This window comes from Bos indicus, chromosome 11 (genome assembly GCF_029378745.1).
Source record: "Bos indicus isolate NIAB-ARS_2022 breed Sahiwal x Tharparkar chromosome 11, NIAB-ARS_B.indTharparkar_mat_pri_1.0, whole genome shotgun sequence".
NCBI lineage: Eukaryota > Metazoa > Chordata > Mammalia > Artiodactyla > Bovidae > Bos > Bos indicus.
In genome coordinates, this window is record NC_091770.1 from 18,442,767 (window position 1) to 18,586,945 (window position 144,179).

A 144,179-nucleotide genomic window follows, 5' to 3' on the forward strand; every position below is an offset into this window, starting at 1 on the left:
TCATTTGTTGATAGACATTTAGGTTGCTTTCGTGACCTGACTTTTTGTAAATAGTGCTGCAATGAACACTGGGGTGCATGCGTCCTTTGGAACCATGTTTTTCTCGAGATATACACCCAGGAGTTGGATTGCTGGATCATATGGTAGTTCTAGTTTTAGTTTTTTAAGTAACCTCCATACCACTCTCCATAGTAGCTTTACCAGTTTCCATTGCCACCTACATTGTAGAAGATTTCGCTTTTCTCCACACCCTTTCCAGCCTCTACTGGTTGTGGATTTTTTAATGATAGCAATTCTGACTGGTGTGAGGTGATACCTCATTACAGTTTTGATTTGCATTTCTCTAATAAATTCCATTCTATCCTTATCAAATTACCAATGGCATTTTCAACAGAACTAGAACAAAAAATCTTGAAATTTGTATAGAGACACAAAAGACCCAAACAGCCAAAGCCTTCATGAGAAAGAAAAGTGTAGATGGAGGCAAAAACCATATAAACCTGGCACAAAAACAGAAATATAGATCAATGGAACAGAACAGAAAGCCCAGAAATAAACCCATGTACCTATGGCCAACTAATCTATGATAAAGGAGGCAAGACTACACAATGGAAGAAAAATAGTCTCTTCAATACATGGCGCTGGGAAAACTGGACTGCTCCATGTAAAAAATGAAATTAAAACACTCTTTAACACCATACACAAAAATAAACTTAAAATAGATTCAAAACCTAAGTATAAGACTAAAAACTCTTAGACAAAAACATAGGCAGAACACTCTCAGACATAAATCCAAGCAATATCATTTCAATCTGCCTCCAAGAGTAATGGAAATAAAAACAAAAATGAATAAATGGGACCTACTTAAACTCAAAAGCTTTTGCACAGCAAAGGAAACCATAAACAAAATGAAAAGACAAATCACAGGATGGGAGCAAATATTTTCACACAATGTGACTAACAAGGGGTTAGTCAACAAAATTTACAAGCAGCTTATGCAACTTAATATCATAAAAACAAACAACCCAATTAAAAAATAGGCATAAGATCTAAATAGACATTTCTCCAAAGAAGACATACAGATAGCCAGGTTAAAATGTTCAACATTACTAATTATTAAAAATATTTATATGAACATATGACTTGTGAAACAATGCAAATGTTCATAGCAGGTGAATTTCTAAGGAAACAAGTATATCCATTAACTGGACTACTATGCAGCCATGACAGACTATATTCAAAAGTGTTTCTAAACATATAATGATAATAATGAAAAAGCAATTTAAATTTCATTTAATTTTTTAATCTTCTATATTATCTGTATAATATAGATAATATTATAGATAATATATATATAAGAGATAATATATATTATATAATAGTAATAAATAATATAATAAAAAATTTTAAAGCCTTTTAAATTTAAAAGAATTTAAAATTGCATGTAAATATATAATAAGAAAAAACAAAATTAGGCATTTATAAAAGGATCAAAATCTATAATAGCAGAACTGAGACTGAGTGGCTTGATTATAGGTGATTTTTTTCTTCTATTTTTCTATTTGCTTTCAACATTTGCTAATAAGGTTATGTTATTTAAACAGAGGATGTTTATATTTCAAAGTATTTATTAAGAAGATGATTTTGTTTATACTTTTCCACCTAAATTCATCTTTTTGTTTTTTCAAATGAGAGGACAAAGGCAAATCATATCAGTGGTATAAGTAAATAAATATAAAATAAAAAACAAGTAATTTTTAAAAATAATAACAACAGGAAGCACAGATTTGAGCTGGGGACTTGCAATGGGGTATGGAAGCTATTATAAAGAGGTAAGAAATCAACCAGGCACAGTTGCAGGTCTATTGTTAAGAGTCAAAGTTACAAACCGGAATTAGTCCATCTAGAGAAGGAAAGAGGAAAAGAAATCCAGATTTAAAGCCAGGAAAATGTACAGAGGGACAGGTAGCAATACTCTGACATATCATGCAACATCTAATGTATAATTACTGGAGTCCCATACTCTCTGTTTTTCCCATACTCTCTATTTTTCCTGTACCCTCTGACTCAGAAATGAACTAAACCAAGACCTATAGCCAAAGAGTAGGGTTAGCACCATATCCTACCTTAACCTCCTTGAGGACAGACATCTGCAACAGGGCCAGGCTACAGCTCTTTTCTAGAGAAAAACATCCTAAAACTGGTGCTCAAAAGAATTTCCACAAATTATACTTCAAAAAATATGTGCTCATAATTTAAAAAATGATATAGACCCAGGAAGACTGCAAACATTAGAAGTATCAAATGTTTAGCCTAAAAAATTATGTTTAGTATGATTACAGGAATAAGAGTATTTGTCTAAATACTAAAAAGAGATGGAAGACTATGAAAGAAATGAAATAAACTTGGGTAAGAATTAGAGCTTATAGAAAAAATAAAATAAGTTTTTAATAAAGAAGTTGGAAAAACAGATGTCTCGGTGGCCCTGTTGGACTAAACAGATTAGACACAATTGGAAAAACAATGTAAAAGTACCTTGTAGGACTAAACACAAAATACTTGATAAAATTAGAGATCTACAGATTATGCATATAAAGCTAGCTATCCCTGATTAGTGCCAATAAAGTATTAGAGAAAGGAGACATGACCCTATCAGGCATCCTCTCAGGGCAGCCTCCTATCAAAGACAAGTGTGAGCTCCAAGAAAGAAGGACCCGGTGTAACTTACTCACCACTGGATCTACAGAATTTGAAATAATTCCTGGTAAGTGCTCAATACACATTTGTTAACTGACTTGAAAGAATAATAGTGTATCTAATAATAATTGGTAGAAATCCTGCAAAGCTATTTGGAAGTTTTAGTCTAACTCTGGGACTACAGATACTACTAAAGTATCTGAAGAAATAAATACACAATTCAGTTCATTAGAAAATATTTTTGTGCCCAATGCTGAATGCCCAGATTTTGCCATCTACAGAGACATCTGGGTTTCTGTACAACATTGGATACTTGACAACGGTTCTCGCTTAGCATCCTCTTATTTGTATGTTGTGCTGACAAAACCCAAGCATCTTCACAATCTCTGTTCCATTTTCCACTCTCTCCACACATTTTAGATAGTGAATTAAAAACTTTTAAATGCCAGCCAATGAGGTGCTGATGTAGTCTTCAGAATTTTAAAACTATTTATCAATCTTCATGGATAATCCCAAGCTTATCTTTAATGCAGCATATCAGTTGAGGAAGCAGCAGGGGAAAAACATAAGTAAATAATTTTCACTGCTAAATCTCTTTCAGCCTATGCCACACTGCATATCACATGTGTATTCTCCCCTGCTCACAATGACTTTTTTCTGGCTCTCAGACAGATGTGATTCCATCCAATGCAAAATCAGCTGAAAAAGCAGCTGTTTGATCTACAAGGCAATCTACACATCCAGAGATATGATGCCATCCCCACAGGATCACCTTCAAACTGGGCATCTCATCAAAGAGACCATCTACAAGTTGTGAAAGGGACAAAATGTCAGCTCCACGCACACGTCTCACTTGGATCTTGGGGCTGCTCCTTTTAAGCAGGGTCATTTCTGTTCACAGGAGTGAAATGGATTTTCTAAAATGGATAGAAGCCTAGCAAAACAGGGTAATGACTAGGAGCTGCCAGTCAGCTATAATCTTTATACCCTGAAAGCCTAATTGAACTATAAAACTCAAAGTAATAATCAGAAGTCCTATGTGAATGACAAGCTTGTAACTAAATAACTAAAAGGTTAGTATTGCTATAAGCTTTCATCTCCAGCTATAAAAACCTGTGCAAGAAACCTACACAATGTCCCATCCTTTTCTAGGTACTAGAGGCAGGAGAATGCTGTTTCCTGCATAAAATGTTTTGGAAGAAAGAATAGGTATTCTAGAATCCAAATGATAGTTCATCAAAGGCCTCTGAGGTTGAAACCAGTTCCTATAGAATACTAACTAAATTCCAGCCCCTCATTCATCTACAGCCCAGTTGCCTCACACCGTTTGCAGTTTGATCACAAGTGAAGGGAAGCTGCCATATGCCTCAGAGACACTTATTTTTAATAACAATTATAATCACAAGCCCTGAACAAAAACCCTATGCCAACATGTGGCACTTTCTTCATCAATAGCTATCAGAAAAAGCCTGTAGGCCTGGAGGTGAGATATCCCCTCTTGAAAACAATAGATGAGGACAGTGGGGCGATCTCTCCACCAGCTTCCCAGTGTTAGATTCAGTTCCGTTCAGTGCAGTCACTCAGTCATGTCAGACTCTTTGCGACCCCATGGACTGCAGCACGCCAGGCTTCCTTGTCCATCATCAACTCCCAGAGCTTACTGAAACTCATGTCCATAGAGTCGGTGATCCCATTAACCATCTCATCCTCTGTCATCCCCTTCTCCTCCTGCCCTCAATCTTTCCCAGCAGCAGGGTCTTTTCCAATGAGTCAGTTCTTCACATCAGGTGGCCAAAGTATTGGAGTTTCAGATTCAGCATCAGTCCTTCCAATGAATATTCAGGACTGATTTCCTTTAGGATGGACTGGTTAGATCTCCTTGCAGTCCAAGGGACTCTCAAGAGTCTCTTCCAACACCACAGTTCAAAAGCATCAATTCTTCGGCACTCAGCTTTCTTTATAGTCCAACTCTCACATCCATACATGACTACTAGAAAGACCATAGTTTGCCTAGATGGACCTTCGTTGGCAAAGTAATGCCTCTGCTTTTTAATATGGTGTCTAGGTTGATCATAGCTTTTCTTCCAATGAGCAAGCGTCTTTTAATTTAATGGCTGCAGTCATCATCTGTAGTGATTTTGGAGCCCAAAAAATAAAGTCTCTCACTGTTTCCGTTGTTTCCTCACCTATTTGCCATGAAATGATGGGACCAGATGCCATGATCATAGTCTTTTGAACTTTGAGTTTTAAGTCAATTTTTTCACTCCTCTTTCACTTAAATGTTAGATTATAAAGCAAATAAGAGACCTAGTTTGCAAGCACAAGTTTCCAAGCATCTCTCATAGCTGTTCAACATAAAGTTCTATTGTGTCTTATAACAATGTGCCATTTGAGATATAATGACTGCATAGGTGCATGCAAAGGGACGCATACACATTGGGGGTACACTGACCAGAAAACCAGATGCCTGCCTCATTTCTGATGGCACTTGCACTTGTGCTGCAGCAAGTTCTTGAGGCATATCACTTGAAAGACTTGAAACCTGCATTGATGCAATAGATACAGGCCCTAATAACAGAGGAGACGGTTATTACTAAACTCTACTGAACCTAAAATTATGCTGGGAAAAGATACAAACATGTATGAGATGCATAAAGCTGCATTAAGAGAAACTTTTTGTGTGAAGCTGAATACCAAGCATGACAAATGTTGAGTCCCAAGCCTGCCAGAAAATAAATTAGTATAGACAGAAGAGAATATACTATCAGGTTGTACAATATGGCAGACATGCAAAAATTTTTTTACAAATACCTTTAATCATGAAGGATTATTTCCATCCCTGACACCTCCTCAACCAGGGCAGTATGTTCCACTGGAACTGATGGAGTGTTCTAAAATTCCTTAAACCTGCATCAGCCCCCTGGAGGGTGGCATGGGTAAGATCCATTTTTTAAGGTGTATAGAGTACCTGGGGAAGGTGGAAATGGGGTGTGGCTTGATGGAAAAGGAGGAGGGAATTCTGTCTGGCATGGGTGTATTTGATATATTCTAGGAGCCCCAGACCTCACTTTTTCTTCATTTTGAAGGCAAAAAGATCCAGTCTCTTCTTCTGAATTTGTTATTTTGGAAAGGCATAAACCCAGAGCTAAATTAAAGTCTGGAATTATATTTCAAAAATCATAGACGAAGAATTTGCAACTACTTTTCTCAACATTAAAAATCATGGCTAGGTTCTAAACTCATAGAAGTGACTCCACTCTTAGTATATTCTTTACCTCTAAGAGAAAAAAAAAGTGACTATTTTAGCAGCATCTACAGTTTCATGCTTGAAACAGCACCTAAGCTATATTCATGAACCAGAAAAGGCTTTATTACTGTTATACAATTCCATTTGACATCTACTCAGCCACGAAAGCAGTTTCATTTTCATGAGGAATCTGCCAGATGGCATAGGTACTACATGGTTAAAACAAACATGCAGAATGCACTTCTGTGGCAGGCACTTTACTGGAGGGAACATTTGGTCACATGTTTATATTATCAGCACGTGTGCTTTAAAAGCAATCAAAGTCCTAAGTTGAGCTTCCCAGGTAGCACTAGTGGTAAAGAACTCACCTGCCAATGCAGGAGACATAAGACAAGTGGGTTCAGTCCCTGGGTCAGGATGATCCCCTGGAGGAGGAAATGGCAACCCACTTCAGTATTCTTGCCTGGAGAATCCCAAGGACAGAGGAGCCTGGAGGGCTACAGTCCATGGGGCCACACAGAGTCAGACACGACTGAGAGACTTAGCATGCACACCAAGTCCTACATTGGAGATGACTTCCTCAGTGTTTTTTGTGTTTTTTTAATTTGTTTTGGCAAGGGAGGGGTGCATATCGGGTAGTTACTAAGAATCAGAGCTGGTAACTGAAACTGTCAAGTGGTGGTAATGTCTGAAGTCTGGCCTAAGTAAAGCTTTTAAAGAACTCAGATTGCTATTTTTAAAAAAATCCTATCAGCTAATGCAGATAGAATGAGCCAGAAAAGACACATTGGATTGTCTCAGGATGAAGAATGAAGTCTCTTGATTATTCAGTTTAATCACATAGGATTAAGTGCTGGGAGAGTTCTTTTAATACAGTTATTGAAGCAAAAGGAGAGGGACATTCAAGTATAACCTCCTTAAAAGAAAAATAAATGTTAAAATAATGACACTGTGATATTTACAAGCAGTACCAACATTAATAGTATATGACATTAGGGTCATATATGCATGTGAGAGAACTAGACCCTGCCTGTTACAGAATTCAATTAAAGTGAGCAAATATTGACCACCTGCTACCTTCTTCACATTATGCCAGGTGAAATGAAAGATACATGACCTCGATTATAATCTTAGTTGGAGGAATCAAATTTTAAATGCATAAAACAGAGCTAAAATTGAACATTATATTGCCAAAATATGAAATAATTGGGGGTACTCTTAGCAGCTCTATCCAAATGAGTTGCTGTTAAGTCCTTACAGAGATTTGAGGTGAGCCTTGTGTCTCTCAGTGGTAAAGAATCTGCCCACCAGTGTAGGAGACTCCCAAGATCTGAGTTGATCCCTGGGTCGGGAAGATCCCCTGGAGGAGGAAATGGCAACTCAGTACAGTATTCTTGCCTGCAGAATCCCATGGACAGAGGAGCCTGGCAGGCTACAGTCCATAGAGTCACAAAGAGTTGGACTGATCATTGCACGCATTGCCTCTCTCACTATCAGCTCCCCTTTGCCAAACCTTGGAATACTGTCAGAGAGGATCTGGTCTTTGTCCTTAGATTAAAGATTATCACTTTTAGAGCTGAACCTTGAACTTACCTTTCCTGGCTCACCTGTCCTAAACTCACGTCCAATTTGCTCACCTCTGAGTACATGCAGCCCACTTCTCTGCCTACTTATTAAGAACTCAGGTGTTACTCATGCCTTTCCAGTTGCACATACCCTGTAGAGGAACTCTATTTCAAATTGTCATTAGTCATTCCCACGCTGTGAAGACAGGACTCAGGTCTTTGAGTAAGACAATGGGAGAGCCCAAGAGGGCACTAGGAACTCAAAAGAGCTGGAAAGATGAACCATCAAGAAGAAAAAGGAGGACACAATAAAGATGTTAGGGCAGCTGAAAACAAATGTCACCCACATCCTCACGGCCCAAGGCAGTCTCTGGGCCTGGGCCTACTTTCTGCCAACAACTAATCAAGAACCTATTGTGGAATCACCAATGAGAAAGTATTTTAGACCCAGAACTTCCTAGCTGGAAAGAACGTTAGGTATCATCTGGCTATTTTGATTTTTGATAGTCAAGAGTAACTCAAAGACATGAGCTTGAGTCCCAGGTGCTCTTCCAAATGCCACGTGATGCTTCCTGGGACAGACGGGTGCTGAAAGCTGTGGGGGATGCCTTTCCTAATGGAAGAAAGAAGAAGGTAAACTTGGCAGATCTGCTAATGAATCAACTCTCTTTTTTTTCTGACTTTTATTAATCCCACAGTTGGTACAAATATACTGCTGGCTAGGTTTCTAATTTGATACATGCGAATATCTGCTAAACTAGCCTCTAGCCTTTCAACAGGGCCAGGATGAGGTGAGGTGAGGTAAGAGAGATGCTTGGTCCAGTCTCGAGAGTGAGTGTCTCCTTCATTTTGCACCCTCACTGCCTCATTCGTTTCACTTTAGACCCAGCCCCGAATCTCAACAACTCCAACAATGTTGACTGTGTTGCCTGATTTATTTATAACACAGGTTGAGATAGAGAATCAGGGAGCCTGTTATCCAGACAATCAGCCCAAAAAAAAAAAAAAAGCCACATAAAATGAATGGCTATCTGAATTCATGATTCTTTCCTGCATAATGGTTACATTAACAGGACAGAGTATATAAAGTTAATGTTAGTGTGTTAAAGGATTCCAAACCCCAAATAATCATAATATCTCCAACAGACTGATTTGAGATGTGTCCAGACATCAATATCTTTCCTATGGGTTTATAATTTAATTGGAAATACAACTTACTCTCTAAGTTATGAAATTTGCTAACTGTCTTTAAAAAAGCTCACAGTGATATTCCCACATGACAAATGGAGGAGGAAAATAAGTGGGAGAACTGGCATATATGAGTGGGAGACATGTCACATATGATCATTTGCTAGAACATGAAGTTTTTCAGCTTTTGAAAGATAGACTAGATAAGAATGTGGCTTCTCTTTTGGATAAATAATGGTGTTTGAATTAGGGCACTTGACTCTGCCAGCACCAAGGGCTGATCAATGGTACCCATCTTTATGTTGCAATGAAATGATGCTCAGGCTGAGACTGTTGCATCTAATGCTTGGCACAATAAGTACAGCCAATTTGATGGATGATCCTGAGTCTCCTGGGCTTTCCTGTGGCTTAGCTTGTGAAGAATCTGCCTGCAATGCGGGAGACTTAGGTTCGATCCCTGGGTTGGTAAGATCCCCTGGAGAAGGGAAAGGCTGCCCACTCCAGTATTCTGGGCTGGAGAATTTCAAGAGCTTGAATGACAATGAGAAGTCAGAGAAGCTGGTAACAGTGAGAAGTCAGAACTTATTTGGTTACACTACTGGAAACCCAAGGCAAACCCAAACCATCTTAAACATCAAAGATAAATTGGTTGGCTCAAGAAATTCAAGTTACAGTTGAATTATCAAAACAAAACAAAAAACAGAAGGATGTAAATGAGCCTGAGGAAGAACTAAGACTAGGACCCAGGTGATGAATATCTCCCTCATTCTTTCTCTCTCTCTCTCTCCCCCTTTCTCTTTCTCCCTTTTCTTTGTACTCGTCTCATACTGGATTCCTTCTCTCCCACCACAGACCACCTTTCTCCAAACATTAAGAAATCTAGCTAGGAGAACAGGGTCATGTGAAAAAATGACCACCCCTGAAATAGCCATATGGAATCTTACGGAGAAGAGAGCAGACAAGAGAGGGTGCTGCTGAAGAGACAATTCCATAGCTGCCCTTTCTGCATTCACTTTCAATGTCACCTTGTACCAAAGACTATTTTACCCCTTAAAGAAGAAGACAAAAACAACAGATGTAGGTTAAAGACAGAGCATTTCTTTATTTATGCAGGTTATAATAGGAAAAAGAATGAGGACATTTGAACTACTTTTAGAGACAACACGCCTATGTTCATTTGACCTTTCTTGACATGGTGGGCCTAACTTTATCTTGTCATGAGGGTAAAGCAGGAACAGGGACAGGTTGTGTCACTGATATCTGCTTCATCACAATTCTAGGAAGATAGACTATGAAAGAGAGTATGGAGCTCTTGGTCACACCACCCAGAGAAGCATCATTCATGCTTCAACAATCAGCATAGGAATCAGCATTTGAGACAGTCTTGTGCCTGGTTGTTGTTTGTGTTGTTTTGAGAAGTGAAAGAACAGAAGAGGCCTATTGTGTGGATCTCAATGCAATGACACTTCCTAGAACAGTGCTCAGCAGATACTTGCCCTCATCTGAAGAATTTTCCTGACTTTCAGGAGTTTATATCAATCAGCAATTCTCTGAAAAGGTGGAAAAGTTGACTCTGGTTTCCTGATTGTAATAATAATAGCAATCAAGATGAAACAGCCATAGCAACAGCAAAACAAGTATTATTACCTCCATACAAATATAAAAACAGCTTAACATTTGTTAAGAGTTTGCAATACACAGGTATAGCTCTAGAATTTTTATGTACATATGGTCACTCTACTTCCATTATCAAATAATGATGAGAATTCAATTTCCAAATGAGGTATATATTCTTAAGACCCTTAAAGTCCAGCAAGGCTCATTTACTAAAATTCTGCATGCCAATTAACCCAACACTTGGACAGGTAACAGTTGTTTAAAATCTGGTATTTAAACTAATGAGACTCTCTCTACCAGATCACAACTCCTAGAAACTGTTACCAAAAGCTGTCAGTGCAGAGAAGGAAAGTATTTTTTGCTCTCTCAAAAGCTTTAGGGATCTCTAGAACGGTAGTGTATCACCAAAATTGGTAGAAATTTTTCTGAATAAATTCATGAATTTTCTCATGAGTTATTCTTGACAAGAGGAGAGTGAAAAAGTTGGCTTAAAGCTCAACATTCAGAAAACGAAGATCATGGCATCTGGTCCCATCACTTCATAGCAAATAGATGAGGAAACAATAGAAAGTGTCAGACTTTATTTTGGGGGGCTCCAAAATCACTGCAGATGGTGATTGCAGCCATGAAATTAAAAGACGCTTACTCCTTGGAAGGAAACTTATGACCAACCTAGATAGCATATTAAAAAGCAGAGATATTACTTTGCCAACAAAGGTCCGTCTAGTCAAGGCTATGGTTTTTCCAGTGGTCATGTATGGATGTGAGAGTTGGACTGTGAAGAAAGCTGAGTGCCGAAGAATTGATGCTTTTGAACTGTGATGCTGGAGAAGACTCTTGAGAGCAAGGACTCTTGGACTGCAAGGAGATCCAACCAGTCCATCCTAAAGGAGACCAGTCCTGGGTGTTCATTGGAAGGAGTAATGCTGAGGCTGAAACTCCAATACTTTGGCCACTTTATGCAAAGAGTTGACTCATTGGAAAAGAGTCTGATTCTGGGAGGGATTGGGGGCAAGAGGAGAAGGGGACAACAGAGGATGAGATGGCTGGATGGCATCACCGACTCGATGGACGTGAGTTTGAGTGAACTCCGGGAGTTGGTGATGGTAGGGAGGCCTGGTGTGCTGCGACTCATGGGGTCGCAAAGAGTCGGACACGACTGAGCGACTGAACTGAACTGAACTGATTCTTGACAAATGCATAAAATAGCATATAAAAAGTTCTAAGACTTAATCATATCCCCATAGAATCAATCTCTCTCTCTCTTTTGATAAAGAGAGTAAGTTCTCTTTGCATTTCTTTCTAATTTGGAAAATAGGTCTTGCCTTTTTGGGTCCTTTATGGATTTAAAAACTTAATTCAATAATATTTATTTTGCACCCATAAGGATATATCCCCTTAATGACTTGACCAAATAAACGCTTCAGTTAAATTTGACTATGTTTTTCCTGTAGCTCTTAAGACTTTTTTCCCCTTGAATTAATAAAACATATGAAATGCAGATGGTAGCATATGGCACCTTCCCTGGGAACATTTCATTTAAATTATTGAGAATTCTGCAATCTGATTCCACTTTAATAAACACATGAAAAGTACCTCTTACATTATAAATGTGTAACTAGCCAGATTAAGTATTTTCATATGTTTTGCTGATTTTTCCAATACCTTCAGGAGTTATAATAAATATTTTATGTTTAATCAAAAGATATGATATATGCTATTTATCATCTATTAAGCACCTGCTTAAATGTTTCTAAGCTATCAATGAGAGTGCAGTCTACATCCAGCAACTGCAAACAGCTCAGCCTGATGTTTATTTCAGTGCTATTGCACATTCACAGAACTTGTTAATCAAACAACCCATTAAGACATCATCCTTTAAATCTCAAGATTGACCTGTACATAGGAAAGAGGGGAATGTAAATTGCAAAAATCTCCTGGGGAACATTTTGGAAATATTCATTAACATACTTAAAATTGTTTACAACTTTTTGACCTATAAATTCTACTTTTGGGAATTCATCTCAAAGAAGCAAATAAATATGTGAAAGAATTTATGTTTATCACAGTGTGATTTCTATCCGTGTAGTTAGTATGCCCCAGCTTGTGATTTTATAATAAGGTAAAATTTTCATGAAATACTCAATGGCAATCATATGGCATTTTGCCCTAAGTTGCCTATGCCAGAAGTAAACTGACTTCAGATTTCCATTCCATTATTTCTGAGAGGAAAAAAAAAAAATGTTTTACCTGGAAAAATATCCTCGTACATTTTAAAGAAGAGGACAGGTTATAAAGTCCTGCATATGTACAGGATTATGCCATTCAATGCGTGGAAGGGAAAAAAAGCTTGTCTATATATACATCAAAATGTTCATAGTGGCTACCATAGGAGGGTTACATTGCAAATGATTTTTATTTTCTTTTTAAACACTTATTCTATAATTTCCAAATTTTCAACACAAGTGATTATTTTTATTTTTTAACCAGTTAACACCGTATATATTATAAAAGCTGTCAAGGTCCTGAGCACAGTGTTGCTCAGCCTCCCACCTTTGGTGATCTCCTCCTTCTTCAGAATATTCTCGCTTCTAAGGGCTTGTTTTTCTGCTTGCCTGTGAAAGCTCCCAGGAAGCCTCTGACACCAGCTTCTCGTGTTGTGCAAAGCCCCTCAGTTGTAGTATTGTGACCTGCTCACATATTCCACTCACGTCCCTCCCGCCCGTTCATTTTATGAATGAAAACACAGACAAGATTGAGGGTGAAGGTCACACGGGCACATCATCTCAGCTGGAATTTAAAAGTTTATCACTTAGTTACCAACCTTGTTCATTCAGGAGTCTAACTGCAGATTTCATGTCTCTCCATAGTGGAAAGTCCCCAAAATTCAAAAATGGTGACTTTGAAATTTTTCGATTTAACCTAGAAAGGACAAACCCGTATATCCAATAACCTACCCAGAACCTCGCCCTGTATGTACAAGTAGCTCAAACAAAATTTGTAGAAACTCTTCCAGTAGCACCCTATTGCCTATTGAGTCATGTTCAGACCCGTTTCTCTGGCACTTCAGATCCTCAGTCCTGTCCTCAAAACCTTTTCAGTCCATATTGCTTTCTATTTCCAGACATATAATTTCCTTTTTATCCAAACATTTTTATTCACCATAATTTAAACATATAATGTGTTTTTCAATTTTTATGCATTTGCTTGTGCTGTTCCCTGTTCCCTTTTTACTTAAAATTCCCTGCTCCATATGGATTATGCCTACCCATCAAATACTGCATCTTAATTTTCTCTGCATCTATATCAGACCCACAAGCTTTAATCTAATTTCTGGTTCTGCCTTAACCCAGATCAAGGGAAACAATACACTGCCTAAATTCTTTTTAAACTTTTCAAGTTTTAAAATATCTTTCCTCATTTGCTAGAAAAGCAATGTCTGCATATTAATGTTGACATTATACTAACAAAAACAAACATTTGTATGTAAACTATGCTATAACATCAATAGATTCCAAGTCAGAAAAGATAGGATTTGAGAAGGGAGAATGGGCAAGTAAATTCTGCTATCTACTTCATTATGGAACACTCATGTAAAATTTCCTTTAGCTGCCTCCATCAATAGAGCAATGATTTTCCCACTGCTTTAACAGGGCAATTTCTTCAACTTGGCAAAGCAAAAAGGAAAATAAAATGTCATTAATCCCTTTGATTTGATTCCTCTTTTTCCTTTTTAGTTTGTTAGATTGTATGCATTTCTAAGAGCTACCTAAAGGAAATGGTATAAAAATACAAATAAACCAATCAGAGAAAGGTAAGCTGTGGTCAGATGATGACAGTCATGCTATGAAAATCACAATATATCCTACAGGCAAAGGGGATACTCATGAGTATTTCAGGCAAGGGAACTAATGTGATCATGTTTGTTTCTTAGAAAGTTACCTTCAATAAGGGAAAATGAATTAGTATTGAAAGAGGAGTGAGGTATAAGGAGCTATGGCAATGATCCAGCAAATACTGAATTAAGATATTGGGGTATTGGGAAAGAAAGAGTAAAGATGGAGACTAGAGGTCAGATGGTTAAGTGTTTTTGAAAGGCAGCATGTTGATTCCTTGAATTTAGGGAATGATCCCCTGTGTATATTGTAAGAAACTAGCTTTCAGGAAATCTTTTTGAAAACAAAAATTTATTAGACTTTTTCATGGTGTGTGTTTTCATGTTACCACCTACAGAAAAGCAGTAGATACAACCACAGCTAGATCATACCTAATACCAGGAGAGAAAGTGAGTCCTGCAAATTGTTCCCTGGACTCTGAATCTGCCCATCTATGAGTTTGAAATAATGCAGAAGCAAAAAAAAACAATCTCCTCCAGAGAGAAAAATCTGATAGAAATGCTTTCCTAATAGAAACAGTATCAATACACGAAAAGAGGAAGATTTAGAGCAGAGGGTTAAGGATGCAGTTAAGTCCAAATGCAGAATGTTGAGTTGCTAAAATAGAGGAGAGTCACTGGAATTTATCCTGAAAAGAAGCTCTCAGAGTGTGTGTCAATTCCTCCAGCAGCAGTATATCACAACATAGGCTGACAGATCACACCATATTTTTAATATTAACTCATCTACAGCTCCAGAATCAGGTGCTGCAAAGAGTCCAGATTCCATAGATGTGGCAAACAGGTTTAGCTGCCCAGGTTTTCTTACCCTTGCAGATTAGCTCCCAGGGCTTTGATTCATTCTCAGGACGTGCAGAGGAAAGGAAAATGAATGACCTGTGCTGGTTTCTTGGTAAGTGCCTTTCTTACACAAGTAAGATTATAACTGTCAAAAAATTGAATGCTGGGCACCTTAATTTTCTGCCATCTATAATCATATGCAAGCTGTGACAAAGCCAAAAATGAAATCAAGGTACCGAGGCATCTAATATGTCATTTATTGTGTCTTTTTTTTGGGTGGGGGGGGCTGTGAATCTGGAGGAAAATAATCTGTTTGCAACAGGGTAATGCAGTTCTATGATGCACTCATGCAAAATCCCATTTTAAGTGACAGAGCATCATTATGAAGTATCCACATGATATGGATAGGGGCTGGCATAGATTCTAATGAACAGCTACACTCCTTTATTTGAGGTGTTACATCATGTATCAGAATGGACCAAAATGAAGATGACCCCTCTTTAAGAGTAGAAACTCCACGCTGACATGAGAGCAGAAGGCTGCATAGGCAAGCTGACAGTTTCTGCAGGACATGATGGAGCCATTAAGTTTCCACTAGGTGGGAATTTCCAGTGAAACAAAATATCTAGAACAATAGCACAACAAATACCCACTTCCAATAATGTCTTTAAGACATATGAAAGTTCTATAGCAGAATAATCATCTAGAGACATAGGGGGAAAAAGTTCAGGTTTGTTTGGGTTAGCATTATTAGGCAAGATATACTGCAGTTTAAATGTTTATCTAATAATGAGTAAGCCTGGTACACTGGGTCACACACATAAAAAGGATAGGGGAACTACTCTAGGCTCAAATCGGAGCTAGAAAATTACCTGTCTCGACATTATTAGTAGCTCCAATTATTTAAGGAAGAAATTCTAAGCACATAGTTTCTCAGGGAAGCAGCAAGCAGTGGAATAAGCACACACTTAAGAGAGGCAAGTTCAAATCCTGTCTCTACCACTTAGCAACAATGTGACTTCACTGACTACAAATTTTGGGTAATACTATTGGCTTCATTGACTAGAGTCAAGGTAACAGGTGGGAAACAACTGATGTAATTCATGCTAATTTATGTCTCCCTTCCTTCTCCCTTTCCCTCTGAAGTCAAGGCTCTTTCAAAGGCCTCCAAAGGAATTGATTATGGCAGCGGTGAGTCCTGAGCTAGACTCTATTATGAGGCATCCCATATCATTCCTTGTTCATTTCATTCAAGCCACCATCATTGCAGCTTCCTTCCATTTTCTGACTCTTTAGAGATGAATTTATGTGTCTTCTTGAAACACAAATTGCTTGAGTCATGCTTATGTCATGTCCTGACAGTCAGGATCAAAGTTTCGTGGAGAAGTGGGAGGTTCTTCAGCAACAGTACAGAAAACACAACTTCTTAGATAGGTTTAGTTTTATCATTATCCAAAATCATTGAAAATATTTCCTCCTCTGTTTCATTTTTCAAAACCTCGGTAAACAAAGACCTCTTGTTAGTCTCATAACTTGTACTTGCACAGAAGAAATCTAGATAAATTTCTTTAGGATACACTTTGATGGTCGAGCTCTACAATGATTTCATAAAAATATTAGACATGAAAGAATTATCAAGGATGGACTCTCTCAGAGAGAATCAACATTCTGCTCACTTCTGCAATTTGCACTTCAATATGATTCTCAGGTTATGCCTGATTTGGGAGGAATGAAAACAACCACACTCAGACACATGGCACAAAGGAAGGGCATCTCCCTGCACAGTTTCTCCTCCCACAAATTCTCGACAGCTGGGGATGCCCAGGAGATGGCAGACAGGCCATCAGGGAGCTCTTTGCTCAAGTGCTCATTGAGGCCACTTCATCTTGTAACTACTTGGACGTCCTCTTTTCCTGGCACGTGGAGCGTTCATCTCAGCTTCAGCAAAGTAAAAGGAGCTTCATTTTATCTAGTTAATGCCTCTGGTCCTCTGTTTCTGCAGGAAGAAAGCCAAAGAAAAAACTTCTCCCTTTCCTGGCCACAAGATATTAACAATAAAATAAACAATAAAGTAGAGACACTGTTAGATATGATGCCTGGGATTAGATGTGTACATAGCAAGCAGATTTGTTCTTTGCTACAAGATGGCTTCTTGCTCCTATATTTTAAATACTGAAGCAGAATAATAGAGTGCACTCATGACTTGTGTTCATGGCTCTGATGAGGATATGATATATCACAAAAGGAGGAAAATTTACTTCCACAGTTAAAAGTAAAAGACAAAAGTGTCTGGGACTTCCCTGGTGATCCGTGGTTAAGAATCCCCCAGCCAATGCAGGGGACATGGGTTCAATCTCTATTCTGGGAAGATTCCACATGCTGTGGGGCAACTAAGCCCATGTGTCACAACTGCTGAGCCCCTAGAGTCCAGGAGCCACAACCATCAAAGCCTGAACACCTAGCGTCCGTGTTCCACACAAGAGAAGCCACCACAGTGAGAAGCCTGAGCACAGCAACTTGAAGCCCGTCCTTGTCCCAGCTAGAGAAAACCTGAGTGCAGCAGCAAAGGCCCAGTGCAGCCAAAAATAAATACACTTTTTTAAAAAAAATGAATTTCCTCATTTAAAAAAAAAAAAAGACATACTTGTCTGTATGGGGAGAGAAGCACTGGTGGAAGGAGAGGAAGAAAGGAAGTTGTAGCATCTGATACACTGTAAATGCTCAACAAAATTAACTGATTTTGTCGTCATTGTTTTGGTTGTTGTCGGACTGTCATTGTTTCCGAGGGCAAATGTTGAATAAATTGGATGGGTGGAGGTCAAAACAAAATGGATAGAGAAGATAAATACACAAATATAAGGAGCAGTTTCAGAAAATTAGAAAAGGAAGAGAAGGAATAAACAAATGATGGACCATAACGAAATAGAAATTAGGGGGGAAAAAAAGAAATAGAAATTGGGAATACTTTGGAAATTTGTTATATAGGTATATATAGATCCCTATTAGCCACAAAGCCTAAAGTGCTTTAGAAGAACAGATGCTGCATAAATAAGAGGGTTATTTTTTTTAAAAGAACCAACAGCACACAGAACATTCACAGGGTGTGTGAAATTTCCGTCTATCATTCTAAATGGACCTCTCCCAGGACCACTTTCTTATTTTGTTCTTAGTCATACAAAACACATTTAAGGACAAGAGTTTAAGGATGTTGACTTTTCAAGAAGACCCTTACCTCAGGTGCTCTGCAGGGACAGGAAACAGACCCTGGGTGCTTTCCATCTTCTTCTGAACACTTCTTGCCCTGTCATGAACACACGGTGCCCAGTTTTCAGAGGCTACAGCCTTGTATCTATTGCAGCTGACATCTAGAAGAGAATCAGATATGTTGAGCCTTTTCTGAGGCTTCAGTTGACATTCTAAGCATGACGCTTTCCAACAACATATTAGGTTTTTCAAAACTTATTCATAATTGCCCATGCCTAATATTTTAAATTACAATTCTATTATTACAAAGTGTCAACAAACATATGAAATTGAGCCTTTGGTTTCTTTATCTAGCTAATTGTCACATCAGCCCTCCTTTTTCTCTCACCAAATGCTTCAGTCCTAGCATCATGTTAGCACCAGGTCTTGAGTTTGCAGGGACTATGTCAACACATATTTGAAATTCATCCAATTATGGAATGCCAAGAGTGTTTTACTGTCCAAACTGCACCCACTTATTTCACTGAACAATTTTCAAACAATTTCAAGGTTATTGTCAACTAGTATGCTTCTTACAGTTCAGTAAGTTAGTTCTTTATTATAAATGAATCAGTTCAACTCTAAACAGACAGGAAAGTCCATACTTGTTCATCTGTTGGCTTCTAGTGAGAAAGCGTACACACATCAGGTCCAGGTCATTTAGGTGGATAAAACCTCAGTACACACTAAAGAAGAATCATGTTTGGAGAATGAAACCCACTAACTCACTAAAGATTCACTAATAATGTACTGACAATGTTCCAGACTCTGTGGTATGTATTTTGTTCTCAGAAACAACACAGGAAGTGGGTACTATCTCTTGGCACGATTTTCAGATGAGGAATCTGTCCCTAAGAGAATGAAGGCACTTTCAAGGCCACACAGCTAGTCGATGGGAGGCACATTGCATCCAGGTCTTTCAGTCTCCAGAGGCAGGCTCAGAAATACTCTCCACTGCCTTAGTACATGTAACTGTCACCTGGGGGGCTTGTTGAAGCCACAGAATCCCACTCACAGAGATTCTGATTCTGATCTGGAAAGTCTGGAATGGGGCTCAGATCTCTACATATTAAATCATCACCCCTCCAGGTGATTCTAACACGGATGGTCTGTGGCTCACACTTTAGGAGCAGCACTGGATCCTTGCAGCATCTCCCTGGCTCTGCTCTGTGGCCTACTGCATATTTTAAAGATGACAGCAGCAATATCACCCATGCATGCATGCTCCTTCCTTGTCACAATCCCGCAAGGAGGTGGAATTTATTTCTCAGTTGTCTTACATCCACTAGGCCTTGTATCTGCCTCAACCAATAGAACACAGATTTGATGCTGTGCCAGGCACGGGTGTCACCCTTAAGTAGGAATTATTTGTTTCCTGCCTCTTTAAACCAAGAGACTACAGTGACATCACCATGCTGTGAGAAGTCCAAGTCACATGGAAAGGCTCTGAAGCCTGTAATTTCACCATGTAATGAAAGAGAGAGAAAGAAGCTGAGACTGAGAGAGGACATGAGACATGAGAGATGATGCCACCTTGGAAGTGAATACCTTAGCCCCAACCACCCTGCCAGACAACACACACAGCAGAGATGAACCACCAAGCAGAGTCCTTCCTGACCCACAGAGTCATGAGCAAAAGAAACAATTATGTCAAGCCCTAAGTTATGAAGTCATTTGTTACAGAGTAATATACACTACCACACACACCATTATAACTATATGCCTGGGCTTCCCAGGTGGCACTAGTGGCAAAGAATCTGCCTGTCAATGTAGGAGACGTAAGAGATGCAGGTTCAATTCCTGGGGTCAGGAAGCTCCCCTGGAGGAGGGCATGTCGGTCCACTCCAGTATTCTTGCCGGAGAATCCCATGGACAGAGGGACCTGGCAGGCTACAGTCCATAGGGTCACAAAAAGTTGGACACAATGAAGCAACTCAACATGCATGCATATAGTTATATATATTATATATATATATATACATATATGCTAGTATACTATACTGAAAGCAAAATAAAGCATTGAAAACCTTATGCATAAAGAATTTTAACCAAAAATCACTGTAATTTAGTAAAATTCCTTTTCCTGAAATTATCTGTGAATTTTCTTGAATTCTCATTTTTACCTTAAACGTGTAAACATGGCCATAGCATTCTCACTCTGTGGGAAAATTTTTATTATTGTTTATATATTTTAAGCTTTAAAATGTTTTATATAGTGAAATCCTTGATATATTTCCTTTAATTTTGTATTTCCCCTTACCTGTATTTTATTTTCCAGCTTTATTGAGGTATACTTGACAAAACTGTATATGTTTAAGGTATACAATGTGGTCCTTACTGCATGTATATATTGTGAAATGATTACCAAAATCAAGTTAATTAACACACGCATCACTCACAATGACCATTATTTTGGTGTGACATGAGAATACTTGAGATCTACCCTTTTAGCAAATTTCAACTTTATAATACAGTTTTATTAGTCACCATGCTGTACATTAGATCTTCCTTACATTTAGAACAGCTCCAAAATTATGCTGTCTTCTGCAAAAGCAGTGTAATGAAAGGCATACACAAAGACCTACATTCCACTTTTTTGCACCTGATTCATCAGTTCAAAGATAAAAGTCAGTCTGGGTTATTAAACGGATTTGTAAGTATTCTTACTCTAGAGAGCCAAATTGGGACGAAAAGGATTCATTATCATAAGTTCCCAGATGAACACAAACCCAGAGTGAAATTTAACAAACTTTTAACTTGCACAAGTAATTGTTAAGTTTTCAGCACTAATCCATTTCCATGCTGCAGATATAATGACATTTTATCCTTTCAACCTCATGCCTAGACACTCTGCACAGAAAATCCTGTTTTAATCATTAAAATTGATGCATATACCAAGTCATTGAATAACTACCCTCATTCCCATCTACTAGGAAGGCACAGTGCCACATAGGGGTGCCTGGCCAGGACTTTTGAGGCATAACTATCAACCAAAGATGGGATCAAACATTAGCCATGTTGATTGCAACAATGGGTCTGCCCAGTCTGACTTTCTGTCTAGCTCTGGGCAAAATGAGTCAATGAAAAACATTATGGCCATCTTGTGTGAACATAATCAATTATAAAGCCTTAGTGTTTGGGATAAGCTGATGAAAACTGTATCTAACTTTCCTAAACTCTCTCACTATGTATTGAAGACGTTCCTTTTCACTCTCAGGCTACCTTACCATCATCAGAATTGGAACACCATCTGTCCTTTGGCATGAATTGGAGTTCTAACTCATCCTAACCCACAACTGCCCCCTACACGGCTTTTTTGTTTATTTTTGAGTTTTCTTTTTTACAGAATCTGTGCCAAACTGATCTCACATACCTCAAATCTTCAGCTCTACTTTCTGCCCAATGCCCTCAAGTCTCATGGTTTAGCTATAGGCCATAGCTCATTACTTCTCTCCAGAATTCAGACTCAGATACACAACTATTTGTGGGGTATCTCTACCTTTACACTTGAGTCTTAACACATCAAATTGAATTTGGGTCTTCAGCTCACCATCTCCCATTTTAACGAGTGGCAATGCCACACATCAGGTTCCACAAAACCGCTCCCTTACTCCAATCCAATTACCAAGTCTCCCCATGTTCAGCTCCTCATACATCTCAAATTTAGCCCCTTCTTAGCACAAAAATTTAGTCCCCATCTTGGTTCAAGTGCTCATTGTCTCTCACTTTAACTACTGAAAAAGCTTTTCAGACCCCTCTATTAATAGATTCAATTCAGTTCAGTCACTCAGTTGTGTCCGACTCTTTGCAACCCCATGAATCTCAGCACGCCAGGCCTCCCTGTCCATCACCAACTCCCGGAGTTTACCCAAACTCACGTCCATCAAGTCAGTGATGCCATCCAGCCATCTCATCCTCTGTCGTCCCCTTCTCCTCCTGCCCCCAATCCCTCCCAGCATCAGGGTCTTTTCCAATGAGTCAACTCTTCGCATGAGGTGGCCAAAGTATTGGAGTTTCAGCTTCAGCATCAGTCCTTCCAATGAACACCTGGGACTGTTCTCCTTTAGGATGGACTGGTTGGATTAATAGATTAGCCCATTAAAAAATAATAGCCAACATTTATTGATACCATGAGTCAGGCACTTTCCAGGGTTCCTATGTGTATTGATTCATTTAATCATTTGATAAGTGGTATTTTTATTATCCCTCATTTTAAATATAAAGAATCGGGGCAGAGAAATTGAGTTACTTTCCCAATATCATGTCTAAACATAACAGAACCAAAACAGAAATTCAGGCATCCTGACTTCATGGCCCAAGTTCTTTACCACTCTATTCCACTACCTAAATATGGCCTTCATCTGTTTCAAGAGTTGCCAATCAGTCATAAACTTAAAACCAGTCTCCCCATAAAAGCATTCAGAGGACTTTTAAGTGTAATTCCCCACCTCCTACTCTTTTGTTCTCAGCCTTTTCCCCTTTACTGGTCTTTGTTTCTGTGTGCAGAACTACTACATGTAGATTCTACCATTCTAAAAAAGATTTTTCTGCCAAGCCTGCCACACTTCCAGGTTCCTAGTATTAGAGACCAAGATGCAGATTCTGGATGTTCCCCTTGCTCTGGTGGGGGTTGTTGCTCCAAGACTTTCCCCTGGAGAGAGCTAGGGGATGAATCCCTGTATGGCACCAGTGGTAAAGAACCCAGCTGCCAACCTAAGACATGCAAGAGACACAGGTTTGACCCCTGAGTAGGAAAGATCTGCTGGAGTAGGAAATGGCACCCCACTCCAGTGTTCTTGCCTGGAAAATTCCATGCAAAGAGGAGCCTACTGTGCTACAGACCATGGGGTCACAAAGAGCTGGACATGACTTAGCTACTAAACAAAAACAACAACACACATATACACATATTTACATCAAATATGGACAGCTTGTAGGAGGATATTTGTGAAGAGTTAACAAAAAATAAGATTGATTTAAAAAACTCAATTCTTTCTTTTCCTTTTCTTCTTCCTTTTCCTTTTCCCTTTTCCTTTGTAATAGCTCATTCCTAAAACCATTGGGTGAGGCAAAGCAAGAAAGCTGTCTGCACAGATGGCTGGCCTGGTATAGGACATCAGAAGCTGAATAAGTCTGAAGAGCATGTCCACACTGGGAAAGGCCCAATTTGAGATGTTACACATTTGATAAACTTTCCTGAGTGCAACCAATAAACCAGCACCACAGCCATCTTCTCCTCTCTATGACACCCTCCTCATACCCCACATCACTGTGTTCCTATACCACATGCTGAGCCTTTCCTGGTGTCAACACTCCACTTCTCCTGCTTGGGCCCTGATCCCACTCATAAGTCACTCCTCTGTGCAGACAGCCTGCTCACCTTGCCATGCTGTGACACTTACACCAGACTCCCCACTTCATAGATGCCCTTCTTACCTCATGTGGGTTCCTGCACCTAACATTAGGCCTTCTCTCCCCAACCCCTCACATAGTCACACTCCTCACCTGACTTGGACTCTCAAATTCCTCATATATTGACATATAATGACATATTCTCATATATGAGGATATACCAACTGTGATGTTGATTTAACGTATGAATTTGACGGGGCCCTGGGGTGCCCAGATACTTGTTTAAACATTATTCCTGGGTGTGTCTGTGAGGGAGTTTCTGGATGAGATTAACACTGAATTCATTCACTAAGTAAAGCATATTGCCCTCCTCCCTGTGGGAGGACTTCACCCAGTTTGTCAAAGGCCTGAATGAAATCAAAGGCTGAGCAAAAACTTCTTGCTTTCTGCCTCCCTGTCTTTGAGCTGGCACATTGGACTTCTCCCGGATTTGCATTCACACTTGGACTGAAACTTATACCAATTGGCTCTTCTGGGTCTCCAGCTTGCTGATTGCATGTCTTGGACTTCTCAGCTTCCTAATTACATGAACCGATTCCTTATAGTAAATATCTCTCAGCAACTCTACTTCTCTATCTCCTATTGATTCCATTTTTCTGGAGAATCCAGACTAAGATGCCCACTTAACCTCGCTCAGGTTCCAATAGCCCATGAAGCCCGCTCCTCAGCAAATTCGTCCTGTTCAGCCCTCTCTTCTCTCTGGGCTTTGTTGTTGTTCAGTCCCTAAGCTGTGTCTGGCCCTTTGCAACCCCATGGACTGCAGGATTCCAGGCTTCCCTGTCCTTCACTATCTCCTGGGTTTTATTCAAATTCATGTCCATTGAGTTGGTGATGCTATCTAGCCATCTCATCCTTTGCCACTCTCTTCTCCTTTTGCCTTCAATCTTTCCAATGAGTCATCTCTTCACATCAGGTGGCCAAAGTATTGGAGCTTCAGCTTCAGCATTAGTCCTTCCAATGAATATTCAGGGTTGATTTCCTTTAGGATTGACTGGTTTGATCTCCTTGCTATCTTCTCTAGCACCATAATTTGAAAGCATCTATTCTTCGGCACTCAGCCTTCTTTATGGTCCAACTCTCACGTCCATACATGACTACTGGAAAACTTAGGACATCACAAATGAGGCATCTCCACCCCCACTCCCCACAAGTGTGCACACCTCAACCTGCTTGGGCTCCAGCGTCCCCCACCAGCCACCCTCTCATGTGAGTAGCTCTCTTGCTTTAGCCCCACCCAATAGCTTTAAAACTGAATTATTCAAGAAGGGAAAGGGGAAAAGAACATGAAAGTGTTGTAACATTTTTACTGATCTTATTTCTTATGACCTCTTCTTCCATTCAAGCAATATTCTCTTACAAGTTGTCCATATTTTCCGTCTTCATTTTCTCAACCCACTGCCATCTGGCTTCGGCCTTCATCACTCTCTGACGCTACTAGGTCATCAGTGACTTTCTTATTTCTAAATCTAAGAGATGTTTTTCAATCTTTATGCTGCTTGATCTGCTGGAGGCATTTGACACTCTAACGTCCGGAAACAGTCCATTCCCTCTGCTTTTGGGCACAGCATTCCCGTGATATTCCTCCTCTCTTGCTGGCTACTTCTTCACAGCCTCCTCTTCCTCAGCCTAGTGCTTGATTGAATGTTAGCACTGCCCGAGGCTCAATCCCAAGCCTTCTGCTCTTCTCACTTGTCACACTCCCACATCTCAGTACTATCTAGGCTTTGGTTGTCATCTATATGCTATCATTTTAGAAATTTTATCTCTCTCTGCAAGTCTGATTTTGAGCTCCAAATGCATACACCCCACTGCCAACCATACATTCATTCAACTCAGTAATATTTATTAAGCACCTATTGTGCATTTGTGCACTGATGTAGGCTCTTACCATCTACATTCAGATGTCTGAGGCACCTAACACTCAGCACATGGAGATAATGCAATTTTCTTCACCCCTCTTCCATAGCCTGTGCACACACCCTATGCATGCATGGTTCTTTATCTCTGGAAATGGCATGAACATCATTTTCTTGGCCAGAGCCAGAAACATCTGACCCTCAACTCCTTATTCTCACATCCAGTCATTTGTTAAGTCCTACCAATTTTTCCTTCTATGTATCTCTTAAATCTTTCCAATTCTCTGAGTGAAAGTGTGAAAGTGAAAGGCACTCAGTCATGTCCAACTCTTGACAACCTCGTAGACTGTAGCCTGCCAGACTCCTCTGTCCATGGAATTCTCCAGGCAAGAATATTGGAGTGGGCAGCCATTCCCTTCTCCAGAGGATATCTCTGACCCAGGGATCAAACCCAGGTCTCCCACATTGCAGGCAGATTCTTTACCATCTGTGTCACCAGGGAAGCTCCTCCAATTCTCTACATGTCCACTAATGCTCTAGACCTGACCACCACTGTTACTAGACTACAGCCTCCTAACTGGCTTCTCTGACTAGAGACGTGACCCTCACACACACAGGCTTTCTATCTACTCTCCATGTTGGCCAGAACATTCTTTCTCTGATGCAAATCTAAACAGGTCACTCCCCACATTTTAACACTTCCATGGGAATTCCTTTTGCATCTGAGATAAAGAGGAAGCTTGCCAACATGGCTTCAGAGCTGCCCACGAGCTGGCTTGCTCTGCTCTTCAACCTCACTTCTCCTGTTTCTCCACACAGAGCCTTGTCCGCTGGTTCCAGATGGTTCTCTCCAGCTTATAACTACTCCCAATGCTTGCTACCTTCACCTATAAATACCGTTGCTATTGCCTCTTGCTTGATTTACTTCCCTGGTGGCTTCCTTGGTGGCTCAGCTGGTAAAAAATGTAGGAGGCCTGGGTTCAATCCCTGGGTTAGGAAGACCCCCTGGCAAAGGGAGAGGCTACCACTCCAGCATTCTGGCCTGGAGAATTCCATAGACTATATAGTCATGGGGTCACAAAAGTTGGACATGACTGAGAGACTTTCACTTTGGCTTACTTCTAACTCATCCTTCAAGTTTCAGTGGGAATGTTACCTCCTCAAAGAAGCCCTCCTGATGCATCGACATGGCTAAGTCTTCCATCCCTGGGAACATCCTTGTCTTATCACACATCAGGCTGCAACAACTTATTTAAAAGTCAGTGTCCCTAAACAGGCTGAGTCTTCCATGAAATCAGGGATTCTATTCATTTACACCATCTATGACTCACACAGGGCTTCCCAAGTGTTGCTAGTGATAAAGAACCCACCTGCCAACGCAGGAGACATAAGAGACATGGGTTTGACATGCACACATGCCTCACACAGCAACAAGCACACAGCAGGAGCTCAATAAACATTCGTTCAATGGATGAATGATTTATTGGTGCTATAATGATAAACTGGATTCTACAAGATTTATCCTTTGACAATCTGGAAACATCATGAACAGATTTTAATGCTTTCAATTACTTGGTTTCATTACTATAGGATGAATGGTTGAGGGCAGAGTCCTGAGGATGCCCGTCTTGTTTCAAACCCAGCCTACCCTCATTCACCACATGCCTTGGCAGCCACTAACTTCCCTGTACCTTTCTTTCTCCATCTGTCATATTCTGTGTTGAGGATGAGTCAGTATGTATAAACCACTTAGAATAGTACCTGGCACAACTTACAGAAACACTACATAAGTCAGAGTTATTGTTATTTTGAGATATTTTTATTTAAACAAGAGCCTTGCTATTATGAAATCCCTTGATCATTAGGGGTAGATCCCAAAGATAAGTAATTTAAAGTATAGTGAAAGCATCAACTGTGGACAGTGTTGTTAAAAGCTCATTAAAAATACCTGACACAGTATTTAATACATAAAGACATTCAATTTTTTAATAGCTAAAACAAAAGAAAATTGAAAATAAGATATAGAAAGTGGTTAAAAGATTTGTAATAGAATAGGAATTTAATGGTTTGTATTTTAAAAAATCATGACAAAAATCTAGTTTTAAAATATAGGTTTCCCACAAAGAGCTTTCTCCAAAAAAAAATTATAAATAATGCATAGTAATAAAATTAAAAGTATTTGGAAAATAACCTGTATTTCTAAAAATATAATCAAGATTATTTTAAAATGATAGAAAAATACATTTTCCAAGCTAAAACTAAGCCTTATTTACAAGCCATGCAGCAAAGATAATGGGTTAAGCATAGAATAATTTTCTTATTTCCAGGAGATACAAGGGAAGCCTCAATTAGAAACCAGACTTCACCCTTCAGGCTAAATCAATACACAGTTTCTGTCAATATATAAAATATGGCATAGATTCAGGACCTGGCAAGATATTAATTAAGGACAAGAATTATTAGAACCAAAATTTAGGATCATCCAGGAGTGAAAACAAGGCCTTTGATGACACAGAATCACATCAAAACCCAAGGTTTCCTGCACTTAATAAATGTGGAATGTTGTGTGTGTGTGTTTATTGTTCAGTCATGTCCAACCCTCTGCAACCCCATAGACTATACCTCACCAGGCTCCTCTGTCCATGGAATTCTCCAGGCAAGAACAGTGGAGTGGGTAGCCACTCCCTTCCCGAGGGGATCTTCCAGAGCCAGGGATAGAATCCAGGTTTCCTGTACTGCAGGCAGATTCTTTACCACCTGAGCCACCAGGGAAGCCCAGAATGTCATCACAGTGACCTAATTATCTACACCTCAGTTGTCTCACATGTAATTTGGGTATAAAAAAATACCTTACGGGCTTTTAAGGTTAGTTAGTATCTGTACTATGTTACGCAATGCTTAGCTCATGATAAACCCTCAAAAACTGTTCACTGTTACTATGTTTATCACACTGATTTCCACTGCACCTAAGTGGTGCTTTCCTATATACTTGTGGCCATGTATATCATTTGTGAAATTGTTTAATATTCGAGTTCATTTGTATTTACATCAGGAAGGATCTTCAGCTTTAGAACTGAAAAAAGTCTGAGAATCAATTCTAACTGCTTCATGTACAGGTAGTGAAACTTTAAGTGAGCAGTTTTAACTCCCTCAGCTTGAGTTTCCTCATCTTTAAGATGGAATAAGACCTACCTTGCTGAGTTGTAATAAAAGTTAAGTGAATTAATCTGTGTAAAGCACCAGACACAAATGACGCTTCATGCACTGCAACAATGTTATAGGAACTAAAGAGAGAGGAGACGACTGTTATATTAACCACTCATTGGGATATGCAAATTCAGTGGAAGAAAGAAAATTTCAAATTGATGCCAGTTCACCAGCAGACAAAAAATCCCTGATGAAGTGACTCTGGGTTGCCATTCCTAATGACTGAAATAACCTGTTATGGTATTAGATAATTGGAAAATATTTTTATATTTGGAAAAAAGGCATTTGTGTATTTCAGCAGTATAAAAAGAAGGTATGATTTGCCGTGATGATATATTTATCAGAAGCAGTTTATTTTTCTACTACAAAATGCTCTTTGATATCATTAACCTACAGAAATAACTGTGGAAAGTAAAGCAAGGCCATTCAAATGGTGAGGTAACAAAGAATTTGTTTTCCACTCCTGAAGTCTGCATGAATTAATGCAGCAAATAACAGTCCTCCAGAATCCAGGAAGGAAGTAATCAGAGAGCACCTGACACCAAGGCCCTCAAAATTTTTCTGATGACTTATATTAATCACATTAATATTGATGCTTAGAAAGAAGACACTGGGCAATCATTTAATAATACAACTTCTCCGCAAGACTACAAAATCCATAGATCTAAAAATCTAAATGACATCATAAATCACATGATTAGTGTGCTCCCTGTTGACTCTGGAGGAGATAGTTAGGGTTTAATAGGAAAAATATTATACTTGAACTCAGGCCACCCAGTTTTAAAACTCCAGTCTGCTACTTACAGCTGAATGAACATGCCAGCTCACCAGTCTGCCCAGGTCTCAATTTCCTCCCCATAGGATGAGGATGAAATTACCTCAGCATGCATTTGTGAAGACTACATGAGAAAAAGTATATTCATTACTGGCTCAAAATAGACACTATAATTAGTTGAATATTAGTTCAACAAATTATTAAATGAATCAAAGATTACTTTTAACATAAAATAATTATAGTAGCTAATATTTATTATTTATTTACTATGTACCAGCTGCTATTCTAAATATTTTAAATGAATTATCTCATTTTTTCTACCATATAGTCTAGCAACCCCACTTCTGGGTACACAGTCAAAGGAATTAAAATCAAGATCGTGAAGAGCTATCTGCACTTCCATGTCCATTGCAACACTATTTCGCAAGAGCCATGATACAGAAACAACCTAAATGTTCATCAACGAATGCACGGATAAATAAGATATGGCATATATATACAATAGAATATCATTCAGTCTTTAAAAAAAAAGGAAATTCTGCCTTATGCAACAACATGGGTGAACGTGAAGGACATACTAAGTGAAATAAACCAGTCGCAGAAGACATATCCTGCATGATTCCACTTATACGAGATATCTAAAATAGACCCACAGAAACAGAGAGTACAATGGCCGCTGTCAGAGGCTGGGGGAGAGAAAAGTGGGGAATCACTCTTCATTGGGAGTAAGTGTGATGTCTCCTACATGCAAGATGAGTAAGTTCTAGAGATCCATTGTACACCATAATGTCTGTAGTTGACAATACCGTATTGTGCATTTAAAAGTTTTTAAAGAGGTAGACCTCATGCTAAGTGTTCTTAAAGCAACAAAAAGAAAAAAAAATAAAAAGACCAATGAGGAAAGTTTTTATTATCATTCTTCTCATTTGAGAAATAGGTTTAAAGAGGTTAAGTAAACAGTCACTGTTTGCATAGAATATAAGTGCCAAAACCAGAGTAAATGCAAGTTTTTCTCACAACAAAGCCTATATGCCTCCAAATTATCAGTTTTCAAATCGTGTATTAACATCAGAACACTTTATTCAAATGCAATATGTAGAGAACCCAGGTGTAGATTACAGATAAAAACTGAGCAACCTGGATTCAGAGACTGAATCTTTACCCTCATGGTGGGCTTAGAAACATCTCACCGGATCCCTGGGACTCAAAAAACCACAGCATGAAAGTCAGTGCTACAAGGATCACAGCTTTTTCACATTTATGACTGTGACAGTTTGCAACCCACTGGAAAGATCTATGACAAGTAATAATTTGTCATGTTTCTAATAAGGTATTAATTGAATCTTGCATTGCAAAACTGTCGGAAACAAGCCATTAAGCTGGCAAGTGAGTTCTTTTTTTTTTTTTTTTTTGGTCTTTTGTGACTGGCTTCTTTCATTTAACATACTGTTTTTAAGGTACATCCAAGTTGTAACGTGAATCAGTACTTCATTTCTTTTTATGGCTGAATACTAGTCCATGTATAGATGTATCTTATTTTGCTTATCCATTCAACAGTTGAAAGGCATCTGGATTGTTTCTACCTTTTGACTACTATGAATAACAATGCTATAAACATTCATATACAAGTTTTCACATGGACATATGTTTTCCTTCCTCTTGGGTATATACCTAAGGAATAGAATTGCTGGGTCCTATAGTAACCCTATGTGTAACCACTTGAGGAAATGTCAGTCCATTTTCCAAAATGACTGCCCAATTTTACATTCCCACTAGTAATGTATCAGAGTTCCAGTTTCTCCACATTCTTACCAACACTTGGTATTACCTGTCGTTTTAGTTATAGTCACCCCAGTGAGCTCAAATTTGTGGGTTAGATTTTCTTTTTCCTAATGGCTAATTACATTGACCATCTTTTTGTGCTTATTGGCCATTTGGATATCTTTTGTAGGGAGGATGTCTGTTTAGGTCCTTTGCCTACTTTTGCTTTGTATTGTCTTCTTATTCTTTTTTTTTTTTTTTTTAAATAAAAATAAAAATATATAAATAATTTTATAAAAATTAATTTTTATAAAAAAATTAAAAAAAAAAAGGCAAGTGAGTTCTTTAGAAGCATGAGAATATGTTCAGGTTATACATGATTTATGACAAGTGTATGATTTGGGAGAAAGTCAGGTACCTGGCCTAACATTTCCATGCTTATGAATCAAGGGATACCTGAAGAACTGGGACATACTATTGGCAAAATATCTAGATTCTACAGGACCTGAGTACTGCAAACTGGCAAAGTATGCCCTTGATTTTATTGTAAGGAATGTCACATTACTCAGCATATTATTCCTCAACATTTCCTAGGGTTGCCAGATTTAACAAATGAAAATATGAAATACCCAGTTTAATTTGAACTTCAGATAAACAACAAATGCTTTTCTTTTTACAAATATATTCTAGATATTTCATGGCTCAAGACTAAAGAATTATTTGTTCTCATTTTCTTAAAATATTTTTATTTTATATACACTTACTTAGGAAGCCAGATTATTAATAGTTAAAGTAATAACATAGCCCACACACAGAGATTTTTCAAACAAATTGGTTCAGGAAAATGGCAAAACAAGATAAACATAAATTATAATTATACATAAGTAAATAATAAAATATAATAATTAAGAATAAAATTTTTTAAAAATAATAAAATTGTGTGGAAAGATTAGCACAATATACACAACTGAGAAAAGAATTGGTGGCCTAGAATATAGATGTCAAGAAATTATCCACAGATAAAAGAGTTGGGAAATTTGAAAGAAGAGTTCAAAGACATAAAGGGCAGATAAAAATGTTCTACGCTTGGACTTCCCTGGTGGCACAGTGGATAAGAATTTACCCGCCAATGCAGGGGACATGGGTTCAATCCCTGGTCCAGGAGGATTCCACATGCCACAGAGCAACTAAGCCTGTGCACTACAACTATTGAGTCCATGCTCTAGAGAGGACACGAATCTCAAATACACGGCCTACATGCTCCAGCCACTGAAGCCCATGTGCTAAAGCAGCAGATAATAAGAAGAGGTGGCAAGAATACACAGAAGAACTGTACAAAAAAGATCTTCATGACTCAGATAATCATGATGGTGTGATCGCTCACACTCACCTAGAGCCAGACATCTTGGAATGTGAAGTCAAATGGCCTTTAGGAAGCATCACTATGAACAAAGCTAGTGAAGGTGATGGAATTCCAGTTGAGCTATTTCAAAACCTGAAAGATGATGCTGTGAAAGTGCTGCACTCAATATGCCAGCAAATTTGGAAAACAGCAGTGGCCACAGGACTGGAAAAGGTCAGTTTTCATTCCAATCCCAAAGAAAGGCAATGCCAAAGATTGCTCAAACTACCACACAATTGCACTCATCTCACATGCTAGTAAAGTAATGCTTAACATTTTCCAAGCCAGGCTTCAGCAATATGTGAACCGTGAACTTCCAGGTGTTCAAGCTGGTTTTAGAAAAGGTAGAGGAACCAGAGATCAAATTGCCAAAATCCGTTTGATCATCAAAAAAGCAAGAGAGTTCCAGAAAAACATCTATTTCTGCTTTATTGACTATGCCAAAAGCCTTTGACTGTGTGGATCACAATAAACTATGGAAAATTCTGAAAGAGATGGAATACCAGACCACCTGACCTGCCTCTTGAGAAACCTATATGCAGGTCAGGAAGCAACAGTTAGAACTGGACATGGAACAACAGACTGGTTCCAAATAGGAAAAGGAGTACATCAAGGCTGTATATTGTCACCCTGCTTATTTAACTTATATGCAGAGTACATCATGAGAAATTCTGGGCTGGAAGAAGCACAAGCTGGAATCAAGATTGTAGAGAGAAATATCAATAACCTCAGATATGCAGATGGCACAACCCTTATGACAGAAAGTGAAGAACTAAAGAGCCTCTGGATGAAAGTGAAAGAGGAGAGTGAAAAACTTGACTTAAAGTTCAACATTCAGAAAACTAAGATCATGGCATCCGGTCCCATCACTTCATGGCAAATAGATGGGGAAACAGTGGAAACAAAATTTTTATTATTTTTTTTTATTGGGCTCCAAAATCACTGGAGATGGTGACTGCAGCCACAAAATTAAAAGACACTTACTCCTTGGAAGGAAAGTTATGACCAACCTAGATAGCATATTCAAAAGCAGAGACATTACTTTTTCAACAAAGGTCCATCTAGTCAAGGCTATGGTTTTTCCAGTAGTCATGTATGGATGTGAGAGTTGGCCTATAAAGAAAGCTGAGCGCTGAAAAATTGATGGTTTTGAGCTGTGGTGCTGGAGAAGACTCTTGAGAGTCCCTTGGACTGTAAGGAGAGCCAACCAGTCCATCCTAAAGGAGAGCAGTCCTGACTGTTCATTGGAAGGACTGATGTTGAAGCTGAAACTCCAATACTTTGGCCACCTGATGCGAAGAGCTGACTCATTTGAAAAGACCCTGATGCTGGGAAAGAGTGAGGGCAGGAGAAGAAGTGGATGACAGAGGATGAGATGGTTGGATGGCATCACTGACTCAATGGACATGGGTTTGTGTATACAATGCCAGTTGGTGATGGACAGGAAGGCCTGGCATGCTGCAGTTCATGGGGCCGCAAAGAGTCAGACATGACTGAGCGACTGGGGCCCAGGAGGCACAACTACTGAGCCTGTATGCCAAAACTACTGAAGCCCATGCACCCTAGAGCCCCAGGCTGCACCTACTGAGGAGCCTGCATGCTACTAAGGGAGCCGGCGCACCCAGAGCCTGTGCTCTGCAACAAGGGAAGCCACTGCAACTAGAGAAAGACTGGGCAAGGCAATGAAGACCCGGTGCAGCCAAAAGTAAGTAAGTAGATAAAGTTCTATGCTTATTTACTCAGAGTTCCAGATGGAGGGAACATAAATAATAATAAAGAAGCAATATTTGAAGGCATAATAGCTGATAATTTTTCAGAGTTGATGAAAGATCAGTAATTAGATGGAACAACTCACATACTCACACGAAGGATAAATGGAAAGAATTCATACCAGATTTACACCAAACATATAGCACTGGAACTACAGAATGCCCAAGACATTATCATATCATCTCGGGATATATTAAAGAAATATAAATTTTGAGTTGACTCACAGGTGAATTCTAGGACTTAGCAAAATAAAACTTTCAAAGAAGGGGAAAATATAATTTCATGGCTAGAACACCAAAAAATGAAAATATTTACCAAACTGGAATATTGTTAAAAAAAATTTTAATCACCACTCCAACCATGAAGAACATAATCAAAAAGAAAGGGGAAAGATACTTAAAAGGAAAACATATCAGTGAAGATTAAAAACTCCTTGATGAACTCAGAGTTTAAAACATGTAGTTTTATATAAATGAGCAGACACCTGGCCCTTTAGAAAGCTTCATTTCTTTACAAAGATTTTTTTTGCTAGACTTGAGAGAGTTTCTCATATCCCAACAGATTAAAATAATTTCTAATTATCCCCATAAACAACTTGAAAATATTGAAAAGCTTGCTTATTTTTCATCTAGTTTTGAATGAAGGACTGGAAAAGCATGAATTCTTAAAGAATTACTTGCTCCACAATGAAAAGTATTTTTATTCTTTGTGGCTGCAGCTGAGATTGTTTTTGTTTTCCTCTTCTCTACAACCAAAGGCACTTCCATATTTCCTTTGTTGCTTATAAGTACTTTGCTTCTTACCACCATACAACTCTATTGTTAAAGCTTAGAAATAATACATTTTTTACTGCTGTTGGAGTATATTTCCGCTGCACAGTGACGTGAATCAGCTCTATGCATACATATATCCCCTCCCTCTGGGAGCTCCCTCCTCTCCCATCCCACCCATTTTGGTCATTTTGAGGTGGATTTTCCTCCAAAGTGAAGACAGACACAGAGACGGAATAATGAGGATGGGAGTACATTTACACCGATGCAAGTACTCAGCATCAGTTACGTGAAAGATGGAGTGTTAAACACTGAAAGGCGAACAGAAATACACAATTCCCGCAAATCCGTCCTGCAATAGTTGAACCATCAGTAAATTTACTTCATTGGTTTACATTTTCAGACCCTGTCCTTACCTCTGATGGAGAATGATTATGTGCAATGTCCACATGAAATTCTTTTCTGTATTGTATAAAAGTGCATTAGTGACATTATCTGTTTCATTGCCCCATGTCCCTTTTGGGAACCCTTACATAAAAAAATCTTCCAGTACTTAGCATCAAGAGACATTAAGTGCCTAAATGTTCAACAATAGGGAAATGTATGAGTAAATTATGACATTTTCACATGACAGAGCATTATACAAGCATTAAAATAATAACTCTGAAAACTACATAGAAATACGGAAAATGTTTACAATATAAGTGAGTAAAACAACACAAAATGACATCTACACTGTGATTGCAGGTGTATAAAATGTATCTTCCCTTCCCTTCCCTTCGCTCAGTCGTGTCTCACTCTTTGCAACCCCATGGACAGTAGCCTACCAGGCTCCGCCGTCCATGGGATTTTCCAGGCAAGAATACTGGAGTGGGCTGCCATTTCCTTCTCCAGGGTATCTTCCCAACCCAGGAATCGAACCCGGGTCTCCTGCATTGCAGACAGACGCTTTACCGTCTGAGCCACCAGGGAAGCCCATAAAATATATAAACAGGGCAAGAATGAACATTCAAAGAGGGATTAGGAGTGGAATTATAGGTGCCTTTTTCCCATCTTTCAAAAAAAAATGGTTAGAGTAGTGCAAAAGAAAAAATATTGGTTAGAAATTTTGGCCTCATGAAGTTTGGTGTTTATTCCTTGTGATTCCCTTTTATCTTGGGAGCAAGGACACTCAGAACTGCATGTCATATTCAAAAACTAGCATTATATTAGCATTATGGATAGTCCTTTTTTCCTTCTAAAGCTTTGCCTATATCCCATGTTATGTCCTTTTTAGAAGCACTGAAAACAACAAAAACCCTTGACATCCTTATCTTCAAATAGCTTGTAAGAGGCTTAGACATACATTTTATGTAGACAGAGATGCTAAGATATACAGTATGATTAGACTGAGGCCGTGCTCCATTTGGAAGAATACCACTTAAGAAAAGGTGCTCCTTTCAGTGAATCATATCAGGGACCGCGTGATATTGGTGCAAATTACTGGAGATCACTTGGCTAAGGTGGATTTTCCAGATATCTGCACTCTAAAGTTACTATCTTTCCCTTTAAAGTAAAAAACATTTAGAGGAAGATATTTTGAGATGCAATAAATATTCTGTTTCTCCTTAAACATTCATTCACTGATTTTTACTACCCATCAGTGAAACTTGACTGCAACAATTTTTACTGTGAATTTTTTGTGTTCTAATGGTGATTTTTCTACTTCCCTTAATCCTTCAACATTTATTATTTCAAATTGTTCTAAAAGGACAATTTATGCCTTCTCCCTTTACATACTTATTCAGTTATTTATTTATATCAGTATAGACTCACGGATATTTACTTCATTCTTTGGGTTATGATCCAATACTATCATTATTTATTTCATTTCTCAAATTATTACAAATGTGGGGCTTCCCTGATAGCTCAGTAGTAAAGAATCCACCTGTTAATGCAGGAGATGCCAGTTTGATCCCTGATCCAGGAAGATCCCATGTGCCACAGAGCAACTGAGCCCGTGCACCACAACTTTTGAGCCTATGCTGGAGAGCCTGGGAACCGCAACTGCTGAGCCCACTCATGCAGCTACTGAAGCCTGAAAGTCCTAAAGCCCGTGCTCGACAACAGGAGAAGCCACCACAGTGGGAAGTCCGTGCACTGCAACGAAGAGTAGCCCCACTCACCACAACAGAGAAAAGCCTACACAGCAACGAAGACCCGGCACAGCCAAATAGAAATAAATATTTTTTTAAGTTACTGCAAATTTGGCCAATAGGAGCTCTTTTGGCTCTGGTGCCCTTTTGAAATGAAACTAATTTTTTTCTCACTTCTGTGCTTTTTGACACCTCAAAATGCTCCAGGATCATCCTGTATTTTCCTTGCTTCTGCTCTGGAATGGACCACCTTTCTAAGGAACTCTGATTTCTCTCATTGAAGAATGGCAGCTGAGCATTAGCATCAGGTGGATGCTCATTGTTACTGGGGTGTCATGGCTGGTAGTTACTCTCAGCAAAGTAGCTTCTCAAGGATATGGTCATCTCCATACTTCTGCTCCTCCCCTGATATAGTCACAGGCCCATCATCTCTACTATTTCTGCCCCTCCCCCAATGGCATGGTGTTTTTTCCTTTCCCTCAGCTGCAGTGGGTTTTCCCTAGTGTACTATAAGCCCCTCTGTTTGTTGCCCTTTCCCCTACAGATTAAAGTTTTCATTTCCAGGGGAAAATGTGGTGAGAGGGGTCCAGGTGGAATCCTGGGGCCATCCTTCAGCAGCTCCTTCATCCTTCATCGTTCATCCCTCATCCTTCAGCAGCTCCCAGTTCCCTCTCCATATTTGGACACTTTCTTAGGATTCTTTCGAATCTTTTCTGCAAGTGTTCAGTAGGTTTGTGGAGAAAAATCCTGAAAAGACTGTGCAGTACTTAGTCGCTTAGGCGTGTCCAACTCTTTGTAACTTCATGGACTGTAGCCAGCCAGGCTCCTCTGTCCATGGGAATTCTCTAGGCAAGAACACTGGAGTGGGTGGCCATGCCCTCCTCCAGGGGATCTTCCCAACCCAGGGGCCAAACCCAGGTCTCCCACAATGCAGGTAGAAATTTTACTGTCTGAGCCACTAGGGAAATCCAAGAATACTGGAGTAGGTAGCCTATCCTTCTCCAGGGGATCTTCCTGACTCAGGAATGGAACCAGGGTCTCCTGTATTGCAGGCGGATTCTTTATCAGCTGAACTACCAGGGAAAAGACTGTAGGTTCATGCAATTTCTGTGGCCACTAGGGCTCAGAACTCTCTCACCTGCACATCCTTGGCCTCCACCAATTCTCTGTTCCCCTAGTGGAGATATTCTAGCCAGTGTCCACTTGTGTCTATAGCAAGTAAGCCGGTGCGCACGTCTGGTCTCTCCCTGTCATGGTCTCTCTCTCCTTAGATGCTGGGCCAGGTGGTTACCCTGTGACAAATTCTCTAATAGATTAAAAAAAAAAAGTCATGAATTTCCAATTTGTGTATTTTTTTTTATTGTAAGAATCTGAGAGATGCTCTTTCTAGTTCCCTAAGTGGGAACCTAAAGTCAAAGTCAAAGTGAAGTCGCTCAGTCGTGTCCGACTCTTTGAGACCCCATGGACTGTGTAGCCTACCAGGCTTCTCCATCCATGGGATTTTCCAGGCAAGAATACTAGAAGAGTTTTATTTGTGAAATCAACTCCGGTTTACTTATCCCATCTTATCTCAATATAACTGATCCCTCATTTCTTAGACATCTAATATATATTGCTTCATAATATATGTTATTTCCTTTTTAGTGTCAGAAATACTCCCCATCTGAATTGTAAGTTTGTGAAAGTTAGAGGTTTTCATGGATTAATGGAAAGAGTATGAACTTTAGAGACAGCAAAAACCAAACTTAAATCCTACTTCTATGATCTATGTGGCCATGAACAAAATAGTACGTGAGCCTTAATTTCCTCTTCCATAAAATGTAGATAATACTCAACTAAAATATTGACTGAGAATTAAGTGAGACTGTGTGCATAAGCCCGTGAAATAGGTAAGCTTTCGGAAGATGTTGGTTTGTTTCTTTTCCCATTTTCTTCTTATATTTAATCTGTCTATCTCACAGAATCTCCAGATAAGTAATGAACATGGAGCAGCAACAAAACTTAATATATTTAACTGAAGTGTTCCAGTCTTGTGTCCTTTTAATCCTCACAATACATGGCAAACCAAGTTTCAGTGCTCCAATACAAACCAGAATAAATTCACTAACAATCCCTATGAAAATACAGGAAGCTCAGAACAATATCTTGTCCTTTTTTCCTCCTAGAAAAATGTGTCTTAATGATGGAACAAGAAACTTAAAATTTTGGCTGGTAGGATATTCCTTCTGAGGAGGAACTAGGACAAGTTAACAACTTCTTTGAGCCTGAGATCCTTCATCAGGATTGAGAAATGAAAGCATTGGCTTAATTATGTCTAACCCATGGGTTAGGGCATAGAAGGCGTCAGTTAAAGTGAAGATGTTTTTCACAAGAAATGTTATTCTAAATGCATGAATATCTTTACAAAAGTCCTAAAGAGATTAACCCTATTTCTGAGACACTACAACATACACAGCTATGCTTTTGGAGGAAAATAATAGTCAAAAGCCAGCACAGAGGAAAAAGTAGCTCCTCAAGAATTGAGGCTCCTCAGAAAGATAAGATTGAAATGAAAGAGATTCCTGGAGAAAGAGAACGAGGAGACCTAGCAAGCAACACACAATGCCCACTTCACAATGTTGCAGAGAACAAGCATAAAAAACATACATTTATGAGTTTCCCTCCTGAAGGCTGATGCTGAGAATCTCAAATAATTCAAGTTCTAAGGGAAGTATCTCAGTCTGGGTGCTGTGAAAAATCATCAGAGACTAGGTAGCTTATCAACAATAGAAATTGATTGTTCATAGTTCTAGAGGCTGGAAGTCCAAGCATGGGTAGGTAGGATCCTTGCCCAGATCACACACTCTCACTGTGTCCTCATATAGTAGAAGGTGTAGGGCTCTTTTATAAGAGTCTCTTTTATAAGACACCACTTCCAATCATGAGAGTTTCACTGAAGTACTCTCCAAAGACATCTGTACAAACCACCACCTCTGGAGATTAGGATTTCAACATGAATTGTCGGGGTACAAATATGTTCAGACGACAATAGGAAGGGAAACGTTTTAAAGTTAGAGTTGCTGATTGCCAAGGACAACCTATATTCATCTAGAACAAGACAGAATCTGTTCAGAATAGGTTTGTCTATTTTGATTTGGGTCCTAGACTTATGATTTAAAAATGCCACACAAATAACTTGAGAGAAAGGCTGAGTCCACTGTGCAGGAGAGGCATGTGACACTGAATGCTCACTTATTGAAGTATGATCAGACATGACCGACACCTACACTGAGCTTCTCCTGGGGTGTGTGCTATGTCGCTTCAGTCATGTCCAGCACTGCACGACACTGTGGACTGTAGCCTGTCGCGCCTCTGTCCGTGGGATTCTCCAGGCAAGAACACTAGAGTGAGTTGCTGTGTCCTCCCCCCGGGGATCTTCCTGACCCAGGGATCAAACCTGTGTCTAAGTCTCCTGCATCGGCAGATGTGTTCTTTACCACTAGAACCACTTGGGAAGCCCCTGAGGTTCTCCTATCAATTTCTAATTCTTCCTTCACTAAAAAACTGGAGGAGGAACTTCCCTGATGGTCCAGTGACTAGGACTCTGCAACTAAGAGTTCACGCGCCGTAACTAAAGAACCCACATGCCACAACTAAAACCTGGTGTGGCCAAAATAAATAAATAAATCTTAAAAAAAAAAAAAAAAAGGAATTGGAGGAAACCTCTTAGCCCAGAAAGCTAAGGAAAGATGTCTTTGTTCTGATCTGTTCTCCCAGGTTTATTTTCTTCTTGCCTTATGGTTCCAATCCTCTTCCCAGGTTCCCTCATTTCCATGGTTTTACTCCACAACAGCTGGGACTGAAAAGGTTTTTATGTTTCCACCATGGCACATGAAAAATTCTCAAGTCTCTACTCATTCACTTATTTTGAAGTCTAAGTTACAATTAACAAAAATGCTAAGTGGAACAGCTCCTTTCAATAGAATCTTTAAAATTCGTGCTTCCAATTACTTTAGAACACAGGAATGGCAGTTTTTTCTATGTGCCTAGTCCTGCAGCTTTCTCTCTCTCATCTCAGCATTCTGAATTCTAGCAAGCTGTTTCAGAGTTAGACCAGCAATATGTCCACCATAACAATTGAGAGGAATAACTCTCTGACTCGAATGTGAACTGAAAATAGATTCCTCATGGGAAGGAACCCATAGGTAGCTATCAAACAGAACAAAATATCTCCTGAATACAGTGGGATTCAAGAGCTTTCCATCTCATAATCACATAAAGATAAGGTTTCAAGCCTATGCATGGAAGGTGGAAAGTAGATAACTCACTAGAAGGCAGAATATAAAAGGATATGAGCTTTGTTTTTTAGTCTTTTTGTTTTTATTTCTTGGCCACACCACACAGCATGTGGTATTCTAGTTCCCCAACCAGGGATTGAACCTGTGCCCCCTGCAGTGGAACCATCATCCTAACCACTGAACCACCAGGAAGTTCCAAAATGTGGGCTTTGGAATCCGTCAAACCTGAATTTTGTTTTATCTCCAACATTGCGTTGTGTGACACTAGGTAGATTACTGTCTCCCTGAAAAACGGCAGTAATTAAAATGTTTTCCTCTTAAGAATAAAATGTGTCAATGTATGCGAAAATAAGAAAAGATAGAGCTTCAAAAAAAATTAAATTGCTACCTTTCCAATGAGGCAAGAGTCTCTGCATAAATCTTCACCAATTTTCAGACACCCCAACAATTAGGTAGAACTTCGTAACTCCATAGTCAGGTAGAAATAGTTTCTTTGCCACAGTGAGAGATAGGAAAAGTACATTTTGGTTAAATCCTCTATAACAATGTTTCTCCAACTGCAAGTTAAAAACCCAATCATTAGTGAGTTCTGAAATCATTTTAGTGTTATGTAACCAGCATACTTTTTCAACAGAGTGACTTGGAAAAAAAAAAAGAGAGGGAAAGAAAAGAAAGAAGAAGATGAACATATAAGAGTAGCTATTACTTCATGAACATTTTGCTTCAGTTATAAATAATAGCCAAGCACCTTCCTCTTTTATACAGTAAGCATATTTTAAGTAACTTCTCTAGACAGTTGCACATACAGATACAGCCTAGGTCTGAGCTCTGTATTCATTCACATTTTACAAGGCAATCTCTCCTGCTTTCCTCCTGCCTGGAAATATCTTTCTTATGAACGTTGTGGGTCCCCGAGTTCAGCAAGGCCTAATTATATCGATGTTGTTCAGTGCTAAGTCATGTCTGACTCTTTTCAACCACATGGACTGTAATCCGCCAGGCTCCTCTGTCCATGGTTTTTCTCAGGCAAGAATACTGGAGTGGGCTGCCATTTCCCTCTCCAGCGGATCTTCCCAACCCAAGGATCAGATCGAACCCACATCTGCATTGCAGGTGAATTCTTTACCACTGAGCCACCAGGGAAGCCCATTACATCACATGGTGAAATTCAAAGTCAAGTTTTCCAGATCTATCCAAGGCAGCTAAATATCCTGAGCCACTATCTCAGCTCAGGGCTGGAATGTATAGAATGGAAAACGCAAAGGAAACAAAGCATAGAGGTTGGTTAAAAAGAAATGCCAGTTACTTATACTGTCACACAGGGAAAATTTACCATCTCCATTGAACAGTATCTTGGGTTCTTTTCAAAACAGGGCAAAACTCTGAAGGGAGCAAGATGAAAAAGTGAATACAAATTACTTTGATTTGGGCAAAAAGTGTAAATATACTGACAAACAACAGCCAAGCACTGTAAGTGACAGGAACTACTGAGATCCCTGGAGGGCCTGGCTCTTAATCAGGGATCATGAACAACACCCACAGGCCCGTGTGAGTTCCACCTCATGCTGACTGCCTTAGAGACTCACTCGAAACAGAGAGCAGTCTTTTCATTCATGCAGGAAAACCAGAGCAGACAGCAATCTCTGACCAAGGATCAGTGACCCCTGAAACTGGGTCACCTCTTCTCCATATTTGAAGCTCTCAGTGTCTCTCTAATGCTCTGATGGGAGGAAAAATCTGAATTCCTTAACAGGATTTACAAACTCAGCTTATATGACCTTGACTTAGCTTTTCAGCCTTCTAGTTCCCTCTAACTACTATGATCAACACCAGTGAACCTCTTTTCCAGGAATTCTCTTAGCAGCAGGCCTTTGCACATGTTACACTACCTGAACCACATTTTCCTACCACTTAATGTGCCAATTCCTATGCATCCCTCATAAGACTCACAGGTCACTTCTCTGTGAAACCTTCATTGCCCTGTTCTCTCACCAGACTGTGATGCTTGCCCCTCCACTGGGTCCCATGGAACCCTGTACTTCCCCATCATAACACTTTTTAAGCTAAATCCTAGTCATCTGCACGTTCTCCTATGCCCATAGCCCCACAGCCCATACGGCACAGACCCATGGCAGCAACTAAGTCTCTCTAATTCATAGTGCTTCTTTCTTGGTCTTTGGTTCTCATTCATTCTCAGCACCTGACTCAGTGATGGACAACAACAAACATTCTGTGATCTTTTTTGCCACCATAACTGTGTTCTCCATGTGTCTTGAACTCTGTCTCCTCTGGGGCTTTTTTCCCACTCACTATAGGTATTACTTCTTTTTTGTATAGATGGATATTTAAGAAGAACTTAATAAAAGAACTGTTCACAAGGCTGTGGGCAGAATATAGAGAAACCACAGAGGATAATATCAAACAACCCCAAGGCTGGTAACAACAGAAAACCGCAACCGAAGCTTCCAGAATTCAGAGAGAAAGTTGTGTGGAGAGGACCCCTTAACAGGAGCAGTGTCCTTTGCAGAGGAGATAATACAGGGAGGGATTTAAACAGAATATGCACTCCGCCCCACCCCATCTCCCACTGATACCCTTCATTGGCCAAGCAGCTGAAATCCAGAGGACAAGTGAGCTCACTGATGCAAGGCTTCCAGGTGAGCCTCACTGGGCACAAAGCAAGATGTGGAAGGTTAGAGAGGGAATCCAAAAATGTCCAGCCCACATAATGCTGATGACACTTAGGCAGAACCTGAAATCACACAGCCTTTTTGTACATGATGAGTCGTAGCTACGCAGACAAAACATTTCTCTTGTCTACAGAGTTTTGCTGCTCCCTTGACATTCTGGTTCACGTAAATCATCTGCAGTCCTTTAACAAAATGGCACTGCTACCACCAGCTCTATCAAAAATTAAGACCAAAGCCACAGGTTAGTGAAATCTGAAAAAAGTTGTATGTTACTGGAAAGTCTTTTTGGAAAATAACTTATGGCAACATAAAATGTTTAATGTCACCTAATAACCTATATGCCTTATTTTAAAAATACTTTTGATTAGATGACCTACAGAGTATTCTTTTGAGAGCAGTCTAAATTATTATTATCCAATTCTTATGTAGATTTATAATTAATCTAACAACTAAGATCTGACCATGAATATGCCTTTGCCATCTGGTATCTTTACCCTGAATTTGATCATGAATAATACATAGCCATCTGACAGTTGAATCCAATCCATAATGTGGCCATACATGATGCAGATCCATCCATAGTGTGCTAATTTGCATTCTCCATCATTTTCCTCTAATTCCTACCCAAAGCTTTTTCACTGAGTTTCAGGCACCCAGGGAGCAGTCCACCTACACACCAGGCCATATGGGATGCAGTGTGTATTCTCCAGTGTCCAGGGCCTGATCCTAATTTTCACCAACCGAGCCAAAATGTGTCACTCCAAACATGGTCAGGGGCACTCTTGGGCATTCATAAGATGCTTAATGGGGCTTTCAGTACTGTGTTGCTGATAGTGTGTGTTTTAATTAGACTTCTAAGTGCACATTTATTTTTCCCACTAGACCAGGCTTACATGCAGGCGAAAGAGACAGTGTGTGACTGTAGGTGTCAGACAGTGGCTGGTGAGCATGATCACCTTAAAAGGAGTGAAGTGTTAGTATTTAAAATCATAGGCCAAATAAAATGTCACCCACCTGACCTCATCATCTGGCCTTGTCCAGTGTTACATACCTATACTTCATCTCTTGCAAATTGGAACTTGTTTATGGCTTCTTTTTTAGCTACACCTTTCTGGACTGGTTGAGACCACTGAAATCCTAATTCACATGTCATTCTAATTCAAATATTTATAATAGACAGTGTTCATCAAAATGAAAAATATTTCTCGGCCCAATTTGGCTGGTGGGCCATCAGGTTATAAAATTTGTTTTATGTGGTTATTAAGGTGTTTCTTTCCATCAGACTTGACCCGGGGGCACTCTTAGTAAGTGAAGCATAGAATACTTGCAGTTCACAGCCATGATATATTTCCCTCAACAATTAATTCTATACTCCCTATAAAATTCCTACTACAATGGTTGGAAATAGAGAAGTTTGGAGGGCAATTTAGTGTTGGTAGAAATCTATGAGATAAATTTTGTAGTTGTTGACTTTGAAATGAAGTAAATGCATGACCCTTATTTTGAAAGTAGTGTCACCTGAACTTGAGAGTAACCATAATCTATATGCATAAATGGGACGGAAGAGTTCTAAATGGTGAACAGTTTATTCCATACCATGTGCTCAGCAAAGTTGGCACTTGATTTTTTTTTACTGCGAGTAGCAGATCCTGTAATTCCACTTTCATTGAACCTTATTTCAGCATAGCCAGAGTCCTTGTTGGAAAGCCATTGCCTTTGTCGATAAGGCTGGGGCCCTGTCACTTGTACATGAGTTTCCCTGTGCTTATGACCATCTTGATCCTTCACAGCAAACTGATGGGGGACGACCTGACTATAGAGGCTCTAGAGCAAGCAAACCACAAGTCAGCCAATGACCCACAAGCCCATGGAGCCTAAGGGCTTGCCTCTCAGGGACAGAGTCATAGAACAAAGTGATCAGATACCCAGTCTAGGGGCATGTGAAAGGGAGATGTAGATACATGACAGTTAGGAAGGCAGGAGAAATCTGAGAGTAAACAGTAAAGGCAGTAAACAGAAGCCAAGGGCAGGCAGAAGCCTTAAGATCAGAATGACACAGACAGTTGACTTAGACAGTTTGATGCACCCCCGGGTGGATGGCCAGAAACAGAAAGTAGGCACATACTGCTTGGAGAGGGGATAACACAGCCACAGTGCTGAGCTGCATGCATCCAGAGTGACCTTGCAGCACTGAAGGATGCAGTAAAGTGAAGTGAAGTTGCTCAGTCATGCCTGACTCTTTGCCACCCCATGGACTGTAGTCTACCAGGCTCCTCCATCCATGGGATTTTCCAGGCAAGAATACTGGAGTGGGTTGCCATTTCCTTCTCCAGGAGATCTTCCCAACCCAGGGATTGAACCTGGGTCTTCCACATTGTAAGCAGACACTTTACCTCCTGAGCCACCAGGGAAGTGATGGGACTGAGGGATGAGTGCTGGTTAAATCCCTGAGATACTGTTTCTACTCTCTAATCCCTAATGATATTTGAGATTGCAATCCCATAAAAAGCCCTATTTAACCATGTAATTTCTGATATAAGTTGCAAAAATTAATCAATTTTTAAAATTGAGTAGGATTTATTTCTGAATTATTTAATTAATCTTGTTAATGACCCAGAGTGATACATCTCCATAATTCTTATATTTGTTTTGTTTTCACCATTTGGAATCTACCCTCTCTGCCCCCTATTTATGAAGTTAGTGCTTCTGGGTGGGAGCACTACTAGACTTCTGAGAGGGACAATTCTTCGTTGAGTAGGTCTCTTCTATGCATCACAAGGCAATTCCTAAAATGACCCTTTCACCCTCCCACTGTGACATCTAAAAATCAACCTACACCTTTCCAAATGTCCGCTAGGGGGTAGTACTGGTTGGTTAAGAGCTGTTGAGCTAAGTCTTCCCATTCTTCAAAGAGCAGCTCAAATTCAACCTTCTCTTAATTCTTTGGTTATTCCAGACTGTATTGATCTCTGTACCTTCTTTGAATCCCAACTGCAGTTAGAGTCTGTAACTCATCATTGACTTCTTCTTCATTTCTTCATGTGTGTTGGTTTCTCATCTCAATTTGATCATAAATTCTTCAAGAGCAGCAAAAAGTCTAAAGATGTTTTTGTATCCCACATGGTACCTAACATAGTGCTGAGTAGCCAGTGAATTCTGTCTGTTTCCAAACCGTCTAGTTTCTGGTTACCTCTTCAGCAATGTTTCCTACCATATCTCCACACTCACTTCAGCCCTTTTCCCTCTAGTAATTAAAAGAAGCTATCTTCATATGGTTTATTTTGATAGAAGTTCTATGTATACTGCAACTGAAAGTGTTTTTGTTACTGTTAAGTATAGAGCTTTAGAAATGTCAAGTAAGTCATGTTGGTTAACTTGAGAAGTTTTTCAAATATCTATATCCCGAGAGACTGTTTCTTGTTCCTATTAATTATTGAAAAAGAAGTTTTAAAATAATGATGCTTATAGGTTTGTCTTCTGAGTCCAAATTTTTATTTTTAAATATGAATTGTATAAATATTTTTCATAACTTCAAAAAAAAGACAGCTAATTTTTAGAGTTCCCTGAACATACCCTGTTGGTTCACCATTATGCCTCTATAGATTCTGTACTTCTTGCATAAATAATGTACTCAATTGCCCTTCTTCTAGGTGAAATCCTATCCAATTTTCAAATTCCAGTGTCTATAGATAACTGCTCCCTCTCTGTAGTTTTATAAATTTCTATTTATGTATAAAGTCTCTATTTACCTGCTTCTTGCTTTTAAACGGGACAGGGACTGTGTCTAATTCACTTCCCTAGCATTTATGATTGGTACTTGGTAGAAGCTGAGTAAGTGTTGGTTGATTATGCTTGGTTGTACCAGATTTTTAATATTTATAAGCATGAGCCACACCATGGGGAATGGAGAAGAATATTAGTCACTACATGGGAAGCAGTCATTACCTTTTTCCTGAACTGTAGCTTCTTTTTCACTAAATAACTCTGAAGGAATGGAATATATGAGTCTCACTACTGTACCGAACTTGATTCCAACTTACATATACTAGACAGTTTCATTAAAGCACTTAGAACAGTCAACTTGGTTATGCCTTAATTTCTCTCATTTGGTGTGCTCCCTTTCAAATTGTGCCAATGAAATACTGAAGACACTACATCAGCTGTTATCAGTAAGAAATTAACTCAGCCTGAATAGTCGACCGGGAGGCAAAACAAAATAACAGTCTGCATTTCATTACAATAGATTGTTTTATTTCTATTCAACACTGGACTGGGAAGAGTGCCCTCCGTTACTTCCCTATGGTAAAGAACAGTGATATACATATGAGTATGAAGAGCATTTTGCAAATTATCGTCCTCATCATACAGGAAATCCTGTCAACTGATACTCTGCCAAAGAGAGAAGTATTTGTAGATACAAATGAATCAACAAGGGACTTCCGCGGTGGTCCACTGGCTAAGACTCTGCATTCTCAATGCATAAATGAATCAACAGACTTGTGGATTCAGAGATGCTTTTAACAATATAGGCCCAGTAAGGAGCATGTGGCGATCAGCTATGATCTTATTCAGTTCCACTGATAACTGATGGAGTTCTGATTGGTAAGAAGGCAAAGTGCCTTCAATGCTAATGGACCAAAGACCTGAGTCCAACTAGGTGCTGTTAAGGCCTTCACTTGAAGTGAAAGAGCTACTGCCTCAGGGTCCTTCTGTGAGGGCTCTTTGTATCACCAGGGACCATCAGGTGGGTCAGAGTGGACTCACAGAGACACTAAGAAAACCAGGAAACCACAGTTTCAACATCGAGAGGAAATGGAGGGAAGAATGGAAAGGTGAAGAATTCCACAAGGTCAACTGCAGTTCATTTCCTTCTTTATATTTCTACTAGGTTTGTAGTAACTAAATAGATTATTGCAAAGGTCTCTAACTTAACAGACATTTTGCTATATGGTACCCGGAAATGGTTGCACAAGTGTATGAAATGAAATGGTGATGGAAATCCGTTAGAAGAGACACGCCTACCTTTGGCAGTGCTATTTAATATAAATATGTTTTTATACTAACTACATCTTATAAATTGTATCAATTTTACATTTGACTTTGGAGGTATGGGACAGGTAAAAGGTCCTTAGACTCCTCTTTTGTAAAATGGAGATATTTCCTTTCCAAAGTTGTGGTGTGAAATAGAAATAATAAATGTAATGTATTATACTACTAGGCGCAGAGGAAGGATACAATGGTCAGTGATACTATTACGTACATTGAGGGCTGAAGCAAGATAGAGTGCCATGGTCTCATCAAATTAACATATCATTTAACTGAATATTTTGATCATGCAAAAAGTTAGCCAAGGGAATAAAATAAGCAATTTAAATCCTTTTTCCAAAGGACAGATCCTAAAACTACAGACAGAAAGCCCACTGTACCTCAGATTCACTCACTTAAGAACTGCAGCTCTACAGAAATTTATGGGCATAAATTACAATTCTTTGGTGCCCTGAGAAATATTTTGCACTCACTCAGCTGACTGCTTCTAGATATTCCTTCTCTCACCTTTCTCAGGGGCTTTCCCACTCCTCAGAGAAGAAAGCACCAGAGTGTAATGGAAAGAGCTTGAGTTTTGCTATTAAATGGATGGAGGTTTCAAGTCAGACTTTGCCGATTGTTGGCCATGAAACTTTTGCAGGCTACTTAATTTATTGAGTTTCATTCTACTTATTTTGGAAGATTGTGGATAGCATGTTGAGGAGAAAAGGGCAAGATGTTTGTGTGTGAGAGAGAGAGAGAGAGAGAGAGTGTGTGTGTGTGTGTGTAGTATATGGGGGAATTGTAGATAATGGATTAGGAATTAACCAGAAAATTAAGATTAATAGCCCTGGGATGTGTTACATAAATTTATTATAGAGTTGTTACCACATCTATGTCTGAATTCTCCCCCTCTCTTCAATTCACAGGAAAAAAAAATGCTCCAAGAATAATCTGGGACAGAAGTATTGGATTAAGAACAATAAACCTTTCATTTTGAGGCAGGTACGGTTTATTTTGTCTGAATATTTGACTATTTGATTTGTCTCTCTGTGCCTTTATCTTTTTCTTCCAAATGCTTTGTTAAATTAAGATGATCTAAAATATCTTTTCTAGGGACTTCCCTGGTGGTCCAGTGGCTAAGACTCTGCACTCATAACGCAGGGGGCCCCGGTTCGAGCCCTGGTCAGGGAAATAGATCCCACATGCTGCAACTAAAAAATCCTGTATGCTGCAATGAAGACTGAATATCCCACATGCTGCAATTAAGACCTGGTGTAGCCAAATAAATAAATAAATATTTTAAATAAATAAAATAAAATATCTTTTCTACCCTTGACATTCTGTCTCTGCCATTAACTTTGCTTCCCCATTCAGGCTATCATCTCATTTTTTCAAGTTTTATTTAACTATTATAATTAAATAATTTTATATTTACAGGAAACTTCAAAAATGATATTTCCCATATTCCCTTCACTGAGATTCTATAACTTGATCAAATCAGATTTGCCATATGCCTACCAGTATATAGCAGGGGTTTTCCTGGTGGCTCAGTGGCAAGGAATTCACCTGCAATTCAGGAGACGCAGGAGACATGGGTTCAATCCCTGGATCAGGAATATCCCCCGGAGAAAGAAATGGCAACCCACTCTGGTGCTATTGCCTGGAGAATCTCATGGACAGAGGATCTTGGCAGGCTACAGTCCATGTGGTCACAGAGTCAGGCACAACTCAGTGACTAAACAGGAACGGTTATTTTGACTAGCTAGGGTTATTTATTATTTTGACTAGTTAGATAAGACTGTAAATTCCAGACCTGATCTCTTAAAAGCCTCTTGTGTGCTCCATCCATGCTGTCTTTCCTCCTTTCTGCTGGCTGTAGTCAGGGCTTGCAGTAGAAGCCTCTGAAGCCTTACGGGACACAGCTGGTACTAAATGGATGGAATGTGGATCCCTAAATGTATGCATGGACCCCAACCCCTACCAACTTTTGCTAGATTGTGAAATAAATGGGAAAAAACAAAAACAAAAAACTTCTATTGTGTTAACCCACTGAGATTTGGAAGTTGTGTGTTATAGCCATCAGGTTTTTCTGATCAACATAGACATGAAGTCCCAAAGGGGCAGGATTTATTTCCATTAAATTGTTTGCCTAGGGTCTAGCACAGTCCTATGTACAGATGGGAACCTAAATGCTTTTGAAGATGGTGAAGAAGAGAATGAAAGATGGCATGGAGCTACAGGGAGTAACCTAATTTGCAAGAATAGTACAGCTAAATGCACCTGGTTTCCTACAAAGATTTCACAAGGATTACCTGGGAAAAAAAGAGGAGGGTGAAAAAATTCTACTGGGAATGGTAGCAAAAGCAATAGACTTGGAAACAGCTCAGATTAAGTGAAAGGTCCCAAAAGGTTTCTGGTTCACAATTTTAAGCCAATATAAGAGCAAGTAATTAAAATATTCTGGAAACTAGACCACAGTGTACATTAGTAGCATAAAAATCCTTTTGTCTCAGCACCAAGTTTATTAATAGAAAGTTAAATGGGAAATAAAGCATAATCAAACAGTGCGAATAAATAGGGATAATTGACCAGTTTTCTATAACTTTCTAAGAAACTTCCCCCCTGGTAATTGTGAAGGAATGAAGTCTCACGTGTCTATCACTTACCAAAATGTGATGCTTTTTCATTGCAATATATCCCCCCAAAGCCCCATTCTGCTATAGAAACAATAGGACCTCAATTTTTGTGATCAAACCTCATTTTATAATTCGCTGAGTATATTCTTTTCCAAACTTTCAGTGCAAAGAGTGAGTCTCACATAAATAAGTGAGATTTATGAAGAATCTATTACTGTGAGATTTCATGTGTGGACAATACAGAGATCTCTTCCAGCATCCCTTCCCCCCAGTCTGCTCAAGGGGGTCCCAAAGACTCAAGCTTCCTACTCTGGCCTTAAGAACTCTTGGCACATTTACGTAGCAAAGAAAATGGATTTGCCAAAAACTTCTGGATCTATCAGCTAAAGTGCCCCCATTTAGTGGTTCTGCATGTTACAGCTGCTGATTGAGTAGTCTTTAGTGGCCTAGAGGAGAAATGCTACCATAGTCACCAAAGCAAGTTATGTGAGGAAGTCTGTGGCTTCCAGCTTACTCTAGTCTGGGACCCAGGGGACAGGCCAAGAAAAGTTGAGCTTTACGGTTTAGAATATAGTTCACTGATAGTGAGAAGAACTCATCTTCAAATATGTTATCCGTAGTCATTTTAAGTTTAAAAACATGGAGGATATGCATAAATAAGGAGGAACTAACTCCTCCATAAGAGGTAATACAATAATCAGTTTATTAATTTAATAGCTGCTGTACACAAATTTAGGGATGACAAAGCCCACATGTGAACTGCCTCAAAGAATTAACATATTAACTTTGGTAAGATGAAGTCAGTTCACAGCACTAAGCTGGGGACAAACTTTAATAAATTAACTCCACCCCATATCTTCCAATTCCAGATTTTTAAAAAATTATACTAACGCATATATATGGAATTTAGAAAGATGGTAACAATAACCCTGTGTACGAGACAGCAAAAGAGACAGTGATGTATAGAACAGTCTTATGGACTCTGTGGGAGAGGGAGAGGGTGGGAAGATTTGGGAGAATGGCATTTAAACATGTAAAATATCATGTATGAAACGAGATGCCAGTCCAGGTTCGATGCACGATACTGGATGCTTGGGGCTAGTGCACTGGGACGACCCAGAGGGATGGTATGGGGAGGGAGGAGGGAGGAGGGTTCAGGATGGGGAACACATGTATACCTGTGGCGGATTCATTTTGATATTTGGCAAAACTAATACAATTATGTAAAGTTTAAAAATAAAATAAAATTTTAAAAAAAATTGACACTGCTCCTTGGAAGAAAAGTTGTAACAAACCTAGACAGCTTATTATAAAGCAGAAACATCACTTTGCCAACAAAGGTCCATGTAATCAAAGCTATGGTTTTTCCAGTAGTCATATAACAGATATGAGAGTTGGACCATAAAGAGGGCTGAGTGCCGAAGAATTGATGTTTTCAAACTGTGGTGCTGGAGAAAACTCCTGAGAGTCCCTTGGACAGCAAAGAGATAAAACCAGTCAATCCTAAAGGAAATCAACCGTGAATATTCATCAGAAGGACTGATGCTGAAGCTGAAGCTCCAATACATTGGCCACCTGATGCGAAGAGCTGACTCACTGGAAGAGACCTGATGCTGTGAAAAATTGAAGGCAGGAGGAGAAGCGGACGACAGAGGATGAGATGGGTTGGATGGCATCACTCAATGGACATGAGTTTGAGCAAACTCTGAAAGACGGTAAAGGACAGGGAAGCCTGGCGTGCTGCAGTCATTGGGATGCAAAGAGTCAGACATGACTGAGCAACTGAACAACAGCAGCAACAAATTGAAGGATAATTGCTTTATGTACTGTTTGGTTTCTGCCATACATCAACATGAATCAGCCATAGATATACACATGTCCCCTCCTCCCCTCTCCCTCCCCTTCCCATTCCTCTAGGTTGTTGCAGAGCTCCAACTTGAGCTCCCTGAGTCATACAGCAAATTCCCCAATTCCTGATTTTTAAAGCTGGGTTCTAAAGCCTGGGTAGATATTAAAACTACTCAGACATGATTGGAATTCACCTCAAATTTTCTCTGAGGAAATCAGTCTTTTATCCTAGTTATGCCTTTGGCAGAGTAAGCTAGATGAAAATGCCCTCTTTGGAGTACTTTTTATGAAATCTAATTATGCTGCCTATTTTGAGGATTCTGCTACTTTCTATTGAGTGTTTGTTTCCATTTTATTTTTTTCTTGGGTGTGAGGGGTGTTAATTCCTTAGTATTCCTCCTGCAGAACAAGCCCTCCCTGACCCTCATCCATCTCCTGTGTATATAAGAAATCATTAGCCAAGCACTTTGGCTTTCTAGTGGGTTCAGCCTTGCCCAGGGATTAACCATTTGACTGGTGACACACAGGGTTACTGTATACTTTATCTTCCAAATTGGGACACTTTTTAAAGCACTCTTATTGATTACACCTTGACAGCCAGCATAAACCAGACAATCTTGGACAAACCAGGACATATGATAACACTATTGGGAATTGAAAACAGAGTAGCGTGCTCCTGTGTCTCAGATACTATAAAATCTCCCACAGGACATTCATTTCTCTTGGAGGACTGACAAAACAGGCCCATCAATGTTGTGTCAGCTGGAGGCGATATAGCATATTGGTTGAGCACAAGGGCTCTGGCTTTCCTCCACCTCCTGCTCCCCGTCTTTGAATGATATCTTACTGCATCTCAGCCCTAGAACCAGATATCCTGGGCTCAGATCCCAGCACTTTGTTTTCGAAAACACGTGTTGTCGTTGTTGAGTCACTCAGTCGTGTCTGACTCTTTGAAACCCCGTGGGCCACAGCACGCCAGGCTTCCCTGTCCTTCACTATCTCCCAGAGTTTGCTCATACTCATGCCCAATGCGTCAGCGATGCCATACAATCATCTCTACATCTGTCGCCCCCTTCTCCACCTGCCCTCAATCTTTCCCAGAATCAGGGTCTTTTCCAATGAGTCAGATCTTTACATCAAGTGGTCAAAGTATTGGAGCTCAGCATCAGTCTTTCCAATGAATAGTCAGGGTTGCCTTTGCAAAGACACTTCTGGGTCTCAGTTTCTTCATCTATAAAATGATGATAATATTTGAAAATGACTCATAAGGTTCTGTAAAACAAAATGAGTTAGTAGCTATTGGGACTTCTTTGTGGCCCAGTAGCAAGACTCTATGCTCCCAGTGCAGGGGTCTGGGGTTACAGCCCTGGTCGGGGAACAAGATCCTGCATGCCCCAACCAAAGATCCCACGTGCCGCAACTAAGACTTGTTGCAGCCAAAACAAATAAATAAAATGAGTTAACAGCTATAAAATAATTATTAGAAAGTCTGGTACATCATAAGCACTCAATTACCTGTTGGCTGTTTCAGCAGTAACCCTTTTTCTTCATGAGATTATACACCCGGGAATGCGCCTTCCAGCCTTGCCTGCCTGTTAGTACTCTGCCATCCCGTTTGTGTGTCACACGTCTTTCTATCTAAGCACTCTAGGCTTATGTGACTGTTCTTTTTTTATGCCCTGGTGATTGCCTAGGCATTTTTGTCCCCCCATTATTCTTCATATGCTGGTTCCTTTTTAGTTTCAGTATATCCATATAGTTGCCTCCAGCCAAATACGTTGAGGACTCTTTCACTATTCAAAGTCACTTCTATACAATAAAGTGCTAAACAGCAGACAAAATGAATCTGCAACTTCACGTTTACTGACACATCACTCTGTCTCATATCTTCTTGGGAGTTTGATGTCAGGCATTGGTTTCTAGCCTCTTACTGCCTGAAGGTTACAAAAGAATTGCATCTTGAGAATCATCATTAGTATCTTCTGCTAGAATATGCATGGCTTTGTGACAATTTAATAAATCTTGCATGAAAACTGACATGGAGCCACCTTTTGTCAAAGAAATTGTGGGAAAGTGTGCTTCCCAGGTCTCATAAGGAACATGACCTTCATTCTTCCTGTGTATTGAGGTGCCTTATCCAAGGCATCTGAAAGCAGAAAAAAATACCTGTTCTAATCTCTTAGCAGGTATTAGCAACTGCAAAGTTGAAAGTATTTATGAGAACATTAGAGAAAAAAAAAGAAAGAAGTATGCTGTGCTCATAAGTGTTTGGTATATTTACATTAACTGATTAAGGTATTAGGTTTAATTATAGTATCTTATTCTTAACTTCACAGAAATGACAAGGAGGATAAAGGAGAAAGGTCCCTACATCCATAGTCCACACCCTGTCTCTGTGACCATGGTTCTCACCATCTTATTGTCATCAACACTAACAATTACTGAACATTTATTCTGCTTCTGGCATTTCACATGTCTCATCTCATTTAATCATAAAAATCAAACAATCAGAGAGGATCTTTCAGTAGTGTCATAGTACAGGCCACAGTAGAAGGAAACAGAGGTGTATTAACATTAAATGACTTTGCCAAGGTCAGTGAACTGGAACATAAAACCAGATCAGGTTGGATCCAACATTCGCCTTAACTGCTAAGTTATCATATCTGTGTCTTTCTCAGGGAAAGGATGGATTCACTGTACCTGGGAGAAGTCCTCGAAGTATGTGTTTACAAACAGCAAATCAGTAGAAACACCTTGAATTCATGGAGAACACCATGTAAACAGGCCGAAGGCTACGTCAAAGTGAGCTATCAGTGAGAATGCTACTATGATATGGTACTGTGCAAGGCAGACATGTTGGAACTGGTGATTTTAATCGACTGGAAATTATCTTTAAAGGCTATTTTATTCTTCTGTCCAGTGAAGCATATGCCAAAGTTCAAGATTGGAGTGGGTTGCCATTTCCTTCTCCAATGCATGAAAGTGAAAAGTGAAAAGTGAAAGTGAAGTCGCTCAGTCGTGTCCGAGCCTTAGCATGGACTGCAGCCTACCAGGCTCCTCCGCCCATGGGATTTTCCAGGCAAGAGTACTGGAGTGGGGTGCCATTGCCTTCTCCAAGATGAAGAATACTCCTTCAAAAAAGTGGGCCTAGCCGTTGTTTCATTGATGAATGACTTCCATGTCAGAGAGACCACACTAGGTAAGTGTTCAAGAGGTTCACTGCCCTTGTGCCTTAAATGTTTTAAGACTGATTACAACTGTACTACAACTCTATTGAGAGAACTCTTTAAGGAGCAGGTGGTATGTTCTGGAAGTTTCCATCTAAGACTAAGCATGAAGATAATTATAATGATTAATATTTAAAGCACTTAATAGGTCATAAGTATTTTATATGTATTAATTTAGTTAATTCTCATAATAACTATAAGAAATAGCACTTTTAGTCCTTCATTATAATTAACAAAACTGAAAGGTAGTCGATCTTTCTAATTGGTGGAGCCCAGAGGTCTTAGGGGGAAAAAAATCTCAGCAATAAACTTAGTGTCCTTGGCATCAAGGGTCAGGAAGGGCTAGGTTGGCACTGGAAATATGAACATAGGTTGTACTAGCTGCCTTTTGTTGAGCATTTACTATCACCTGGCCTAACACTAAACCCAATACTAACAGTATCTTATTCTATCCCCACATCAATGCTTCCTGGAAGGCATTACCATTCTGTTTTGCAGATAGGAAACCAAGATTCACAAAGGTTATTTGCCTGTCATCTCACAACGATTAGTAACACAATCAATGTTTGAACACAAGTGTTTTTATCTTTGTCTGTGTTTTAATCTCCATGACCTACAGCAAGTCTTTGCTTAGATTAAAATTTCCCTCTGCCATTTAAACTTATCCATTTTTTCTTTAGTTTTCTGAAGATTATTCCTAATTTTTAAAAATGTATGGATATGCTTAGTTTTCCTTCTCAGTGTTTAAAATGATCAATATCCATGTCTCCCAAACAAGGCAAAAACTTGAGCACACTGTTACTTCTACTCACCTTGTACTTGTCTTGGTGGTGTGTCATCTAGGCCATTGATTCATTCTTAAAATTATAAGAAAAGTATTTTAAATTATTGCTTCCGTATACATTATAAATGCGATCAACTTCTTTGCAAATGCTTTATCTCCCATTCTCATTGATCCCTCCCTCCAGACTGACCTTTCTTTTTCAGAGCACCTCTTGAGAGCATTTTGAAGAGAGTCTTTGAGTGGTGAAATTTTTTAAATTTTATAAGGCAGAGAATTTCTTTATTAAAATGGTAGTTTATCTGGATATAAAATTCTAAGTTCAAAGTTCTTTGCCTTTAAAACTTTGAAGACATTATCCACTGCTGCTGTTGAGAATCCAGACATCAACTAATACTAGCTCAGGTCTTTCTTGCTCTCTGGAATCTTTAACATTTTTCTCTTTGTCTTAATGTTCTTAAATTTAATTATTGGCTGTCTGAATATTGATTTTAGTTTTCTTATCTGTTCTGTTCAGCACCCCATTAGCTTTTTCATCCTTAGCTTTATCTTTCTTTAACCCTGGGACATTCTGATTCATGCTTCCTCCTCTCTGTTGGCTCCTTTATGATCTTTTGGAAATTCTCTCTTATAGATTTTGACACTTTCGTTTCTGTATTTCTGTATTTCATTCTCAATATTTTTCATGGGTGCCATCTCTTTCCAATGTCTTCCAGAAAAGATTTGTGACTCAACTTTTTGATTCACTAGTTTGTACTTCAGCTGTTCCCATCTCACTAGCTGGTTTTTTCCTTTTTTCAATCTCAACAGTTGTTTTAATACCCCCAATTTGAAATTAGTTCTTTTTCCTGCTCTGTGATTTCAAAATTTTCCCTTATCTCTCTGTGAGAATATTTATTAAGGCCATTTTAAAGTCATAGTCTGTTTCATTAGCTCTGCTTCTTCTGGAAAGGCTTTTAATTTCGGTTCTCTTTCTCATTTGAAGCTTATGTTCCTCCAACATCTAATCTTTTTTTCTTGAGAGCAGTTCTTCATTCCTTTAGGGCAATGGCCTTGGCCCCAGTCCCAATCTTCAGGGAGTGGAGAAAAAGTCTACCTTGAAGCTGAAAAATTTTATTGCTGCAGCCTGCCTTCACCAATTCCAGCCCCCTTGGTCCTGATCTTAGGGGACCTGTGCCCTGGGCACTGCTCTAAGCAGTCATGGGGCAGCCACCTTTTCCTATATGCCAAGTGCAGGAAGACTGGGAAGGAATGAAGGGTACAAGGAGACTCCAGCTTGTCTGCCTGTACACCTCCCAGTGAGTTCTCCACCATAGAGAACCACTGCCCACCTCATTCCCACGGGCTCCTGTTCACCTGGGCTGTGTGAGCAGGGGTAGGAAACTGCTGTGACCCCCACACTCTGAACTTCCAGTTTCAGGCCTACCTTAAAAAAACACGGGGGAAAGAAAAGAGACGGAATTATAAGTTTTATCCTCCATCCTTCTTTCCATCTCCAGGCTCTGCTCTCCATCCAAAAATAAGACTTCTTCCCCTCTAAACAAAGTTCAATTTTGTATCAGTTACTGAGACCCATCATCGTCTCTATGTCTCTGTGGTCATAGCCAGATTCATAGGTGACTGTCCTGTGTAACTGCACAGGACATCATGTTCAGAAGGTCCCCCCACATGATTCAATGCTCTGTGGTCACCATCTTGAAAATCATGTAGCCAGTGTTCCTGTACCATCTCCAAGTCTGGCTTCCACATTTGGTGTCAGATCACCAAGTTATCCCAAACTAACAAAACCACAATTTCTAGGGAATTCACTCCCATAGTTCCCTGCTCATGGTCATGAACTAACTATATCTTCAGGGTTAACAGAATTTCAATAAATTATTTTTGATGAGAAAGAATGATGGTTCAAACGAGCATTTCATGTCTATTATGACAACTGCAAAGAAGCAGTACCTGCTCAAATCTTCAGAGAAGCCAGACGGCCCTAAAGTTATATGGGTGGGTTCTCATCTAGGAAATGTCTGCTGCTGCTGTTGCTAAGTCACTTCAGTAGTGTCCGACCCTGTGCGACCCAATAGATGGCAGCCCATCAGGCCCTGCCATCCCTGGGATTCTCCAGGCAAGCACACTGGAGTGGGTTGCCATATCCCTCTCCAAAGCATGAAAGTGAAAAGTGAAAGTGAAGTCTCTCTGTCGTGTCCGACTCTTAGCGACCCCATGGACTGCAGCCTACCAGGCTCCTCCATCCATGGGATTTTCCAGGCAGGAGTACTGGAGTGGGGTGCCATCTAGCACTCCCCTTTTTTATGTAGACTGGAATTTAGGAAACATAAACTTTGGTAGGTAAAACCTCACAGTTTCTTTTACCTTGAAAGAGCTATCAGTTCAGTTCAGTTCAGTCGCTCAGTAGAGTCCAACTCTTTGTGACCCCATGAATCACAGCATGCCAGGCCTCCCTGTCGATCACCAACTCCCGGAGTTCACTCAAACTCATGTCCATTGAGTCAGTGACGCCATCCAGCCATCTCATCCTCTGTCGTCCCCTTCTCCTCTTGCCCCCAATCCCTCCCAGCATCAGAGTCTTTTCAAATGAATCAACTCTTCACATGAGGTGGCGAAAGTATTGGAGTTTCAGCTTCAGCATCAGTCCTTCCAGTGAACACCCCAAACTGATCTCCTTTAGGATGGACTGGTTGGATCTCCTTGCAGTCCAAGGGACTCTCAAGAGTCTTCTCCAACACCACAGTTCAAAAGCATCAATTCTTCGGTGTTCAGCCTTCTTCACAGTCCAACTCTCATATCCATACATGACCACTGGAAAAACCATAGCCTTGACTAGACAAACCTTTGTTGGCAAAGTAATATCTCTGCTTTTCAATATGCTATCTAGGTTGGCCGTAACTTTCCTTCCAAGGAGTAAGCGTCTTTTAATTTCATGGCTGCAATCACCATCTGCAGTGATTTTGGAGCCCCCAAAAATAAAGTCTGACACTGTTTCCACTGTTTCCCCATCTATTTCCCATGAAGTGATGGGACCAGATGCCATGATCTTAGTTTTCTGAATGTTGAGCTTTAAGCCAACTTTTTCATGCTCCTCTTTCACTTTCATCAAGAGGCTTTTTACTTCCTCTTCACTTTCTGCCATAAGGGTGGTGTCATCTGCATATCTGAGGTTATTGATATTTCTCCTGGCAATCTTGATTCCAGCTTGTGCTTCTTCCAGCCCAGCATTTCTCATGATATACTCTGCATATAAGTTAAATAAGCAGGGTGACAATATACAGCCTTGACGTACTCCTTTTCCTATTTGGAACCAGTCTGTTGTTCCATGTCCAGTTCTAACTGTTGCTTCCTGACCTGCATATAGGTTTCCCAAGAGCCAGGTCAGGTAGTCTGGTATTGCCATCTCTTTCAGAATTGTCCACAGTTTATTGTGATCCACACAGTCAAAGGCTTTGGCATAGTCAATAAAGCAGAAATAGATGTTTTTCTGGAACTCTCTTGCTTTTTCCATGATCCAGCAGATGTTGGCAATTTGGTCTCTGGTTCCTCTGCCTTTTCTAAAACCAGCTTGAACATCTGGAACTTCATAGTTCACATACTGCTGAAGCCTGGCTTGAAGAATTTTGAGCATTACTTTACTAGCGTGTGAGATGAGTGCAATTGTGTGGTAGTTTGAGCATTCTTTGGCATTGCCTTTCTTTGGGATTGGAATGAAAACTGACCTTTTCCAGTCCTGTGGCCACTGCTGTTTTCCAAATTTGCTGGCATATTGAGTGCAGCACTTTCACAGCATCATCTTTAAGGATTTGAAATAGCTCAACTGGAATTCCATCTCCTCCACTAGCTTTGTTCGTAGTGATGCTTTCTAAGGCCCAGTTGACTTCACATTCCAGGATGTCTGGCTCTAGGTGAGTGATCACACCATTGTGATTATCTTAGTCATGAAGCTCTTTTTTGTACAGTTCTTCTGTGTATTCTTGCCACCTCTTCTCAATATCTTCTGCTTCTGTTAGGTCCATACATTTCTGTCCTTTATTGAGCCCATCTTTGCATGAAATAGCTATAGACACATGAAAATCATAAATATACACCTAGAAACATGTTTTCCTTGGAATAAGCTCTATGGCTTCACAAGATTGTCAAATATCCAGACAAAGAAAAGGTTAAAAGTTACTACTCCATGGGTTCTGGAAGAGAGAGAATTCAATTGTTCCTACACACACCCAGAGCACAGCACATAAAAGATTTCTCACTTGATACTATACTTTCTCATCCTGAAGGTATGAATTATGATCAATCACTAATTATTGATGAGAACTATTTGGGTTAAGAATATGCATCTGTTAAGACATGAGTTAAGAATATGAGTTAAGAATATTGTGTGATTTAACATCAATTTGAAAAAGGATCAGCAAATATTATAAACGTATCCTGCATGAAATGATCCAATTTTTGTTAACCTTTTTACCAGATTTCCTTCCTGATTACAAAATTCTAAGTAATAATTTTTTTTAATTTGTCCAATAGGATGGGCACACTGATTAAAAACATCAGTTTATTGTGTTGGTGTCCATTTATGCTAATTATACTCCATTGGAGATGTCTATTACCAAACATTTCTTTAAAGTAAGGAAAGTATATTCACTCTTACTGTCACTGAATCCAGTGTTTATCCCTGCAATTCTCCCTTCCCCAGTTGCTGAGTCCCAGCGCAATTCCACCCAAACATCAGAAAGTTCTTGTCGCTTCAGTTAATTGACTGCATTCAACAAAGAGAAAAAGTACAATGTGTGGCTTATATTTTCCTAGCCCACCTGATAATTACCAGCATTGAAAGTTAGAGATGTGCAGTGATTGGCAATTTGATGCATTCATTCCCTAGCAATAGAACCGGTAGACAGCTTAGTAAAAGCTCAGAAGAAAGGAATAGTTAACAATAGCTGACATTGATGCTGTGCTGTTTTCTGAAAATGTAAGCTCTTTACAGATACTCTCAAAACAACCCTACATCTAAGAGCTTCTCTGGTGGCTCAGATGGTAAAGAATCAGCCTGCAATGCCGGAGAACTGGGTTTGAGCCCTGGATAAGGAAGCTCCCCTGCAGTAGGAAATAGCAACCCGCTCTAGTATTCTTGCCTGGAAAATTCCATGGACAGGGGAGCCTGGTGGGCTACAGTTCATGGGTCGCAAAGAGTCAGACATGACTGAATGACTAACATACACACAGACATACACACATACTACACACGTCTCAGAAACTATCACCATCCCATTTGAGGAAACTGAGGCACAGAGGAAGAAAATTATTTTGATCATAATCAAACAAGTCAGTGGAGGAGCTGGAGACTTGACGCAGCTGATTGATTCTATAAGCCAATACTCAAAACCAGTACTGTGATATCTGCTCCCGTATTTGGAGCTCCTGCTGAGCACAACACCAGAGTTGCCACACATCTAGTTAATAGAATTCCAATGAATAGCAAATAAATCAGATCATGCAGTTAGTCTGTGTCAACTTATCATGGGAAAACATGGAGTCTTCTATAGCATTTTTGAAATAATGGAACTATCCTACAAAGCCCTAGGAGGTCTGCAAGGAATTCAGGGACAGCCAGGTTGGGGCAGAACAAACCTACTTCTTTTCCATGTAAACAGTGCCTTCATCTTCATGCCTCTGAGGTCAGAGGCAGAGTCCAACACACAACTGTGCAAATAAACATTCATTGAATTGAACTAAATTAAGTGTAACCTGGCACAAGTTACATCTCTTAAGACTGAAAGTGAAGAGGTCGATCTAGATTTGTAGTTTTCAACCCTGGCTGCACATGAACATCACCTAGGAAGCTTGTAAAAAGCACAGATGTTCCAACTCCAACCCAGAGATTTTGGCCTGAAGTGGGTTCCAAGCGTTGCTTCTCTCTCTCTCTCTGGCAATCTCTTTCTCTCAGCTGCAATGATTCTAACGTAAAGTTGAAGTTGAAAACCATAGACCAGTGTTTCTCAAAAGTTTGTTGTCTGGACCAGCAGAATCAGTCTATAAACAACTCAAGATCACACTGAAGGGCCTTCCCTAGTGGTCCAGTGGTTAAGAATCTGCTTCACAATGCAGGGTACATGGGTCCAATCCTTGATTAGGGAACTAAGATCCCACGTGCCAAAGAGCACCTAAGCCGGTGTGCTGCAACTGCTGAGCCCATATGCCACAGCTCGAGAGTCTGCAAGCTGAAATAATGATCCTGCAAAGGCAATGGCACCCCACTCCAGTACTCTTGCCTGGAAAATCCCATGGATGGAGAAGCCTGGTAGGCTGCAGTCCATGGGGTTGCTGGGGGTCGAACATGACTGAGCGACTTCACTTTCACTTTTCACTTTCATGCGTTGGAGAAGGAAATGGCAACCCACTCCAGTGTTCTTGCCTGGAGAATCCCAGGGACGGGGGAGCCTGGTGGGCTGCCGTCTATGGGGTCACACAGAGTCGGACACGACTGAAGTGACTTAGCAATAGCAATAGCAATGATGCAACAAAGATCCTCTCATGCTGCAACTAAGACCAGAGGCAGCCAAACGAATTAAACACACACACACACACACAGACTGAAAATGGCCCTCCTCCATCTTACAGAGTAGACAGATTCCTTACAGAGGAATACTTCACATATTTCACATATTTCACAGAACAATAGCCAAAGTTATTAGCATATTTAATTTCTTATAAACCCTTTGACACAGATGTTACAGTTGGTCCAAGTGCTACCACCTGGTGGAAATCCCTGACCTAATTTCTCAAAGCCCTTGCCATCTACTTCAACCAAATACCCCAGGAGAAAAAGCTGATCAATATGCTTAAACCAACTATTTCTATAGCAAGTGTTCTCTCCTCCCCTTCTTTACCTACTGCAGGCCTCTCTAGCAGCATTGCCACCGTCATCTCTAAAGACGCTTATGTAAGGAAAAATTAGAAAAGGGAGCTTCTGGTTGAAGTTAATGGAGAAAAGCTTAATTTCCTTTTGATCTGATCAGATACTCAGATGTGAAAATCTATAAATGTTTCCAGGTCTGACTGCTCCAAAATACTTTTTAAAGGTCATTTACATAATCCTGTCGAGAATGCCATATGGGTAGTGGATCAAAGGCATAATCGTTACTCCCACGACTTTCATCCTATTCCGAGATTAGCTTCCTTAGCATGTCCTGGAAGCTAATGGACACTTTCCTTTAAACCTAACACAGTGCTGGTAACGTTTTTCCTCTGTGGGTCTGGAGTTTTAATTTAAAGATTATGCAACCACTTTTTAAGAAGCAATTTATTTTGAGGATAAAGTGATCTGCCTAAGGTTAAGCAGCTTCCTTTTCAGCTATTTTTCCAGCAAGAAGAGATAAAACTTTCAAGATCAAAAATGTGGGCATCTTCCATATCACTGTGCCTTTCTGATGACATCAACTCAGATAGGATCCTCAGGCCGACTTCTGAACTAATCCTTAGGGAATGTGCTAAGTGTTTTGGAGAACAAACAAACCTCTGGTGTGATACTGGTATTTATGATATTTTTGCCCTTTGTGAAGAAAGAGAGAAACAATTACCACAGCAGAGAGAAAAGAAATATCTTTAAACCCACAAATGTACATATAGATAAGAATGTGTCTGTATGTATATTATGTGTCAGGGAAACAGTGTAGCCTCAGGATAGAATCAGAGAAACCTGGGCACAAGTTCACATTCTGTCACCTGCCAGTTGTATGATCTTGGGTACATTATTTAACCCCTCTCCAGTCTTGCTTCCTTGTCTAGAAAAATTATAGTAATAATAATAACTTCATGAACTGTTGCAGTGTTCAATGTCACATAAAATCCGTATTCTTGTGCCTCAATAAGTAACTTCTCTATCAAGTTTGTTAGAGGGATCGTAGTGGTGGTGGTTGCACATGTGGGTTTTCTATGCACCTTAGTTGGGGCATGTACCCCCGTGTACCACTCTACGTCAGACATCCCTTGATTTATTCATCTAATGATGGTGATACCCATTCACACTTACCTGGTGGTATGGTGAGAAATAAATTGAACAACTGGCTCTTGGCAGGAAGTGGAGTAGGAGAGAAAAACTCTGACTTGTAGCACTTCCTTGGTGTAAATACTATTAAATACCACCATGGCCAATTTCAATGTACCAACACAGCATGATGTGACTGAACAAAAAGTTGAGAAGAGACACACGACTGGCTTTCAGACACTAGCTCCAGCTCTCAGCTCCATTTATCCAACAGCTCTTGGAATCAGCAGCAAGGGGGTCGTTCAGTGTGCCAAAGATTTCTGTTTTTCAGAAGAAGCCAGATGGTTCACAGGGATTAACTGTGTCCATGTTTGCATTATACATGAAGCAATTGAATAGAATATCTGACAACGATAGCTAAGGCTCATCTTAAGTGAAGTGATGTCTCTCAGTCATGTCTGACTCTTTGTGACCCCATGGACTGTAGCCCACCAGGTTCCTCTGCCCATGGGATTTCCCAGGCAAGAATACTGGAGTGGGTTGCTATTCCCTTCTCCAGGGGATTTTCCTGACCCAGGGATCAAACCCGGGTCTCCGGCATTGCGAGCAGACGCTTTACCATCTGAGCCACCAGGGAATCCCAAGGCTCATCTTGGAGTGTCTTTTTTGACAGAAGAACTGTGTGATAATATTAGAGAAGGAAGGCACCAGAGATATTATCCAGTCCTGGTGCAATTCCTAATTTTGAAAAGGAAATGTGAGCACTAAGGATTATGATAGAGAAAGCAATGGCACCCCACTCTGTACTCTTGCCTGGAAAATCCCATAGATGGAGGAGCCTGGAAGGCTGCAGTCCATGGAGTCGCTAAGAGTCGGACAGGACTGAGTGACTTCACTTTCACTTTTCACTTTCATGCATTGGAGAAGGAAATGGCAACCCAATCCAGTGTTCTTGCCTGGAGAATCCCAGAGATGGGGGAGCCTGGTGGGCTGCCATCTATGGGGTCACACAGAGTCAGACATGACTAAAGCGACTTAGCAAGGATTATGAAATTAGGTAAACAGTCACCTTCCTCCTTTTTTTTTCTAGCAGTGCTAGGATTAGAAAGCACATCTCCTTGACTCCTGTCTTTATTCTGCTTCCCCTGCCAGCAAAACTTATGCAGTCTCAGCCATTCAGCCATAAAACTCAAAGACAGAGGGGGAATCTGTACTTACTTGCTGCAATTCACCTTTCTATTCACTTGAAGGAAACACAATGCAAAAATAATTATTTTTAATAAATCAAGATTTTCCCCAAATGCTCACATATGGACTTAGCTCCAAGACCGGCCTTGGGACAACCCTATAGGGATGATGAACCTTAAAGAGAAGCTCTGGGTATAAACAGAATGGGTTCCTCTTTAAAGATAAGCACATGTGGAAGGGACTTATAGGCAAGACCAAACTATGAGCAGACTCCAATATATTGATATTATTTTTCAAAAAATAAACTTGTTTTAATTCTACAAATATTGTTGTTTAGTGGTTAAGTCATGTCTGACTCTTTTGTGACCCCATGGACTGTAGCCTGCCAGGTTCCTCTGTCCATGAGATTTCCCAGGCAAGAATCCTGGAGTGGGTTGCCATTTCCTCCACCAGGGGATCTTCCTGACCCAGAGATCAAATCCATGTCTCCTGCATTGGCAGGCAGATTCTTTACCACTGAGCCACCTGGGAAGCCCTCTGCAAATATGAGAGCATCTTTATATGCAGACACCACTTTTCTAGATGCTACAAATACAGATGGATAAATAAAGCTCTTGCCTTCATGAACTTGCTTTCTGGGTTGGGGTGGGTGTGGAGAGTGAGAAGAACAAAAAAATGATTAATAATATATCTTACAGTTGCAGCAAATAGATGCTAGGAAAAAGAGAGAATCCGAGTAAAGAGAAAGAGAGCAATGGCAGGAGGTGGAGGGGCTGCTATTTGATACAGAAGTCAGGGGGGAAAAAAGACCTTTCTAAGGAAATGACCTTCTGGGCAAGACCTGAAAGAAAAGAAGCATCCCTGTGAGGGAAAAATTAAGCATGATAGAAACAAGGTGGTTGTGTTTGAGGAACATGGGAGGGGCTGAGGAAAAGATAGTAAGAAATGAGAATCATGAAGGATTAGCCTTGCCATGGGAATTTGTTTTGGATTTTCTTCTAATTATGATGGCAAGCTTTGAATGCTTTTGAGCAAAGAAAGTGACTTGATTACATTTTTTTTTAATGTTGGCTGCATCGGGTCTTCATTGCAGCATCTGGCCATCTCCAGTTGTGGCGCATGGGTTCAGTTGCCCCTCAACATGTAGGATCTTGGTTCCCTGACTAGGGATGGAACCCACATCCCCTGCATTGGAAGGTGGACTCTTAACCACTGGACCACCAGGGAAGTCCATGATTAAATTTTTAAAGGTTATTCTAGCCATTGTGTAAGTACTAAACCTTAAAGCTAAGAGTTGAAGCAGGAAGGCAATTTTTCCAGCTACAGCTGTGATCCAGTTGAGAGATGATGGTGTCTTGGACAGCTGTGGTGGAGATGATGAAAACTGGTTGAATTCAGGATAAATTCTGGAGTATTGCTAGCAGTGCTTTCTGGTAGACCAGATGTGGGATTTTAGGGAAGGTGTTTGAAGTGTTAGTTGCTCGGTCATTTCTGATTCTTTGCAACCCCATGGACTGTAGCTTGTCGGGCTCCTCTGTCCATGGGATTCTTCAGGCAAGAATACTGGAGTGGGGTGCCATTTCATCCTCCAGGGGATCTTCTCAACCCAAGGATTGAACTCAGGTCTCCCCTATTACAACAAGATTCTTTATTGTCTGAGCCACCAGGGAAAGGAGGACTCAAAGATAACTCCTCATTCTTGGCCTGATTCCCTTTGTTTATTATGCTATTAGTTGGATGAGGAAAACTGAGGAAGAGGCAGTTTATAAGAGCACAAAGTACAGAATACTTTTTTGGACATAGTAAGTTTGCAATGACTGCTAAATATCTAAAGAGAGACATAGATGTTGAACTAAAGGAAGAATTTGAGTCTAGAAATATTAATTTTAACATCATTAGCATTTACTTAATTCTTAAAGCCAAAGGAGTAGCGAGACAATTCCACATAGAATACACAAGGAACGAGTCCCAGGACTCGACAATGTTTAGAGGGCTGGAGAAGAGGAAGGTCCAGCAAAGAGCCTGACAGAGAGTATCCACGGAGAGAGAACAATCTGGATACTGTGTAACCTAGAAGCCAAGTGAAGAAAGGGTTTCCAGAAGAATTAATGATGCAAAAGTTTGTAGGCATTTTAGTAAGTTGTTATTTAATCACTAAGTCATGTCCGACTCATGACCCCATGGAGTGCAGCATATCAGGCCTCCCTGTCCTTCACCATCTCCTGGAGTTTGCTCAGACTCGTGTTCATTGAGTCAGTGATGCCATCCAACCATCCTCTCCTTCTCCTCCTGCCCTCAATCTTTCCCAGACTCAAAATCTTTTCCAATGAGTTGGCTCTTGACATCAGGTGGCTAAAGTATTGGAGAGTAGAGATCTCAGAACTGACCAGTGGATTTTAATTGATGGAGGTCACTGATAATATTGCCAGGAACAGTTTTGGTTCAGGAGTGGGGAAGAAAACGTGATTGGAATGAATTTAAGAGAGAAGAGATTAAGAAGTGAAGATAGCAAATACTGGCCACTCTATTAAGGAAATGGACTATTTTTAAAGATGGGAAACATTTCAACATGCTTGTGTGTGAAGTAAGTAATCTAGAAGAGGGGTTCATGTTGAGGGAAGATATAACCACAAGGGCCACACCTTGGGTGGATGAGAGTACACAGCTCCAACATACCAGGTGGGACAGAGTTCTCATCAGGAAAAAAAATGTTATATTTTTTCATTTTGTATCTATGTGTTTGTATGAGATGGTGGATGTTGAGCAAATTTATTGTGATAATCATTTCATGATATTTGTAAGTCAAATCATTATGCTATACACCTTAAACTTATACCCTGTTGTATGTCAATTACATCCTAGTAAAATTGGAAGAAAAAAAAAACCTACAACCTTCACTCTGCCCCAGAGTCTCTCCCAGACTTAATTATCTCTAAATTAATCCATCCATTCAGTGAGATACAAACCTTCAGAGGAGCTAGTCAACTGTCAGGATATTTAGACTCTCCTCAACTCCAGCTGTTTCTCTTTTATCCACACATCTAAATGCCACCATCCTCATTTGCCTCCAGCACGGCTGTAACATCCTCACGTGAGGTGTTCCTACCTGTCCCTTAAGTTGTACAAGCTATATACCATGGTCAATTAAATTCTCTAAATCACCATGTTGATGTCGCTGATGAAAAACATTCATTAGTTCCCCAAAACTTATCAAATAAAACTCTAATACACCTTTACAGGCTGTTGAATTGTTAGTACCTGGAGCTCAGACCTTCTCATAGATTTTAGGACCCTTCTTTCCACCTAACAGGGTGATTATAGAGTAGGTACGTAATAAGTGTTTGAAGAATGAATAACAAATAAAAAACATTGCTACTAAACCATCAGTGCATAAAATGAAAATAAAGCTCTCTTCATTAATTATTAATTAATAATTATATTAATCAGAATTTCTTTATGTGATCCAAAACTTCATTTTCATAAATGCTAAAAAAAAAAAGATGAGATCAGTTGACATTATATTCTGAACTAACTAGATAAATGCCATCCAATTAATGTAATATACATAGGAGCATGGCTTTAAAAATGAGCAAATGGATTCATTTGTATAAACAAATAAAATGACTTTTTTTTTTTTCAGGCCCTGCCGAGTGTTGCCCTCGCCATAGGCCTTCCCACGGCCAGCAGCCGAAGACGGGGTGCGGCACTAGACGCGGGCGACGCGCGAGGGAAAACGGCCCTGCGGTACAGCTGCACCCAGAGTCGCAGCGCCACAGAGCTGCCGGGCCCCATCGTAATAGCCTCAACTTTTTAGGCGATGACACTAGCTAGCACTATATAGATTTTCATTAAATTATTTAAATTAAAACCATGGTTATTTCTAAAAAGGGTACAAAAGCAGGAGCTTTATATACGTAAATAAGTTAGACTGCTTGAAACAGATGGTTCAAGACTTTAGATATTTCTCGTATATGTGTCTGAACTTTGAGAAAAATGATTGACAGGATGGCCTCAAATTACTTCTACTCCCATAAAAAAGCACATATTAAACAATAATGGGAAAATAATCTCAATGCACCAACTCTACATGAAAACTAAGCTGAAATCAAAACTGACAGCTCAGTCCCAAAATGCACATTCAATCTAATAGGAGAAAATATCAGCAGAAAATAATTACCCATTACTTTCACTATATTTTCAGTAAAATTAACATGAAAATGTTTCAGGTTGTTGTTGGAGGAAAATTCAACACACAGGTTAATCTTATCTTTAATTATAAAAAAGCAGTGCACACATTTTTTTAACATGCAAATTCAACTGTATATTATTCGGTGTGGGGAAGGTTTGCCATCAGGGGAAAAAAAAAATCTTTCTTTCAGAACAATGGTACCAGGTGCTAACAAATGCATTTCTATTTTTGGTTGTAATTTAATTCTACTCACAAAGAAATGTGCAAGACAGAAAACAATGATAAGAGAAAATTATGTCTATGTTCTGTTTAGTTTTAACATTAACTAACTAGACAGATACACCCGAACATTTGTATAAAAAAGAATTATAATTTTAAAAATAGGTTATAATAGGATGTTTAATGTTAACATTGCATTTTGCAGTTTATATAAGCATTTTAAAGATATTGCCACATTCTCTTTTATGAACTTGCAGAAGTTTTAAAGTCTATTACTCTGATATGAGACATGATGATTCATCAAAAAGGACGTTGTGAAAAATAGTTAGGGCAGATATTGAAATTAAAGTCAATCACACAGAGGTTTGGGGCTTTCCAGGTAGCGCTAGTGGTAAAGAATCCACCTGCCAATGCAGAAGTAAGAGATGCAGGTTTGATTCTGGGTGGGGAAGATCCCCTGGAGGAGGGCACGGCAGCCCACTCCAGTTTTCTTGCCTGGAGAATCCCATGGACAGAGAAGCCTGGTGGGGCTACAGTTCATAGGATCGCAAAGAGTCAGACATGACTGAAGAGACTTAACAAAGCACAGCACAGAGGTTTAATATTAATTGGAGTAGGGATGATATTGTAGAGTGGCAGAGAGCTCTTTAGTTGACTCTTTCCCAGCTTTTTCTGCTGCCTGCCCTGACAGTATCTTCTCTAAGAAGAATGACAAGGCAACACAAGACAATTGCAGAAGAGTTTTGTTGTTGCGTTTGCTGTTATTGTTGTTCCTCAACTAGTTTTCATAGAGTAAATTCTGTGATTTCTCCCCAAACTCACAATTTAGGTAACTGTTCCTTGAGGAGACAGCATAGTACAATGATCACGTATTCCAGCTAGAGCCATGATGCCTGAGTTGAAACTTAGCTCTACCACTTACTGTGTATCCTTGGGCAAGTTACTTAACCTCTCTCTATAAATATTTGAAATGGGGATGAGAATATTTCCTTCCTCAGTGGATCGCTTAGAGTATTAAATAAAATGATGCACATAAAATATTTAGTGACTGGAAAATAATAAATAGTCATTTGGGATTTTTCTTTCCTTCAAAGTACAATGTCAAATCTGTTGGTGGCCTCATAAATCATGGATTATAAAGACAGACAGTGCTCTTCTGTTAAAGCAACAAGGAACCTCTCCCCAAGTCCTTCTTGTTCTGGGTGTGTTTAGGAGGGGCACAATTGCACAGAGTTAGGAATAAATGGAAGTGTCATGAACATTCCAGTTCAGTTCAGTTCAGTCACTCAGTCATGTCTGACTCTTTGCGACCCCATGAATCACAGCACGCCAGGCCTCTCTGTCCATCACCAACTCCCGGAGTTCACTCAGACTCACATCCATCAAGTCAGTGATGCCATCCAGCCATCTCATCCTCTGTCGTCCCCTTCTCCTCCTGCCCCCAATCCCTCCCAGCATCAGAGTCTTTTCCAATGAATCAACTCTTCGCATCAGGTGGCCAAAGTACTGGAGTTTCAGCTTTAGCATCATTCCTTCCAAAGAAATCCCAGGGCTGATGTCCTTAAGAATGGACTGGTTGGATCTCCTTGCAGTCCAAGGGACTCTCAAGAGTCTTCTCCAACACCACAGTTCAAAAGCATCAATTTTTCAGCGCTCAGCATTCTTCATAGTCCAACTCTCACATCCATACATGACCACTGGAAAAACCATAGCCTTGACTAGACAGACCTTTTAAAGATCATGAAATCCTTATTAAAGCTTCTCTCTTTCACAAGTGGAATGAGGTTTGGACCAAACCAAGGCTAGGCAGAGCCTCCCTCTCATGATATGATAAATGTCATATGGCCAATACAGTTTGAGATTCTGCTGACCAATCAGTGTCCCTCTAAGTAACCAAAGGATCTCAAAGAACCACAGTGACTAGGAAGAGGCAGGTGTCTTTCATGGTTCTTCCAATGGAATAATGTCCTAATATGCTGACAAGTAAAAAACCTGGTGAACCAAAATTATAGGATTTAATCTCACTTTTATAAAATATTTTTTAATGTGGACCATCTCTAAAGTCTTTATTCAATTTTTTACAATATTTCTTCTGTTTGACGCTTTGATTTTTTTGGCCATGAGGCATGTGGGATATTAGCTCACCAACCAGGGATCGAACCCATACCTCCTGCATTGGAAGGTGAAGTCTTTACCACTGGAACGCCAGGGAAGTCCCTCATTTTTACAAAATATTAATAGCCATTTTCAAGCAATGGGATTATGTGAAAGGCACTTTTTTTTTTTTAATTTTGGGACAACTTTAAATTTGTAGAAAAGTTGGAAAGATAGTCCCATGTACCTGTCACCCAGCTTCCCCTACTGTCAACATCTTTTGTAACTGGCACATTTGTTAAAACTGAGAGATTGATATTGTTACCTTACTATTAACTACAGTCCAGACTTCATTTAGATTCTACTAGGTTTTTCTAATGATGTTTTTTTTCTTTTCCAGGATTCCACTTTGCCCTTAGGTATCATGTCTCCTGAGTTTCTCTGGTCTATGACAGTTTCTTGGTTTTTTCTTGTTTATCAGAATTTAACTTATATGCAGAGTACATCATGAGAAATGCTGGACTGAAAGAAACACAAGCTGGAATAAAGATTGCCGGGAGAAATATCAGTAACCTCAGATATGCAGATGACACCACCTTTATGGCAGAAAGTGAAGAGGAACTAAAAAGCCTCTTGATGAAAGTGAAAGTGGAGAGTGAAAAAGTTGGCTTAAAGCTCAACATTCAGAAAACGAAGATCATGGCGTCTGGTCCCATCACTTCATGGGAAATAGATGGGGAAACAGTGGAAACAGTGTCAGACTTTATTTTTCTGGGCTCCAAAATCACTACAGATGGTGACTGCAGCCATGAAATTAAAAGACGCTTACTCCTTGGAAGGAAAGTTATGACCAACTAGATAGCATATTGAAAAGCAGAGACATTACTTTGCCAACAAAGGTTCGTCTAGTCAAGGCTATGGTTTTTCCTGTGGTCATGTATGGATGTGAGAGTTGGACTGTGAAGAAGGCTAAGCGCCGAAGAATTGATGCTTTTGAACTGTGGTGTTGGAGAAGACTCTTGAGAGTCCCTTGGACTGCAAGGAGATCCAGCCAGTCCATTCTTAAGGACATCAGCCCTGGGATTTCTTTGGAAGGAATGATGCTAAAGCTGAAACTCCAGTACTTTGGCCACCTGATGCAAAGAGTTGACTCATTGGAAAAGACTCTGATGCTGGGAGGGATTGGGGGCAGGAGGAGAAGGGGAAGACAGAGGATGAGATGGCTGGATGGCATCACTGACTCGATGGATGTGAGTTTGAGTGAACTCCGGGAGTTGGTGATGGACAGGGAGGCCTGGCATGCTGCAATTCATGGGGTCGCAAAGAGTCGGACACGACTGAGCGACTGATATGATCTGATCTGATCTGACATTTTTGAGGTATACTGGCCAGACAGTTTGTACACTGTGCCTCAATTAGGATTTTCCCGATTATGTTTTTCAGGCTGAGACTGAGAATATAGGTTGTTAAGAAAAATATCACAGAGGTAAAAGTGCCTTTCTTGTTGCATCAGCTCAGGGTGTATATGACAACAACATGACTTTTCACTGGTGATGTCAACCTAGACCTTTTGGTTAAAGTGCAATCTGCCAGGTACCTCCATTATAAAGTTACTGTTATTCCTTTTTCATACCAAAGTCTGGGGACAGGGGTGCTTATTGCTTTTGGGATGTCACTGCTTCTGGACCTGCTCAGAAGATAGAGTTGGGAAATAATATGAATGACTTTTACTTTGTTTTATTTTTCAGGTCCATATTTTCTAAATTTCCTGCTAAAAACGTTATATTAGTTTTCTGTTGCTATTGCGACAAATTATCACAAACTGAGTGCCTTAAACATACAAAACTTTTATCTTACAGTTTTGTAATTTATAAGTACCTAATGGAGAAGGAAATGGCAGCCCACACCAGTCTTGCCTAGAAAAAAACTCAACCACCAATGGGTCTCACTGGTCAAAATCAAGGGGTCAAGAGGGCTTGTGTTTCTTTCTGGAGACTCTAGGAAAGAGAGAATCCACTTTCTTGCCCTTTCCAGCTTATAGAAAATGCTTACATTCCTAGGCTTATTGCTGTCACTTCCTTTCTTCATCTTCAAAGCCAGCAATAATGAGTAGGTTCCTGTCATGTTGCAACTTTCCAACCTCTTGTTCTGCCTCCTTATTCCACTTTTAAGGACCCTTGTGATTACACTGGGCACAGTTGGATAATCCAAGAAAATCTTCCTATTTTAAGGACAGTTGATTTTAGCCATCTTAATTCCATCTGCAAACTCAATTCCCCTTTGCCATGTAAGGTAACATATCCTCAGGTTCTGGGAACCTGGGCATTTTTAAGGAGTTGAGGGAAGATTATTCTGCCTACTACAAATGTGAATTGTTTAGTAACAAGAAAAGCACATAAAGTAATGATAAATTAGTGTTTCATAAAACTTTGATCTAACCAGTAGCTTTATTTACCTCTGCAAATTAGAAAAAGTTCTCAACATCTATGAAATGTTATCATAATATATTGATTTAGTTACTTCAAGACAGTAGTATATAAAAAGCTACAATGTCTGTCAAATTGTAATAAATATAGAAATCCACAATGACTATTACACCAATGGCATCTCCTGAAATGTGGTACCTTAATGCTGTGTATGACCTGCTCCAACCTCCACAGGGGCTAGCAGAGAATTAAGAGGACTATTGCAGACCAGGCCCCACATTAGATGCTTTTCAAACATTAACTCATCCAATGTTCTTAATACCCTGCTGCTGCTGCTGCCACTGCTAAGTCGCTTCAGTCATGTCTGACTCTGTGTGACCCCATAGACGGCAGCCCACCAGGCTCTGCCATCCCTGGGATTGTCCAGGCAAGAACACTGGAGTGGGTTGCCATTTCCTTCTCCAATGCATGAAAATGATAAGTGAAAGTGAAGTCGCTCAGTCGTGTCCGACTCTTCACGACACCATGGACTGCAGCCTACCAGGCTCCTCCATCCATGGGATTTTCCAGGCAAGTGTACTGGAGTGGGGTTCCATCGCCTTCTCTATAATACCCTGCTCAATCTGACAGTCAGTTCAGTCGCTCAGTCGTGTCTGACTCTTTGCAACCCCATGAATCGCAGCACGCCAGGCCTCCCTGTCCATCACCAACTCCCAGAGTTCACTGAGACTCACGTCCATCGAGTCAGTGATGCCATCCAGCCATCTCATCCTCTGTCTTCCCCTTCTCCTCCTGCCCCCAATCCCTCCCAGCATCAGAGTCTTTTCCAATGAGTCAACTTTTCGCATCAGGTGGCCAAAGTACTGGAGTTTCAGCTTTAGCATCATTCCTTCCAAAGAAATCCCAGGGCTGATCTCCTTCAGAATGGACTGGTTGAATCTCCTTGCAGTCCAAGAGACTCTCAAGAGTCTTCTCCAACACCACAGTTCAAAAGCATCAATTCTTCGGCACTCAGCCTTCTTCACAGTCCAACTCTCACATCCATACATGACCACAGAAAAAACCATAGCCTTGACTAGACAGACCTTTGTTGGCAAAGTAATGTCTCTGCTTTTGAATATGCTATCTAGGTTGGTCATAACTTTCCTTCCAAGGAGTAGGCGTCTTTTAATTTCATGGCTGCAGTCACCATCTGTAGTGATTTTGGAGCCCAGAAAAATAAAGTCTGACACTGTTTCCACTGTTTCCCCATCTATTTCCCATGAAGTGATGGGACCAGACGCCATGATCTTCGTTTTCTGAATGTTGAGCTTTAAGCCAACTTTTTCACTCTCCTCTTTCACCTTCATCAAGAGGCTTTTTAGTTCCTCTTCACTTTCTGCCATAAGGGTGGTGTCATCTGCATATTTGAGGTTATTGATATTTCTCCCAGCAATATTGATTCCAGCTTGTGCTTCTTCCAGTCCAGCATTTCTCATGATGTACTCTGCATATAAGTTAAATAAGCAGGGTGACAATATACACCCTTGACATACTCCTTTTCCTATTTGGAACCAGTCTGTTGTTCCATGTCCAGTTCTAACTGTTGCTTCTAGACCTGCATACAGATTTCTCAGGAGGCAGGTCAGGTGGTCTGGTATTCCCATCTCTTTCAGAATTTTCCAGTTTATTGTGATCCACACAGTCAAAGGCTTTGGCATAGTCAATAAAGCAGAAATCGATGTTTTTCTGGAACTCTCTTGCTTTTTCCATGATCCAGCGGATGTTGGCAATTTGGTCTCTGGTTCCTCTGCCTTTTCTAAAACCAGCTTGAACAACTGGAAGTTCATGGTTCACGTATTGCTGAAGCCTGGCTTGGAGAATTTTGAGTATTACTTTACTAGCGTGTGAGATGAGTGGAATTGTGTGGTAGTTTGAGCATTCTTTGGCATTGCCTTTCTTTGGGATTGGAATGAAAACTGACCTTTTCCAGTCCTGTGGCCACTGCTGAGTTTTCCAAATTTGCTGGAATATTGAGTGCAGCACTTTCACAGCATCATCTTTCAGGATTTGAAATAGCTCAACTGGAACTCCATCACCACTAGCTTGGTTCATAGTAATGCTTTCTAAGGCCCACTTGACTTCACATTCCAGGATGCTCTAGGAATGTGAGCTCCTAGAGCTCACATTGGCTCTAGGTCAATGATCACACCATCGTGATTATCTGGGTCATAAAGATCTTTTTTGTACAGTTCTTCTGTGTATTCTTGCCACCTCTTCTTAATATCTTCTGCTTCTGTTAGGTCCATACCATTTCTGTCCTTTATCTAGCCCATCTTTGCATGAAATGTTCCCTTGGTATCTCTAATTTTCTTGAAGAGATCTCTAGTCTTTCCCATTCTGTTGTTTTCCTCTATTTCTTTGTATTGATCATTGAGGAAGGCTTTCTTATGTCTTCTTGCTATTCTTTGGAACTCTGCATTCAGAGGCTTATATCTTTCCTTTTCTCCTTTGCTTTTCACTTCTCTTCTTTTCACAGCTATTTGTAAGGCCTCCCCAGACAGCCATTTTGCTTTTTTGCATTTCTTTTCTATGGGTATGGTCTTGATCCCTGTCTCCTGTACAATGTCACAAACCTCAGTCCATAGTTCATCAGGCACTCTATCTATCAGATCTAGGCCCTTAAATCTATTTCTCACTTCCACTGTATAATCATAAGGGATTTGATTTAGGTCATACCTGAATGGTCTAGTGGTTTTCCCTACTTTCTTCAATTTCAGTCTGAATTTGGCAATAATAAGTTCATGATCTGAGCCACAGTCAGCTTCTGGTCTTGTTTTTGTTGACTGTATAGAGCTTCTCCATCTTTGGCTGCAAAGAATATAATCAATCTGATTTTGGTGTTGACCATCTGGTGATGTCCATGTATAGAGTCTTCTCTTGTGTTGCTGGAAGAGGGTGTTTGCTATGACCAGTGCATTTTCTTGGCAAAACTCTATTAGTCTTTGCCCTGCTTCATTCTGTATTCCAAGGCCAAATTTGCCTTTTAGTCCAGGTGTTTCTTGATTCGACTTTTGCATTCCAGTCCCCTATAATGAAAAGGACATCTTTTTTGGGTGTTAGTTCTAAAAGGTCTTGTAGGTCTTCATAAAACCATTCAACTTTAGCTTCTTCAGCATTACTGGTTGGGGCATAGACTTGGATTACTGTGATATTGAATGGTTTGCCTTGGAAATGAACAGAGATCATTCTGTCGTTTTTGAGATTGCATCCAAGTACTGCATTTCGAACTCTTGTTGACCATGATGGCTACTCCATTTCTTCTGAGGGATTCCTGCCTGAAGTAGTAGATATAATGGTCATCTGAGTTAAATTCACCCATTCCAGTCCATTTTAGTTCGCTGATTCCTAGAATGTCAATGTTCACTCTTGCCATCTCTTGTTTGACCACTTCCAATTTGCCTTGATTCATGGACCTGACATTCCAGGTTCTTATGCAATATTGCTCTTTACAGCATCGGACCTTGCTTCTATCATCAGTCACATCCACAGCTGGGTATTGTTTTTGCTTTGGCTCCATCCCTTCATTCTTTCTGGAGTTATTTCTCCACTGATCTCCAGTAGCATATTGGGCATGTACTGACCCGGGGAGTTCCTCTTTCAGTATCCTATCATTTTGCCTTTTCATACTGTTCATGGGGTTCTCAAGGCAAGAATACTGAAGTGGTTTGCCATTCCCTTCTCCAGTGGACCACATTCTGTCAGACCTCTCCACCATGACCCGCCCAAACTGCGACCTGCACATTTAGTGTGGGCGGCTACCCAACATCCGAGGTCAGGAGCAGAAGCCGGGAGGATCCCATGCCCGAGAGGAGAGAGCCAAGAGGAGTTACCCCACGTCCGAGGTCAGGGGCGTCAGCCGAGAGGAGCTACCCAGCGTCTGAGGTTAGGGGCAGCTGGCAGGAGGAGCTACCCAACGCCCGAGGCCAGGGGCGGCGGCCAGGAGGAGCAACCCCACCTCCAAGGAGTGGTGGCTGCGCAGGTGCAGGAGGGCCTAGAGGAGCTATTTCACATTCAAGGTCAGAAAGGGTGGCGGTGAGAAAATACCCCTTGTCCAAGGTAAGGAGCAGTGGCTGAGCTTTGCTGGAGCAGCCGTGAAGAGATACCCCACCTCCAAGGTAAGAGAAACCCAAGTAAGACGGTAGGTAGTGCAAGTGGGCATCAGAGGGCAGACACACTGAAACCATACTCACAGAAAACTAGTCAATCTAATCACACTAGGACCACAGCCTTGTCTAACTCAATACCCTGCTAGGTGAGGATTAATATCACACTTAATTTAGATTACACTTCAAGTCATTTGCCCAACACCATACAACTACTGAATATCAAAATTAGAGTTAAACTGGTAGACCTAACACCAAACCAAAGTCTTTATTCTTTATAGAGTGCAGGGGTGCTCTTTACAGCCATCACCCTATGTCCTTTAAAGACAAAAGAAGGCAAAAACACTGGCCTCCTACAGAGCCTGGAAATGCAGGTTTGGGGAATTCTTGGTCTTTCTGCTAAAAGGATTGGCAACCTACTCCAGTCTTCTTGCTCAGAGAATCCCATGGACAGAGGAACCTGGCCGGCTACATACAGTTCAGGGGGTCACAGAGAGTCAGACATGACTAAGCGACTTTCACATCACTGCACATCACTGCTAAAACAGGAGCCTCAGCACCTCTCTTTCCACATCACCCACCATGCCACCACCATAATCTTAACCTTATTCAAAATAAAGACTAGATTTTTTTTTTCTATCACACAACAGAGCAACTGTTCTAGTGATGATGCTGCTACTGCTCAGTCACTTCAGTCGTGTCTGACTCTGTGCAACCCTGTGGACTACAGCCTGTCAGGCTCCTGTATTAATGGGATTCTCCGGGCAAGGATACTGGAGTGGGTTGCCATGCCCTCCTCCAGGGGACCTTCCCAACCCAAGGATCAAACCCAGGTCTCCTGCATTGCAGGCAGATTCTATACCACTTAGCCACAAGGGAAGCCCTGTTCTAGTGATAAATGGACATAAATTAGAGAAACCGAAACTATAGGTGGTTGGTAAATAAGCTTTAATAAGGAAAAGTTTAATAAACAGCAGGAGAAAAAATATTTACCCTTACTATTTCAAATATACATAAATTACAGAAATATTTATCAAGCATTTTAGAATTTTTTAAAAGTTGGGGTTTTTAAAATAGCTCCCATCATTTGGAGTATTTTCCCATGGAACTGATATTTTCGTTTACTGCTAGTGGCAATGGAAATTAGTACAACGTTTTTGGAAAGCAATGGAAAAATAGCAGGAACCACATGAATTTTCATTAATCTTTTGATCCAGACAATCCAGGAAGTTAAAAAAATAAATAAATTACTCAGCAGTATAGAAAACCTGGCTTCCCTGGTGACTCAATGCTAAGGAATCTACCTATAGTGCAGAAGACCCATGTTTGATTCCTGGGGTAGGAAGATCCCCCGGAGAAGGAAATGGCAACTCACTACAGTATTCTTGCCTGGGAAATCCCATGGACAGAGGAGCCTGGAAGGCTACATACAGTCCATGGTGTCACAAGAATTGAATACAGCTAACAACTAAACCACCACCACCACCACCATAGAAAATCTATATGCACAAGGTTCCCTGCTAAGTCGCTTTAGCTGTGTTCAACTCTTGTGACCCTATGGACTGTAGACCACCAGACTCCTCTGTCCATGGGATTCTCCAGGCAAGAATACTGGAATGGGTTGCCATTTTCTTCTCCAGGGGATCTTCTCAACCCAGGGATGGAACCCGCATCTCTTATGTCTTCTGCATTGGCAGGTGGATTCTTTACCACTAGCATCACCTGGGAAGCCCCACACACATAAGGTAATTATTGACAAAAACCTAGAAACACCCTAAATGCAGAACAACAACAAAATGACTTAGTAAATTATAGGACATCAACTTGATGGAAGACAATATAGTTACTATAATAGTAAATTTAGAATGTTCTCAATTCTAAAAAGCACATTTTTAACATGTCAACAGCTATAAAATCAGGATGTGTCTTATAATCAATATTGTCCTGCAATTCAATTAGAAGCCCCTCCTTTTTTAGAGGTACATAAAATAATGATACATCTTAGATGCAATAAAATATGAAATTTAAAAAAATATGCCAGTATGAAACTATTGTGCTAACATGGAGAGATTCTAAGTGTTTCATTTTGCCTATGTTCAAAATTAAACTATTTTTCAATAATAACTTTAAAAGAACAACACATTACAAGAGCTTTGATGAGTGGTGGAAAATTTCTAGAGTACATTCATCTATAAGGAATTTTCATATGCAATGAATAATCCATCTTTTATAAAGAAAGAAAACTGTGGAAGGACCTCTGACAGAAAGAAACTACTTTTTGGTAAATATGAAGGAATGAAAGGGAAAGGGGTTCAAAATGTTTCCTAATCTACCTTATGATTTGTGGGATGCAGTTTTCTTTTATGTCTAACTTCAAAAGGATCAGGAATTTGGTGCCATGGAATAAAATTTAGAAACTGAAAATAGCTAAGTAGCTGTCTTTCTTATCATCTTTCATTAAAAGTTATTCTGAATTAAGACATAATTAAACTTGGCATGGAGAATTTGAAGGTAAGTAGTTTTAATCTTACACAAAAATTCTTGCCAAAAGCAAAAAAAACAGTGATATAAATTCACATGAGATTGGAAGGAGTCCTCATTTTCCTAAATACAAGTAAATAGTGATGATTATAAATGCAAAAAATGGGAAGCAATATTAGGAAAGAAATAAATATCATAATACTAAAAGCAGAATTTACTATAAGCATTCTGAGAATTTTTAAAACAACTATCATTAAAGAGTTAACAAAAGAAATGAGATGTCCATTGGTTCTTTTTCCTTTATTTTTTTCTATAAGAACATATGAGATTTATTTTGATCTGAGATGAAGAGTAGATGCAACCCAAAAAGAATGACTTAAGTGAGAAATCAATGTAAGTTGGGAAAAAACATCTAACTTTTTTTTCTGCTGATTACTTTTGATGTAATCATCAGAAACTAGAAATTCTAATTACAATAATTGACTCCAAATCACTTGTGGTATCTTCCCTTTGTTACTCACATGAGAAGCAGAACTTCCATTTTCAGTAGGGCAGAAACAGCCAGAAACAGTTTCCACCTCCAGCCAGGAACAGCCTTAGTTTTTCAGCTCCTCTGCAGCCTGTGGTCAAGCTCTCTGCAACGCAATATAAACCAAAGCTACCCACTTTATACTACACACTGGATTCCTCTTTAAGACCATTCTTTACAAAAAAAATGAGATTTTCATCCTCCTTCAGTTCCCTCTGCTGCCAGTTTCACAGGATATAATGAAGGCCTGGACACCCAAAAACAATCTCAGTTCACAGGCTGACACAGAGACTAGCAGCCAGTACTAGACTGGTGAAGCAGGAAGAATCTAGAATCTGATGACACCATGGGTCTGCTCTCCCAGCTTTGGAGGGCCAGTCCTAGATATCCATTGTACATTTTCTATCTTTCCTGTACATTTTCTTTCTACCTAAGCTATAATTATTTCTGGTGTTCGATATTTACAACCATACCTAAGTTGTAACTGATATATCAGGTAAGTATATGTCACGTGCTTCTTGCTTTGTAAGGAACTGTTGTAACATTCTTCAAAAAATAGGCTTCCTTACCTCATTCCCCAAATTGAAGAATGAATCTGTAAGTACCTACACACACTAGACATTCTCTCTTGTGCTCTACTTTTACAGACTGGCAAGAAGGAAACACAAATGAGAAGGAACTGCCAAATAAAAATGATATAGCTGGATAAGACGGTGAGGAGGAGGAGAGTTGGCAAGCGGAAAGTTTGCTCTTCCTTGTCTAACATTCATCAGCTTATAAATATATCTTTAGCAGACTTGAAAGGCAGAAGATAGGTCTCTTAAAGCTTTGGATGTGAAGTCAGAAAACATTCTTAGTCCTAGTCCTGTGAACCTGAGATCTTCATGTAGCCACTCTGGTCTCTTTCCATACATCGCTATATACTAACCTCTACTACGTAGAGGTCCTCTACTACATAAAGGACCCACTACGTGGGACAGTTTCAATTAAAATAAAATAATCATCATAGAAATGTCCATTTTAGCCATTTTGTGGGCTTAAGCTTCTGGAAATAAGGTTAAAATTGTTATTCCATACTAAATCTTCTCCAAAACATACACATATATATAGAGAGAGAGATAGATTAGAATATTTTCTGACCATCCCTTCATCCTTATTTTAAAACTTCCTGAAGTTGTACCTCATGGATACAATTCTTAGGATCATTTTACCATTGGCTTCCAAACTAGGAATTCTATGCTGATGCATTTGATTATGGAAAACTTTTATCTGTGATATATCTTTCATACTTAATGGTCAGTTTCTAAAGAGAAATAAACCTGGGGGTTATTTTCAATTGGCTGCTAGCACAGTTAATTCAAATGTTCATTAGTCACCAACTGTGAGCATCACCGACTCCATGGACATCAATTTGAGCAGCTCTGGGAGATAACAAAGGACAAATGTGCTGCAGTCCATGGACTGCAAGAGTCAGACACAACTTAGCGACTGAACAACAACAAATGTACATATTGCTGTGGGCATTAAAAAGATACTTTCTGAGGATGGGGGTGAGGTTGGTAGAAGTGGTAAAAATAAAATAATTCAATATACAACATGACTAAGGGCCACTCAATAATTAATAATGTACCCTCAATTAATAATAAAGAATCCCTCATGGGATCCTTGCAATCATAAACTCTATGGTTTTACCTCATGTCCAAAGCTCACTTGAAGAAGGAGCTATTTATGAAGGAAATTTTTATAGTCCTTCCATTTTTCCTAGCACTTCAGGTTTTACCCTCAAATTAAGCTAATCCCTCAGAAAGGTCTACACTAGTCCTGAGTTATATTGGTTCTTGAGATGAGCTTTGGATAGAATTATGCCTGCCATTTACTGAGGAATGATGCTAAAGTCACACAGCTTTATATAATGTTGAGAATTTTTTCCACTGCCCTTAATGGACGTCCCATGTGAGCAGTTTAGTTTAGATTTTAATGTAATGAAATATTTCTCAGCAAAACTGATATGATTATTTTTCTTAGACATCAAACCTATGTTCCAGAACAACTTTGGTTTTTACATTGGTTGCCAATGTGAGCCCAATTTCTTGCTCATCTCTGCTGCTGCTGCTAAGTCATAACAGTCGTGTCCGACTCTGTGCGATCCCGTAGGCAGCAGCCCACCAGCCTCCTCTGTCCCTGGGATTCTCCAGGCAAGAATACTGGAGTGGGTTGCCATTTCCTTCTCCATCTCCATGTTCATCTCTAGCAACTATGAAAAAACTCACATAATGTGAACACTTGTGCTTTTCTCATTCCTCTCATGTTCCAACCCCCCAGACTTAACTTCCCTCTGACTCCAATTCATATTCACCCTGGTCTTATCACTTTTCTCTCCCTCCAATAGCTCACTGCTTTGATATATGAGTTGGCCATAAGCAACTTAAGATGAGTTCTAGAAGAAGACAAAGAATAGATAATAAATTAAATTAATAAATAAGGGTCCAAATTCAGGCAAAGAATGGATGTCCTGAAGTATTCTAAGGACATTCTACATCACACCTGCCTAGCCAGCTACACCAGTCCTGAAGGCGTATGTTCTTCCCAAACCACAGTAAATAAGATCCTCTACAATACATGGTTGGTAGAATCTCCCTGACTCCATGGAATTAGAAACATTAGCCAGAAAGAAAACCCTTTTTCTCCCAAGGAAACTGGCAGAATCCCATAGAGCTCTTGGAGGTTACTGACCTCTGGCTTCACCACATCACTGCAGCAAGAAAACAAGTACATTTGTACCTGAGCTTATTCCAGGAAAGTTGCCATATACAATGTAGGTAGCAGATTATAAAGTCACTTGCTTAGTTTTCAGTTTGTTAAAGACAACTGAAAAGTTGGCAACTGAATTCAAGTCAGTTAATAGCTGACTAAGGCCAACTTTGCCATACAACTGTGTACTCAATCAGCTAATAATTAATAAAAAATTAAATAAGCAACAAATATTTGTAAACTAGCTGCTATAAGGACAAAATATGAATTAGTCGATGTTGAGAAGCTAGAAAGCATTGAAAATTCCTATGGCTGAGAAGTATGCAAGTAAGTGAGAAAGACTAAATTAATACTCAAAAGTCTATCAACCTAGATGTCCATTGACAGAAGAATGGATAAAGAAGTTGTAGTACATATATACAATGGGATATTACTCAGTCATAAAAAGGAATGAATGTGAGTCAGTTCTAGTGAGGTGGATGAACCTAGAGCCTGCTATAGGTCAGAAAAGAGTCAGAATAAGTCAGAAAAGAGAAAAAACAAATATATATTAACACATACATATGGAATCTAGGACAAAAGGTACTGATGAACCTATTTGCAGGGTAGGACTAGAGACCCAGATATAGAGAACAGATTGTAGACACAACAGGGGAAGGAGCGGGTGGGATGAATTGAGAGAGTAGCATTGAAACATACATTACCATATGTAAAATAGATAGCTAGTGGGAAGTTGCTATATAACACTGGGAGCTCAACCTGGTGCTTTGTGATGTCCTAGAGGGAAGGGATGGGGTAGGTGGTAGGAGGGAGGTCCAAGAGGGAGGGGACATATGTATACTTATGGCCGATTCACATTGTTGTATGGCAGAAACCAACATAACATTGTAAAACAATTATCCTCCAATTAAAAATAAATTTTAAAAATTAAAATAAGTCCCAATTCAGAAAAAAAATAGCCTAAACTTTGAAAAATGGTCTTCTGCAGATCTTAGAAAAGCAGCCTATCTTACCCAATTACGCAAGTCAAAATGACTTTTTACAAGCTAACCATTAAATTTTGGCTTTGAATGTCAAAAAAAAAAATTCATCGATATTATGCAGATAACCTATTCTCTAAATCCTATATAGGAAATACAAAGTGTTCCTACTGGAAGAGGCCACAAATTTTGAGATAATTCTCTCTAGATCATATTGGCAAGTGAACAGAAGAAGGAACAGAAGTATGAATGGTTAGGAAAAAAAGAATGAGCAAACAGTAAAAAATAATCAGGAATGATGCCAAATGTAAAACATTTGGACTGTCTCAATAAAGTTGGAATAAGAACAAAAACAAAACCACTTGGCCTGGCAATCTGTAGAATGGTGGAGAATAACACTAGGGAAGAACATTAGCACAGGCTGATAAATTTGTCCTTAACTTAGTGGAAAGGGAGACATCCTTGAACATTTCCAAAAAAGGGAGTGATGGCATCAGAGATTCCTTGACAGACAGAATCTAGAACCAAAATGAGGAATGGATTAGAGCTGGGGAGGAAGACATAGTTGAAAAAGAAGTAAGTAATCCTATTCTATTTAACACCTCCTTACTGAACAGCAAGTGTTGAATCTACTGATACATCGGTTACGTACGCTAAAGACAGAATCACACACAGAATTACTGCAACAACCTTTGGAATAATTTACTAGCGAGACTTAGCTTTACTGATATGCAACCATAAGGGATTCCTGGATAGAAAATCTATGATCACATCATAATTTAACTATCTCAATCACTTCAGTTTAAAAGAAATCAAAGAGAATGTCCAGCAGAGTCTCTGGATTTCTTTATTCTAGCAACTGAAGCAACAAGGGGTCTGGTTTTCTGAACATTATTGAGTAGAAATGCTTATTTCTGCAAATCTTGCCTTTGTTTTCAAAATTATAAGTGTATTGGTTCCCCTCTAACTCATTAAGTGCTTTTGTTCCATGGCTCCCATTTGAACAGCAGAAAAACCTTCAACAAGACAATTTCCATCACAACTGGGATCAATCTGAAATCTAAACTTAATGTAAAAAAATAATTTATTTCCTGCTTTTCAACTTCCTTTTCCTAGACACCAAAGGATAATTCTGTTAAAAATGCAATTAGCTGTGATCATCATGCATATCCAATTCAGCAAGTGTTTATTTAAAATCTTCTTTGGGCACACTGCTTTTTGAAAAGCTTTGCAGTTCCAAATGCATTTGAATGTGTTTGGCAAAGGGGTCACTTCTGGACATTGCTGCCCGTTTATATCTCCACATTATATACCCTTACATGCCCTTATCCCAAATTCTTCTGAAGCCAACCCTCTGACACCCTTTTCAGCTCAGGGTACTCTCATCACACAAATACAGGAAGGTAGATTTATGATGTTTCAAATTCCTCCAGTTGTTATGAAATGGTGAACTTCATTCATATTTTTGAAAACTTCTGAAAATCTCAAAGGATAAAATAAAAACCCTATTCCCACCTCATACACACAAAAATTGATCATATGTTGACATTCTAAATTTTTGTGTTTTCTAAAGAAATAAGTCAAGTTAATATCTCCTTAGTCTCTTACCCTTTGACCCCGTTTTCTTGCTCTGTCTCAGGAGCAATTCCAGCACTTTGCTATTAAATTTTCCAATCCATTATAATACTTTGATACATATATATACACCTTCCCTGGTGGCTCAATGACAAAGAGCCAGCCACTCAGTGGCAAAGTGGTGTGCCAATGCAGGAGACACAAGAGATGCGGGTTCAATCCCTCAGTTGGGAAGATCTCAATATAGTTGGGAGAAAGAAATGGCAACCCACTCCAGAATTCTTGCCTAGGAAATCCCATAGACAGAGGAGCCTGATGGACTACAGTTCATGAGGTCACAAAAGAGTCGTATATGACTTAGTGACTAAGCAATGACAACAACATCCATAAATAATACAAACTGCTATTTTGTGTTACTTTTCACATTTAAATAAATTGCATCATAAAATCATATTGTTCTGTAGTATTTCCACTTAGCATTATATTTTTGAGATCTATCAATATATAACCTCTTTGATTGTGTCCACTCTTTTTCACCACTGGATTGTGTTGCATTGTGTAAGCAAACACAATTGTATTTTTCTATTTGGATATTTCATTCTTTTTTTTCATGTGGGCTGTTTCCAATATTTTACTTTCATAAACAATGCTGAATGAGAAGTAGCTTTGAGCAAGCAGGTCTGCTTATGCAGTTGGAGAGTTATCTCTTTGGGGTTTAAAAATGAGATGTGTATGCACTGTTAGTTTTTTGGGAAACTGCCAAATTGCTCTCCGAAGTGGCTATATCATTTATACCCCTCTGATTATTTCAGTCTTTTTAATTTTTACCAATCTGGTGGTGAAAATTGTGACTAATTATTGTTTCCATTTGCATCCTCAAGATTACAAGCAAGGAAGGCCGAGTGAAATTCTCCAGGCTGTGACACATGGGGCAGGGGTGGCTGCTGGCCTTGGGTACAAGAGGTGACAGCACCATCAGCAGCCTTGCCTTAGGGGTCTTATATTATGCTAGGGCTCCAAGCCACCACTTACAAGGCTCAGAGAAAGGCCTGAGTAAGGTCATCAGCTCCCCGCAAAAGGCCTGCAGTACACCATGCTTAGCAAGCCCTCCAGTGTTGCACAATAAGACAAAGCAAAATGTTCCTTGCTTCCTATGTAACATGGTAAAGAGCAGCCTCAGTGTGACAGAATGTTTATCCGAGAGTCACATTTTTTAAAGTAGAAACACTTTGTTCAAAGCAGTAAGGCCCACTGAGTGCCCCACTGAATGGGTGAGGTTTATAATTAGGGGTCTTATCATTGTCTTTCTCGAGTTCCTCTCCTCTTCCATTTTTCTATCCTCCTGAAAGCTCCTGAGTCCTCCTCCAACCATAGTCTAGCAATTCATGGCAAAGTAATAAAGCACAAACTGGAAATCAGAAAATGTCAACTCTGGGCCCAGCACTGTTGATAAACTAACACAACACTTTGGGCAAATCATTTTTCTGCTGAGTCTTATCTTTCTTTTGGGAGGATGAAGTGATGCCAAAGGCCATAATCTAGGATTTAAAGCCTCTCACTTTCTAGCTTTCCCTTCAGAGGAACCAGAGACCAAATTGCCAATATTCACTGGATCATCGAAAAATGAGAGTTCCAGAAAAACATCTTTTTTATTTTTTTATTCACTTTAATTTTTTAATTTTTTAATTTTATTTTATTTTTAAACTTTACAATATTGTATTAGTTTTGCCAAATATCAAAATGAATCTGCCACAGGTATACATGTGTTCCCCATCCTGAACCTTCCTCCCTCCTCCCTCCCCATACCATCCCTCTGGGTCGTCACAGTGCACCAGCCCCAAGCATCCAGTATCGTGCATCGAACCTGGACTGGCAACTCGTTTCATACATGATATTATACATGTTTCAATGCCATTCTCCCAAATCTTCCCACCCTCTCCCTCTCCCACAGAGTCCATAAGACTGTTCTATACATCAGTGTCTCTCTTGCTGTCTCGTACACAGGGTTCTTGTTACCATCTTTCTAAATTCCATATATATGTGTTAGTATACTATATTGGTGTTTGTCTTTCTGGCTTACTTCACTCTGTATAATAGGCTCCAGTTTCATCCACCTCATTAGAACTGATTCAAATGTATTCTTTTTAATGGCTGAGTAATACTCCATTGTGTATATGTACCACTGCTTTCTTATCCATTCATCTGCTGATGGACATCTAGGTTGCTTCCATGTCCTGGCTATTATAAACAGTGCTGCGATGAACATTGGGGTACATGTGTCTCTTTCAATTCTGGTTTCCTCAGTGTGTATGCCCAGCAGTGGGATTGCTGGATCATAAGGCAGTTCTATTTCCAGTTTTTTAAGGAATCTCCACACTGTTCTCCATAGTGGCTGTACTAGTTTGCATTCCCACCAGCAGTGTACGAGGGTTCCCTTTTCTCCACACCCTCTCCAGCATTTATTGCTTGTAGACTTTTGGATCGCAGCCATTCTGACTGGCATGAAATGGTACCTCATAGTGGTTTTGATTTGCATTTCTCTGATAATGCGTGATGTTGAGCATCTTTTCATGTGTTTGTTAGCCATCTGTATGTCTTCTTTGGAGAAATGTCTATTTAGTTCTTTGGCCCAGTTTTTGATTGGGTCATTTATTTTTCTGGAGTTGAGCTGTAGGAGTTGCTTGTATATTTTTGAGATTAGTTGTCTGTCAGTTGCTTCATTTGCTATTATTTTCTCCCATTCTGAAGGCTGCCTTTTCACCTGGCTAATAGTTTCCTTTGATGTGCAGAAGCTTTTAAGTTTAATTAGGTCCCATTTGTTTATTTTTGCTTTTATTTCCAATATTCTTGGAGGTGAGTCATAGAGGATCCTGCTGTGATGTATGTCAGAGAGTGTTTTGCCTATGTTCTCCTCTAGGAGTTTTATAGTTTCTGGTCTTACATTGAGATCTTTAATCCATTTTGAGTTTATTTTTGTGTATGGTGTTAGAAAGTGCTCTAGTTTCATTCTTTTACAAGTGGTTGACCAGTTTTCCCAGCGCCACTTGTTAAAGAGATTGTCTTTAATCCATTGTATATTCTTGCCTCCTTTGTCAAAGATAAGGTGTCCATATGTGCGTGGATTTATCTCTGGGCTTTCTATTTTGTTCCATTGATCTATATTTCTGTCTTTGTGCCAGTACCATACTGTCTTGATGACTGTGGCTTTGTAGTAGAGCCTGAAGTCAGGTAGATTGATTCCTCCAGTTCCATTCTTCTTTCTCAAGATAGCTTAGGCTATTCGAGGTTTTTTGTATTTCCATATAAATTGTGAAATTATTTGTTCTAGCTCTGTGAAGAATACCGTTGGTAGCTTGATGGGGATTGCATTGAATCTATAAATTGCTTTGGGTAGTATACTCATTTTCACTATATTGATTCTTCCAATCCATGAACATGGTATATTTCTCCATCTATTAGTGTCCTCTTTGATTTCTTTCACCAGTGTTTTATAGTTTACTATATATAGGTCTTTAGTTTCTTTAGGTAGATATATTCCTAAGTATTTTATTCTTTCCATTGCAATGGTGAATGGAATTGTTTCCTTAATTTCTCTTTCTGTTTTCTCATTATTAGTGTATAGGAATGCAAGGGATTTCTGTGTGTTGATTTTATATCCTGCAACTTTACTATAATCATTGATTAGTTCTAGTAATTTTCTGGTGGAGTCTTTAGGGTTTTCTATGTAGAGGATCATGTCATCTGCAAATAGTGAGAGTTTTACTTCTTTTTTTCCAATTTGGATTCCTTTTATTTCTTTTTCTGCTCTGATTGCTGTGGCCAAACATCTACTTCTGCTTTATTGACTATGCCAAAGCCTTTGACTGTATAAAGTGAAAGTGAAGTCACTCAGTCGTGCCTGACTCTTTGCAATCCCATGGACTGTAGCCTGTCTGGCTCCTCCATCCATGGGATTTTCCAGGCAAGAGTGCTGGAGTGGAATGCCATTTCCTTCTCCAGGGGATCTTCCCGACCCAGGAATCAAACCTGGGTCTCCCATATTGCAGGCAGACGCTTTACCATCTGACCAACCTAAACAGCATATTTATTTGACTGTATGGATCACAACAAACTGTGGAAAATTCTTAAAGAGATGGGAATACCAGACCATCTGACCTGCCTCCTGAGAAATCTGTATGCAGGTCAAGAAGCAACAGTTAGAACCAGACATGGAACAATAGACTAGTTCCAAATCGGGAAAGGAGTACATCAAAGCTGTGTATTGTCACCCTGCTTATTTAACTTACATGCTGAGGACATCATGAGAAATGCTGGACTGGATGAAGCACAAGCTGGACTCAAGCTTGCCAGGACAAATATCAATAACCTCAGATACACAGATGACACAACCTTTATGGCAGAAAGCAAAGAAGAACTAAAGAGCCTCTTGATAAAAGTGAAAGAGAAGAGTGAAAAAGTTGGCTTAAAACTCAACATTCAGAAAACAAAGATCATGGCATCTGGTCCCACCATTTCATGGCAAATAGATGGAGAAACAATAGAAACAGTGACAGATTTTATTTTCTTGGGCTCCAAAATCACCTCAGATGGTGACTACAGCCATGAAATTAAAAGACACTTGCTCCTCAAAAGAAAAGTTATGACAAACCTAGACAGCATATTAAAAAGCAGAGACATTACTTTGCCAACAAAGGTCTGTCTAGTCAAGGCTATGGTTTTTCCAGTGGTCATGTATGAATGTGAGAGTTGGACTATAAAGAAAGCTGAGCACCAAAGAATTGATGCTTTTGAACTGAGGTGTTGGAGAAGACTCTTGAGAGTCCCTTGGACTGCAAGGAGATCCAACCAGTCCATCCTAAAGGAAATCAGTGCTGAATATTCATTAGAAGCACTGACACTGAAGCTGAAGCTCCAATACTTTGGCCGCCCAATGCAAGGAACTGACTCATTAGAAAAGACTCTGATGCTGGGAAAGATTGAAGGCGGGAGGAGAAGGGGATGACAGAGGATGAGATGGTTGGATGGCATCACCGACTCAATGGATATGAGTTTGAGTAAACTCCGAGAGTTGGTGATAGACATGAAAGCCAGGCGTGCTGCACCCCATGGGGTCGCAAAGAGTCAGACGCAATTGAGCGACTGAACTGAACTGAACAGATCTCTACCCCATCCCTCTGTGTCTGTATCTCGGTGTCTCTGTGTCTGTCTCTGTCCCCATGTCTGTCTCTATCTCTGTCTCTCTGTCTCTCTCTCACACAAGCACACATACACCCTACCGCTATAGACACTAAGAAATCACTGTTTCAATTTGCCTGTTTCATTTTATTAGCACATCCCACAGGAGGGGGATGACCCACCAAAGGCAGCAGAGCCAGAACTCCATCCAATTCAGCCAGTGCCTTTTCCCACCCCAAATCTGCTTTCTCCTGTCTTTAGAGCCAGGTCCCCTGCTCCTCCCTTGGTGTCAGTCTATCGACCTCATTGCTGATTCCTTTCTAAGGGAAGAAGGGTGAACTAGAGAAAAACCTCATCCATCCCCTCACCACCCAAAGTAGCTGGTGCTCCATCTGTCATTCGTTCTACAAGGAACCAGGCTAGGGGATTTCTACCAAGGGAATTTCACTTTCTATCAGGCTTCCAATGTTACACTTATGTGGCAATCAAACCATATCCAGAGGTCTCTCTGACCCAGTGAGCCAGGGAGAATACAAAATTCACCCAGGCATTACACAGACAATCCCTGAGAATATGTGTGTGATGTTAAAGCATGAATAGCGTAGCAGATAGAATGGTTTCACGATCCCTGACTCTCGGTGTTCATGTCCTTGTAATAATCCTCTCCCTCTGATTGTGGACTGGTTACCTGTGACTTTATTCTAACCAGTGGAATATGGCAAAGATGATATGATTTAATTCCCAGGATTATATTATTCTGGACAAGACTCTATCTTGCTAAGCAACTTGCTCTACCTTGCTGCCTATGAAAAAGCAAGCTGCTTTAAGTCCTACAGCCACAAGTAAATTAATTATTCCAACAACCAGCATGAGCATGGAAGCAAGCCTTTTCTCAGTCAAGCCTCCTGATGAGAATGCAGCCCTGGTCGACACCTTGATCAAATCCTTGCAGGGGACTCAACTAAGCCGTGTTCAGACTCCTGACCTAAAAAAGCTGTGAGATAATACATATGTGTTGTTTTGATCTGCTTTGTATATGGTTACTTGATACACAGCATGTAAAACTAATGCAGGCAGGTATGCTTCATATGGTGTTTTACACATTCAGTACATGGGAGAACTATCTCGAATCGTATGAACAGAAAGAGAAATGTCTTCGTGAAACCAATTCTTTCTGCCCCATGACAACAGTTCGGGTCATGGCCTCTCTCCTCTTCTGAGGAGAAGAGAACCAGAACTCTCAGAGTTCTGGCGTATCAGAACTCTGGATACGTCAGAGTATTAAGTCAGAGTAGCCAACGACAGACAAGCATCAAGGCTTTCCTGTCACCTTCAGCATCTGGGCTTCACAGCAGAGGTGAGTGGGAAAAAAATCAAAGTAGAGTATTTAAAGGGGCAAAGAACCAAAGCATGATTCTACCCTTCAAGCTAGAGAGACTCCAGTCACTAGTCCCCAGCTACTCTTTCCGATTCTGATGCAACTCAACCAAGTTGGGCTACTTCAGGTGAGTCCTTTCTGTAACTAGAATTGACAGAATATTCATTCTGGGCTACACGAGACCTGCATAATCCAGATTCTTTCCCATATTTCTACACTCCCGTTGTGACCTTCTTTTAGTGCTGGACTTCACCTTGCTTCCTCTTGCCGTGGGGCATTTGCACATGTTGGCTCCTGACACATTATTTCCTCCAATTTTCACATAGTTCATTCCTTCTTCAGATCTCAGCTTAGGTGACACTGCCACAGAGAAGCCTGTCCTTAACTTTGTGACTGAGCCTAATGCCTAACGACAGGCCCTCAGGGTATGATAACTCTCACCTCCTTGACATTTGTCACAGGCTAACTGTGCATTGGCCTCTTTGACTATTTGCTCAATGCAAGACTCCCCCACTAGCCTGTTTCTGAGCCACAAGGACAGAACTAGGACAAGTTTTGACTTTTTGTTGACTTGCCATTATCTTACCGGCACTGAGCCTTGAACATAGTATGTTTCAATAAAAATTCATTCAGTAAAGAGCTGACTAAAACATATCTGTCTAAAATAATTGAGGGGAAAAATGAGCCCTGGCCTGAGAGTCAGGACACCCGGTTGTGAACCAGCTTTGCACTCAATTTCAGCATGACATAGAGTGGGCCATTCCGATGCCTGTGAGTCTTCGTACCCCTGACTCGCTGAGAGCATCGTCAGCGCTACTGGTTGCTTGTTACTGACTGTGCTTTTTCACTTTGCCTCTTCAAGGAAGCAATAATGGGAAGACCTTTGAAATCCTGCTTCATTTCCTCAGAGCTCCAAAATTCTCAACAAAAAATTCTCAAAAGGAGTACAGGCTGCATGTAAACCAGAGAGTCCATTGGGGTCTGAAGTTAAAAGGTCATATTGTGTGGAATGGTCCTCATAGTCATCTGGGAACAATAACTGAAACATATAAATTACAGAACTGAGATGGCTGGCTGCTGTATCCATGGAAACAGATGTTGGCTTGGCCAAAGTGCTTTATAATGATTATGATTAATCATCCTTGAAATCACTGTTATTTATTGGTGTATAACTGATGGAACCATGTTGGAAGGGCTGTATTGTACAGTTTTACAAATTTCCTGTTGCCAGAGTTAGCACTCTGGTCATAAAATAGTAAAAATGTGCTTGAAAATATTCTTATTAAAATCAGAACAGGAAAATATAATGGCCATAGCTCTGAATAATAGTCAATAAAAAACATTGTGCCAACTCAAGTCACTAATGTTCAAATTATGCTTTCTTCCATGCTTCATATAAACTTAGTGTTAAAAAGCACTTCAATAAGTGACAACATTTCTTTTGTATGTTTTTCCTAAACACTGTTCACAACTCTGCTTTATCTGTATTTAAGTCAGAACTATTTGTTGTTGTTCAGTCAGTCACGTCTGACTCTTTGCGATCCCAAGGACTGCAGCATACAAGCCTTCCCTGTCCATCAGCAAATCCTGGAGCTTGCTCAAACTCATGGCCATTGAGTTGGTGATGCCATCCAACCATCTTGTCCTCTGTCATCCCCTTCTCCTTCTGCATTCAATCTTTTCCAGCATTAAGGTCTTTTCTAATTAGTCAAATCTTCACATCAGGTGGGAAAAGTGTTGGAGCTTCAACTTCAACATCAGTTTCTACAATGAATATTCAGGATTGATTTCCTTTAGGATTGACTGGTTTGATCTCCTTGCAGTCCAAGGGACTCTCAAGATTCTTCTCCAACACCACAGTTCAAAAGCATCAGTTCTTTGGCGCTCAGCCTTCTTCTCACAAAAATCTGGAAAAAGTTATGGTTCATTTATTGTTGCCCTTCCTTTAGCCAATCTTCCTTGTCACTAATATTTTTCCACCTTTATTTTCTGTTCAGATAAACTGAAGTTTGTACCTCCACCACTTAAGTGTGATTTTTTTTAATCTGGTCACATGCATGATTGAAGCATGACCAGAGTATGGAAACAGTCTTCATATAAACTCTTTTTCAGCTGAAGATAGGGGGCACTTTATGGAGACAGGGGGCATCTGGTTCTTTCAGAGCCATCTCAGCTTCCTTCTGTCCTCCCATCACTGCCCATCCCCACCCTGATCTATAAGTCAACAAGCACCTAACAAAACATGCACAACATTACTCTCCCTCACATGAGACAGAGAAATACCAAGGGATGTGGCAACAGCCCACCGTGGGCTTGGGTGTGTTCCTAGTGCATGTTTTCTCAGAACAGATCCAACTCCTCGGATACATATGGCATTGTTTTCAGTGGAAACAGAAACAGAGGGCTGAGAGAGAGGCCAGAGCCTCAGGTGCTGTTGATACAAGTCTTTCCTAAGCACATCCACGAAGCTACTACCGTATCATTCTTGATCTAGTGCCACACATAAACAGCAACCCCTGGGCCCTGGGCTATGTTCTCTGAACAGCACCAGGATTGTTCTGCACAATGCTCTGATTGTCTGTGGGGCAGGGCAGCTGGAGAGCAATGGAGTGGGTGCTGAAAGTCTGCTCCAGCAGCCATGCTAGGAGATGTTCCAAGCACCAGGTGTGTTAGCCACTGTCGATGTGCAGAAAGGCCCTGAGATGTGAGTCACAGTCACCTCAAACCTCCTGTCCTACTCTATCCTATAGACCCAGAAAATGACCTAGAATGCTTTGTACACCTGCAAAGGACAAGGCAAATGTGGTACACAGGAAATTAATGAACAAACAATGCAAAAAAAATTTGAAAGGAAGCAATATTTATACCTATTCTCCATCAATTTTGTCTGGAGAGTCTTTATATAATACATCACAGAAGGGCAAACATGAAGCTCATATACTGTTTAAATGGGCACAAAAGCAGGGCTGCCCCAGAGGCTTGTGGAACTTCTGTATCTTCAATCCAGAGAACCGAGAGCTACATCAAAAGTTTCCAACTCTCTGCACATTACAGAATGGAGAATTACCATTCTTTATTTTTAATTGCCTCTGGAAGACTCCATGATCTTATTTTAAAATATATTCCATAGATTATTATAAAATGTAATAAAGAGAAGCAACTATTTGTTATGATCTATCCCAATGTTCTTTACCTGGGGATTATTTTGCTCAATGGGACACTTGTTACAATGTCTAGAGACATGTTTTATTGTCACAACTGGTGAGGCAGGCAGGAGTTACTGATGTTTAGTGGGTAGAGGTCAGGGATCCTACTAAACCCCTCTACAAGGCACAGGACACTGCCACATAACAAAAAACTATCCAGCCCAAACTGTCAATAGTGCCAAGTTTGAAAAACCCTTATCTAGACAAATAGCCAGTATGACTAAATTATTCCTCTCTGAAAGATTCATCATTTGAATAATTGGACTAATCATTAAAGGCGTCTCTGTATAGAATGCCTTGGTTTCAGACCACTGCATTAATTTCATTGAAGGATAATACTGGTAAGCATTCAAGTAAAATTAACAATTTCAAATTGCCTACCATGCAGGCACACTCTGCCTTTACAAGGGGTACTATTTGAGAGGTGAGTAGTCACAGGCCTGTAAAACACTAAATAGGTGTTGTAGAGAAGGAAGTAATCCATTTGACTTGGGCATCAGGGAAAATTTAATATAAGATGACTTTGAATTCTCAAGCAAATTGTGCCTTACTTTTTAATGCTATAATTTGGCCATAGTTTTGAACTCTTGATTTGAATTATACCAGGCACTCTTCTAAATACATTCATTATTTCATCACATTCTCAAAAAAATCCTATGAAGTAGGAAATACTATTCTCATCTAACAGATGAGATAGCATTCTAGTAGGGACTTGACCATCTCCAGAGTGAGTGTGCATCGCTGCAGAGCCATGTAATCTCTTAGGAATATGACTAAGTGATCTGAACCAGAGATATCACCTCCCAATGACTGTCCCCTGACCTCTGCAGGGAGGGGTTCCTGGTGTTTAAGGTCCTCACATCACCAGCATTCATTATTCTATCACCAACAGGACAATTATTTCACAAAACAATCATTCTGGAGTAGGCTCCAAACTGTGGAGGGAAAACAGGCCTTCAAGTAATCACTTGAATGGTAACATTTGAATAGCTATCAGTATATTAACTCTAAAAGGAATTTTACCTTAGTCTATATTCCCCAAATGGGTTAAAAGTTAAGTCCCTGTCATTGCCTCCCCAAGTTCAAATCAATTTTATCCCGATTGAGGCTCAAATTCACTGCTCTGTGACAACCTAGAAGGGTAGGATGGGGTGGGAGGTGGGAGGGACGTTCAAGAGGGAGGGGACATGCTGGCCAATGGCCGATTCATGTTGATGGATAGCAGGAACCAACACAATACTGTAAAGCAATTATCCTTCAATTATAAGCAAATATATTTTTTAATCACCTATTAAAAATAATTTCATCCTGACTGTACAAATATAGTCTAAATATTGCATTTCATTTATTCACTCATTCAACAAATATGTACTGATCATCTATCACATTCTGGTAAATGGGTTGAATACCTGGGATATAGCAGTAATCAACTAGACAAAAATTCCTTAACCTCATGGAACTAATCAATGAAAATGACACTTTGATATTAGAAGATTCCTAGGTAAAGAAAGTAGCCATAATGTTTCTTATCTGTATTTAAATTATTGCCATCATTATTCAACTGAATTTCCAATTTACACTTAATCTTACCTTAAAATGTTTAGTGTTTCCCCATGTTGTTTCTCAAATAGATGTAGGCAGGATCTCTGGAAGGGATAATTAATGAAAAATGTCATCACCTAACTCTTTCTGAAATATTTAAATAAAAAAGGAAGATGTATTAAGCTAAAAGATACCAATACAATTTTCTTATCTCAATGTGCTTTATTTTCTGAGTGCTTCTAGGTTTCTTTCCAGTGTATAGCAACTGAAATATTTCCACAAATTTATTTCTGAAATAAAATATATCAGGCTGAGAGATTTTAAGAGCAATTCCATTTTTATATCATGCATCTCTTTTCCATATTCTAGTTTAGAGAGCTCAGTTGAGCAGGTTTGCTACATCATTTTTACTGTAATAACGAAGATTTTTATCAGATCCCTTGACAAAACCATTCACTTTACCTTTGTATGTCTGTCCATGTTGCTCCCTACATCTGAAAATCCCCATTTTGTCTCCACTAACCAATCTGCAACCATCCTTCATAACCTTATTTGATATTATCTTGCTTATGTATATGTGCTTATTTTCATATTTTTCTCTATTCTTGAAAAGATTTGAAACAGCCTATAAAACGACACACAGGAGATGTAATAGCAACAGTTAAAAGTAAGGCAAGAGAAGAAAGTAAAACCAGAGAGGAGCTGAAACACAGCAAGGAATGAGTTTAAAAATGCATATCACCACAACTTGCACATGTGCAATAGGTGAACATAAATCTAGCCCTAAATTTTCTGGCAGCCAACATGAAAAGAGAAACCTCATCAGTCACTCAATTCAGTGTCCATGCCAAATTTCCCAACAAAGTATAATTGTTCTTGGTGCTCAGAACAGTCAGAAACTTTCCCGGGGATCTTCAAAATAGATGGTGTAATTAGCAATCATTATAACTTTGTTACCATTCATACAAGATACACAGGACTGCTTATTAAAATGAGTCTTGACGCAAGCCCAGTGGTACATGCACAGACACAACACAGAGAAAAGCTGCCCTTCTGAGAGGTAGAAAGAGAAGGCAGGGATGGCCGACCCAACAAAAGAGTGTTCCAGACTCACTGATCAGTTTTGACTCAGGAATTTAATTTAGAGTTTCAGGAGGTGGATGAACTTGGCAGTCCTCTCTAAATGTTGTTCCTCCCAGCTTTTGATTAATGTTGTGTGGTGACAGCAAACACATCGAGAGAAGCATTCTGTGTGCCATTGAGTCATCCTCTGGTATCCAAGCAGAGCCCAGAGCTGGGGCTAGAGTTCGTATCCTTTCCAGAAGGTGGGGACTCTGCAGACTTGCCATCAAGACAAATGTCTGATGCACAGCCAGGCCACTTGCCCCCCAAAAAGGTGAGCAGAGGAAGCGCTAGCAAGGCAGGCCAGGATGATTCCCAGAAAATTCTTCTGAACCCATTGTAGAGCCAGATGAACAGGCAGATGATGTCCCAGTTCCATTAGCATGGACAAAATAGCATTAGTCTGAATTAGTTGAAGATAACCAGACTCCCATTTCAGGCAAAATAAAACATGCACAAAGCCCTGAAAGCATTTTTAGCTTTGAGCAGACTACTTCTGTGTGTTCCATGACAAACCATTATGAAATGCACATCTAGGAAATAGAAACAAGTTGTAGGGGATTATTATTTACTTATAAATCCGCAAAAAGATAAGACTATCCAGCAAAGACAATAACTTGTTTGGAAAGAGAAAAAAGAAGAAAAGGCCAAGTGGCCTTTCTTTTGGACAATAATTGGCCAGTGGGGTCAGAGGCTTGTTCAGGCCACTCCTTATTTGAAATAATAGAGCTTTAATATTCATGTAAGAGTGTTTGCTTGTTTTCTCTATAGCCAAGAGAGAGAGGGGTTGAAGTCAGCCTAACCGGATCATTATGAGCCAAGTTTTAAAGAAGGAAAAACTAAATACAATCCTTTATAATCTCAAAAGCTATCGTCTGCCATGTTGAAAGACTGTTCCTATTGGCTCTGATCTGAGCAGAACCATAATAGGGGAAGTTTTATAAAATTGCTCTTGTACTCAGAGCAGGCAGAAACTTTCCCTGAGATCTTCAAAATAGATGGTATAATTAGCAATCATTATAACTTTGTTACCACTCATACAACAAGATACACAGGACTGCTTATTAAAATGAGTCTTGACACAGGCTAGTGGTACACACACAGCCACAATACAGAGAGGCTCTGTCTACACTGAGCTATTCAAACAGCCAAATCTTATATACAAGGATAAAGAGCAAGGGATTTTCAATAAGTGCACCAACAATTCAATATCTCTAACATATCTATTTATCTAGGAGAGACTGAAGAGGTTAGCGGTGGTCTTTAAAGGAATAAACTTTGCTTAATGTTTACTGTTCCACATATAAAGCATTAGTCTATGAAAACTAAACTCTTAATTTGATAATAAAATACCTGGCATACAGTTTAGGGCTATTGTCCAATAAAGGATAGCTATAACTTATTAAGCAGTGACAGATTTTATTTTCTTGGGCTCCAAAAATCACTGTAGATGGTGACAGCAGCCATGAAATTAAAAGATGCTTGCTCCTGGGGAAAAAAAGCTATGACAAACCTAGAAAGCATATTAAAAAGCAGAGACATCACTTTGCCAGCAAATGGTTTTTCCAGTAGTCACATACGGATGTGAGAGTTGGACCATAAAGAAGGCTGAATGCTGAAGAATTGGTGCTTTCGAATTGTTGTGCTAGAGAAGACCTTGAGAGTCTCTTGAATTGCAAGATCAAACCAGTCAGTCCTAAAGGAAATCAGCCCTGAATATTCATTTGAAGGATTGTTGCTGAAGCAGAAGCTCTAATACTTTGGCCACCGGATGTGAAGAGCCAACTCACTGGAAAACCCCTGATTCTGGGAAAGATCGAAGGCAAAAGGAGAAGGAGACGGCAGAGGATGAAAAGGTTAGATACCATCACTGACTCAGCGGACGTGAATTTGAGCAAACTCTGGGAGATAGTGGAGGACAGAGGAGCCTTGTGTGCTCCAGTCCACGGGGCTGCAGAGAATCAGATACAACTTAGCGACTGAACAATAACAAAACATAATTTAGGACAGGAAATACAATCCTCTTAGAGTACAAAATAAACTATACTATTCATCCAATCAAGTAAAGCTGTACCTATAGCATAAATAATGGTGGAAAAGTTGAGGAGAAAGGCCCTTGAATATCTTTGGAGGAAAAAAATTACTTCCCTAGACTCTAACTATACATTATTTAGTACAGTAGCCTAACACAGATTCTGATGTGAACTGTTTTTTAAGTAGTGATAAAATTTGAAATAAGTTTTCAACTGTATGAAGTTCTAATCTGTCACGTGAGATTTTTAGTACATGTGATAGCTCATTAATCTCCCTGTGGAGGTTTTAAGTTGTTCTACTCTCTATATGCAGAAAGTGGATCCCCTCTTGAGAGTTTAAATAGTTCTCAACTAATAGGATGCCACATCAAATATCTGAAAACCACTTTCAACCTGTTCCCTAGACCTGCCATAACAAAGTAAATTTGTTACCTCAGCAATGTCCCTATCTACAAATAAGGTCATATTCTGAGATACTGGGGGTTACAATTTCAACACATCTTTTCAAGGGAACACAATTCAACCCACTATACAGTCCTAATGTATTCTAACTTATACAGTCCTGAACTTATTCTACAGAATTGAAGGCTCTTTAAAACTGGCAGCTTTAAGCAGTAATGAGGATACCTTGCCCATCCAACTGTAAGTGACCTTGTACCTAAAGAAGTGACCTTTCTATTCCTCATCATGAGAAAGGGACAGCTCTCTTATTGTTTGAGGAGCCACAACATAAGCCATGGAGTGTGTCTTTCTGTTGTTCTCCACTGATGAGAGGCTGTACAGATTGGTGGTTGATTGCACAGAGCCCGGGGCCCCACTGCCTGGGTTCAAACTCTAGCACCACCACCTCTAGCTGTGGGACCTTAGACAAGTCTTTTACTGTCTCTGGTCTGCAGTTAACTAGCCTGTAAATGGAGATAATAATAGAACTTCCTCATGGAGATGTTTTGAGATTCAAATGAGCCAATATGTATGAAGTGCTTAGAACAGGGCCAAGCACCCAAGGAGCACTATTTTAATGTTAGATATTTTAAGCTGTTTCAAAGTTAAATATTTAAAATAAATGTATTATTTTTCAATATGAGGAATAAAATGTTCACGTCTCAATAGAAAACTATCAAGGAAGCTAGGTTTCCCACAAGAACCCCCTTTATGACCCTCATTCCATATTCTCTCTACCTAGTTGTAATTTCTTTTATTTTTAATGTCTTTTCTCCATTAATAATCATGTACCAAGAAGCCTCTCAGTCTAGTTTTGGCTCCACTTTGATCACTCTGTCATGTCGCTCGATTTCACCAATGTATCAATAATAGAAGGCAATTGCTTCTTGGATAACATCTTCATCTCTGGACAACTGACCTCCTCCAGGTAACTATAGACAAGTTCCATGTTTTCCATTTCTTCTACATCCTATAAAACTCAGAACAATATAAAGAACATAAGCAGGTTCTGGATAAACCCCAAATGGTTGAAAGGTAAATACAAAGTAAACCAAGACACTAAGAAGAGGATCCTTTATTGCAGACTAGTTTGCATATCTAAAGATCGTTGCTGTGAACCATTTTTGTTCACAAATGCTCAGAAAACTCCAGCAAAGGCATAGAGTACAAAACCTAAGAAGAGATTACAGCTGGGAAGAATTGGCTTCAGGCCTAACATTGCTTTATCATGGTTCTGGCAGGTAATCAATAGGAAATTCTGTTGCATAGACATAAATCATAATTGAGTTTTCATCAGTCTTGTGCCAAGTGTGTGCCTGTATGAAATCCAGGATCTCAGTGCCAAGGTGCCTTATCAGTCCATATGCAAATATGCCTTTTGATGAAATCAAAGAATAGCAGAATTCAGAGGAGACTGCACCTCGTGCTGCCAAAGTCAGGTAGACATTTAACTCTTCATACTGGCCAGTGACTAAAAACTGCCTGCAAAGGGGGAGGCATTTCTCATGCAATGCTGCTCTTTAAATGCTCAAGGGTATTCAGAAATGGGAAAAAAAAAAATCAACTCACAATGTTTATTCCCCCTAAGATAGTATTCAAAAAAATCTCTTACCAAAATCCCTAAAAACTTAATCAAAATTTATTAAAAGACCATTAACTAATACTAAAAATAAGTTTTATATACAGTTTTCTCAAGGCAAAATGGAAAAAAATAGTATTAGCAACTATCTCCTCTAAATGTCAAAAAGAAGACAAAATTTCCAGACTTTCATCCCTCTCTCAAAGATAACACATCTAAAACTCAAGATGGTTTAAATTGAAAAGCTTTAAATCTATGTTCATTTATTTTGAGAGTTGATGGCTAGATTAAATCAAGCTTATAGATTTATAACAATCTGAACTTTTAAAATTCTTTCAAACACCTTCAAGCATACCCTTTTTTTGTTTAGATCAACCACCAGAACTTTTTTTTAAGACACTAAGGACTAACTATCCGAGATAATATTTTACCTAGATATTTGCTCAACAATTCAAACTGCTTCCCATTGCTTACAACATACACACAGAGAAAGAGATTTTCTAGACCAGCACTTCAGTACAGTAGCCACTATCCATATGTAGCTATATAAATTTAAATCATTCAAACATAATTAAAATTAAAAATTCAGTTCTGCGCTCATACTGGCTACATTTCAAGAGCTGAATACCACATGTGCCTAGCAGCTACAGTATCCTATGACATAAGTATAGAACATTTCTATCATCACAGAAAGTTCTATTGGACATTGCTGCAAGTCTGTACCATGCTTCTTACATCCAGAAAGATCTGCGCTTTGTATCATGACAGAGGGAAAGGCCCCTTTTCTCTCTGCATTCTGCAGAGAATCCAGATCTCACTACAGCCACATCTGTTATGAAGAGTGTCCAAAGAAAGGGCCACTATTTCCCACCCTGAGCCCACATGCATATGGGAAGAACTAAGAGGCCTCTCCTCCCAGCATGGGAGAGGAAAAGCCTATCAAATTTGCTCTGGGGAAATACAGAAGCAGGATGTCAGCAAGATGGCAGAGTAGGAGATTCAAGCCCTCATACTCCCAAAGAAACATCAATTTTAGTCACCGTTCATGGACAGGAATACCCCTGTGGGAACCTGGAAGTCCAGGGGAGAATTTAGAGCACTTCCTTTGAGGATAAAATAAACAAACAAACAAGGATAGAGGCACTGAAGAATAGAAGAGTTTCACATTCCCTGTGTCAACCATCCTCCACAGCTTCACAGCTCAATGCCAGGAGAGACCCCTCAACCCATGATTTTACCCACAAGGAAAAGTAAGAGCAGAATGAGCACCCATCTTCCCCAGCCTAGTGGGACATAGGCCCCAAAGCCCACTTCTGCCTTACCCTATCCAGAGCATCGAGGGGATCCGCCTGGCCGAATGGTCTTGGGGGGAGTAGGAGCAGGGCAAAAGGGCTGGGGTCACAGAAACCACTGTGCAGATCTCAAAAACTGACCACAGACCCTAGAGGCTGGCCCCCAAACCCCATCAGACACCTCACTGGCAGCCACCCCCCAAACTGGATGGCATGTGGCCCAGCAGGCTACTTGTATCCTCCCAAGACGGTGCACGTGAGCCTCCACAGACCGTGTATGGGAGCCTCTGCATAGGGCATTACAAACCCTTGCAGATAGCACACGGATATCCCAGGTTGGCTTGACGTTACAGGACTGGGAGAAAGTGTACAACCCTGAATACTCTTCAGAGCACAGACCTGGGGTAAATAACAAAACCAACCCACAGCATGATAAAAAAATATTTGTTAAATCATATGCTGTGTGTGTGCTGGAGAAGACTCTTGAGATCAAAGAGATCAAACCAGTCAATCCTAAAGGAAATCAAACCTGAATATTCACTGGAAGGACTGATGATGAGGCTGAAAATCCACTACCTTGGCCATCTGATGCAAGGAGTCAACTCATTGGAAAAAAATCCTGATGCTAGGAAAGATTGAGGACAAAAGAAGAGGGTGACAGAGAATGAGACGGTTGGATGGTATCACCAAATCAATGGCCATAAGTTTGAGCAAACTCTGAGAGATAGTGAAGGACAGGGAAGCCTGGTGTGCTGTGGTCCATGAGATTGCAGAGTCTGACACAACTTAGCGATTGAACAACAATACAGTATATGACAAGGGATATATTCAGCACCCATAAAGAATTCTTAGAGCTCAACAGTAAAGCGACTTATAACCTGAATGAAAATGGAGAGAATATTTGAACAGTCATTGCTCAAAAAAAAGTAACCAATAGCAAGTGAAAACATGCTCAACATGGTTACCCGTAGTGACATTCACTTGAAAAACAACGAGAAACCACTGAGCACTCACTGAGATGGCTATCATAAAAAGACAGAGCATCAGAAGTGTTGACAAGGTTTCCCCATGAAGCAGGGTGTGTTGACCCATGGCAGAGCACACTTGCTTCTGAGGGAGAGGCATTCCCGGTACAGACCAAGGAGAAAGTGCAAGTCTGTGCGAGATTGCATTATAAATGCCCACCTGAGTGTTCTCAACTTTGTCAGCATGAAAAAGGGAAGAAGGGTATTTCTGGACTCTCTGATGCTTTCGTGCCTTATCACCTGGGGCCCCAAAGAGCTACAGAATCCACAAACTTTTTAATCTCTCTAAAGAGGATGATGTCCACCACTGTGTTGTGAGAAAGCCCCTAAACAAAGAAGAAACTTACAACCAAAGACCCAACATTCACCGTCTTGTTACACCATGGTATGCAACATAAACATTGGTGTATTGCTCTGGAGAAACAGCACATCAAGCAAAATAAGAAAGAGGCTGCAGAACATGCTAAACTTTTGGCCAAGAGAATGAAGGTGGCCAAAGAGAAAGACAGGGAACAGATTGCCAAGAGATGGAGAATGTCTTCTCTGAGAACTTCTGAGTACAGTCAAAAATGAGATGTTCTAAGAGTAATAAATTGTTGTTTCTTCACTAAGTTGTGTCTTTGCAACTCCATGGACTGTAGCCCACCAGGCTCCTCTGTCCATGGCATTTTCCAGGCAAGAAGACTGGAGTGAGTTGCCATGCCCTCCCCCTGGGGATCTTCCCAACCCAGGGATTGAACATGGGTCTCCTGCACTGGCACATAGATTCTTTACCACTGAGCCACCCATAACAAATAAATAAAATCAGATAAAAACCAAAAACAGAGTGTATAATGAAAAAATATCTCTAGATAATTTTCTGCTTCTTCAATTTACAGTGTAATATGGGGTGATTAATAAACTTGCTATATTCATGGAACACAGGAGTTATTAAATTAATGTCACATTAAAAAACCAGATAAGAGGTAGCATACTTATTAACATGGAAAGCCATTTCACTGTTACATAAATAACTACTTTATAAACACTTACAAATATGTTTTCCATGCAATGAAAAGAAGTGAAAGTATTAGTCACTCAGTCACGTCCACCTCTTTATGACCCCATTTACTATGGCCCCCCAGGCTCCTCTGTCCATGGAATTCTCCAGGCAAGAATACTGGAGTGGGTAGTGAGGATCTTCCTGACCCAGAGGTTGAATCCAGGTCTCTTACATTGCTGGCAGATTCTTTACCATCTGAGCCTGTAATGCAGGAGACCAGGTTTGATCTCCTGGCAGGCTACAGTCCATGGGGTTGTGACATGACTGAGCAACTAACACTTTTCATGTAACATCACCAGAGAAATCCTGTCTCACAGAGAAAAATCAGAATGTTTAAAATTACCAAAAGCTTTGAAGTCCAGTGCCAGGTATAGCATAAGTGTCCAATTAATATTTATAGACTGATGGGGGGGAGGGAATATTTATGTATAAATAAGAATATTGACTATAGGAATACACAGATGATTTTTTCACACAGTATTTCAATACCATGTTCAGTTTGGAGCCTGAAACTTAAGTGAATAGAGAACTTGGAATAGTTCCAGAGAAAAGCAATGAAAATGATTAAAGACTTGGAAAATGGGGCCTATAAATCATGAGTACAGGAACTGGGGCTTATTTAACCTGAAAGAAAAAGCTACATGACTGCACCAGATTCTTATATCTGAAAGTGAAAGATGGGTGAGATTTGCCATCACCCGTCCATACAGCGCTGCAAGCAGAAATCCAGAAGTGGCAAAGATATTTTCCAAGTATTAGTATTATTTCTGTGAATCTCTGTCTCTTTTCTTGTGGTTTTTAAAACAACCAACAGCAGCCCTGGGACAAGCTGGGTGTGCATTGATTAAACCCACAAACATGTATCTAGTGCCACCGTGGGCCAGGTGCCTTGCTGGGCATTACGGAGAGACAAGAGTAGGGTAATGTGTGACTCCTAACCTCAGGAGTGTGGAGGATTAGTCCAGGAGACAACCGTGTAAAGACGGTTGCTGGATGTCAGGGAATCTCCTCTACAGATGATACACAGTGTCTCTAAGAAAGGCACAGGAAAGTTCACTTGGGAGGCTGGGGTAAAAAAAAAAAAAAAAGAGTTTCTTTACCAGGGTCTTAATGCTGCAAATGAGTTTGTTGAGCAGAAGTAGGCAGGAGAGCACTTAGGACATTCTGTGTGAACAGACATCAAGCACAGGAAAATCCAGGCATGTGAGATGGACACGTGAGAGCTTGAACCAGTCAGGAGGGCCGGAGCAGATAAGGGAAATGTTATCACATCCAATTTGCAGATGAAGAAACTGAGGGTCAGTGTTCTCAGTGATTTGGGCAAGGTTATCAGCGATCAAGATCAGAGTTGGGACTTGAACTCACAAGTCCTGATCTCCAGTTGTTACTCCTTTAGCAATTCTAAGGTGCCATGGTGTGTCAGATAAATATTTCTTTCCATTAGAGCTGAAATTATTATCAACAAAAAATTCATCTTGTTGAGTAATTTGAGGGGGAGATGATGTCATCATGGTCATATGGTGCAAAGTCACTGGATTCTGTGTACACACACACACACACACGTTATTTATAAATAGAGTTTCATTTAACCAAAATGTCATTTACTAATGAATAATGTATCTCCGCTTCATTTGTTCAGTTATACCCCACATAGTAAAGATGAGAGATGTGAACTAGAATTAAATTATTTTCAATTTTTTATTTTAAACTGAAACAAAATGTACCACATACCTGAGCTGCAGGAAGACAGCTTTCTATTATCACTCCTGCTGCAGCCTCACATCTTCTCTTTTCCTCATGTTTTTAATGAAAATCTTCAGTCAATCTAACAATAATCAAAAAATGATTCTGGATCAACATACATAAAATGTGGGGAAAGAAGCAGCTTGCTGGAGTCCAGGCAAATCACAAAATAAAACAGAAGTCATTGGCGAGTTAGAGATTTAGTTTATTTGATCTGTTTTCTCTATAATTGGAAGCTAGCAAAATCCTGGATATTAAGTTTTGGATATTAAGAATATAGAATTCCTGAATCTGAATGTTTCTGTCTCCATAATTGACTGATAATGAAGGAAAAGTGCACTTCTTGTTCTCTTTAGTCTTTGTGTACAGACACAAGGACCTAACTGCAGATAAAAGGCTGCTGAAGAAGACCTGATAGTCCAAAAAAAATATCAAGACTCAAACATACAAAACATCATTACTTCATTCATTCTAATGTTTCTTTTTTTCACATAACCCCAAAATATAATGACTATTGTATTCATTTTCTACGTGCAAGACAGAAATCCATCTTAAACATATCCCTCTTCTAAAAATCCACTGTTTATTAGAAGGTTCCTAGATAAACTCCCAATTAAATAAGTTGCCCTAGAAAACCCCATACCAATATTCCTATGTGATCACAGTTTCAGAATGACCTTTTTTCTTGCCCCATGCCTGGAAATCACCTTAAAATTCAATATCGGAGGATGAACTTTCCTGGTTCAATTTCCCAAGTGTCCTAATCGCAATTATATCCAGTGTGTTGGTAGTTACTCTCAGGAAGTGTTCAAGGACACGAAAGCTCGCCTCTCTATCTTGGTCTTCTAGCCCCCCTCTCCTAGCATGGAAATGCTGTATTAAGTAAGGAAGATGCAACTGTGCTGGGTGGTCACAACAGCTGTGATTACCTCTATGCGCTTGCCTTACAAAGGCACTGAAAAGTCACTGAGAAGTGGGGCAATTTCTTAGCCATTAATTTGGGAGAATCCTGGCTGCCCTAATATGGTTTAAAACATGAACATCATGACCTCAATGTTCTCAAAAGGTGTTAGTCTCCCTGTCTGTCTTTAAGGGAAGTCCTGAGTTATTTTGCTTAGAGTGGATGCATTTAAAAGCAAATAGTCCTGAGTATAGCTTGAGTACATGTCTGAACTCTTGGCTTCAGGTCGAGCTAACCTACAAAAGTGAGAAATATAAGCTTGGCCTATTAGTGAGCCCTGATCGGCTCTGACACCACTGAGGAGAGTGACTTCGGGACTAGCTAGTACGCATGCACTGGCTGGGAGTCCACACAAGCTGGTTGCCCAGGGTGATGGCTGGAGGCAGAAGCCCCTCTCACCTAAACCTGCAGGTGCAAAAGCCAGAGGAGTCATTTAAGCTCCTGTCCTAAATAATATGACTCTGGTTAAAACTAGAGAGATGCATTGGCATAGGTCTTTATATTGATGTAAAGAGACCCAGAGGTAGGAAGCAGGGCCTGAATTGAAGGTAAGCAGGAAGGTGTTTGAGGAAACTGCATAATGTATTGGGTGGATGGTGGGATTTATTTTAAAGTCCATAGATGGAGCTGACTCACTACAGGAGAATCCCTCCCCTAGCCAGGCTGAGTGCGTTTGCCCAGGCTACTGCTGCTGCTGCTGCTAACTCGCTTCAGTTGTGTCTGACTCTGTGCAACCCCATAGACGGCACCCTACCAGGCTCCCCCATCCCTAGGATTCTCCAGGCAAGAACATTGGAGTGGGTTGCCATTTCCTTCTCCAATGCATGAAAGTGAAAAGTGAAAGTGAAGTCGCTCAGTCGTGTCCGAGTCTTCGCCACCCCATGGACTCAGCCTACCAGGCTCCTCCATCCATGGGATTTTCCAGGCAAGAGTACTGGAGTGGGGTGCCATTGCCTTCTCCGTTGTCCAGGCTGGTACACTCCTAAATCAGAGGTACATTCTCAGGTATGTTCTGCAGTCTCTACCCTTTACTGCTGATGCATAAAATGAAGCCAATGGAGCTGAGGAACTCTTTAAAGCACATTTTGGCTGTCTTGGGAAAATCAGCACTAGTTATTAGGTTCTAGTGTAGTTGACAGAATTTCAGCAGAGAGCCCAGGACTGGTATGCAGGCATGTGAGGAAGACGATGGAGTGGATCGCCACAAGTACATCCCACTGTTCTCCTCCCAGGCAGGTGGTATCCATGGGTCAGATGAAAGAGATTACAGGGCGAGCTGAAATTCTACCAACTATTAGAATAATAGTGGTACCAGGAGATGCAGAAAGAACTGGACATGGTATTTCAGGTGGAGGAAAGCAGTGGAATTTTATTTGTTTTATATCCACATTGGCTGCTGTGTGGATCAGTTGTGTAGTCTTTAAAAGATCCAGTTAAGAGTGTTCTTCTTTCAGAACAGACTGATATGCTCGCTCTGCTGCTGCTGCTGCTAAGTCGCTTCAGTCGTGTCCGACTCTGTGCAACCCTATAGACGGCAGCCCACCAGGCTGCCCCGTCCCTGGGATTCTTCAGGCAAGAACACTGGAGTGGGTTGCCATTTCCTTCTCCAATGCATGAAAGTGAAAAGTGAAAGGGAAGTCGCTCAATCGTGTCCGACTCTTAGCAACCCCATGGACTGTAGCCCACTAGGCTCCTCCATCCATGGGATTTTCCAGGCAAGAGTACTGGAGTGGGGTGCCATTGCCTTCTCCATATGCTTGCTCTATTAGTCTGTAAATTTTCAAAAGGTAAATGGAACTATAGATAGACAGCATCCTCCAAACTGGGATTTAAGTGGTTGTGCTATATCAGATCCTAGCAGATTCCTTGATGAATAGGGAGGGTATCAGAGAATGGTGCCCTGGTGGGAAGGATCAGGACCGGGAGTAAGCCCTAATTTGGTTTCTCATGGAGGACGCCCATATCAGTCAGGTCAGGCTAACATCTGCAAACCCTCTTTCACTCCCGTAAGATCGCTGCCCAAATGTCACCTTATTGAAGAGTCCTTTTATGGCCACCCCACACAAGATAGAAGTCCCATACTTATTTTTCTTTATTTTTCTTCTACATCATGACCATTGTCTATAGCACTATATATTTTACTGAGTTATTTATTCTCTGTATCCTCTCACTAGCACTTAAGTACCATGAGGCCAGGAACTTGACCTATTTCATTCACTGTTGTACCCCTAGCACCTAAGTCAGCCCCTTTGTACTAACCATTTAATAGTTATTTGTGCCATGACTAGTACATGGTGGGAGGGATAAATTGAGAAATTGGGACTGGCATACACATACTACAATATATAAAATAGATAACTAATATGAATGCACTGTAGAGCACAGGGAACTCTACTCAATACTCTGTAATAACACATATAGGAAAAGACTCTAAAAAGAGGGGATATATGTATATTTATAGACTTTGCAGGTGACTCAGTGGTAAAGACTCTGCCTGCCAATACAAGAGATGCAGGAGACACAGGTTCGATCCCTGGGTCAGGAAGATTCCCTGGAATAGGAAATAGCAACCCATTCCAGTATTCTTGCCCTGGAAATCCCATGGACAGAGGAGCCTAGTGGGCTACAGTCCATAGGGATACAAAGAGTCAGACATGACTGAGTGACTGAGCATACACACACACACATATCTGCCAAATGTAGCAATTTAATCATGTACTTGAGGTGTCATTATTCTTTTGGGGGTTCCTACAACCCAGCAAAACAAATTCATTTTTGAAAAAAATTTAAAATTAAATAAAATTATTTTCTATTTCTTGTATATATATAATTACACAACCAGGAAACTTAACAATATTAAAAATATAGCCTAAACTAAAAATAAAAATAGTACATGGTAACTTCATTCATGATAACATATGCTCAGTAGCACTCCCTTTCCTATTTATCTAAGTCAACAAATTCAATCATTCACTTCCCCTCTTCCCTATCCATAATTTGAGTTGCACTGCCCAAATGAAAAAAAGATCAGATGGTCAGCAAGTTCTATCTTAGAGCATTATATCACACTGATGTCTCTTGTATGAGGGGATGAATGCCGAATAGTTAGCAGATGAGAGGTTGAGTGTTTTTACTAAGTTGATTTAACATAAGTATGCTCTCCATATAGCTCTGGAAGATAAAGATAAAGACAGAAATTGGGCATGGCATGACACAAGGCACTTGACATGCATTATCACATTTAATCTGTACAGCCATCTTGCAAAATAGAGGAAACTAAAGCTATTTCACCTAAGAGAAAACTATGTCTCAGTGATATTAAGTTAGTATCACAGTAGAATTCAAAACAATGTCTGTCTGACTCCAAAAGTCTATGGTCATTTTACCACATCACTGGAGTGAGTCAATGAAATACGCTTAACACAAGTGCAACTTCCTCAGAATTTAAGCATCATTTTAATGGTCACAGTTTATAAGAAAAAAACCCTAGGTTCATTTCCAAGAATACTTATTTCATGCTGTTATGAAAATACTTGACAATTAGAGTCAACTCTTGCTATTTTTAGACATATTATGCAAGATTTTGGCTCACCCAGGGCAAATCTTTGTTTAAAGCCCGTTTATTAACCAATAGCACCTACTCTGCTTAATGAATTGTCTTGTTGATATTATTGGCATTTTGTACCCTGCCTACTTAATTGCTGTGCTCTAAAATAATCGATGTCTTTTGCCTCACCAAAGCCAAAGCCAAGGCAAATTATGAGACGGAGAGATGCTTCCGGCTCCTCCCATCCCTTCCTTGTTAGCACCTCGCTAAAGGAGAACAGAGAAACAAAAGGAATATAGACTGCAAGAATTGCTCACTTAACAGTAGGTCTGACACGTAAAGATCAATAACCAGAATCCTAGTAGGCCATCCCAATAGCCAATGTTCAGCTGGCTTGGATGGTGTTTCTAATCTTAGAAGTCAACGAGGTAGTAATCACTTCTGTGTGCACCATACTGAGTGTCTTCTAGATTATTATATAGTGCTCACAATATGAGAATTTACTGTTGGCTCTAATTTACAAATGAGATGTTGAGAACCTTCACTAAACTTAGATATAAAGGAACTAGAATCCACCCAGGTTTATCTGACTCCAGGGCCTGTGTCCTTCTCCACCAAACTATGGTACAGACCAGGAGTGTTCCAGGTCAGAGAAGCCATGGGCATCTCAAATCCCAGTGCCCATCTGCGGAAGCAGGACCTTTAGCTCCTGGCTAGATAGAAAAGGGTCATGGGACCAGGCTTAGCTAAGCATACCAGGGCCTGATACACATACTATTAATACATGTGACATAAGTCAATGAGGCTCACTTCAGTTCTCACAGAGAAGGCGATGGCACCCCACTCTAGTACTCTTGCCTGGAGAATCCCATAGATGGAAGAGCCTGGTAGGCTGCAGTCCATGGGGTCGCGAAGAGTCGGACACGACTGAGCGATTTCACTTTCACTTTTCACTTTAATGCATTGGAGAAGGAAATGGCAACCCACTCCAGTGTTCTTGCCTGGAGAATCCCAGGGATGGGGGAGCCTGGTGGGGTGCCGTCTATGGGGTCGCACAGGGTCGGACACGACTGAAGCGACTTAGCAGCAGCAGCAGCAGCATGGCATCTCAAAAGTTTTTGGATGGAAGCATACACAAGGACCTAACTGCAGATAAAAGGTTTCAGAAGAAGACCTGATAGTCCAACAAAAATTATCAAGACTCTTAAACATACAAAACATCATTTACTTCATTCATTCTACTCATATTTTTCATACAACCCCAAAATATGATGGCTATTGTATTAATTTTATACATGCATCTGTTATCTACAGATAACACCTTAAACATATCCCTCTTCTAAAGCTATAATTCTGAACTACAGATGAATTAATCAAGATACTTCCCTGTTATAATCAGTTTTCATCATCACCAGATTTACCCCTGAACAGGGTACTTCTCTGGTTACTCTGCTTGGGTCCTCCCATTCCGGCCCTTGCCTCACAGGTACAGGTGAAACCAAGAGGATTTCAAGGAAAGCAAAGAAATGCTGTGATCCAGGTAGCCCTAAGAATCAATCAAGTAGTTCCCCCATGGAGCGACCCAACCCTCAGTCTGAACACTGGATAATATAGCCTAGTCAGGCCACAAGTTCTTAAAAAATATTTTATTAAGGGTCTTTACAGAGCAACATCCAAACTCCAGATCCTGCCAAGGACACCCTATTATAGTTGAGTACTGGCTGGAGCATGGTAGGTGGCTCCAGCTTCCCACTCTTCTGTTCAGAGATGGGGGTGGAAGGGGCTTCTTAGGGCCAGTCTTACCACTTGGGTCCTCAGGCAGCATGACTTCACTTTGATGCCCAGCATATCCTGTCTGAGTAGCACATGGCACACAGCAGTGTCACCATGGTATTTAACAGAGTCCTGGATTATTAGGCCATCCACAAACTTTGTGGACTTAGCCCTATGTCCTCAGAATTTCCTAGTAGTGTGACCTCACAGGCTTTGACCCCACCCTTCATAATAGGCAGCACATCATAGCAGACCCTCCTCTGCACAGCGAGTTCTTCTCGGAGGCTGTAACGGAGAGACTTTGCCTGAGCAATGGTGCACAGAACTCTTGTGGTCACATTTTCAGTTTAGAGCTCAATACTGCCCTCAGGGAAGCCGAATCTCTTCTGAACCACAGCAGTCAATTTGCAGATGTGCTGGCCCTTCTCACCAAGAACGTTCTGCATCCTGGTGGCCAGAATAATGATTTCTGTCCTGGTTGGTGTAACTCAGACCTTCCCATTCCACAGTAGTCATCTTCAGTCAGTTGCTGAATGTGAAACCCATTTGGTTCAGCTTTGAAGATGCTATCAGTGACAAACTTCTCCACATTGGAAATCTGTACCACTGTCTTGCTGCCATGTGTCACCATAAGGAAAGGCTACTAACATTTCTTGAGCTCATACTAGGTACCAGATACTTTTTTGAGTTTAGACTTTTGAGGTCCAAATTTGAGTAGTCAAAATATGTAGTTTTGTTTATCTCTCCATATTTGCACTTATTTTTAACTACTCTATCTCTGAGTTGTGTTTCCTAAAACTTCACTGCAGTAGAAGTTTTTCAAGTAAAGAAAGGAAATTCGGGCCAGGAAATAAGTGGCATGAATAAATGACTGGAAATGTGAAAGGTCTCTAACTGCTTTGGGAAAAGATGAGAAGATGGGTGAAATGCGAGACAGTGGACGTGGTGGGCGATGAGGACAGTCACAACTTTATTTTACTCTGTGGGGGAAATTTCAGGAGGGAGATTATAGAGAAATAATTGGAGGTGGATAAGAACCTTGTAACATCCAGTCCTTTATAACACCTTTTATTACCCTATAACATCATACTCCTTTCGTCTCAGTCACTTCAGCACTCAGTCCATCTCATTCTCAGGAGTAATGTGCTCTGAAATCTAACCATTTTAACTTAGCATCTGTTCCACGGAAAGCTTGATTTCTGCAAGAAAAATCAGGATGGATTCCCAGTTTCTCCTCAATCCAACCTTCATTCACAGGGCTTTCCTCATTCTCTTTGATGTGAATTTTCAGAATATCATTGTGTATAATCAGTATTCAAACATAAGTTCAATAAGCCCATCGAAAATCAAGTTCAAGTGTTTATGATACTTCTTACCAAAAAGAGAGTCCTCTCTTTCTGGCCATCAGAGTCACCACCATAAAGTATATGGGTTGGCCCTGCAAAGAGCACCAGGCTGAGGGGACAGGTAGAAGCAGAAATCTAGCACCAGTCTGCTCTCAAAGTTGAGGAGATCAGTAGGAGGTGGCATCACCCTCAAAATAAAACACTTGGTTTTTCCCATTCAAATAAATTACTAAGGCTATTAGTAGCAACAGAAAAAAAAAAAAAAAAAAAAACAGGCCTATATAATACATTACTGTGTGGATCACAATAAACTGTGGAAAATTCTGAAAGAGATGGGCATGCCAGACCACCAGACCCACGTCTTGAGAAACCTGTATGGAGGTCAGGAAGCGAGAGTTAGAATTGGACGTGGAACAACAGACTGGTTCCAAGTAGGCAAAGGAGTACATCAAGGCTGTAATTGTCACCCTGCTTATTTAACTTATATGCAGAGTACATCATGAGAAATGCTGGGCTGGAAGAAGCACAAGCTGGAATCAAGATTGCCGGGAGAAATATCAATAATCTCAGATGTGCAGATGACACTACCTTTATGGCAGAAAGTGAAGAACTAAAGAGCCTGTTGATGAAAGTGAAAGAGGAGAGTTAAAAAGTTGGCTTAAAGCTCAACATTCAGAAAACTAAGATCATGGCATCTGGTCCCATCACTTCATGGCAAATAGATGGAGAAACAGTGGAAACAGTGTCAGACTTTATTTTTCTGGGATCCAAAATCACTGCAGATGGTGATTGCAGCCATGAAATTAAAAGACGCTTGGTCCTCAGAAGGAAAGTTTTGACCAACCTAGACAGCATATTAAAAAGCAGAGACATTACTTTGTCAACAAAGGTCCGTGTAGTCAAGGCTATGGTTTTTCCAGTGGTCATGTATGGATGTGAGAGTTGGACTATAAAGAAAGCTGAGCACTGAAGAATTGATGCTTTTGAACTGTGGTGTTGGAGAAGACTCTTGAGAGTCCCTTGGACTGCAAGGAGATCCAACAAGTCCATCCTAAGGGAGATCAGTCCTGGGTGTTCATTGGAAGGACTGATGTTGAAGCTGAAACTCTAATACTTTGGCCACCTAATGCAAAGAGTTGACTCACTGGAAAAGACCCTGATGCTGGGAAGGATTGGGGGTGGGAGGAGAAGGGGACAACAGAGGATGAGATGGCTGGATGGCATCAGCAACTCAATGGACATGCTGCAGCTGCTGCTGCTAAGTCGCGAGTTTGGGTAAACTCCGGGAGTTGGTAATGGACAGGGAGGCCTGGCGTGCTGCGGTTCATGGGATGGCAAAGAGTTGGACACGACTGAGCGACTGAACTGAACTGATTTCAGTGAGAAAGAATAATGACAAAAGATAGATAATTTTGTCTAGAAGAAAATGAGTTGAGCCCTAGAGGAATAACAGAATGTGACTTTTTATAAAATAATACATGTAAATAAGTGCCTGTCATAGAGGAAGTAGAGTGATAATGTCTATTTGTTACTAATATCAGTAATAATATTTCATATAGTGTTTATGTAATCAATTTTTAAAGAGTTACCAAAAAAATCCATGGCTAATGTGCTATCATTTCAGTGTAAATTAAATGTAGTGGTTCTGATCCATAATAGAAGACAAACTATATTATGATATGTATTTTAAAAGCTGATGCAAATATGGCAATGTTTTAAGTTTTGACAACTGCATGAGAAAGTACTCCAGAGTTATATTATTCTTGTTCATTTTCAAGATGTGTAAAATGTTTTAAATTTTTATATATTATATAATATATAATTATTCTAATCTCCCAAATAGAAAAGACAGCCTTGATACTTGAAGTGGGGGCAAAGAACCTCTCACACTAGATGAAGTGGCTGAGATGTGGTCCTATTTACTTCTTATACAACCTTGAGCTGATCAATTTATTACCTCTCTAAGCAATCATTTTCTCACATGTAAAATACAGGAACTGAACTAGATCTCTCAGGGTCTTTACTCAAATTTTATGACCAAGTCTACTCTTTGGCAGCTAAAAAAATGGGGCTAATTTTAATGCATATTGTCTGTTCCCATATCTTGCATATAATAACTGATTGCCTAGAAGGGTCAAAGAAGTACCATCTGCTTCTATTACCGATTACATTGTAAAGCTGCCTCAAGTTTGAAAAAAAAAATTTAGTGAAAAACAGAAGTTGGCAGGAAATGTGTTGTAAACAATATCACCCCCACATATTTGCTGAATAATTCATAACCAGTACCTAGTAGAAGCATAATTTTTAAAATGACATTTCCCCCAAATACCTGAATGTTCTGACATCAGTAACAAATCATTTAGTTGACATTACTTTTTAAATTACAGTGTTAAAGATTGACATCTCAGATTTAAATTTATTTTGTTCTTATCAATTTCCTTTAAATCAACTTTGCTGTATTATATTGGAATGAAATTTTGCCATACTTGACTATCCCTCATTATTGTTCACATATCCTTTTTTAATATTCTTTAGCCAATGTTTTTTCTTTTGAAATATCCCATTTTTCCTCACCAATGAGACCTTTGTTTCATTCAAACTGCAAAAAATAATTTTGCAATCTGATAAATTAATATAAGAACATTCTATTTAATTCTGTAAGGACTAGTATGTTAGTGATTTCCAATCTGATACAATGAAAACATATTTATTCCATCTTATCTGACTCACCATTAGCTTTTATCCTCTCTACCATTATCTTTTATCCTCTCTACCATTTTCATTGGCCTCCTCAAACTGCAATTTGCTTCCATTTGTTGCCCAAATTTTTTTTCAGGTAGGATAAGATATACTTATGTCTTCTACTGCATCACCAAATCACAAAGCACTAACAGAAAATGAGATTATATGAGAAATTTTGCATAGGAGTAGTTATACCAGTTATAATTTACAAGGGACATTAGTAACAGCTGTGTCTCCAAACTTTAATGCAATGTCAGCCGAGCCTCCCAAGTGAGCCAATCACAGCCCTTCCAGACTTTAATCACAATCTCATAATTGCCTCCCCTTGAGAATGCAAGGTGCTTCCCTGATAGTTCTCAAATCTGCCAGCACAACCCCCAACCCATTCAGGTAATATATACTTCTTAGAAGAATGCAAGGGCCCCCCAGATTTTCTGAATAGGAAGGGGTTCTGGGCAGCTCTCTGATTTGAGAAGGTAGTTGTACAACTTGAGGCCAGCATACATAGAAAGCTTGCTATTGTTCTTAGATTATATGAACATTCAGATTGTTTGGGGGTTCCCCTCCTTTTAAAACATCCCTTGGTTCCTCAGCTGCAACAGTGACTTGACTTTTCATTTAACCAGGAAGTCCTATTACAATGAAAGTTCCAGAGTGTGGGAATTGACTTTACTTCTTTATACAGACTTTCAGATGTTAACTATGCTGTGGGATACCGTCTGGCTATGATAAGTGACTTTGTGCAAAAACAAAGTCTGCCTTTTATTCAGCCTGAAAATTTTCTACCTACTGGACAACTGTCATGATTGGCCATCCAGGATAACTCTTTTTATTGGGTCAAAAGTATAATGTGTTGAATTTTTTTAAATTTGATTCATTCTTTCATTTATTCAACAACCATTTACTGAGAACTCACTGCTGCTGCTGCTGCTAAGTCGCTTCAGTCATGTCCGACTCTGTGCGACCCCAGAGACGGCAGCCCACCAGGCTCCTCTGTCCCTGGGATTCTCCAGGCAAGAATACTGGAGTGGGCTGCCATTTCCTTTTCCAATGCATGAAAGTGAAAAGTGAAAGTGAAGTTGCTTAGTCATGCCTGACTCTTAGCGATCCCATGGACTGGAGCCTACCAGGCTCCTCCATCCATGGGATTTTCCAGGCAAGAGTACTGGAGTGGGGTACCATTGCCTTCTCCGAGAACTCACTATATTAAAAATAAAACCAAAATTAGTATTTTGGGTAAGGTTTTTTGTGCTTATATCAACCTATGAATTACAATATTCTTCAAAATTATAGCTTAAGAGTAAATAAAGAAGGGCTAAGTGACAGACCCATGGATAATTAGAAAAGATATCTACCTAAAAGTCTTCATTTGAGCTCACCACCCACACGTGTTTATTCTCTCTTTCTCTCTCTTTCCCCAGCACCCTCCTAATGTTTCTGTTCATATTTCCCACTCTGTGCTTAATGACAGAAACCTTCTGTCAGTGAGTAATGTGTTACCACAGATGGGAAGCACACCAGTCTCCTTAAACTCATCTCTGCCTTGGATAGATCACTCAGTTTAGTTGTAGTGCCAGCGGGTCCCCTAGAAAGTGGGCACTGAGATGAAGTTAGGAGTATAAGAGGTTTATTGGGTTGTGATTAGAGAAGGAGTCGAGTCATGATTATGAGAAATAAAAAAGGAGAGGGAGCACGATGGGACAGGAAGAAAATCAGATCACCACACAGATCTGACAAAGTTTTGCCAACCCAGTGAGGAGCAGTGGAACATAACTTATTGGGTACCAAAGGCTGGGTTCTAGTACCTCTGTGCTCAGTAGCTGGCTAGTCATTGCCCAGGAAGAGCATAACTTCATCTAGAAAACTGAAGTGGATCCTATAGTCATTAGCAGCTGGAGGCTATCACTGACCACACTCGCCATAGCTGAACATCAAGTTCTACCTTGAAGGAAAATCCAAGCCCAGGCAACTGAAGTCTTTTCAAGCACAAAGCCCTAAGGAAATGGGGTAAGACTCTCCTCAAACTCAGTCTATGAACAGGGGCAGAGAAAGAGCTGCCTAAAAGGAATGTAGGAGGACTGGGAAGAGTAATCAAAGGAGATACCCAGAACATCTCTCCAGCACCTGAGTCACAGAGGACCCAAAAGACTGTGAGAACCCAGGATGTGAAGACACGAACCTAGTGCTTCAATCATCTGAATCCAGACCAGGAATCACTCCTAACTCTACCACTTAAGAGCCTGGTGACATTGGTTATTACCCAGTCCCTCCACATTGTAGCCTCCTTATCAGTACAATGTATGAACATAAGAGGAGTATTGAAAGTTAAAGATAATGATAAAATCACTGTAACATATTAATGCTCAATATTAATTAAGGTATGACCTAAATAAAATCCTTTATGATTATACTATAGAAGTGATAAACAGATTCAAGGGATTAGATCTGATAGACAGAGTGCCTGAAGAACTATGGAAGAAGGTTCATAACATTGTACAGGAAGCCATGATCAAAACCATCCCTAAGAAAAAGAAATGAAAAAAGGCAAAATGGTTGTCTGAGGAGGCCTTAAAATAAGAGAAGCAAAAGGCAAAGGAGAAAAGGAAAGATATTATCCATCCAAATACAGAGTTCCAAAGAGTAGCAATGAGAAATAAAAAAGCCTTCCTCAGTGATCAATGCAAAGAAATAGAGGAAAATAATAGAATGGGAAAGACTAAGGGTCTCTTCAAGAAAATTAGAGATACCAAGGGAACATTTCATGCAAAGATGGACACAATAAAGGACAGAAACTGTACAAACCTAACAGAAGCAGAAGATATGAAGAAGAGGTGGCAAGAATACACAGAAGAACTATGCAAAAGAGATCTTAATGACCCAGATAACCACAATAGTGTGATTGCTCACCTAGAGCCAGATATCCTGGAATGTGAAATCAAGTGGGCCTTAGAAAGCATCACTATGAACAAAGCTAGTGGAGGTGATAGTATTCCAGTTGAGCTATTACAAATCCTAAAAGATGATGCTGTGAAAGAGCTGCACTTAATATGCCAGCATCTGGAAAACTCAGCAGTGGCCACGGGACTGGAAAAGGTCAGTTTTCATTCCAATCCCAAAGAAAGGCAACGCCAAAGAAGGCTCAAACTACTGCAAATTGCACTCATCTCACAAGCTAGCAAAGTAATGCTCAAAATTCTACAAGCCAGGCTTCAACAATACATGAACCATGAACTTCCAGATGTTCAAGCTGGATTTTAAAAGGCAGAGGAACCAGAGATCAAATTGCCAACATCCATTGGATCACCAGACTTCCCCGGTGGCTCAGACAGTAAAGAGCCTGCCTGCAGTATGGGAGACCCAGGTTCAATCCCTGGGTCAGGAAGATCCGCTGGAGAATGAAATGGTAACCCACTCCAGTATTCTTGCCTGGAAAATCCAATGGACAGAGGAGCCTGGCAGGCTACACTCCATGGGGTCGGAAAGAGTCAGACACGACTGAGAGACTTTTTCTTTCTTTTCTTTCTTTCTTTCTTTCTTTCACTGGATCATAGAAAAAGCAAGAGAATTCCAGAAAAACATCTACTTCTACTTTACTGACTATGCTAAAGCCTTTGTCTGTGTGGATCACAACAAACTATGCAAAATTTTTAAAAAGAATACCAGACCACCTGATCTGCCTCCTGAGAAATCTGCATGCAGGTCAAGAAGCAACAACTAGAACCAGACATGGAAGCACAGACAGGTTCCAAATTAGGAAAGGAGTACCTCAAGGCAGTATATTTGTAACCCTGTTTATTTAACTTATATGCAGAGTACCTCATGAGAAATGCTGGACTAGATGAAGCACAAGCTGGAATCAAGATTGTTGGGAGAAATATCAATAACCTCAGATATGCAGATGACATCACCTTTATGGCAGAAGGTGAAGAGGAACTAAAGAGCCTCTTGATAAAAGTGAAGGATGAAAGTGAAAAAGCTGGTTTAAAACTCAACATTCAAAGAACGAAGATCATGGCATCCAGTCCCATTGCTTCATGGCAAATAGATGGGGAAACAATGGAAACAGGGACAGACTTTACTTTCTAAGGCTCCCATATCACCGCAGATGGTGACTGCAGCCATGAAATTAAACGACACTTGCTCCCTGGAAGAAAATCTATGACCAACCTAGATAACATACTAAAAAGCAGAGACATTACTTTGCTGTCTAGTCAAGGCTATGGTTTTTCCAGTAGTCATGTATGGATGCGAGAGTTGGTCTATAAAGAAAACTGAGCACCAAAGAATTGATGCTTTTGAACTGTAGTTTTGGGACTCTTCAGACTCCCTTGGACTGCAAGGAGATCAAACCAGTCAATCCTAAAGGAAATCAGTCCTGAATATTCATTGGAGGACTGATGCTGAATCTGAAACTCCAATACTTTGGCCACCTGATCCAAAAAACTGACTCATTAGAAGAGACTCTCATGCTGGGAAAGATTGAAGGAAGGAGGAAAAGGGGACAACAAAGGATGAGATAGCTAGACGGCATCACCAACTTCATGGACTTGAGTTTGAGCAAGCTCCGGGAGTTGGTGACGGACAGAGAAGCCTGGCGTGTTGCAGTCCATGGTGTCCAGGGTTGGACACGACTGAGCAACTGAAATGAACTGATTAATTAAGCATTATTACTGTTGCTGTCAGTTGTTGTTCTATTGAAGACCTTGTTAATTTACTTCAGATTTGCCCCAGGACAGGGCTGCTAGAATAGAGAGCATCTGGTTGAGTGGATAAGGCTCTGGAAATGAACTGCCTGACATCAAATCCCAACTCTACTATCTATAAGCTGTGAACACTTGAGTAATTATTGAACTTCTCAGTGCCTCAGCATTCTACTCTACAAAAGGAGGGTAATAACAATACCTATTTCCTGGGTTTATTTCAGGAAAGGTATTTAGTGCAGGGCCAGCCACTTAGCAAGTGCTCAATAAACCATACCTATTTTCACTAAAATTATTTTTGCTTTATTATAACATTACTAACTTTATTTTAAAACATTTCAAAAATAGATGTTTAAAACTAGAATAAAACAAAAAAAAATCCATTTGTTGTATGTAAAAAGACAGCTTCAGTTCAGTTCAATTCAGTCGCTCAGTCGTGTCCAACTCTTCATGACCCCATGAATCGTAGCACGCCAGGCCTCCCTGTCCATCACCAACTCCCGGAGTTCACTCAGACTCACGTCCATCGAGTCAGTGATGCCATCCAGCCATCTCATCCTCTGTCGTCCCCTTCTCCTCCTGCCCCCAATCCCTCCCAGCATCAGAGTCTTTTCCAATAAGTCAACTCTTCACATGAGGTGGCCAAAGTACTGGAGTTTCAGCTTTAGCATCATTCCTTCCAAAGAAATCCCAGGGCTGATCTCCTTCAGAATGGACTGGTTGGATCTCCTTGCAGTCCAAGGGACTCTCAAGAGTCTTCTCCAACAACACAGTTCAAAAGCATCAATTCTTTGGCGCTCAGCCTTCTTCACAGTCCAACTCTCACATCCATACATGACCACAGGAAAAACCATAGCCTTGACTAGACGAACCTTTGTTGGCAAAGTAATGTCTCTGCTTTTCAATATGCTTACACAATCCCAAATAATCTATATGCAAGGTCCCAAAGTTCTCTATAGCTTTCCACTAGCACCTAGTATGTTTTCAACATATATCTAAATATTCCATACCCATTCTTCAATGATTATCTTGCAGGATACTGTAAGGAAAAACCTCCATCATCTCCACAAATTCTGAAACTTTCTTCTTGTTCCAATTCAAGAAGCAAAAATGCATGCAGTGGACTGAAATGGAAAACTGTTGATGCACATCACTCCTTGGTCTACATTTTCAGTTTTGATTCTAGATACATCCATAGACTATATAACATCTGGTTGGAAATATTTTCAGTAATCTAGGCCTTTAGCATTATGTTGACAAAACTGGATGACTGATTGTTCCTGACATATTTTTTAATCCAGATGTTTGGATTTCCTGAAGGCCTGGCCCAAGTGTTGGTTTGTTCTTGGAAAGATATTACAGTGCAAACATCTTAAAATTCAGAACTCTACTTTACAAACCTATTCAGCAATGTGCCCTATACACTTAATCCCACAAATGCTACTTGATTTGTTATTCAACCAAATTGTTAATTGAAAAGGCATTTTGGGGGGAGAATGGATACATGCATTTGTACCACTGAGTCCCTTTGCTATTCACCAAAAACTATCACAATGTTTTTAATCAGCTATACCTCAATACAAAATAAAAAGTATTTTTAAGGAAGAAAAAAAAAAGCATTGAGAGGATACTAGAGATGCAATATTCAGGAAATGTGTTAACAATAGGACACAAACATGAAAAAAATGATCACTAAAGGGCACTAATACATTTTAGGTACAAACTCCAGACTTCCATAGACTAATCTCTTGGCCTGAAAATATGTGGTTAAGTTACTATAACTTATGGGTGAATTTTCTGAATGCCCTGTTGGTAGTTAGAATGAATTTACCCATTAACAAGAGGAAACTGAAAAAGCTGGCTTAAAACTCAACATTCCAAAAACTAACATCATGGCATCTGGTCCCATCACTTCATGGCAAATAGATGGGGAAAAAATGGAACAGTGGCAGATTTTATTTTCTTGGGCTCCAAAATCGCTGCAGATGGTGACTCAGTTCAGTTCAGTTCAGTTCAGTAGCTCTGTCGTGTCTGACTCTGCGACCCCATGAATGGCAGCACGCCAGGCCTCCCTGTCCATCACCAACTCCCGGAGTTCACTCAAACTCACGTCCATCGAATCGGTGATGCCATCCAGCCATCTCATCCTCTGTCGTCCCCTTCTCCTCCTGCCCCCAATCCCTCCCAGCATCAGAGTCTTTTCCAGTAAGTCAACTCTTCGCATCAGGTGGCCAAAGTACTGGAGTCTCAGCTTTAGCATCATTCCTTCCAAAGAACACCCAGGGCTGATCTCCTTCAGAATGGACTGGTTGGATCTCCTTGCAGTCCAAGGGACTCTCAAGAGTCTTCTCCAACACCACAGTTCAAAAGCATCAATTCTTCGGCCCTCAGCCTTCTTCACAGTCCAACTCTCACATCCATACATGACCACAGGAAAAACCATAGGCTTGACTAGACGGACCTGTGTTGGCAAAGTAATGTCTCTGCTTTTCAATATGCTATCTAGGTTGGTCATAACTTTTCTTCCAAGGAGTAAGTGTCTTACTACAGCCATGAAATTAAAAGATGTTTGCTCCTTGGAAGGAAAGCTATGAGAAACCTAGACAGCATATTAAAAAGCAGAAACATCACTTTGCCAACAAAGGTCCATATAGTCAAAGGTATGGTTTTTCAAGTAGTCATGGATGGATGTGAGTGTTGGACTATAAAGAAGGCTGAGTACCAAAGAATTGATGCTTTCAAACTGTGGTTCCAGAGAAGACTCTTGAGAGTCCCTTGGACTGCAAGGAGATCCAAATAGTCAGTCCTAAAGGAAATCAACCCTGGATATTCATTGGAAGGGCTAATGCTGAAGCCAAAGCTCCAATACTTTGACCCTCTGATGCAAAGAGCCCATTCATTGGAAAAGACCCTGATGCTGGGAAAGACTGAAGGCAAAAGAAGAAAGGAGCAGTAGAGGATGAAATGGTTAGACAGCATCACCGATGGACATGAGTTTGAGCAAACTCCAGGAAACAGGGAAGGACAGGGAAACCTGGCACGCTGCAGTGCATGGGATTGGATACAACTTGGTGACTGAACAACAACCCATTAACAAAAATTATAAAGGATGGTAAAGTTCCAAGTTTAGTCCACAAAAGTCTATTTAACTGCATGTTATTAACTGACTCCAGAGTTCTACCTTGAGTCTTCTGGGCTCTGCATGTTCCAGGACTTTAAAGCCATTAGTTATAAGTAATTCCTAACCTACTCTAAGCCAGGGTCCTCCTAAGCTGTAAACCCTGATCTCAACAAATCCATCCTTAAAAGAAAAGATTAACCAGCTGTAGAGAGTGGGCCTAGTGGTGCCTCTGTTTCTAGACAGCTTCCACCTCAGGAAAGCAAGATTGAAAGCATGTGGACACACGAGTCATATTTTCCCTCCACTTTATACTTCCCAGAGTCTAATTTCATAACACTTGGTATTTCCCACTTCTAATTCTTCCTAGTCTTATTTTTCTTTCTTAGTCTTTCAGTGGCTGGTCTTTCAGAGACCAATCTGAAGAATTACCACAATGGTCCACAAATTCGATTCCTCCTTTCCTAACACCAACAAACAGGGCTCTGGAACCACCAATAATTGACCAAAAAATGAAAAATGATGGTGATTCAATATGAATTTAAAAAATTAAAAAGTAAAGAAGACATACATATGAATGTGATATCATCTTGAAAATGTACACATCATATGTTGATTCATTATCTTCTGGCTCATTCTCAGCTCAGGCATTTATTCCCAGAGCCTTCCCTGATCACACCTCCATCTCAAGCCTTGTTCCATGTCTCTCCTCTGTGCTTCTAACTTCCTTATGTCTCTCTCTGTGAGTGCCCTCACCACATTGCACTAAAAATGTCCACTTATATACCTGTCTCTCTGATTAGATTGGAACCTTCTTGAAACAAGAACTTTGACTCACCTGTCCTCTCATCCCCAGCACCAACGAAATATGTGTATGTGGTGTATGTGCTCAGGAAGTTTTTATGAACAAATTACCCTCTATCAGGCACCAAACAATATGCAAGATATTTTATAATTATTTGGGTATCTAATGTAATAGTATAAATATTTTTAAATTATAGGCATTATCACATGTAATTCTAGCAAAAACCTTATGAGATAGGGATGACTGTTGCCAGTTTAGAGGGGTTGAGTCATGCAATCAGACAGGATCAAAACTGGAACTGAAAGTTAGGGGAAAGGATTTCCAAAGCCCTGTGTCCAGCACTCTTTCTTACTGCTTGTATGAGCTATTGGCACTATAGAATGATGCATTATTCACTTTTTTCCCCAAAATAAACCATCTGCTTGTTCTCTCCCATTAATATGTAATCAAGAATTAGTAAGATTTGTTTGCAATAATTTTGTCTTAGACATTATACTTCAGAGTCTGATCAAGTACACATTTTTCTATTAATGTCCAAGTGACAGCATTAATATGCAGTGTCAATGTAATAACTGAAAGATAATGCCAGCTGAAATCTCACAGACACTGGGTATGAGCTGCATGGATTGTATATGGAAAATACTATCTTCTTTGTTACTTAGAAGATCTGATCTTTGTCAGCTGTTAAAAGGGCTTGTAGATGATGTGGAGATTCCTCTGGCTTTGTAGGCACCATCATCATGAATTAATGGATGAAATACAGCCTGCACACACACTTGGAAAACACTGCTGGCTTTTATTTTTGCATAGTCTTACATTTTCCACTGACAGGTTCCAGGATCAGAGAGGAAGTCTGGAATCATTATAATCAACATCTTTAAAAAAAAAAGGCAGAAAGACAGAGCTCACTCATTTCCTAATGGCAACAAAATGATTGAGAGAACAAGTTCAGGACCCCTGTGCCTTGCTGCAAAAAGTGACAAGATTAAAAAGGATAAGACATTGCTGCCAAGATGCTAAGGAGCCATCTCAAAGAACTTGGAAGGTGACTCCAAGACATATGGTCAGAGCATGGACTTCCAGTCAATCCACGAAATCAGATGTAAGATGAAGCCTGCCCTCAGGGATCAACATGAAGGCTCCAGATTGGCATATGAGTGTGGGACACCTGGAAAAAGTAGGGCAAAAATCAAAGAGATGAGCTTTGATTTTTGAAGTGAAGAGGAAATCTTGCATGATATCAGCTAGGGAAGGAAAGATACCCTGGATTACTGCCCAGGACAAAAGATGCTCTCATGGTATCTGAGATCAAACTAAGCACTTATATCCTCAGAGACCTAAGTGTATTCAGTATATTTGGATCATTGTTAAAAAGGGACTCACCCATGTCTAGCAATTTTAATCCCTATGGATTTTTGCCTCCAGCATTCTCTGTGGAATATCATGGCCTGTTCTGGGAATATATGGAAAATCCTATGTTCCCAGGTGACCTAGGGACCTCATCCAAATAAAAGGATACCACCCTCCTTCTCAGATAATTTAAACTCCTTTGACAATTTCTCTGCTGCTCTTATGTACATATTCAGAGCTCAGTTAAGGAAGCTGTGCCTGTCTAGTTCCCCTGCCTAACTGTAAACCTAAAACCTTACCCTACCAAAGAATAACTGGGAAATGAACCCTCCAGAAAAACAAAAATTCTTTGTCTAAAATCTGATTCTTTAATGAAAAGCAATGTTTCCTTTAGACCAATAGTAAAAACTCACTCTTTCCTTCTGCCTCCATCCCTGTTAGTCTTTTTGCTAATTTAAGTGACAACAGGTTACAGGATACCATGCTTAGCATTATCACATATCTACAGCTTCAGTCTGTAAAAATTCAAGCAGTAGAAGAGGTTTTGTGACCACTGAGAAGCCAATAAGAAGAAATAGTTAAAAGACCTAAAAAGTGCTACAAGATGTAGATTTTACTCAAATTTTCTGAATGCTTAGTATATTATGGAAAGTGCTGACATGCTCTGATAGTTTGAGTTTCAAATCATGGCAACTAATTTGAACTAATATATGCAATGCTAGGACTTCTCTGGTAGTTCAGACAGTAAAGAATCTGCTTGCAATGCAGGAGACTCGGGTTCAACCCCGGGGTCAGAAAGATCCTCTAGAGAAGGGAATGGCAACTCACTCCAGTATTCTTGCTTGGAGAATTCCATGGACAGAGGAGCCTAGCAGGCTACAGTCCATGAGGTTCCAGAGAGTTGGACACAACTGAGCAACTAACACTTTCACTTTCATGCAACTTAAAGGGAATTCATTAGAGGATTTCTGCAGGGTTGCACCAAACCCAGAGTGAAGATCAACCTAGATTCAGGAACGGAGCTGGCACTGGGTGTCCTATCCCAGACTGAGACAAAGGCTGAACCAGAGTCCTTTAGTCCTGTAGGGAATGAGAATCATTCTGAGACTCCATCTCTCAGTCTGCTTTTCTCTGTCTACCTGATTCTTCTTTCTCACTGCTGTCCTTCTTCTGCTCATGAGTTCACAGTACAGACCACAGTCACCAGTAGTTACTCAGTTTTCAATTCTACCATACAAATACTCAGAGGGAGACATCTCCCTGTTTTCTGCTTGCCTCAATCTCTCTCCCTTAGAAAGTAAGCTGAATTAGGCTTGAAGATATTGAACTGCCAATAATATAATTTAACTGATTTCAGGTAGATACACAACAAAATTTCCATGATGTCATTAAGCATAATATAGTGCAAGAAAACAAATATTACAATAAAACCACAGGGCTTGTATCATTGAAAAGCACAAAGATTTGCAAACCCATGACTGGAATAATAAAAAATTATGAAAAATAAGGACAGTGCGAAAATAAAATGTTATTAAATATATGTGCCATGCATGAGTAAGCTGAGCACTCTGGGATGCAGGCAGACAAAATGAGGAGCTCAAGACATTTGGGGCAGGATGAATGCAGATAAAAGATTAAAGAAGGAAGCAGCATGATTGGGCAAAGTAAAGCTCAGATCACCATGCAGATTTGACCAGGTCTGAGACAAACAAAAAGCAGCTCCAAAGTACTGAACCCCTATTAGGGGAGGTCAGTGTTGGACAGAAATAGCCACGCCCTAGTACCCTGCCACATCACTCATTGGCGAGAAGCTGCCCAGAAAGAGCAGAGCCATAGCATGAAAGCTGAACTGAATCCTGAAGTCAGTAACAGCAGGAAATGGTCTGCTAACTGCACTCCTTGCAGCTGAATAGCAAATTTTTTCTTGAAGAGAGATTTAAGTGGCACAACTCCACTTCAGCAGCGTATAAAAGCAGAATGATAGCCAGGTGGATAAAAGCCTGCATTCCCACCAGCAGAGAGAACATGCTCGTTTTCTTGTACCTTTACCAACACTGAATATTACATGTGGTTGATTCCTTTTTTAGATTTTCAAGTCTTCTGTACATAGTATTTTCTTGTAATTAAAAAAAATTAACTTCCATAACTACGGTTACCAAAAAAAAGGTAGAAAGACATTTATCATTTTTTGCTGCCTTGAATCCATTCCTCTTTGTAGAATGCCCCAATTTTATTCTGGGAGAGTCACTTCTCCTGCACGCTGGACTGTCAGTAGAAGGGCAATGCCAGTGTCATAGGCTATACTGCACCTCCCCTCCACCACACATACACACAAAAATCATACGTTGATGTCTTAAACTCCTAGTACTTTAGAAGGTAACTATATTTGGAGATAGGGTCTTTAAAGACATAAATTAAAATAAGGTCATTAGAGTTGGCCCTAATCCAATATGATGTTTTCTAAGAAGAGGACATTCAGACACAGACATGTACAGAGCAGAGACTATGTGAAGACATGGGGAGAAACTTTGCTGTTCAATCGCTCAGTCATTTCCGACACATTGCAATCCCATGGACTGCAGCACACCAGGCTTACCTGTCCCTCAGTGTCTCCCAGAGTTTGCTCAAACTCATGTCCATTGAGTCGGTAATGCCATCCAACCATCTCAGCCTCTGCCATCTTCTTCTCCTCTTGCCCTAAATCTTTTCCAGCATCAGAGTCTTTTCCAGTAAGTTGGCTCTTCGCCTCAAGTGGTCAAAGTACTGGAGCTTCAGCTTCAACATCAGGCCTTCCAATAGATATTCAAGGTTGATTTCCTTCAGGATTGACTGGTTTGATCTCCTTGCTGTCCAGGAGACTCTCAAGAGTCTCCTCCAGCATCACAGTTTGAAAGCATCAATTCTTAAGCACTCAGTTACCTGGTCATCTACAAACCAAGGAAAGTGGCCTGGAAAAGATTCTTCTATTACAGCCGTCAGAAGGAATCAACTCTGCTGAAACCTTGATGTTGGATTTCTAGCCTCAAAAACTTCAAGAAAATTAATTTCTGTTGCTTAAGCCCCTACCCCAAGCTATAATATTTTATAACTACAGCCCTGGAAAATTCATGTAATCAGGTTTCTACTTCCTACTATGAAAGAAGAGAAGAACGAATCCTTCTTCAGGATATAGCTGGGAGAAAGCTCATGATACAAGCTGCAGAGTTAGCAGTAGAAGCAGTGCTCTGCCCTGGTCACTGTGCTGTGGAGAGTATTCTATGCTCCTTGATTCTTTAGAGAGCATCCCTACCTAGCACTCGCCCCTTTTTCTCATGAGTATTTCCCTCCCCTCCAATAGCCTTGCAATAATTTCACAGTCAGGTCTGACAGCTCATCCAGGATTCCTAACTGACATAGAAAGTTTTTCTATCACTACTAAATAAATCAGTTTGGCAGCAAAACCCAGTGTGGAGAAACTGTTCATCATTCAGGAAACAAACATGTAAATATATCATTTACATCCATCCAGAATGTAGGTATAAAATCATCTTCCTCAATGGTTCAAGAAGCAAATTTTGAGACATTACTGTTAAGAGAGATTTTTCCCAGAACTGTCATGATAGAGAAAATATGCCTGCTTTTTCAAATTTTTAACCATTTCTTATAAACTAAAATTTTACTACATTTGCCTCCCTACTGTGACTTTAGCAAATCACAGGTAAAGATCTGTGAAACTAAACTACACTTTTCACAATTTGCTGTGGCATTTAAGTGGTTGAGTATTTGGGGCCCAGGTCTTCTAGTCCTATTTTGAGAAAGAATGGCACAAATAGATCTTTCTGCACTAGCTCACAGGGCAAGGGCCAGAAAGGTAAAATCACATTATCTCAGAAACTTGAACTGATATAACTAACTGCATGATACCTAGATTTGACACTATTTAAATAACTGTGTGTTAATAATATTGATTAAGGATGGAGTAATACCTGAAGTAAATCTCTAATAGTGGAACTACCCTTAGTCTAATTCTGGTCAATATTTCTCTTCAGTGACCTCTGCAAAGGGTAGGAGGTATGCTTTTCAAATTTAACAAGTACAAAACTAAAGGAGATAATCAATATGTTAGACACAGAAGTTAAAATTTTAAATGATACTGATTGCCCAACCAGTGCTGTCATTTCATCTTCATTGACAAAATGAAAATATAAAAAGATGGCATTTTAAAATGTCTTGAATTTAGTACCAAAATTTTTACTCTAGTACCAAACTTTCAATAACAATGTATGTGGCTTTAAAATGTTCCAGGCAAACCATTTAACTCAGAAAAGTATAAGGGAATTAACTGAGATATAGAAAAAAACACCCAAAGCAATATCCTATTTTTATAAGACTACAAATGTATATATATATTAATACATATATACACAAACAAGTATGTACGTGTGCATACTTAAATACATAAAATAAGGACCTAAACTGTTGAATGTTTATCTCTTGGAAAGAGTATTTAGGAGAGAGGAGTGGAAAGAAGGATCTCTCTTATTTTATTCTACATATTTAACAATGGTATAGAACTTTTACCAAAATAACTTACTCATGTATTAATTGTAAAATAAAAGATTAATTAACCAAGTATATAAGGCACAGGTTAAAAACTTTGCATTTCACCTTAGGCTTCATGATAAAATTTTTATGTCTAAATTACAGGAAGAATTAGTTCTAGGCCTCACTAGTCCAGTCAAACAGCATCACAAAAAATGCATTTGATCCTCAAAAGTATGTTTACCATAATAAGTGTACACAGGGGAGGAAAAACATAGTAGCTAGTAGTTTAATATCCATTTCATATATTGGAAGAGATTGAACTGATTAACCAATAAAGAAAGAAAAATAAGAGGCAACTTAAGATTTTTTAAAATATTTCAAAAGACATCAAAAAAGAGGTCAAGACATATTAAAAGTGAAAGAAAGTGAAAGTATTAGTCGCTCAGATCAGATCAGATCAGTCGCTCAGTCGTGTCCGACTCTTCTCGACCCCATGAATCGCAGCACGCCAGGCCTCCCTGTCCATCACCAACCCCCAGAGTTCACTCAGAGTCATGTCCATCGAGTCAGTGATGCCATCCAGCCATCTCATCCTCTGTCTTCCCCTTCTCCTCCTGCCCCCAATCCCTCCCAGCATCAGAGTCTTTTCCAATGAGTCAACTCTTCGCATGAGGTGGCCAAAGTACTGGAGTTTCAGCTTTAGCATCATTCCCTCCAAAGAAATCCCAGGGCTGATCTCCTTCAGAATGGACTGGTTGGATCTCCTTGCAGTCCAAGGGACTCTCAAGAGTCTTCTCCAACACCGCAGTTCAAAAGCATCAATTCTTAGGCGCTCAGCCTTCTTCACAGTCCAACTCTCACATCCATACATGACCAATGGAAAAACCATAGCCTTGACTAGACGAACCTTTGTTGGCAAAGTAATGTCTCTGCTTTTGAATATGCTATCTAGGTTGGTCATAACTTTCCTTCCAAGGAGTAAGCGTCTTTTAATTTCATGGCTGCAGTCACCATCTGTAGTGATTTTGGAGCCCAGAAAAATAAAGTCTGACACTGTTTCCACTGTTTCCCCATCTATTTCCCATGAAGTGATGGGACCGGATGCCATGATCTTTGTTTTCTGAATGTTGAGCTTTAAGCCAACTTTTTCACTCTCCACTTTCACCTTCATCAAGAGGCTTTTTAGTTCCTCTTCATCTGGAATGTGAAGTCAAGTGGGCCTTAGAAAGCATCACTATGAACAAAGCTAGTGGAGATGATAGAATTCCAATTGAGCTATTTCAAATCCTGAAAGATGATGCTGTGAAAGTGCTGCACTCAATATGCCAGCAAATTTGGAAAACTCAGCAGTGGCCACAGGACTGGAAAAGGTCAGTTTTCATTCCAATCCCAAAGAAAGGCAATGCCAAAGAATGCTCAAACTACCACACAATTGCACTCATCTCACATGCTAGTAAAGTAATGCTTAAAATTCTCCAAGCCAGGCTTCAGCAATATGTGAACCATGAACTTCCAGATGTTCAAGCTGGTTTTAGAAAAGGCAGAGGAACCAGAGACCAAATTGCCAACATCCACTGGATCATGGAAAAAGCAAGAGAGTTCCAGAAAAACATCTATTTCTGCTTTATTGACTATGCCAAAGCCTTTGACTGTGTGGATCACAATAAACTGTGGAAAATTCTGAAAGAGATGGAATACCAGACCACCTCTGAGAAATCTGTATGCAGGTGAGGAAGCAACAGTTAGAACTGGACATGGAACAACAGACTGGTTCCAAATAGGAAAAGGAGTTCGACAAGGCTGTATATTGTCACCCTGTTTATTTAACTTATATGCAGAGTACATCATGAGAAACGCTGGACTGGAAGAAACACAAGCTGGAATCAAGATTGCCGGGAGAAATATCAATCACCTCAGATATTAGTCGCTCAGTTGTGTCCAACTCTTTGGGACCCCATGGACTGCAGCATGCCACTTTTCCCTGTCCTTCACCATCTCCTGGAGCTTGCGCAAAGTCATGTCTATTGAGTCGGTGATGTCATCCAACCATCTCATCCTCTGTTGTCCCCTTCTCCTCCTGCCTTTAATCTTTCCTAGCATCAGGGTCTTTTCTAATAAGTCAGCTTATCGCATCAGGTGGCCATAGTATTGGAACTTTAGCTTCAGCATTAGTCCTTCCAGTGAATATACAGGGTTGATTCCCTTTAAGATTGACTGGTTTGATCTCCATGCAGTCCAAGGGACTCTCAAGCACCACAGTTCAAAGGCATCAATTCTTCAGTGCTCAGCTTTCTTTATGGTCCAACTCTCACATCCATACATGACCACTGGAAAAACCATAGCTTTGACTATACAGATCCTTGTCAGCAAAGCAATGTCTCTGCTTATAATATGCTTTTTAAGGTAACCTTAAAAATGCATTCCAATAAATATTAGTGTGTTAGTGTTAGTCACTTAGTCGTGTCCAATTCTTTGCGACTCCACAGGCTATAGCCCATCAGACTCCTCTGTCCATGGAATTCTCCAGACAAGAATACTGGAGTGGGCTGACATTCCCTTCTCCAGGCCAACAAACATTAGGTACAGGCTTATTAATTCCACTTATACAAGGTACCTAGAATATTCAAATTCAAAGAGTCAGAAAGTACACTGGTAGATGCCAAGGGTTGGAGAGGTGAGGCTGTGAGGAGGAAGGATGAGGAGTTAGTGTTTAACGGGGACAGTTTCCGTTTAAGAAGGTAGTTGTTTCAGTTCACCTTATTTTGGTTAACATTCTTTTGAAGAGCAAATACATTTTCTGTGATCAGTTTGACTAGACCAGTGAAGTTTGAAGCTACTTCTTCCTGTAACTTGGGCATAAAAATTTTTTTTTTCTTGAAGCTTAAGGTGAAATTTAAAGTTTTTAACCCTGCACCTTGTATACTTGGTTAATTAATCTTTTGCTATACACCCATCAGGAGATAGATGATGATGAGAATTGCACAACAATATGAATATACACTGGACTATACACTACACTATACACTCAACTATATATACTGAAGGACAGGGAAGCCTGGCATGCTGCAGTCCGTGGGATCACAAAGAGCTGGACATGACTTAGTGACTAAATAACAACAAAAACACTGAACTGTATAGTTAAGTATGGTTAAAATAATATGTTTTACGTTATGTGAATTATATCACACATTAAATTTTTTTTAAAAAGGGGGTCAAGAATTTTAACTAAAGGGAACAACTAGAATCAGTAGAAGTATAGGAAAGCAGACATTAGGTCACTAATTCTAACAATTAGAACTTCACCCAAATGTAATCTTTCACTTCTGGATGGGGTTAGGTGACCATCTATTCAGTTCAGTTAAGGCGCTCTGTCGTGTCCGACTCTTTGCAACCCCATAAATTGAAGCACACCAAGCCTCCCTGGCCATCACCAACTCCCGGAATTCACTCAGACTCACGTCCATCAAGTCAGTGATGCCATCCAGCCATCTCATCCTCTGTTGTCCCCTTCTCCTCTGGCTCCCAATCCCTCCCAGCATCAGGGTCTTTTCCAATGAGTCAACTCTTTGCATGAGGTGGCCAAAGTACTGGAGTTTCAGCTTTAGCATCATTCCCTCCAAAGAAATCCCAGGGCTGATCTCCTTCAGAATGGACTGGTTGGATCTCCTTGCAGTCCAAGGGACTCTCAAGAGTCTTCTCCAACACCACAGTTCAAAAGCATCAATTCTTAGGCGCTCAGCCTTCTTCATAGTCCAACTCTCACATCCATACATGACCAACGGAAAAACCATAGCCTTGACTAGACGGACCTTTGTTGGCAAAGTAATGTCTCTGCTTTTGAACATGCTGTCTAGGTTGGTCATAACTTTCCTTCCAAGGAGTAAGCGTCTTTTAATTTCATGGCTGCAGTCACCATCTGTAGTGATTTTGGAGCCCAGAAAAATAAAGTCTGACACTGTTTCCACTGTTTCCCCATCTATTTCCCATGAAGTGATGGGACCAGATGCCATGATCTTCGTTTTCTGAATGTTGAGCTTTAAGCCAAATTTTTCACTCTCCACTTTCACTTTCATCAAGAGGCTTTGAGTTCCTCTTCACTTTCTGCCATAAGGGTGGTGTCATCTGCATATCTGAGGTGATTGATATTTCTCCTGGCAATCTTGATTCCAGCTTGTATTTCTTCCAGTCCAGCGTTTCTCATGATGTACTCTGTATATAAGTTAAATAAGCAGGGTGTCAATACACAGCCTTGACGTACTCCTTTTCCTATTTGGAACCAGTGTGTTGTTCCATGTCCAGTTCTAACTGTTGCTTCCTCACCTGCATACAAATTTCTCAAGAGGCAGATCAGGTGGTCCGGTATTCCATCTCTTTCAGAATTTTCCACAGTTTATTATGATCCACACAGTCAAAGGTTTTGGCATAGTCAATAAAGCAGAAATAGATGTTTTTCTGGAACTCTCTTGCTTTTTCCATGATCCAGCAGATGTTGGCAATTTGGTCTCTGGTTCTTCTGCCTTTTCTAAAACCAGCTTGAACATCAGGAAGTTCACAGTTCACATATTGCTGAAGCCTGGCTTGGAGAATTTTGAGCATTACTTTACTAGCATGTGAGATGAGTGCAATTGTGTGGTAGTTTGAGCATTCTTTGGCATTGCCTTTCTTTGGGATTGGAATGAAAACTGACCTTTTCCAGCCCTGTGGCCACTGCTGAGTTTTCCAAATTTGCTGGCATATTGAGTGCAGCACTTTCACAGCATCATCTTTCAGGATTTGAAATAGCTCAACTGGAATTCCATCACCTCCACTAGCTTTGTTCATAGTGATGCTTCCTAAGGCCCACTTGACTTCACATTCTAGGATGTCTGGCTCTAGGTGAGTGGTCACACCATCGTGATTATCTGGGTTGTGAAGCCCTTTTTTGTACAGTTCTTCTGTGTATTCTTGCCACCTCTTCTTAATATCTTCTGCTTCTGTTAGGTCCATAACATTTCTGTCCTTTATCGAGCCCATCTTTGCACGAAATGTTCCCTTGGTATCTCTAATTTTCTTGAAGAGATCCCTAGTCTTTCCCATTCTGTTGTTTTCCTCTATTTCTTTGCATTGATCGCTGAGGAAGGCTTTCTGACCTCTCCTTGCTATTCTTTGGAACTCTGCATTCAGATGCTTATATCTTTCCTTTTCTCCCTTGCTTTTCACTTCTCTTCTTTTCACAGCTATTTGTAATGCCTCCCCAGACAGCCATTTTGCTTTTTTGCATTTCTTTTCCATAAGTTGCAAAAATAATGCTTCTGCTTCCGTTTGATACTAATTATATTTTGTCTACACTCATCTCTCTAATAAATTTTATCTGGAGTACACTTTCTTAATAAGTTCAAATTATCATGCTCATATATTAGTTTCCTAGGTGTCCCATAACTACCACAGACTGAGTGGCTTAAAACAGAATATTATTGTCTCACGGTTCTAGAGGCTGGAATTCTGAAATCAAGGCATCAGCAGGCCCATCCTCCCTCCAAAGGCTTGAGGGAAGATTGTTTCTTGTCATTGCTGTCAGTCCTTCATATTCCTTGACTTGTTGGTCCATCATTTAGATCCCTGCCTCAGTCGTCACACTGCCTTCTCTCCAGTGTGGCTCTCTCTTTCTACTCTTCTTACAAGGCCCCCAGTCACTGAAGTTACCGTAATCCAGTATGATTGCATCTTAATTTAACCAACTACACCTGTAACGACTCTATTTCCTTTACAGTCTGAGGTTCCAGGTAGACAGTTGGGGGTTGGGGACACTATTCAACCCTGTACATGTTTAAATTATCATGAATTCTGAAACACACTAAATTGGTTTGCTCTATACTTGCAGCCCAAGTCTGTGCTCATAATTCTGAAGGTAATAAAAGAACCATACAGATTAGAAATGAAAGGGAAAGTGGAACTGCATATAGGCAAAACAGAAGAGCCTGAGGTCTGGACAGGAATAAATTAATATAAAGGAAGCAAAGTACAAAAACAATAACCTTCTATAAAATTAGTATGATTTTTTTATATTTGTAATTTTATGTTCTTAGATGTCCTGGTAGCATGTACATGGTATGTGCATGAGATATCTCTGCAAATATATATAATAGCAGTAGTTCACTTTCTTTATAATCAAAGATAGTGCTACCAAGAAAGCAGCTACCTTGTGTGTATGGACATGGACTTTGGGCCATCTCTCTGTGAACAGCCACTTCCTGGCACCCCACTGTAACAGATTATTGAGAGCTGGAATGATTCCCAAGAAAGTATATTGAAATTTACTTTATTTTCTCATTAAAGTCAGGCAATTGCAGTGTATAGTATAAATTACACCTCAACTTAAATTACATGTTTTCCTTTAGCCAAGGGAGGATTGTTTTCAATTGCAATCTTCACAAGTATATCTATAAACCCATAAATGAAAGAGGAAACTTTTCTTTATATTCCCAAATAAATATCAGCATGAGGTTTCGCAATATGCTAACATTTAATCTTACCTCACTGAGAAATGTAAGTGATTTTTCTAGTTAATTGTCAGAAACTCCTGATAGAGTTGTTTTTCTCTGAAATTTTAACTATATTAATGAGACTACCTCATAAATGTATTACACTTGCCTGCACTGGTGCATAGAGCATAGTAGATTATATTTAGCTTTTTCCCTTATGATTTCTATTGAAAGTTACACATTTGTAATGGGCTGAATGGTGGCCCCCAAAAGATATGTTCATGTATAGTATGGGCTGAATTGGGCCCCCCCACATTCACATGTTGAAGCCCAAACTTCCAGTATGTCAGAATGTGACTATATGTGGGGATAAGGTCTTTAAGGAGGAAAATAAGTTAAAATGAGGCCTTTAGGGTGAGCCAATCAGACTAGCATCTATACAGCAAAAGGAAATTTAGACACACCAAGAGACACCAGGGGCACATCTGCAAAGAGGAAAGAACACAGGAGGATACGATGAGAAGGGGGCTGTCTGCAAGCGAAAGAGGGAGGCCTTGGGAGGCACAGAATCTGCCAACAGCAACTTCCCTGGTGGTCCAGTGGTTATATTCAGACCTCCCAGTGCAGGGGCTGTGGGTTCCATCCCTGGTCAGGGAACTAAGATACCACATGCTGCAACTAAAAGATACGGAGTGCTGAACCTAATATCTGGCGAAGCCAAAATAAAAACAAACAAAGAAAAAACCTGCCAACACCTTAACCTTAGGCTGCTAGCCTCCAGGACTATGAAACAATAAAATTCTGTTGTTTATGTTATGTCATCTGCCATATTTTGATATGGCAACCCTAGATGTAAATCAATACAACATCCTAATCCCTAGAATCTGTGAATAGCACCTTACATGGCAAAAGAATCAGAGATCAGATCAGATCAGTTGCTCAGTCATGTCTGACTCTTTGCGACCCCATGAATCGCAGCACGCCAGGCCTCCCTGTCCAACACCAACTCCTGGAGTTCACCCAGACTCACATCCATCGAGTCAGTGATGCCATCCAGCCATCTCATCCTCTGTCTTCCCCTTCTCCTCCTGCCCCCAATCCCTCCCAGCATCAGAGTCTTTTCCAATGAGTCAACTCTTCGCATGAGGTGGCCAAAGTACTGGAGTTTCAGCTTTAGCATCATTCCTTCCAAAGAAATCCCAGGGCTGATCTCCTTCAGAATGGACTGGTTGGATCTCCTTGCAGTCCAAGGGACTCTCAAGAGTCTTCTCCAACACCACAGTTCAAAAGCATCAATTCTTAGGCGCTCAGCCTTCTTCACAGTCCAACTCTCACATCCATACATGACCACAGGAAAAACCATAGCCTTGACTAGACAGACCTTTGTTGGCAAAGTAATGTCTCTGCTTTTGAATATGCTATCTAGGTTGGTCATAACTTTCCTTCCAAGGAGTAAGCATCTTTTAATTTCATGGCTGCAGTCACCATCTGCAGTGATTTTGGAGCCCCCCAAAATAAAATCTGACACTGTTTCCACTGTTTCCCCATCTATTTCCCATGAAGTGGTGGGACCAGATGCCATGATCTTCGTTTTCTGAATGTTGAGCTTTAGGCCAACTTTTTCACTCTCCACTTTCACTTTCATCAAGAGGCTTTGAGTTCCTCTTCACTTTCTGCCATAAGGGTGGTGTCATCTGCATATCTGAGGTTAATGAACATTACTTAATATGGCAAAAGATGTGATCATGTAAAGACTCTTGAGGGAGAAGAAAAGGAGTTTATCCTGGATTATCTGGGTAAACACCAAATGCCATCACCAATATCCTTACAAGAGAGAGGCAGATGGAGTTTAGAGACACACAGGGCAAAAATGATGCGAAATGATGCAGCCACAAGCCAAGGAATGCCAACAGCACTAGAAGCTGAGAGAGACAAGGAACAGTCTCTCCTAGAGGCTCTAGAGGAAGTTCAGCCCTGCCAACTTCTGGCCTCAAAAACCATGATGGCAGTCTCAGAAAACAAATATAACATACTTGGTTTTAATACAGTGATGTTCTCATGGCTCTTGGTATATGGAATTTCGAATTGACTACTCTATGATTATACTGGAAATACTTGCTCTTTTTCTGATAGTAACAAAATAAACATGCTATTTGCATTCATTCATTTAACATAACCTCATGCACCACAAATTATTTTTGAGAATCAAAAGGTATTATGAACTTCCCTATCCCCCACCACCTTTGTTTCCTCAATTCTTTTATTTTTTCTAAAATTTATTAAATAACGGTCCATATGTTCAAAGTTAAAATTAATTTGTCTTAAAATAATATTAGATCATTAAGAGCAACTGTATGTACAAGGGCTTCCCTGGTGGCTCAGTGGTAAAGAATCTGCCTGCCAATGAAGGAGATGCCAGAGACATGGGTTCAAACCCTGCCAGGAAGATCCCCTGGAGGAGGGCATGGCAACCCACTTGAGTATTCTTGCTGGGGAAATCCCATGGACAGAGAAGCCTGGAGGGCTACAGTCCATGATGTTGCAAAGAGTCAGACACAACTGAGCAACTGTGTGCAAAGTTCATGGCTTCATAATTATCATTTTCTTTTTCTGACATCAGTTCCTTTAACTTTCAGATAAATATTACATTATTTACCATATTTGTGAGGTTTTCAGAACATTTCCACAAGTTTGATCACCAACTGTGTAAAATTATCAAATGACTTCCTTAAAAATATATTTTTATTTTATGTTTTCCCAAAAGGAAATTTTATCCTATAACTGCTATTTTGTATTAATATCTTTGTTGAATCTTTCAGACCTTGTTTAAGATCTTGAAAATCTCATACAATCCTTTTGACTCATTTGAAGCTAAAGAATGGAGTTTGGATTACCAATAAAAA

At 40.0% G+C, this 144,179-nt stretch overlaps 1 non-coding gene and 1 pseudogene across 1 annotated transcript; one reads left to right on the forward strand and one right to left on the reverse strand.

Annotated features, from left to right (window-relative positions):
* Nucleotides 1-17,928: 17,928 nt before the first annotated feature.
* Nucleotides 17,929-116,946, reverse strand: LOC109565525 (small ribosomal subunit protein uS3-like; annotated as a pseudogene).
* Nucleotides 50,434-50,506, forward strand: TRNAM-CAU (transfer RNA methionine (anticodon CAU)). Its single transcript has one exon. It is a non-coding gene; the product is annotated as a tRNA-Met (tRNA).
* Nucleotides 116,947-144,179: the final 27,233 nt, after the last annotated feature.